At 44.4% G+C, this 144,179-nt stretch overlaps 3 protein-coding genes across 10 annotated transcripts; 1 reads left to right on the forward strand and 2 right to left on the reverse strand.

The window, feature by feature from the left end:
- Nucleotides 1–5,937: 5,937 nt before the first annotated feature.
- LOC101159564 (tyrosine-protein phosphatase non-receptor type 18) lies at nucleotides 5,938–45,023 on the reverse strand. 5 transcript variants are annotated; one of them, XM_020701627.2, is made up of 17 exons: nucleotides 44,815–45,006; nucleotides 29,416–29,524; nucleotides 29,054–29,130; nucleotides 28,876–28,971; nucleotides 27,978–28,016; nucleotides 26,647–26,715; nucleotides 26,508–26,570; nucleotides 26,290–26,432; nucleotides 25,926–25,992; nucleotides 24,043–24,120; nucleotides 23,224–23,316; nucleotides 19,758–19,810; nucleotides 10,931–11,059; nucleotides 10,035–10,145; nucleotides 9,740–9,921; nucleotides 9,557–9,649; nucleotides 5,938–6,545 (listed from the first exon to the last, which is right to left on the reverse strand). In XM_020701627.2, exons 1-17 carry the CDS (start codon nucleotides 44,884–44,886, stop codon nucleotides 6,472–6,474), a joined length of 1,548 nt encoding a protein of 515 aa, XP_020557286.1. In that variant the 5' UTR covers nucleotides 44,887–45,006; the 3' UTR covers nucleotides 5,938–6,471. The 5 variants fall into 5 exon arrangements, 4 of the variants coding, with proteins under 4 accessions (XP_020557286.1, XP_020557287.1, XP_011471270.1 ...); XM_020701628.2 differs by having other exon boundaries at nucleotides 10,931–11,056; nucleotides 44,815–45,004; XM_011472968.3 differs by lacking the exon at nucleotides 10,035–10,145 and having other exon boundaries at nucleotides 44,815–45,001.
- A 4,337-nt stretch (nucleotides 45,024–49,360) lies between these two features.
- gripap1 (GRIP1 associated protein 1) lies at nucleotides 49,361–98,790 on the forward strand. 4 transcript variants are annotated; one of them, XM_023957063.1, is made up of 31 exons: nucleotides 49,361–49,795; nucleotides 57,679–57,745; nucleotides 58,686–58,747; nucleotides 58,831–58,857; nucleotides 59,048–59,155; nucleotides 59,231–59,393; nucleotides 59,610–59,770; nucleotides 64,677–64,710; nucleotides 66,457–66,489; nucleotides 66,553–66,623; nucleotides 69,267–69,314; nucleotides 69,386–69,417; nucleotides 70,233–70,280; nucleotides 71,071–71,170; nucleotides 71,293–71,370; nucleotides 71,771–71,863; nucleotides 72,257–72,298; nucleotides 74,311–74,445; nucleotides 74,730–74,825; nucleotides 74,911–75,021; nucleotides 75,196–75,297; nucleotides 75,381–75,494; nucleotides 76,529–76,606; nucleotides 78,000–78,095; nucleotides 80,500–80,556; nucleotides 80,686–80,785; nucleotides 87,317–87,447; nucleotides 93,839–93,955; nucleotides 94,399–94,492; nucleotides 95,097–95,269; nucleotides 96,654–98,790. In XM_023957063.1, exons 1-31 carry the CDS (start codon nucleotides 49,748–49,750, stop codon nucleotides 96,738–96,740), a joined length of 2,706 nt encoding a protein of 901 aa, XP_023812831.1. In that variant the 5' UTR covers nucleotides 49,361–49,747; the 3' UTR covers nucleotides 96,741–98,790. The 4 variants fall into 4 exon arrangements, with proteins under 4 accessions (XP_023812831.1, XP_023812832.1, XP_023812834.1 ...); XM_023957064.1 differs by lacking the exon at nucleotides 66,457–66,489 and having other exon boundaries at nucleotides 49,365–49,795; XM_023957065.1 differs by lacking the exon at nucleotides 72,257–72,298 and having other exon boundaries at nucleotides 49,366–49,795.
- LOC111947686 lies at nucleotides 85,449–86,911 on the reverse strand. Its single transcript, XM_023957067.1, has 2 exons — nucleotides 86,334–86,911; nucleotides 85,449–86,242 (listed from the first exon to the last, which is right to left on the reverse strand). Exon 2 carries the CDS (start codon nucleotides 86,183–86,185, stop codon nucleotides 85,481–85,483), a length of 705 nt encoding a protein of 234 aa, XP_023812835.1. The 5' UTR covers nucleotides 86,186–86,242; nucleotides 86,334–86,911; the 3' UTR covers nucleotides 85,449–85,480.
- Nucleotides 98,791–144,179: the final 45,389 nt, after the last annotated feature.

Here is a 144,179-nt window from a genome sequence, read left to right on the forward strand (position 1 = left end):
CCTGGTCTTGGTGCGGGTCCAGGTCTCGATGTGGGTCCAGATCTTGATGCAGGTCCTGGTCTTGGTGCGGGTCCAGGTCTTGGTGCGGGTCCAGGTCTTGATGCAGGTCCTGGTCTTGGTGCGGGTCCAGGTCTCGATGTGGGTCCAGATCTTGATGCAGGTCCAGGTCTTTGGTCAGGTCCAGGTCTTGATGTGGATCCAGGTCTTGGTGCGGGTCCAGGTGTTGGTGCGGGTCCAGGTCTTGGTGCGGGTCCAGGTCTTGGTGCGGGTCCAGGTCTTGATGCAGGTCCTGGTCTTGGTGCAGGTCCAGGTCTTGGTGCGGGTCCAGGTCTTGATGCAGGTCCTGGTCTTGGTGCGGGTCCAGGTCTTGGTGCGGGTCCAGGTCTTGGTGCGGGTCATGCTCTGTTATAAATCTTTAATAAGCCGCTCAGTTGTTCCAGAGTTGTCCTTTATTCACTGCTGTGGATCTGCAACAAGTGTCTGCAGATTTGGTCAGATGTGTGTTGATGCTGACTGCTGTGCTGGAGCAGAGTTTGAGTTTTGCCTCTTTTAACTTTTTGTGTTCTGAGAGCCAGCTGTGTTTTAACGCAAATGTGTCACGTGTTCTGCAAAGAGTAGACCCAGAGTTGTGCAAACTTTGTTTTAGGTTTACATCAAAGAGTGATGTTTTTGAGAAAAGAGTTGTTGATCAACTGGTTGGAAAGTGCCAATTAGTGTTTTAGCAATTGCAAAAAAACTCAGTAAAATTCAACCGGGTTCAACCTGGAGGTTTAATACATCTCTGTTAAAAGAGCAGGAATTTATTGAATTCTTTAAAAAAGAGTGGGCAACCTTCTTAGAATTCAACGATACTTCTGAAATATCACCAAGTATTCTTTGGGAAGCAGCAAAAGCAGTCATGAGAGGGAAAATCATCTCTTATTCAACGCATAAAAAAACGCAAGGAGAAAGCAGATTTATTAGAATTAGGAAATAAAATAAAAACTCTGGAGACTGCTTATGCTGCTTCTGCACAGGAACACATACTGGGGGACCTGAAAAATTTAAAGCTGCAGTTAAATGACATCATCAATAAACAAACACAATTCCAGATACAAAGGCTTCGACTGGAAAGATATGAAAACTCAAATAAATCTGGCAAATTTCTAGCTAATCAGCTTAAAATTAATAAAGAAAAATCAACAATCACTTCGATTATGGACCAAACAGGGAATGTCACCCATGACCCAGTAAAAATTAATAATGCGTTTAAAGACTTTTATCAAAACTTATACACTCCACAGATCAATCCATCAGAACAAAGCATCAACTCATTTCTCAACAATATAAACCTGCCCAAGTTAAACGAAGATCAAATCACAAATTTAGACTCTCCGCTCTCGTTGTCTGAGCTTCATGAAGCTCTGTTACTTATGCCTAATGGTAAAGCACCAGGGCCTGACGGCTTTCCTGCAGAGTTTTATAAGGAATTCTGGGAACAACTGGCACCAACGTTTTATAAAACGGTAAAATTTATCAATGAAAGCCAATCTCTACCACCTAACATGAACTCTACCAACATTATCCTTCTTCTAAAACCAGACAAAGACCCCACGAGTCCTTCAAGCTATCGCCCCATTTCTTTAATTAATGCAGATGTAAAAATTATCTGCAAAGCACTAGCACAGAGAATAGAAAAAGTCACTCCTCACATAATTGACTTTGATCAAACTGGATTCATCAAAGGCAGACACTCGGATGACAATGTCCGCAGACTCGTTAACATAATAGACTTTGCCACCATCAAAAACCAGGAAATGACTATACTATCACTGGATGCTGAAAAAGCCTTTGATAGAGTAAATTGGATGTTCCTCATTGCTGCCCTCCATAAGTTTGGGTTTGGAGAATCATTCATCAATTGGATCAAAATATTATATCACAACCCCAATGCATCAGTTAGAACTAATAAACAGACTTCCAACAGGTTTTTTCTTGGAAGAGGAACTAGACAGGGTTGCCCACTCTCCCCCTCTCTTTTTGCAATATTTATCGAGCCTCTAGCTGCAGCAATAAGACAGAATGAGAGTATTAAAGGAATTAAAACCAAACACAGCCATCATAAAATTAGTCTCTATGCAGATGACATATTACTGTTTTTAAGTAATATACATTCTGTAAATGAAACGGCAACAATCATTAATGAATTCTCTCCTATATCAGACTATTCCATTAATTGGAATAAATCTGTTTTATTACCACTGAACAGTAATGCGGAGCAAGGACTCACAATACCAGTTAAATCAGGCAATATAAAATATCTAGGTATTTATTTTTCCCCCAAAATATCAGAACTGGTGCAGCTAAACTACACCCCATTACTGAAAAGCATACAGGACGATCTAACACGCTGGACCAACCTGCCTTTGTCCCTTATGGGCAAGGTTGCCACGGTAAAAATGAAAATCTTACCCAAAGTTAATTATCTCTTCTCAATGATTCCCACACAACCGCCATTAAAATGGTTCAAAACATTAGACTCATCCATATCAAGCTTTCTATGGAACAATAAACCTGCAAGAATTAGTCTAAAAACTTTAAAATCTGCAAAAAGCTGTGGAGGATTAGAATTACCTAACTTCCACAATTACTTTCTTGCAAATAGATTACAATACATCTTAAAATGGTTAAAAAATAATCCAGAAACCAACTCATGGTTAGACTTGGAACAGGCGTTATGTGGAAAGATCAACCTGTCAGATCTTCCATTTATTAGCCAAATAGTTAAAAAACAGGATTGTTTCAAAAGTATTAATATAAATGCCACTTTAACAGCCTGGTGGGAATTTCTCAAAATATCAAAATCATCAATTCAACCGTGCAAAATGACACCCATCTGGAACAACCCAGACATCCTCATAAACAAAAAAATGATCCACTTCCCAGCTTGGCAAGCAGGGGGCATAAAACAACTAGAGCACATAATTATTGATAGAAGATTCATAACTCCCCAGGAACTTAAAGACAAACATGGAATATATAACTTCTTGGAATATCAGCAACTTAAATCAATTATTACTAAAAAGTTTAAATACAGAGACAACGATTTAAAGCTACCAGATGTAGTTACCACTCTGATCAATTTCTCAATGAATAAAACTCTCTCCAAAATATACAAACCTTTATGTAATTTAGATAACAATATTTCACTTCCGACAACAAAATGGGATGCGGATTTGAGCATCAGCACAGATGAAAGTTTTTGGTCAGAACTTTGTCTAAACACCTTTAAAATGACAAAAAGTCCAAATCTGCAGCTAATCCATTTCAAAACTCTTCACAGAATTTACTACACTGGACAGAGGATGTTCAAGATGGGTCTCAGCTGTTTGACCACCGGGGGACAGTCTATCATCTGTCCCCAACTTACCCCCTTCCTCATATAACCTCATAATAGGGTGAGGGGGTGGGGGGCTTAGCCTGCGATGAGCCTTGGGGGGGTGGTTTACTAGGCAGTGGCCCCCCTCCTGTGGTTGCCGTATGGAGTGGGCCCCCCCTCTTTCGGTTTTATTTGCACCTTAGACATGTAGGGCCCTTGGTAGGGGGGGTGCTTGGACATCACTGCCAGCAAGCAGCGGATGTCCTCCTAGCACCCTACCCGCCAATTTTAACCGCACCTTAGACATTTAGGGCCCCTTGGTGGGGAGGGTGAGGGGACGTCACTGTGAGTAATCAGGAGATGTCCCCTTAGTGCCCTACCCGCCAATTTTAACCGCACCCCCCTTAGTACACACACCCCTCCCCCCTCAATATATACATCCCAACATAAACACACACACATGCACACACACACCCTTTCAAACACACATACACGCACACACATTTTGCAAGGAAGGTGGGACCTGGGTCCGTCTGTCCCCTGCCTCTTCCCTGGTGGGGGGTACGGGCCCCTTTGCAGCGGCGGCCGTGTCCCCGGGGTGCCGGCTTCCTGGGCCCGTCGGTGCTCTCTCCGCGCGGTGGGGGGGTTCACATTACATCTGAGCCGGGGGTGTCTGGTCCCTGGGGGGTGGGTTCTGGTCCTTGCTCCTGAGTGCTGGGCCCCGCCAAATTTCCAACTGTGGCCGAGCCTGGTCGGGCCATATTTACAACACCCCTTGTGGGCCCTCTTTTCTCCCCGGGGTTCCCCCCTCCTGGGCGGGGGCGGCGGGCCCCTGCCTCGCTCCTCCCTGGACCAACCGTGGGCCGGGCGGGTGGCTGCCTGGAGTGCGGAGCGGGTCTCCCTTGGGGGGTCCTGGCTCGTACCTGGGGTTGGGGCGGGGGGATGCCCGGAACCCCTGGGTGGTGGTGGGGTGCTCGTTTGGGGCTGTGGGCGTCCTTCTCAGGTGGGGCCCTGCGTTGGGTTCTCCCGGCGCGGCGGGGGGGCTGCTCTCCTGGTTGGGCTGGGGCGGCGCTCTCTTTCCCTCCGTGCGTCCCTGGCCTCTGGCTCTGGGGGCCTTGCGGCGGCCCTGCTGGCCCTGGCCTGGGTGGCGGGCTTGGTTGCCCGGGCGGCGGTTGTTCCCTGCCGGTTCCCGTGTGGCGTTGGGGGGATTCCGGCTGCCGCTGCTGCTCCGGTGGGGGTCTTGGGGTGGGGATGGCTGGGCACTCTCCCTCCTTCTTTTCACGTTCCACCATCCATTTTAGAAGAACATAAATACTCACCTGAGCACTGGTGTTAGCTCACCTTTGCACTAACAGTTTGCATGACTGAATGACTGAAATATTTCACACTAGTTGGTTTTAAGGCATAAGTATGCGTGTGAACACTATCTGTTTTGTGTACATGTCGACAGGTGGACATTTTTGCAGCTAGCAGGTGTGTTTATAACATTTGAGTGTGTGTGTGGACAGGCTCCGCCCCCTTTTTTTTTTTTTTTCTACATTTGAACCTTACCATAATGATTAACAACCAGTTAACTTGTTGCTTTATGCTGCTTCATGGTCTTATCCCCCTTCCCCTCCTATTATCACCCCCTACCCCCCCTCTCTCTAACATCCCTCTCTCTTCTTCCCCTCTTTCCTTTTCCGTCCGGTCCAACACCAAAGATTTTCAGACATGTTTGAAATTAATAAAGTTTGGCCTCAATTACAAAAGGGGTTTATTCAGACATACCTTTGGTTTGTCTGAAGATTAATAACCCCTCTTGTTAAAGTAAAATATGTTCAACACAAGAGGCCCTCAGCTCTCATCTGTCTGCCCAGCTGTTGGACAGGACAAGTTAAAAAAAAAAAATATATATATATATATATATATATATATATAAATGATAAAACTGGGGAAGGTAGAAGAATAAACGGGGCCGGCAAAGCAGACCCCGCACCCAGAAGAGACAACAGGATGGGTAGAACATGCACAGATCACAAACAGCACAGATCTGCAGCTACAGCAGCATTACAGCAGAACACAGGAGAGGCACAAGCATGAGGCTGGAAACCTGGCAGGCTGCTGTGCACACGGGGAGGAGCCTCCTCCACACGCTGTGCATGTGAAGGAGGGGAGCTTTGGTGTGAGGTTTGCCTTGACTTAACTAATCTACACCAGGTCACATGTCAGTCAAGAGGACACCACTGTCCTCATGAGACGGCCCTCACAAATGAAGCTTTGTGATCACAAATAGATTTCTATTCCAACAACCGTCTCCAACCCTCCATGTGCAATTTTTGTTCAGACATCTGTTACATTCTGCTCTTTGCACTCAGCCTCTCCACTGCTTCCAGCTTTCTGTGCTGCCCCCTGGTGGTCACTATGTGCATTGGTGGTTCCTGACAGGCCAATTATTTTCCAACAAGAACAAAATTTATGTGTGAAGGACAAAAAACGGATGCCATCTGCTTCTCCTCAAGAGGAAAATCACTTTTCCACATTTTAAGAGATGGTGCAGATTCACTGATTGAGTTACTGGATTGAGAGATCATGTTCCCTTTGGCACTTCAGCCTCATAAATGCATTTTTACTGAAGACGTGAGCAAAAACAGTTTCTCTTTCTACTGTCGTAAAATCATTCAGCTCTTTCAGATATGGGCATTTTACATTGATGGTGAGAGAAGAAAATAATACATTTGGAGTTTGTTCAGAATAAAACTATTTTTCAAACTAGAATAAAGATGTAAATTCAAAACACCACATTTGATGGAGAAAATTAGAAAATTGCTTTGAGAAATTTCAAAATGATACCTCTGAACATAGTTTCAACATGATTTTTTTTAAATAAAAGCTTTCGATTTACTTTTCAAATGCATTTGGCTAAGAAAAGTGTCAAAGTGGCGTTTTGAATAGTTTTTAAGAGCAGTCATCATGTTAAAACCATAGTAAAAAGAAAGCCGTCAATTTTAGTGTCATTGTCCATTCTTGATCTTTTATTAGCCAATCAGATGACAGATGTTGATCCGCAGAGCACTCAAACAGGAATCGTCTCTGACTTGGTTCTGGTTGATCAGTCCCATGGGTCTCTGTAATCATCTTTCAAGCCGACTCCACTGCGCTGGAGGATTTCTGGGTCCTTTGGGCTTTGGAACGCGACAGTTGAACCCTGAAAACAGATGCAGAGGAACGTGTCTGAGCCCTTCTCAACTATAATCAACGGTAAAAAAGAAAAACAACAACACGAGAGGCGGAAAAAAGTATCACAGAGCAGGAGTGACTGACTTGATTCCCAAAGACATTTAATGTATAAGTGAGGTGGTGGGGGGGGCAGAGAGAGGGGGGCTTAGCCTGTCGACAGCTACCTGGAATGTGGTGAGCTGGGGAGAAGGATCACACTGACTCTGAGGTGTTTGGGGTCATCTGAGCATGCTCCAGAGCAGCAACGAGCAGTTTCTAACCCAAACCTCTCAACTCTACAGTCAAACCTAGGATTGGCTAAATGTCAAATGCGTTTGCTGTTCCAGGTGAAAACGTGTCTTTAGGATGTTGTATTCACTAGTTGGACTGCGACTGGATTCAATTAAATCAGTGAAACTTTTGTGAAATCTCCTCCCCTCCTGTTCATAATGGCGTTGGACTGCTGTGGCGTTCTCTCTCCACACAGTAATGTGTTTTTCACTGTTTAACTCCATAGACATGTTTGCATGGATGGTTAATGTTAAGGAAGACTTTTGTTAACTCCACCCTCCTGGTAATAAAAACCATACATTTAAATGATGAGAAAATGTAAATGAGTGAACTCAGCCATCATTTCATGACTAATAAATAATGCTGCTAGCAGGCTGCAAATAGGTTTATTTATTGTGTAAAACAGAAACTTCTGTGGAAAGCGGCCCTCAGAGGATCCACCTGCTAAAGAAAGGAAGATGGGGCTAGCTTGCTCCAGTAGCTTGTCTGCTTCAATGCTTTTTCTCTAAATGTCATCACCATTTGTTTTTCCTCCTTACTGGCTGTTGCTCCCTCCTCCCCCGTCCTCCCTCCTGCCCTCCTGCATCATCGGTTTGCGACTTCAGTCAAAGTCTAGTCTGTCGTCGTCTGATGATTCTGTGGCTGATCCTCAGCTTTCAGGCTGAGATCCGTGTCTGACGAGACAGTTCCACTTCTGTAATCTATTGATAAAGTAAATCTCACCCATGTTCATGGCTTTCAGATCCTCTGTACTCTCCTTGCTCTCCGGTTGAACAGCATGTTTCTCTTCAGATGGACCCCCACCCGTTCTGCCTCTTGTCTGCATCCTTGTCTAAACTTAGTTTGGTGTTCTGAACAGCTGGTGAAGCGAACAGAATTCACTTAATGTCCCTGTTTGTATTTGTCTGATTTGGTTGAAAACTTCATGCTGTTTGTGTTCAGATGAAACACAGGTTGGCAGATTAACTGAAGCCTCTTCGCAGCTGCTACCATGTCCAGACACACCAGCATCTCTCATCCAGCCCCAGCTGCAGCAGAGGAGGCAGAACTGCGCGGCCTCCTAAAGTCCAGCTTAAAGAAAGCTCAAATGACTTCTGGGACATACTGTCAGATGAATCCTGAATAAGGGCTTCCTGCCCAACTTCTGACATCAGGCCAGAGCAGGGGTCGGCAACCTCTGCCCTTCAAAGAGCCGTTTGGATCCGAAAACACAAAATGAAAACACAGGAGCCACAGCAGAAAACCCGGTGTTCCAGTGAACGGCATCATTTCACTGGTTTCTAAAGTTTCCACTCGTTATTCTCCTTCAACCTCATTCCACATATACTGTCCTCAGAAGTGGTCCTGACTAGTTTGACGCCCTGGGCGAAACAAGATCATTTATTTTACTTTTTTATTAAACATTAGTAAAACATACTTGTGTTGTTGAATTCACAGAAAGTGTGTACCGGTAGTTAGTTCTTAACACGCATCAGTTTGTGTTTCCTTTTTGAAGGCTCCTTCTGGTAAAAATTCCCACATTTTTCTGTTTTTCTTGATCTGAATTCTGATCTGGATTCTTCCTGTCATTTTTCTGTCGGCTTTATGAATGAACATCAATGGAAACTAAAAGACATATTCTTCTTTGTTTGTGCGTCAGTGTCACATCAAACTGAACAAAAAACACAAACGATTGTGTAGATGGCATCTGAAGCATTGACTGTATGTGAGAACAGAGAAGCTTAGATGAAATCCACCAATGAGATGATTAACCAGACTAGTCTGGTTAATCAAACTAGTCTGATTAAGTGCAAACCTTCATTAACCAAATGTTGCTCCAGATTTTTCACCTCTATCAGTAAATGTGGTCGTATTTGGCGCCCAGCGAGTGTTCATTTTGGACCCCGCCTGCATTCCTTTATCCTTGGAGTGTTTTTCTTCTTTCTAAACTGGACACTTCTGTTTGCTTTGATCTTTTGTCCATTTTCCACAACCTTGAAGAGACTTTTCCGTCTGTCAAACACACAGAGTTAAGATGAGGGAGATGGTGGAAACAGATTCACTTTGATGCAGACTCCTGTTTGTACATTTTTTAACTTTTCATGAACTCCAGTAAACCCAATAAATGATATTCATTTATGGATGACAACTATTTTTATTAGTAAGCAGCTGTTAGTTTGTTGTGGGTCTGGTATCATAAGCGGTGAGTCGAAGCCCCGCCCCCGCCTCTCTACCTGTCCACATCCTCTGCAGTTTGGGTTCATGTGTCCCCTACGAGATTACCACTGACTGTCTTTTTACAAGAACTTTCCATCCCATAATAGACTGGTCCGCATTCACAGCCGCAGACACGCCCCCTCCGCGCGTTCACGCTGCTCTCTCCCACATCCTGACAGTGTTAACCCTTTTGTTATCTTACGGGGTCCAGATGACCCGATCCTTGCATTGACGTGTTCTCCCTCCCATGACAAAGGTGGATAAAGGTGGAAAGATTTCATGTAATCCATGGACACCAGTGAAGATCACAAATCATTGAAGAAAAAAGGTTCAGAGCACTGTCTAGTGGGTCTAGATGACCCAACTCCCAACGTCAAAGTGCCTAGGATAGCACAAGGGTTAAAGGTACCATGACAATCTTAGAACAGAGTAGTTATTTTCCAAACCACAGAGAGCTGCAGCAGGGAGGAGCTGGAGAAACAGCTGTAAAAAGAAGTGTGCAGGTCTTCTCACCAAGGCCAACAGGTGAACAGCTGCTCACTGCTCCTGCTGAGGAGGAGAAGATCTCATAATCATTATCCGCTTCTGCTGAAGAAACACTTTCAGCTGCAGGAGAGAAGAGGGACACGGTCACATCCTACACGTTACCCAGCTCCTGAAAGATGCATGAATCCCACCTCACCCCACCCCACCCACCGCGTGTCAGGTGATTCTCCGGCCCCTCCCACGACTGAATGCTTGGCTTCGCTATGTCGTAGATGGGTGTGGCGGAGGGGGGCAGGCTGTGTGGCTTCAGTCTGGGCTTGACTGTGCTGTAGATGGGAGCAGTGGATGCTGCTGAGGGGTCGTTGTCATAGTGATGGGAGAAGGGCAGCGACCTTCCAAAAGAAACAGATATTGACTGAGAATGGATGCTGTTCTCACAGAGACACAGGAATCCCATTAAAAAGAAATGAAAATGAGATTTAAGGGTCCATAAGGAAGTTCTGACCAACCAAACAGGAGCTGAGTCCACATTCTAGCTGCATCATCACTGAGGCAGTGATCATCACACACAGCTCGCAATGGGCGGAGTCTGACCCTCTGCGTGTTCACTGTCACACTAACCAAAAAGGGCTGTGGTTAAAAAACTCTCCAAGGAAAACAGGAAACAAGATGCACAGCAGACAAATCAGGGGCCAATTCGGCAAATGCTGGGGTGCCACTAGTGTGTGGGGGTGGGGGCGCTGGATACGCCCCATCCAAAAGAAGTCTGTCATCTCACATTTACGTGACTCTCTTTCTTGGATAAAGAGTTTCATTGATGGGGTGGGGTTATATAAGTTTGCTTCTTCACACTCCTTTGCAAGCAATAACTCAAGCTCTACTTTCTATATTTAATTAAGCAAATGTTATTTGAGTGACTTTTTTGTTTTGTTTTATTTTTAGTCTTTTTAATCTATGCATTTCAACATTTCTGTAATTAGTTTGATAAAAATGTGTAAATTCTTTATTGCTTTGACTGCAATGCTTGAAATAAATCAATAAATCAAATCAAATTACTGATTTGGTCATCACCCGGCCAATCACAGCCCTGCTCCACGCCGTCAGTCATTTAAAGTGCCTAACAAACTGCGAGGAGCTCAGGCTGATAAGAAAGGTAACCCGGATGAACGGAGCCAGTTCACTGACTGCAGAATCGGTGTCATTACTGAGTAGAAAGACGGGCTAAAAAGACAGATCCTCCAAAAACACTCTGATCTAGAGAAGTGGAACAGTTCAGACCCTGAATAAATGTTCATCTTTAGCATTTGTCAGTCAGAAAGTGTTAAATAATCACAAATAAAAATGGAAATTGAAAGCAATCTGAGAATTTCCTCCTGAACTGTCGTGAAGGTGTCACCTTACCTGCTGGCAGTGCTGGGTGTGGGCGTGGCTGCAGGAGGGTAGGCGGGGCCGGGTGGAGGCGGATGGCTTTTCTTGGGTTTGTTGACCACAGCGTATGTGTCGTTCATGTCGGGTTTCTGGGTGCAGCTGCTGACACAGAGGTGGAGAAAACATCTGCAGCTCAGTGGTGGAAGCACCTCATCACATCTCTGGATCAGTCTTCCTCACTGACGAAGTGAACGATAACGAGCGACACTAAAGCACGTCTCCCAGCCAGGATCGTGTCAGACGAAGGCAAATGTCCCTCTGTGAGTGAGTAGGTATGCAGTGAATTCATTGATGGCTTCAACATTCAGAGCTGTTTGGAGGTTTCTGTCATTTCAGTGACACACTACTGCAAAGGGTCTGGAGTTTGTCTTTCATCTCTGCCACTTTAGAAGTAAAGCGAATCAATCTGACAAAAAGTTTCTTTAATCTCCTTATGGAGATTTAAGAAATGGTCCAGGTTCAACTCAGTTCCCGTCTTTTTCCAGGAGAAGCAGTCTTTAAAACTCAAACTGCTTTCTTCTCTGTAGCTGCTTTGTGAGTGCTGAGCTTCCTCTCCCCACATCTGACTGCAAACAGAACTGGCTGAAACCAAAGAACCAGAAATGGACAAACGTTCTCACTTTACAGCCCGGATGTGTCTATAAGCAGAAATGAGCAAAGGTTGGAACCATCTCAGCTGAAACCTGAACAACTTTTTACATTTAGTGAGGTTACAAGTCTGTTTTCTGACTGGAACCATTTCATCCCAATGACTCATCCTCTAATAAGAGTTTTTCAGTTGGAGTTATTCTTGTATAAATGTCTGTGTCACTGCTCCTATGTTTCATAGTGCAGGTTTCTGTATGTATACTCACACACCTACACACACACACACACACCCACACACACACACACGCACACACACATGCACATACCCCCCAACACACACACAAACACACACACCTACACGCACACACACACGCACACCTACACGTATACCTACACGCACACACACATGCCCATACCCCCCAACACACACACACAAACACACGCACACCTACACGCACACACACATGCCCATACCCCCCAACACACACACACGCACACCTACACACACACACACACGCACACCTACACGCACACACACATGCACATACCCCCCAACACACACACACACACACACGCACACCTACACACACACACACACGCACACCTACACGCACACACACATGCCCATACCCCCCAACACACACACACGCACACCTACACGCACACACACATGCTCATACCCCCCAACACACACACACACACACACGCACACCTACACACACACACACACGCACACCTACACACACACACACACGCACACCTACACGCACACACACATGCCCATACCCCCCAACACACACACACGCACACCTACACGCACACACACATGCTCATACCCCCCAACACACACAGAGAAGAGACATTATAAACATATGCATGTTCTTTTATAATCCCCCCGCCCAAAAAAGGAACCATTTTCAACAGATTGAGAGCTCTTTTTTCCTCCCACTGAGAAGGATTCACACTGAGCTGGTTGGTCTGGACAAGACCTTGTTTCTGTAAAGACAGGTGTAAAGACTCACCTGAACCTGAACCAAGTCAGAGGTCTCTGGTTCTCTAATGCGACCAGACGGCCCGGAAGTCAAAGAGAGGAAGTGAAAAAAAGCAGGAAGTGAAAAATGTGTCTGCAGTTGATGTAGAAAATAAGCAAAGCACCATAGAACGGTGAGCCATGAAAAAGTCTGAAAATGTCCTCAGGGTAACTGATGCAGTCAGATAACAGGCATGCATCAATATGTGACAATCAGAGGACGAAGCTTTTTGGTCTTCAAACTCATCAGCTTCCAAAAACAAGCAGCTGCTGGAAGCTAGTTTTCATGCTCTCAGAGGGCAGGAGGAAAGAAAAGGGAATCAGTTCATCTAGTCAAATCATCTAGACTGTTTTAATGGCTTTGAGAGAGAAAGCTATGTCCACGCTCCAGTTAGTTTGAGCTTTAAATGAACATTTGTTAAGGTTAGGGTGTCCACTGGTTATAGTTAACAAAACCAATGTTTTTACAACAGGACAAAGAAAGCAGGGTTCCTTTCTGCACAGCTCAGCTGGGATAAACGGGTAAAACAGGGGCTGTTGTTTCTGGAATATTCAAGTAATGGAAATGTGAACATCAACATCCATCTGCAGTCCTGTCAGTGTTTTCTGATGGATTCCTTCCACCTTCTGGTGAAGTTGGATTTTTCTCTACGGTCTGCATGTTCAACATCAACCAACTCTTCATGGGGGAGAGTGAATGACAAGTTACCAAACTCATGTCTGAACTGTTGGAAAAACATGACTAATGGCTTGTTTGAACTAGAATCTCTTGAGTAAAGACGTTTGCAGACTTTACCTTAGCTGGGATGAGAAGTTTTTTAACATGACCATAACAGCTGGAGCACAGATACAAATAACTCCATCTTAGTGTAATTGTCAGATTATTGTTTTGAGTGACTATGTGTTCTGCTGTGACTCGTGTATGAGTAGGACTTGTTAGTCTAGATGCAGTCACTGTTATAATGTGAGAAGCTGCAGAAACGCAAACACGTGTGTGTGCTGTAAAAGGCCCCCAAAAGCTCATCTTTAGGCTTTTCAGAGTTTGTTTGTGCTCGGATGCTGGATTAGGCTGTCAGCTGTTAAAGCGACGGCTTAAAAATGGGAAAGACGGAGTGAAGTTTGTGGAAAGCCCCCCTCTGATGAAAGTAAAAGGCGTGCAGTGTGGCTTTGGCTGCAGGTCTCACAACAGCAGACGTCTGATGCTCACACACAGGCCAGTCTTTCCTGCTCTCATCTCATGTTCTTCTCTGCTGGATAGGTGCAGGACTGGCACATGGAAACCAGGGTTCGATTCCCGGGGGGCATAGTGAGCTACTGCCGAACTATGTAGCCACAAGGGAGGCCATGTCTGGGTGTCCCTGTGCCGGTCCCCAGCCTGGATTACAGACAAGGTTGTGTCAGGGAGGAAATTTCTGCCAAACTTCCTGTGTGAATCAGAGAAAGCTGATTGGCTGTGGTGACCTCTGAAGGGACATGCCAAAAGGGAAAGCCTGCACAATAAATTGCAAATTGATCATTATCGCGATATCAAGCTGTGCAACACACATATCGCAAAAGACGTCGGAAATTGCAATAAATGGTTACCCTAAATGTGCTTAAACAATCTTACGGCAGCTTGAAGTATTTAACAAATCAAATTGTGTCCTTTCATGCATTTGTACGAACTCAAGTTGTTGACCAATCGGATGGAGCTCTTATGCTAGATCTCCTATGGAGACTAGGGTTGACTCTTATTTCAATTAAACTGTTGCAGTGAAATGGAAATGATCTTTTTGGTTGTTTGCAGCCCTACCAAGAGGTAAATATGTCCTATTCTTCTCTCCTCATCTTTAAATCACGACTGTGAGCTTTTTCACTTCCTGAACGAGAACAGAAAACTGTTTATCTATGTTTTTAAACTCTGCATGAGCAAAAGCAGGCCTTACATTTTCCAATACTCCATAACGTCACACTGAAAAACCTAAAGGAAAAGACGAGGCATGTTTGTAGCTTCACTAAAAACTGCGATACAGTTACTGTAAAGAAAGGGAGACAGACTGGATGTTTGGATGAAAAATCTGCTGAAAAATAAAAAGATATAAGAAGAAGGAATGCTGCAGAGCTAAGAAGAAAAGGTCAAAGGTCAGGATTCTGGAGACACCTCATTAAAATGCATGACTGAGACTAAACCTGCAGGGTGCGAACGCTGCTGCATCCCACTGGGGACCGGTCCAGTCTGAACTCCAGCCCCTCAAGGAAAAATGGGGTTTTCTATTCTCAAATGCCTTCAAACAGCTCAAAATCATTGAGCACACAGAGACAAAAATCCACCAGAAACAGACCCACGTTCCTTAAAGTACTGAGACACAACCTCAGAAACACTAAAGGAGAAATGGGATCAAAACCTCACAAGGATTTAAAACATCTTTTTACAAAAAGAAGAACATTTCAAAGAGGTAAAAACAGAAGAAACCTCACAAGTTTTCTTCAGGCCAGGTTGATCCGTTAACTGGAAGTGTGGATGAAGGCACCATGAAGGCTCTGCACAGCCCAGCACACGCTGTCCTCCACACCAACGGCCGCTCAGAACAACCTGGAGTGTGAAGCTGAACCACCAGAGGAACAGCTGCTGCTGAATATTTACACTTAAAGGAAGTAAAGCTACTCCCCACTTCCTCCTCCGGCAGGTTGTGGTCGCCATAGCAACAGCACTCACTTCCGCTTCACCAGGTGAGCTTGTTGCCTCTGAGAGGCAGAAGAGCAGGTAGAGGTGCTGAACTTTGATCAGATCATCGTGTCTTCCTGATCTTTGACTTCTCCTAAGCTCCTCCTCTTTTGGCTTTTTCAACCGAGCTTTCAGTTTTCCTTCTCCTCCCTCACTCACTCTGCGTTGGCATCACTTTACATGTCAGTATCAGAATAGCAGTTAAAAAGGTGGGAGTGGGGGAGTGGCTTAAGTTCAGCTGAAGGACAAAGAAAGCACAGCCTTTGATAGGTGCAGACAGGTGGACAGACACAGGTGAGAGCAGGTGGAGAGTCCAGGTAAAAAGAGACACCCACCCACCCACACCCATTACAGCCACCATTCTACATGATTGTTTTAACCGTCCACCTTCATTTCTAACAATCCCTCCCTTCACACTGTTCTTTTCACCTCCCACCCCAATGCACTCACTGAGCCTTGTTTCCACGGTAACATGATAGCATGAGGGGCGAGAGAAGGCAAATTTAACACCTCAGACTGATGCTCTGTCTTCTAAACAGAGGACAGATGAGTGTGCAGACAGACAGATGAGTATGCAGACAGACAGATGAGAATGCAGACAGACAGATGCATGTGTAGACAGACAGATGAGTATGCAGACAGACAGATGAGTGTGCAGACAGACAGATGTGTGTGTAGACAGACAGATGCGTGTGTAGACAGACAAATGAGTGTGCAGACAGACAGATGCGTGTGTAGACAGACAAATGAGTGTGCAGACAGACAGATGCGTGTGTAGACAGACAGATGAGTGTGTAGACAGACAAATGAGTGTGCAGACAGACAGATGCGTGTGTAGACAGACAGATGAGTGTGCAGACAGACACATGCGTGTGTAAACAGACAGATGAGTATGTAGACAGACACATGCATGTGTAGACAGACAGATGAGTGTGTAGACAGACAGATGAGTGTACAGACAGACAGATGAGTGTGCAGACAGAGATATGAGTATGCAGACAGGCTGATGAGTATTCAGACAGACAGATGAGTATGCAGACAGACAGATGCGTGTGTAGACAGACAGATGCGTGTGTAGACAGACAGATGAGTGTGCAGACAGACAGATGAGTGTGTAGACAGACAGATGAGTGTACAGACAGACAGATGAGTGTGCAGACAGACAGATGAGTGTGCAGACAGACAGATGAGTATGCAGACAGACAGATGAGCATGCAGACAGACAGATGCATGTGTAGAAAGACAGATGAGTATGCAGACAGACAGATGCGTGTGTAGACAGACACATGCGTGTGTAGACAGACAGATGAGTGTGTAGACAGACAGATGAGTGTGTAGACAGACAGATGAGTATGTAGACAGACAGATGAGTGTGCAGACAGACAGATGAGTGTGTAGACAGACAGATGAGTGTGCAGACAGACAGATGAGTGTGTAGACAGACAGATGAGTATGCAGACAGACAGATGCGTGTGTAGACAGACAGATGAGTATGCAGACAGACAGATGCGTGTGTAGACAGACAGATGAGTGTGCAGACAGACACATGAGTGTGTAGACAGACAGATGAGTGTGCAGACAGACAGATGAGTGTGTAGACAGACAGATGAGTGTGTAGACAGACAGATGAGTATGTAGACAGACAGATGAGTGTGCAGACAGACAGATGAGTGTGTAGACAGACAGATGAGTGTGCAGACAGACAGATGAGTGTGTAGACAGACAGATGAGTATGCAGACAGACAGATGCGTGTGTAGACAGACAGATGAGTATGCAGACAGACAGATGCGTGTGTAGACAGACAGATGAGTGTGCAGACAGACACATGAGTGTGTAGACAGACAGATGAGTGTGCAGACAGACAGATGAGTGTGTAGACAGACAGATGAGTGTGTAGACAGACAGATGAGTGTGTAGACAGACAGATGAGTGTGTAGACAGACAGATGCGTGTGCAGACAGACAGATGAGTGTGTAGACAGACAGATGAGTGTGCAGACATACACATGCGTGTGTAGACAGACAGATTAGTGTGTATACAGACAGATGAGTGTGTAGACAGACAGATGAGTGTGCAGACAGACATATGAGTGTGCAGACAGACAGATGAGTGTGCAGACAGACAGATGAGTGTGCAGACAGACAGATGCGTGTGTAGACAGACAGATGAGTGTGCAGACAGACATATGAGTATGCAGACAGGCTGATGAGTATTCAGACAGACAGATGAGTATGCAGACAGACAGATGCGTGTGTAGACAGACAGATGAGTGTGCAGACAGACATATGAGTATGCAGACAGGCTGATGAGTATTCAGACAGACAGATGAGTATGCAGACAGACAGATGCGTGTGTAGACAGACAGATGAGTGTGCAGACAGACAGATGAGTGTGTAGACAGACAGATGAATGTGTAGACAGACAGATGAGTGTACAGACAGACAGATGAGTGTGCAGACAGACAGATGAGTGTACAGACAGACAGATGAGTGTGCAGACAGACAGATGAGTGTGTAGACAGACAGATGAGTGTGCAGACAGACAGATGAGTGTGCAGACAGACAGATGAGTATGCAGACAGACAGATGCGTGTGTAGACAGATAGATGAGTGTGTAGACAGACAGATGAGTATGCAGACAGACAGATGCGTGTGTAGACAGATAGATGAGTGTGTAGACAGACAGATGAGTGTGTAGACAGACAGATGAGTGTGTAGACAGACAGATGAGTGTACAGACAGACAGATGAGTGTGCAGACAGACAGATGAGTGTACAGACAGACAGATGACTGTGCAGACAGACAGATGAGTGTGTAGACAGACAGATGAGTGTGCAGACAGACAGATGAGTGTGCAGACAGACAGATGAGTATGCAGACAGACAGATGCGTGTGTAGACAGATAGATGAGTGTGTAGACAGACAGATGAGTGTGTAGACAGACAGATGAGTGTGTAGACAGACAGATGAGTGTGTAGACAGACAGATGAGTGTGCAGACATACACATGCGTGTGTAGACAGACAGATTAGTGTGCAGACAGACATATGAGTGTGCAGACAGACAGATGCGTGTGTAGACAGACAGATGAGTATGCAGACAGACAGATGAGTGTGCAGACAGACAGATGAGTGTGCAGACAGACATATGAGTATGCAGACAGACAGATGAGTGTGCAGACAGACAGATGCGTGTGTAGACAGACAGATGAGTATGCAGACAGACAGATGAGTGTGCAGACAGACAGATGAGTGTGCAGACAGACATATGAGTATGCAGACAGGCTGATGAGTATTCAGACAGACAGATGAGTATGCAGACAGACAGATGCGTGTGTAGACAGACAGATGAGTGTGCAGACAGACAGATGAGTGTGTAGACAGACAGATGAGTGTGTAGACAGACAGATGAGTGTACAGACAGACAGATGAGTGTGTAGACAGACAGATGAGTGTGTAGACAGACAGATGAGTGTGTAGACAGACAGATGAGTGTGCAGACAGACATATGAGTGTGCAGACAGACAGATGCGTGTGTAGACAGATAGATGAGTGTGTAGACAGACAGATGAGTGTGCAGACAGACAGATGAGTGTGCAGACAGACATATGAGTGTGCAGACAGACAGATGCGTGTGTAGACAGATAGATGAGTGTGTAGACAGACATATGAGTGTGCAGACAGACAGATGCGTGTGTAGACAGACAGATGAGTGTGCAGACAGACATATGAGTATGCAGACAGGCAGATGAGTGTGTAGACAGACAGATGAGTGTGCAGACAGACATATGAGTGTGCAGACAGACATATGAGTGTGCAGACAGACAGATGCGTGTGTAGACAGACAGATGAGTGTGCAGACAGACATATGAGTGTGCAGACAGACAGATGCGTGTGTAGACAGACAGATGAGTGTGCAGACAGACATATGAGTGTGCAGACAGACAGATGCGTGTGTAGACAGACAGATGAGTGTGCAGACAGACATATGAGTGTGCAGACAGACAGATGCGTGTGCAGACAGACATATGAGTGTGCAGACAGACAGATGCGTGTGTAGACAGACAGATGAGTGTGCAGACAGACATATGAGTGTGCAGACAGACAGATGCGTGTGTAGACAGACAGATAAGTGTGCAGACAGACATATGAGTATGCAGACAGACAGATGCGTGTGTAGACAGACAGATGAGTGTGCAGACAGACATATGAGTATGCAGACAGACAGATGAGTGTAAAGACACATTGACAAGGAAAAAAGATGGTTTTGTAAACAGACAATTGGCTGTGCAAACAAACATGTGCACCAGACACATAGACAGGTGTGTAGACAGACAGATGTCTGTCACTCAGATGTGCAAATACCTTAAGTTGGATGCTAACAGACTACAAATACACAGACGAGTGTTCTGAGAGACAGACAGGTATGCAAATAGACAAACAGACGGACAGACAGACAGACGGATGGGTGTGATGGTACCTGCTGAGGGGGGAAGTAGGGTTTGTTGGGGTCGTCTTCTCTGGTCTTTTCAGCTACAAACAGAAAATGATTTTGTTTAGCACGGCACACTGTCATAACATTTTTTCAATAAAAAAACTGTCAAAAAATAACAACACAGAAGAATTTGGTGACACACATCATCTTTGCAGGAGAAGGAAAAAAAAATATTAAACAAAAAAAAGGTTTCAGTGGTGAATGATCATATCTGACACATCCACTGGTTTCTGTTCTTCCACTCATTTACACATTTTCACTACTGGGAGAACAGATCTGGTCAGTCTGTTTAATCCCAAAAACTTTATTAGTCCTAACGCCATGGTAAACGACTGACACGAACCGACAGGTCTGAAAAGTGCAGTCAGCCCTGAGAAGGAGCCTATTTACAAAGAAACAGCCGTTAAAACAGCTCATTCGATGTTTTCAACCAGCAGGTTGGACATATTTTGAATCAGTAAAGAACAAGGACACGATGGACAAAGACTCTGGGGAGAATCAGTTCAGAGAGTGCAAGGGTGTCATCTGCAAACATCATGATCCACATCCTGTGTATTCTCATCTGTCAGTCTGTCCATCACCACAGAAACAAAAAAGAGTTCAAAGCTGATCCTTGGTGCAGTCCAACCTCCACCTTCATCACCCACAGAACATCTCACCACTGTCTTCCAGCTCCCATCCATGTCCTGAACAGCTCCAACGTTCTTCTCTGCTGCTCCACACTTCCTCATCCAAACCAGCTCCTCTCTCTGGATCCTGTCCTGGACTTTCTCTACATCTGCAAAGACCTGATGCAGATCCTTCTGACCTTCTCTGTTCTTCTCCAGAAACATCCTCAAAGCAAACATTTCATCTGTGCTTCTCTGTCCCTGCACGAAACCAAACTGTTGCTCACAAATGTTCACCTCTGACGTCAGTCTAGCTTCCTCTCCTCTTTCCCATAATTCATTGTGTCTCATCAGTTTGATTCCTCTGTAGTTTCTCATCACACTGGTAGAACCTGTCAACACATTTCCATCTCTGACAGGATTAAAGTGTTTGCACATCCGCTCTCATACGTCTCACTCTACTTCTCTCTGTTACAGAAAAATGTCTTCACCAATGACATTTCTATCTTTTTTCAACAAAGTCCATCATCTGTTCTACTGCATTCTTGGCCTGAACAAACAAGCTTCTCCATCATTTCATCTCTGTTTCTTTCACCCACATGTCTGTTCAAGTCTCCTCCAATCACAAGTCTCTCCCCTCTAGAGAGACCCTGCATCTCCTCATCCATCCCCTTCCAGAATTCCTCCTTCTCCTCCAGCTCACCTCCTACCTGGGTGTCATAAATACAGACAACCTTCAACATCACACCTTCGACTTCCAGCTTCAGACTCATCGTCCTCTCTGACCCTCTCTTCATCTTCAGAACAATCCTATCCTATCCGTTCCTCATTCCATCTACCCCATGATCAAACATCTTGGATCTGCTTCCAACCTCTTTCCATCTGGTCTCTTGAAGACACAGGAGATCCATCGTTCTTCGTTCCATCATGTCAAACAACTCTACATTCAGGCTTTCTACTGTAAGTCCACCCTGTCTGTCATGGTCTCTCTCTGCTGAAGGACACACCTTCCTCCTCTCCTTCCACTAACGCCAGTCCTAATATGAATGTACATAAATTGTTACATCACTTAAAACTAAAACATTAGTTTCAGTCTTAACTGTAGCTTTAAGCTCTTGTCTCCAGCCCACAGGATTCATAGCAGGGTTTCCTCTTGTTGGACATGTCTGCCTATTTATACTTTGCACAAGCAAGACAACTTATTTAGAGCTTCAAGGTTGGAGACAATTTGGACAGTCAATAATAAAGCTCCCATGCTGTTGATGGCTTCAGAAACTTCTGCTTTGACTACAACTAAAACAACTGATAAAGAATCAAACACACATTTTTAGTTGATCACTAAATAGTTAAAAAATCATTTAAAGTAACAGCCCAGGTAGCACAAAATGATAGCACAACCAGAAAATACTGGAAATAATTTTCTGATAATTGGAATGTATAGTCTAACTACAGTCTCCATGTGGGATTTTGTACAGAACACTCCTTTTAACCGGACTTCTTGTAGGGCGTAAATGTTTCTTTCATCATCTAAAACCTTCAAAGGGTTTGAACTAAAGTTGACATGACTAAGCTATCAGACTGACTAAATAATCTCTGACTGTTGTGGGACAGGAGTCATGGTTGATTTTCACTAACTTTACACCACATCCTGTAGACTACCAGCAGCACGGCAAACACCAGCTTGTAATTTCAGTAAAAGAAGCATCACAATAGCAGTGGAAATATGCTTGAAGATAAACAAGGTATGAAGATGAATCGTCTCCAGGGAATCTGATTTGTAGCTGCACAGACTGAAGAATGTACTGAGTACACAGCAGCAGGTGGAAACGCGAGCCAGTCTGTGTGGAAGAACGGTTTTTAGTCTGCTGCTTGCTAACGGCAGGTCAACAATGATTGAAGTAGATGTAATGTGTCCAAGAGCTAACCAGGTAGAGCAGACTCTGGATCTCAGGGGCAGGAGCATCACCCAACACATGGTGGTCATGGCCAAAGCGCGTTAAGAATCATCTCAGTTCATTAAACGGAACCATCTTCATGATGAATTCTAAAGTCCTGTTGTCCTGAAGAGCAGAATCCTCTGATAACTGGATCTAGATGACTGAACCTTCACAGAAATAGGATCAGATTACTGATTACTTACTTCAAATCTAGACGTTTTGAACCACCAAACAAAAAAAGGAGTAAATGAAATATCCTGCTGGAAAACAGTTTGAGGTTAAGATCAGTAAGAAATCAAATATAAATAATTTAACCTTTTTGTATTTTTACAAGCGGACAATAAAAGTGTCAGAGAAGAATTTTATAGAACTCTGTATCAAGGATTGTTTCTGTGTAAGGATCCCTGATGGAGGATGAAGTATAGCAGAGCTTCATCCGGAAGGGTCAGTTTGAGCTTGTGATGGCCGCCGGTCCAATCTGGACTCCTACAACTCTGTCACTGTGGTTAAATGACAATACAGCAGTGATGAAGAACGCGAGGAAGAAAGGCTCAGGGAGCAGAAAGAGGAAGAGGTGAGTCTGTAACGGTGACATTTCCCTTTAGAACACGCAGACTTTTGGGTTCTTCTGTCACGATAAGTTTAGAATAAATGAAAGGAGGTCCTGGGATGTTTTCATGTCTGTCAGTCAGCACCTCAGACGTGTCAGTGTGTGTGTGCGTGTGCGCGTTGGATGGACCTACTTGTCAGTGCATGTCCTCCATCTGATCTGCCTCTGCCCGTCTCTTTCTGGATGTTTCTCAACTAGCTGCAGTGAATACGCATCTTAGGCTTTACAAACAGGAAGTTCCTGTTTCTGCAGTTACTTCCTCCCATCCCCTGAACAGCTACTGTGGGTGTTTTTACCTCTGAAGAGTTGCAGTAGAGGTGGTGCGGGGACGCCTGCAGGAGCTGCTCGAACATGCTGATGACTGCGGTGAAGATGAACTGATACTGATCCTGCAGAGAGGACGGGGTTCACGCTTTACTCTGCTAAATCAAAGTCTTATGTTCTACTGCACTTCCAAACATTAAAGAGAGTGATACATGCTAATAGAAAACGTTTTTGGTACAGAGTAGCAAGTTACAAAAACTCAATCTTCAAGAAAATTTGTCTTCTTTTCTGTCTTGCAAGAAAAATAATCGTATCAAGAGCGTTTTTCAACATTAGAATACTCTTAGTTTGAGAAAACATGTCTTAGTGACTAGAATTCTTTCTTAAATGAAGAATTCATGGTGAGACCATTTTTCTTTCCCCATTGGCAGATTGTTTTGCTCAGAAAAAGAGGCAGGGGGGAGAAAAGCAGCTCCTCCTGCCAGACGATGAAGACGCTCCTGCAGCTCCTCACTGCACTGCTTTAACCCAGCACACATTTATAAACTTCTTCACGATTCCTGCTTTTTCAGATTAAAAAGCATGAAAACTGAAAGCTAAGAAAACATTCAATGGGAACTGCAGGCGGTTTGATGTTTTTACAGTTTGGTTTTCTGGAGGACTTTTCCCTGGATAATTTGTGGATCATTGAAGTTCTCAGAAGAAAATGTTTTGTTGGGTATGGTTGGAATTAATAATGCTAAAGAACTGATAAGTGGTTGCATTCTGGGTAACAGCGGCATCACTGACACAAAAGGACAGGCATGTTGAATCTGAGGGCCAGCATGTGGCCCACCCAGCACCAGACCTACTTTGGTCTGCACGGCAGAGGGCCTCTGCGTCCGGAGCTCCAGGACCACCTTCAGGATGCTGAAGTCTGCTGTGATCTTCTGCAAGACAAACAAGGAGGTGAGACGCTGTGACCTGCTGGATGTGCTCTGCAGAACTGTGGAGGGATGCAGGCGCGAGTTCTCTGCCAGAGGACATGACGCTGCTGCGCTGGCTCCAGCCTGTCACAGTTAGTTTGGCCACTTGAACAACCAAATCATGGTTTTCTGCAGAAACACGGTGCAGCTTTGAGCTCCTGTTCTCCTTCTCTGATCATTTACGTCTGCTCCGCTGAGCCCGGCTCTTTGCCTACAGCATTTGGTGAAAGACTGCTGCCCTTCTTGTTTCTTCATCGCATTCAAACCTGGATTCAGCAGTGGCTCAGGGGGTTGAGCAGGTTGTCCAATGATTGAAGGGTTGGTGGTTTGATCCCCACTCTCCTCATCAAAACTGTCATTGTGTCTTTTGGTAAGACGCTTCACCCTCCCTGCCTCTAGTGTGGCTCCACTGGTGTATGAATGTCCCGGTGATGGTCAGAGGGGCCATAGGCACAAACTGGCAGCCACGCCTCTGTCAGTCTGCCCCAGGGCAGCTGTGGTACCTCAGTAGTTACCAAGTGTGAATGAATGATGGACACACTGTATAATAACTTTGAGGGTCTGGAAAAGTGCAGATAAATTCAATCTATCATTACTGAGGACCTGTTTTAGAAATTCCTGTAAAATAAGAAAAGTTCACTTCCTGTGGAGTTAAGATATATCTTCTCTCTCAGTGCATGTTGCTTATTTAGACATTGTGTCTTCATCACCTTCTTAGACAAACAAACCCTTTGAATATTTTGGAGTGACCAGTCACCCCCCCCCCCCCCCCCCCCAACCTTCCTGGCTGTTTCAGCATTGACATCACTTCTGATAGTTTCTCTAGAGGAGCAGGGCTCTTCTCTTCAAACCCCCCATTGTCTGCTTCACATAGTAGACGTTAAAGTTCACACACTTGTGGAAGAGCAGGACAAGTTTTTAATATTTTTCTAGAATCAGGAGCCTGCAGACGCACTCTGAGCAACGGCACCCGAATTCAGGACAGGAGCGATTCCAGGAAACAGCTGAGTTTCCAGGAAACAGCTGAGTTTCCAGGTCAGAACCGACTCTCTGTCAATCACGTCTGCTGGATCACGTGACAGAGGTGGACCTTGATTCTGGAGAAGCCACGTTTCCCAGTATCTGCTAAGGTTCAGTCTGTAGAGAGCAGAGACTCCTCCCACATGAGCTCAGCGACAAGGACACCAGGCCGAGAGAAGGAAGTGAAACAGAAGCGGAGCCGCGGTGCAAAGTTCTGTCTTTTTTACATTTCTGGTTCCTCCCTGTGATGCAACCAAAATAACCCCCCCCCCCCCGTGCACACTCACACTCAGCCCGTCCGCATGACCACTGTTGGTAAACGCAGGTCGGTGGAAACTGCATAGTGGTGCAGTGGTTGGCACTCTTGTTTCTGGTTCAAATCCCAGCTGGGTCCTTTTTGTGTGGACTTTTCCGGTTCTCCTCGTGCATGTGTGGGTTTTCTACTGGAAGCCACGATTAGTCCAAAAACATGCTTCCCAGGTTCATTGCTGACTCTAAATTGCCCCTGTTGTGTATGTGTGTGTGTTTGTGAGGCCCTGCAACAGACTGGTACCCCCCCATCCATCCACTAGTCTGTGGACCAAACAATGGTATTTGTTTCCTGTAGAAAGGAACTGTTTAATTCATCTGCTCTCACCCCATGATCTCTGTCTGCACAGTGTGAAGACAAGACACACAAACTCATGCAACTGCAGACACACAACTGAATGGTGAACACAAAACAACTCAGATGTGTTATCACGAGTTACCTTGGAAACCAGAAGGTCGTAGATGTAGTCGAGGGCACAGATGACTCCTGTCCTCCCACAGCCAGCACTGTGTCACACACATGTACACACACACATGCACACACACACCCACACACACACACAACAGATGCAGCATGCATGTTAACTATGCTATCAATGGCAGGTGTTATCTGCTGCATATTCACAGCCTCCTGCTGTGTGTGTGTGTGTGACAGAGAGTCAATCTGCCATATGTGTGATCTATCCTGTTGAATGTTAATGACCAGCTGACCTGTGATCAGCTCTGCTGGCACAAACAAGCTGCAGCCATGATGAGAACTAACAGCCATTTAGAGCCAGAGTGTGTGTGTGTGTGTGTGTGTACCTGCAGTGGACCAGCAGGGGTGAGCTGTGAGGTCTTTGGGTCCCCCTAACCTTCCTCAGCAGGTCCAGAACCCCATCAGTCTCATAGGGGATGTCGTGATCGGGCCATGACACAAACTGGTACTGAACAACTGAGCGGGTCTCCTGCGGGAGGAAGAGGAGGGTGAGAGGAAGGATGGGTTTCACATTTCTAGTATCTCCTTAGAGTGGAGTTCCAACCTGCTGGAAGCTGACAGTCAGAGCCCGGACCACCACGTCTGGGTTCATGTGTGTCTCCCCCTGCTGGAAACACACGACAAACAAGCTGCCCACGAATTCCACAGATAAAAGAGTCATGTTTGTCTGATCGTGTTCTTACGCTGCTGATTGTGAAGGGTCCAAATGCAGCAGGGTGCTGGACTGAAGCCCAGTAGCACTCACACTTTTTCTGAGGGAGAAATTCAACTTTCAGTTTGAGACACACCAGGAGCTGAAGGAACCGTCCAGCTTGGAGGAGCAAACATGTGATCACACGTGAGAACCTGCCTGTTAGTCTGCTTCACTCTGGGGGGAGCAATGAGACTTTTACCACCACTGCAGAGGTGAACTGACCTCTGACTCTGCCAAGTTCATGTTGGAGAAAACCTCCACATCATTTCTGTTTTCCAACCAATGTTTTTGGTTCACTCAGCTGAACTGTGACAGCTGAGTAAAAGTGAAGCTTTCATTGGCTACATTATTACATAGAACACACGAAACAGAAAAGAGCTTTTGCCTGAAAAGGCAAAAAGATTGAAGGCTAATTATTTTGTAAATCAAAATTTGTCAGTGAAGATTTGTTGTAATTTGATCCACTTAAAAAAAGTTTAAACCAGGACTAAAATGAACCAGGTTTGACGGGAAAAACGCGTTCAACAAAAGAACTCTGAACTGTTTGTCAGGATTTGTTCTTCACATGAAGCGATGAGCTGCACAGTGACGTTTGCATGTTCTGCAGGGCCGATCACGTGTGACCGAGGATGTCACAACATCAGGGAGGTGGGGCGGGTGGAAGCACGGCAGGACGTTCATGGCTCATGGTGGGGTCACTCACTCTGGGGTGCAGAAACTTCAAAACAACAAATCACCCTGTGCTGCCCCCCCCCCATGCACGTTCCCTTACAAATGGAAGACTTTCCATAATATGAGATTTGAAACTGCAAAAAACTAACAAACTACGTTTTATGCTGTATTTGTATAATTTAATATGCTGACTTTAAAATTTTCCATGCTTATCAAATCATTGGTTGAGGCATTGAAGTGTTAACCCTACAGCGCCCCCTAGAGCTTAAAGCTTGTAGCAAACTGCGTGACTACAACAGATTGTCAAAGTGTCATTTATTCACACTGACTGGAGATTTTCTGATCCACATTTTTCAGATTCAGTAAATGAATCAAAGAGTCAGAGGACAAAATAGATTTCTACAAATCCTTCTTGAGTCCAAAATGACACAAACTACATGACAAAGGATTTAGTTTTTCTGAGCAAAGGTTTTGAGCTCTGCTCTGACCCGTCATGAGAGTGAGAGCCTCTGATGCTCAGGAGGTTCAGGTGAAGCGAGGTACAGAGCAGAGACATGAAGTGTGAAGGTGCTGCGGTCGATTCAAATCTCTGGTGCGGCACGTTCCAGCAGCTTTGCCTCAACAATTAGTAGTTAGACGGCGCTTTACCTTTCCCATCTCGATCTCCCTGCAGGCCATGACAATCACCTGAAACACAGAGTCGGGAATTAGCCTGAGCCTCAGCTGCAGTCCTTGAGGCCCGGGATCCTGCTTGTTTTTGTTTTTAAAGACGTCGCACACCACCACCTGATGACGACCCTGATGAAGGTGGAAGACATTCCACCGAAACATGTCGGTACGTTTTACATTACAAAACAAACCAGTGTCTGATAAAAAACAAATTAAATACGCAGTATAATTTTATAGACACAATGAACCTCTTTGAATCATCCTGCTTGTTTGTTCTCCAACGCTGTCCAGGCAGAAAACCACACCTGACTGAGTGATCAACAGCAGGCAAGGCAAGGACGTCTGAAAAACCAGACGTCCGTGCCTGAAAGGCCCAAGGTTGAAATGGGTGGATGCTTCATGCTAAAGAGACAGAAGCTCCAAACTAACCGTAGTACAGAGAGAAAAACCAGTGTTCCGTTGTGCAACAGCACCACAAGCCCAAATCATCAGCTCTCCACCACCGTGCTTTACAGTTAGCATGGGGAGCTTTTGCTGGTGTGTTGCTGTGATTCTGGGTAATGCTTTCCTTTTCAAGGTTTGGTCCGGTGATCCTGACCAGACTGATGAGCAGCAGAACTGACCTGTTCTCACCTGTGTTTGTGAGCCACAGTCTTTATGGCTGCAGGGAAACAAACTGACACCCTGCTTTCATGGAGGCTCCTAGCTGGGATGCGGTCAGCCTCTCTATTCATGTGGAAGCACGAATATTTCATCATAGGAAGCTTCTGCATCTGGTCTCCATGGCTGGTCAAAAGTCCAGATGTTCTGGGATAACTTCAGTTTCTAAACTAAAACTACTGTCACAACAGCCGGACAGCTTGAGTTTGCTTCTGACCTTGATGTCCAGCTGCCAGATCATCCTCCAGAAGTCAATCAGAGTGGGGCCCAGAGGCCCCTGGCAAGCCACATACTTGCAGTCTCCTGTCGCTCCCTGCAGGACAAACGCTAGTATGACAATCAGCAGCATCACATGGGCCGGTTGTGTGTCAGCAGAAGTGATAAGTTTGTGTCACCCTGATGAAGCTCGCATTGATGTAGTCAGATTTGGACTCTGTGGTCAACAAGGACAACACCACGCGACACTGGTCATCTACAAACACATTATGAAGAGCTTAGGAGGAACAAACACACAACTGGACCACACAAATTAAACACAAACCAGGAAAACTGAAAAAAACTGAAAAATGATTTGGTGCTTCTGTGTATCAGCAGAAAAGACACAGACCCTGCTGTTGTGACTCACAACACAAACTAAGCGGTTCCTGGTCCCTGCATCCGTTCACATTGAGAGACAGCTTTTCAACTTGTGGACGAAGGATGAAGGAAGGAAAGAACTAAAGGAGAGAAGGAAGGACAAACAGGAGTGTATTCCTACATGGCAGGATGTCTTTATAACGGTTCTTCTTGATGTTTTCCTTCTGAGCTCCAGCTTCAGAGGTCAAACCCAGCTGTCTCTTTGACTGCAGGGACTCTGAACGCAGCACCTGTCAACAACACACACACACACACAATCGACTGGTTAGTGTAGGACTATAGAGTAGTGAACAGGATTCAACTACGTTAGGGTTTAGGAATTCTTTGATCACGTTTTTCACATGAAATGATTGGGAAAACTTTAAAGTTTCACTTTCCCAGCGTTCCCAGCAGTCTTTTCACCAGGATTCTGCTGCTTTAAGCCCTAAACACAAACTATGTAGCAGTTTCCTACAGCATAGTTTCTGCAGAACGGAACAGGTTCTTCAGAAATTCCCCTCTGAGTTGTGTCTGCACCAATTTCCCATGATCCCTTTGTCTACATGCTCTCCCGCTAGCACAACCCAAAGCTAACATTACCAGTGCAACAACAATGGCAGCAGTATCAGATCTATCCATCCGTACGGCTTAGATCCAGATTCCAGCTCAGACGAGGAAAACAAAGACGTTCATGTTTGTCTGCAGGTGGATGCATCAGAATGGAGCAGCATTGGAGCAGCATTTTTTTTTAATATGCTCCCGATTCACCACGATTTGAATAAAGAAATACTCAGAAATGCCACTTTGAACCTAATTTTCCTTAAACTTTTCTAAGATTTTCAGACATGTTTGAAATTAATAAAGTTTGGCCTCAATTACAAAAGGGGTTTATTCAGACATACCTTTGGTTTGTCTGAAGATTAATAACCCCTCTTGTTAAAGTAAAATATGTCCAACACAAGAGGCCCTCAGCTCTCATCTGTCTGCCCAGCTGTTGGACAGGACAAGTTAAAAAAAAAAAAAAAAAAATTTTCCTTAAACTTCAAGGACATGTTGAAAACATCAAAATCCTCCTTTTCATTGGCGTGGGGTTTTACTACGGTTCACTTGATTCAACGCTGAAAACGCTGATGGGACGTTTCCTCATTTCCAACATCTTTCTGTTGTTGAAATGATTATTTAAGGGTCCAAGAGTGTTGCTCTTCTGAAGTTAACTCTGCATCCTCCTGATCTTTGTCCCACAGAGCTCTCATCACTGTTCACATTCCACGGAGGCAGAAGCAAAAGCAGGAGCACACGTCTTCCTGAAGGTCAGAAAGAATATAAAAGTGGAAACCCCAAATCCTACTGATTTAAAAAAGAGAAGTCATGAATGCAGAGGAGCAGTGTGTAAGACAGAGGAGAGTAAGAGTCGTCTTCTGTCAGTGCTGAAGAGGAATCTGAGACAAACAAACCCGTTTAGATTTGCTGATTGGGTTGATGATCTTTGGATTCCTGGCAAAGAAGTGTCAACAATACAGCTTTATGTGTTTTAACAGAAAACCTGTTTTCAAGAGATGATGCCAGCAGACTCCAACCAGAGCGGCTTTAAGGAAGAGAGATTTGAAGAGGAGCGGCAGAAAAAGGAGGAGGGACAGCAGTGTCCGTCATCCACCAATGACATGCTGCTGTCGTCTCTGTACTCCACATTTAGAACTGTTTGCTGTGGTAAACTGTATACCAAATGAGTTCACTTGGGTTGTTTTAGTATCAGTTTATGCTTCACCTTTGGCTAAGTCTAACTCTGCATGTGAATCTACTGGCTCGGCTGTTACAATGATACAGACACAACACTCAAATGCATATCTACCATTATCTGATTTTGATCCTAAAGCTTTCTGGCTTCTACACTCCCAACGTATATTAGTCATCAAAAAAAAAAAAGTTAGATTTGTTTTATGCACTGCCCCTGCTCTCCTGCACCAGGGCTGCTCATTCCTGGGGGGTATTCCAGAAAGCAGGTTATGCTAGCTCCCACGATAAGTTTGAGGCTAAAGAAGTTGATAACCTCAACTTTCGGTTCCAGAAATGGAGGTATGTTTCAGGGTATGTCAAGTTGCCATAGCAACTCATGCTCTGACCATAACCTGGTCTGGAGCAGGTTTAGTTGAAGGTTAGTTTGTTTTCAGAGAGGTGAAGCAGCACGGCGTGTCCATTTGAAGATGATTTAGAGGATGAAGAAGCTCAGATAATACTTTTTCCACCGTCATAGGGTGATAAGACCACATATGGATGTTGGAAAGATAAACATTTTACATTAATCTAACTTAATTATTTGCTTCAGTTAAGATAAATCATTTTTTTGTTAAGTCAGTTTAAAAATAACACGTAGTTTTCAGACATTTATTTTCCTTTCATTCAAATTAATTCAATTAAGTAGGTGTAACTTTGGTGCTGCTGTTAGATCGGCACCGCAAGGGATTGTGGGATACCATTCCCTTTGCCTGTCTGGACGGATTTGGGTTTAAGTGTGGTTTTTTGACCAAATGTGTTTAGTTGTTTAGCTGTTTTACTGTGTTTTGTCGATTTATTTTGTCCTACTATGCTTACGTCTCTGCACCATGAGTGAGAGTGAAGGAGAGGATAAGGAGTTTATATCGCACTCCTTCCTATTAAGACAGTAATTATGATGATGGAGAATTCCTTGAGGAATTTATGCTTTCCATGCATTTTTTCCCGTCCTCTTAATTGTTATAAATGATAATGAGAATATCTGCCGGCTCAAACATAGACATATGAGAGTTCAAGAATCATAATTAATTAAGATGGAAAAAAGATTAATTGAATTGGACTAATATGACATTTAGTTAAATAAATATATGTAAATTTGAGTTGTACAAACAGTTACTGAGTTTTATAGACGTAAGAAATTAGGTTGAATAAATTTAACTCAATTACTTGTTACCAATATTCATTTACGGTAAGTTGGCAAAATTGGATAAGTTATATATATGCGTCACAAGGAAAATGGAAATAAGATCAGAAACCTGTGCGTTTACTTTGTCTGTTCTTTATCTCCAAGCAGAAACTCTTTCTTTTGATGATGATGCAGCAGTGTTACTTTTTTGATGGATGTATAATCTTCATGCGCCATCATTGAAATCTCAGACTCCGTCTCACTGAAGTATAGAGCTCTCTTTTTTTCTCCACGCGACTCCACACGACTCCGTAAATCGGCGATCTATTGAGAATGTCTTTATGTACTTAGTGTGCACGTGCATTAACCCAGGGTTACCAATTCGAGCGTAATTACGCTAACTCATATCCGGTCTTTTGAAACCAACATACCCCGAGTAAGCAAGTTCAGGCGAAATTATTGGACATGTATAATAGGGTCTGGTGTGAAGGTAAATTGCCGACCAATTGGAAAGAGGCTGTGGTTATTCCTATATTAAAACCTGGGAAAGATCCGAGCAGCCCAGAAAATTACAGGCCCATAGCACTCACATCACATGTTGGTAAAGTGATGGAAAGAATGATAAATGAGAGATTGCAGTATTACCTGGAAAGTAAAAATTTGCTGTCCCCATATCAGAATGGTTTTAGGAAAGGTCGAGGGACAATGGATCCTGTAATCTGTCTAGAAGCAGACATTAGGAAAGCCCAAGTAAATAAAGAATATTTGGTGGCAGTATTCTTTGATATTGAAAAGGCTTATGATATGGTCTGGAAAGAGGGTTTATTGATAAAATTAAGAACGTTGGGACTTAATGGAAGAATCTATAAATGGATTAAGGGCTTTTTGTTTGATAGATATGTTCAAGTCAGGATAGGAAAGTCCTTTTCTACTAGGTACGTAGTGGATAATGGAACCCCACAAGGTAGTGTAATTAGCCCTGTGCTGTTTTCAATTATGATTAATGATATATTTAATTCAATTGGATGTGAATTTGGGAAAGCATTATTTGCAGATGATGGAGCCTTGTGGAAGAGGGGAAGAAATATTCATTATGTGGAGAGAAAGATACAAGACGCCATTACGGAGGTGGAAAACTGGTCTTATGACTGGGGATTCAAATTTTCAGTAACTAAAACAAAATGCATGGTTTTTACTAGGAAACGTGGAACTGTTTTGAACTTAAGGTTATATGGAGAAGCAATTGAGCAAGTACATAGTTTTAGGTACCTGGGGGTTATATTGGATACAAAATTGAAATGGAGAGAGAACATTGATAGTATAGTAGGGAGATGTAAGAAAGTCATAAATATAATGAGATGCTTGAAAGGTACTGGGTGGGGAGCTAGTGCACAGGCTTTAAAACAAATATATATTACAATGATTAGGTCAGTCACAGATTATGGAATTATTGTTTACAATACAGCGTGCAAAACGTTATTACATAAAATAGAAGTCATCCAAAATCAGGCTTTGAAAATATGCACTGGGGCTATGAGGTCAACTCGTGCTGTGTCATTACAAGTTGAAATGGGGGAGCTACCATTGAAACTAAGAATTAAACAGCTGATGCTTAACTATTGGGTGAAAATACAGGGTTGTGTAGGTGTAGAGAACATGGTTAGGAGGGCTATTGAGCCTTGTTGGGAAAGTGATAATGGGACAAATGAAAGTGCTGCTTGGAAATTAGCTAGGTTAGCGAGAAAAGCAAATATTCATGGCAAAACCCTAGTTAAGACGTTTCTGTACCCGACCACTCCTTTCTGGATTTTTCCAACTGCACAAGTGGATTTGTATCTCCATAGAACAATGGAGGATAGAAAAGGGAAGGGAAACTGGGATGAGATAACAGCAGACAGATTAGACACAGTCCATGCTTCATTTATACCCATATATACAGATGGATCTAAAGACCCAGAAACAATGAGAACTGGTTTTTCTTTCTGTATCCCTACATTGGACAAATCTGTTGGAGTTAAGACGTCAAAGGATCTTTCAGTTTTTGCAGTTGAAATGTTGGCAATTTCATATAGTTTACACTGGCTAGAACAGAACAGAATTGGGGATGGTATAATTTGTTCAGATTCATTGTCAGCTTTGATATCTCTGAAGTCATACTATTCTGAGAGCAGATCAGATATATTATATGAAATTTATGAGAGTTTGATCAGGTTGGCAAACTTAAAAATAAACATTAGATTCATGTGGGTACCAGCACATAGGGGGGTGGAGGGAAATGAAATGGCTGACTTCCTGGCAAAAAGGGCATTGAAACGGGGAATAGAGATAGAAATTCCATTAGGTAGGACAGAATTTAGGGCAATTATTAGGAGGCGTATTATGGAAGAATGGCAGACACAATGGGAAAGGGAGAGGAAAGGAAGACATCTATTTAGTGTTCAGGACAAAGTAGGGAGAGGTATGAATGTCAGAGTAAACACCAGAGATAGCTGCATAATATCACGGTTGAGGATGGGACACACTGGTTTAAATAATACATTGCATCTGATAGGGAAACATCCTACTGGTTTGTGTGAGTGCGGGAAAGGGGAAGAGTCTGTGGAGCATGTGCTATGTCAGTGTGAACTGTATAGGGAGGAAAGACGACAACTGGAAAGTAGGGTACGGATGATAGAGGGCGAGCAAATGACTTTAAAGAAGCTTTTGGGAGGGGAGGAGAATTTAAATGATGCAATTATAGGTTTTTTGAAAAGAACTAGGTTATTGAGGAGAATTTAGTTTTTTTTTTTTTTTTTTTTTTTTTTTTTATATAGTCAAATTTGGTTAGGTAATCCCCACTCTGACCCACACTCCAACACAGTAGGTGGCGGTAATGCACCTTCACGATAGTGCCTCCCGCCAATAAAATCACAAGAAGAAGCAAGTTCAGGCGGATTTCAGCCAGAGTTCAGGCTTAAAGTCAGGCTAGTATAAACATGCTTCCTGGAATACCCCCCTGGTCCTGGAGATCTACCAACCTGCCTGTTTTCCAGATCTCCAAGCCTGCTAGCTGCTGGTTAGCTCAATCAGATGTCTCCAGATTCTGATTGAATGAACACACCTGGCCCAGGTAATCAGCAGTACGCAGTGCAGGCAGAGCTGGAATACAGGCAGCGTGGTAGATCTCCAGGAGCAGGAATGAGCAGCCCTGCTCTCCTTACAGCCTCCACCTCCATTGACACATCCTGACACAGAGGACTAAAGAGGGGAACAGGATGTCCTCCAAACTTTAAAGCCATCCTCCAAAGGATCACCAGCAAAATGTCAAGAAAGGCTCCAGTCTCTAATCCTTCCAGTTGGTCATTTCCCAGTACAAATACCTATACCATATTTTTACATTTTACCTGTTTTTATGTGCAGCCTTTGTGATGCAGATTTACTAAAGGTGTATTACAAATAGGGATGGCCCGTGTGACACAGACGCTTCGGTGCGCGGTTCACCTTCATGAAACAGAGTGTTTCGGCACAATGTTTCAGGGCGTGTGTCAACCAGCGCAGATCACGTGGTGGATGACGTATGACGGGCCAGATGCTTCGTTTGGTCGAAGCACGCTTCAGGTCACTTGCGTTTCGAACACTTGGGCGCGCTATTCTCTAGAAATATGAAATAAATCCTGAACGTTTCCCGACCAGTTCCATTGTTTCCCCTGTATTGGAATCAGCATCAGTTCATTGCACTTTACCATGGCTCCTGGTAAAAAACGTTATGTGGCTCAGGATCATTTCAACTCGGTTTATCCTAATAAAACAATACACTATGAACGTTGTGTATAAAACAAAAACACTGCAATGAATCTATTATGGAATGTTATTATCTTGTGAATAGAGATAACTCAGTGGAATAGTCATTGGTACTTAATACACAGGTTCTAGATTCGAGTCCAGCACTATACTTTTTTTGCGTTTATTTTTTCTTCATGTGATGTGTAATTTGCTGTGTCAAGCACTTCTCACAGAAAACGTCACATGTTGTGTTGTTTTACATTTTTTCATCATCATTTCCACATTGAAGTGTTTCAAGGAGCTTTGTTGAAACATATGTCAAAATACAACCAGTCCGCCACCAGATGCAGCTGTTCTGTGTGGCTTCGAAGCCCTGAATGAGTGGTTCATTTGGGTTCCACCCACCTGCAGTATCATTACATTTTGAATTGACAAAGCCTCTTGGATAAGAAGTGAAAAATCTTCTAACTTTACAACCTGGATGAATGAGAGTCTTCATAGATACAAAGAATGGTGAATATTTTTTGAAGTTTGTAACAAGACTTGAAGAACATTTGATGGCAGAAGAGACATTACCAAAGAGAAAAGGGATCCCTAGCAAGTCAAACAGTAGCAAAAAAGTTGTCCAGGTATTAGACTGCTCCTAAGTGTCTTTACCTCTGCATTTCAATATGATCTCGTATTATTCCCACAATGCCTCAGGAGGAAACAGTCTGTTGGTCTATTGCTGTTTAAGGAAGGAGGAAATCGTCATGGGAAAGCTTTATCAACATCTTTATAACACAGAACATCCAATTGTCTTCAGTCAGAGGCTTTCTTTGCATCTGCTGTGACCTTTCCGGAGATCCTTTCTGCCCGGATCTCCCACAACGGTTCTGAAGAATTTAGGAACAGGACTTACTACAAACTCTGATTTGCCCCCAAAGATCAATTTTCATACAAACCAGATTGAACTGAAACACACACAGACACATTTTCTGTGTAAGACGCTTTCAGAATAAGAGTACCTCTCAGGCTAGCAGAAACCTCCACTCAGCTTCTTCTTCTGTGGTCACCTCAGTAGCTCTCACATTCTGGTGCTTTAAAAACAGCTTCAGATCAGAGCTGGTTCGAGGATTGGAGCCCTTGGAGAGGGTGGGATGTGGCGCCAGCCCACCACACCTGCCCAACTAAAAGGGGACCAAGACTGACTAAATCCTTAAAGTATTGTCTTTACAAAGTAAAACACACAAATGAACAGAGCATTACACTGTTTAATAACATGTTACATGTTATAAGGGCCTGCAAAGGCCTGTTGACCTGTTCAGGGTGTACAACACCTTCACCAACCATAGCTGGGACAGGAACCAGCAACCCTGTGACCCCAAAAGGAATCAGGCATATTCTGAAGATGGATGGACGGAATAACTAGAACCTTTGAATAGAAGATGAAATTTATGTTCATGTTTGTGAAAATCTCATGAGAAAATACAGAGGTGTCAAGTTGAAAATAACACTAAATGGTGCTAAAATTGTAAGGGTTCTGTGGTTTGGTTTGGTTTTTGTGGTTTTTGGTCATGTTATGAGTCGCCCTCTGTCACACAGTTTCTCAGTCCATCATGATCCACAGCTGTTGTCATTTTAGTTCATTGCCCTCAGCCTATTTAAGTGTCTGCTTTTCAGTTCATCATTGTCAGGTCACCTTTTTGTAGCTACATGGGTTTTGTCTTTTCCAGTTTGTTTATTAAACGTTTGATTTTCTGTCCAAAACTCTGTCAGGACAGCGCCTGACAAAAATAGGCAAACTTAAAAAACAACTGCTGGTTTCACTAAAATAACAGTGTCAAAAATGGGGTCACTTTTTCTTTTTAGCAAAGGCACTGACTGAAATATGTAACAGAACTATAAACAACACGCAATAAAGAAAATAACACAAGTAAAACTGATCAGGTTTTGTGCAAATGTCTTAGAAAATATAAAGGCCCCATGCTCAAACCCAATACAAAGCTACAGTGCTACGTCCTTTTAAACAATGGCCAAGAGTGCAAACTACACCAAACTAAAACTATAAAGCAGCACTGAAATCTGGTCAAAGTCTGGCTAAAGCTATGAACGTCTGCAGTTCCTAGCAGCAAAAGCATCAATGGTCTCATGAAATGATACCTGTCAAGACACCTCCCACTTTATTCTAAGTCCATTGAGGCGATCCAAGAGACATTGTAGATCTGAGAGATGTTTCTTTAAGTTTTGAGAAGCTCATCTCTACTGAACCAACACTTGGTGGAACTCCTGCAGGACGCTTAGAAGTTCGGATGTGGTCCCTGGCATTACTTGCATCTCCAATGCGTGCTGCTTTCTATCAAGATCTCACTGCCCTCTGCAGCTCAGGGTGTTGAATAGCATCCTTCACTGCATCTCCAGGGGCATCATTTATAAACGTTGCGTACGCACAAAAGAAGGCGTACGCCACTCTCTACGCAATAGTTGAGATTTATAAAAAGCAAACTTGACGGGAAAATGTGCGGTCCTTCACGCAAGCTCTGACCCAGGCGTACGCACAAAAACGGGTGAAATGAGAAAAGGCGACACCGTCGGCAGATGGAAGAAACACGTGAAAGTGACAGTGTGTGCCAAATCTTGCTGGCATGTGCTGTGCTACACAATGTGGCACAGCTTAAAAACGTGCCTCTACCCCCTGGCGCTGATTGCTGTGTTGGCCCCGACCCTGAACCCCATCCCCACGCATTTGAGCCATTTGCTGCTGCTGTGCGCCAGCGTTTGGAAGTGATGCGTCGCTTGTAAAGAACAACAAGAGGTGTGGAAAATATTATTTATTTAAGAATTCCCTCATCGTGCAGTTTATTTCAGTCAGGGCGATCTTGATTTCGCCCAACTCCTTGGCCACCTCTCTGATTTAACTACTGACTTCCCTCTGCATTTCAAGGACTGCATCGGTGAGGACGCGTCCACTGCTGGAGGGTTGAGAGCCGCGTGCCGTGGAGACGCTGGGGCCAGACGGCTGCTCAGCTGCAGCATCGTAACCACTGGAACACCCAGCAACTAAAATAAAATTTTTCTATATTAATAATCTGCAATTGTGTAGCCTGCATACATGTGACTTGACTGCATTCATTTGAATTATTTCTCTTACCTGTGTCACCCTGACCCTGGCGCGTCGGCGTCCCCTCCGTCTCAGTCAGGTGACTGAGGCGGAGGAGGACGCCGATTCTTCCACTTTCGGCTTCTCCCATCAGGGGTCGCCACAGCGAACAAGTCGCATGGTAAATTTGGCAATGTTTTACGCCGGATGCCCTTCCTGACGCAACCTTCTCAAGCCGGGCTTGGAACCGGCAGAGGTAGGGAAGGGAACAGGGAACAGCCCGGAGTCGAACCCTGGTTTCACGGATGGAAGGCGCCGCAAACCAGCACGAGCTAAACTGGCTCCCCCGGAGGAGGACGCCGATAAGGGGACTTAATAGGGATTCCCCAATAATAGCGGCCAGTTTCTCATCAAGAGGGGTCAGCTCCGGTCCCCCACCCCCCCACCCCCCCACGTGGCGGACACACTCTGCCGATGCAGCGCTAGACGTTTCTTTGCCTCGACTTTGATGTCCGATCATTTCTTTCATTTCTTTTTTATTTCGGCCACGTCCGAGGTTGTGAGGCTACAGCATTTACGCGTCTGCCACCGTTTGCCACTCAAGTGCCTTTTTGGCATTAGTAATGCCCACACTGTGCCCCAAACAACACTTTTCTCCTCTTTTCCACCTCGCCAACGATAACTTCTACTTCACATTGAGTGAAGTTACGTTTTTTTGATTTCCCCTCTGTGTTTGCCATGATTTAGCAAGCCATGAATATTCATTTGTGGGCGTTTCACGGACTATTTATGGGCAACTATGGGCGTGTCATGTAGCCGCAAAAGCTGCGCTGCATTTAGAATCGGTTGTGATTCATAAAGGGAAAGATGCGTAGGATGTGCGTGCGCACGGTTTTATAAATCCGAATATTTCTGTGCGTACGCACGTCCTATGTTTCATCCGTACGCCACTTCTGACGCAAATCCTACGCAAAGTTTTATAAATGAGGCCCCAGCTCTTTTTTGGCCAGACTCAATTAAGAACAAAAAAAGCTAAACCTGGGTATTTGTCTTTTGTTTCACTCTTCTTCCCTCGCTCTCTGCTCTGACAATCACATTAAAAAACAGTCTGGAAGCAGAAACGTCTCCTACAGCAACATCAGAGGCTGTTTGTGAGTCAAAAACACAAAAGAACTTCAGATTTCATATGAATTCCCAGCTGATGAAACGTTGGTACTTAAACACACAGCAAACAGAAAAGATTTAACTATAAGAAAGATGAGGCAAAAACAGGAAGATTACATCACGAGACATTTTTCTGACTCTGTAATTGACTCCTCGCCAACTTCACCCTTTACTCTATCTTCATTTCTTTCTATATGTACCACAACAAAGTGATCTAAGGAGGGGTAACATGCTGCACAGAGCACTGGTTGTTCGGTTAAAATCTGACAGAACCTATTTTGGCTTGTGTTTAAAAAAGATCCATGTGAGAAAAAAAAGCCATGACATATTTTCCTTTGCTATGTTTCCAAATCATTGTAGTTCTGTTACACTGCCATCCTATTTAAACTTAAATAATCAAACGGTAACATTTTCAACACATTTCAAGTTTAGTTCTGAAAGAAAAAAGTCTCTACTGCTAAAAATGTCGAGAAGTAGCTCTGGAGCACAGGAAGAGCTCTGTCTGTATGAATGCTGGGAGTGAGGCTGAACAGCCATGACTCTCAGAAACCATCTCGAAGTGGCCCACTGCCTTTTTATTGGAAGACCAGAGAGGAGGTTCATGTCGTAAGAAGGAGGACATGAGGGTGGTTGGTGTGAGAGAGGGAGATACAGAAGGTTAGATTTAGGGGAGGCTTCAAAAGGCGAAGAAAAAAAGGACTTCAAGGAGTGTTTGTGCTGAATTTCATGTTTAAAAACCAAATTGAGTGATTCCAATCACATATGAAAAAATATGCTGTGATATGAAATTCAACTACTTCAGTGTAGAAGTTCAAAATGATAAGAAACACAGGAAAAAGCTCTCAGTGGGGACTGGTGGTAACCATTGACTGTAAATGAGAACTGGACTGAGTGACCCCTCCCTCCTGGTGTTCCAAACAGGAAGCAGCGCCGCTGGCTCCAGGAGGCCCAACCCCGTAGACTTCATTAGAGAAATAAACAGCTGTTACTCAGTCATTCTATTGGTCAGAAGAACCGTTCTGGATCTGATACTTGTTTTTAACATCTTCTTGATAAACTTCATGTTCTTCATGATCTTTATGCTGTAGTGCAAGTTAATCAACTTATAAACTGACCAATCACATGCCTCAATAAAAGTAGTTCATCTCACATCCAATATTCGAAAGATTTGATTGACAGGTTCTCTCAAGCTCTCTTTCCAGTGGTAGGGATGTGGCCTTCCAGTAAGCTCTCTCCTGATTGGTGAGTGTGGTTGCCATACAAAGATGACTCGGGTTGACTCAGACTAATCACTACTTTCTAACAATTTCTGGTTCCAGCAAAGCAAAGTCTATAATGTGAAAAAATGGTGACTGAATTGACTTCATTTGGTCAGAGCTGGAAGGAAACCATTTTCTGTGGCTGACTTCACACTAACTCGGTCCAGTTCTCATTTACAGTAAATGGTGGTATCGGTCCGTTGTGGTGAAGAGAGAGCTGAGCCGAAAAGCAAAGCTCTCAATTTACCGGTCGATCTACGTTCCAATACTCACCTATGGTCATGAGCTCTGGGTCATGACCGAAAGAACGAGGTCCCGAATACAAGCGGCTGAAATGAGCTTCCTCCGTAGGGTGGCTGGGGGCTCCCTTAGAGATAAGATGAGAAGCTCAGTTACCCGCGGAGAGCTCGGAGTAGAACCACTTCTCCTCCACATCCAGAGGAGCCAGTTGAGGTGGCTTGGGCATCTAGTCTGGATGCTTCCTGGACGCTTCCCTGGGGAGGCGGTGTTCCGGGCATGTCCCACTGGGCGGAGGCCCCGGGGAAGACCCAGGACACACTGGAGAGACTATGTCTCTCGGCTGGCCTGGGAACGCCTCGGGGTCCCCCAGAGGAGCTGGAGGAAGTGGCTGGGGAGAGGGAAGTCTGGGCATCTCTGCTTAGACTGCTGCCCCCGCGACTCGGTCCCGGATAAGCGGAGGAAGATGGATGGATGGTGGTAAAAAAAAGACAGTAAATGGTAGTTGTATGGCCTGTGAAATGATAAGCCTGCTGGCAGAACAGACTCTTCAGGTGCTGCATGAATCTGCAGCCACAGGTTGATAGTGAACCGACATGAAGCAGAGGAAGCAGCCTGACCAGTTTCTTTACAGGAACATGAAGCAGCCGCAGACTGCAGACAGGATGTGAATCTGCTCTGCTCTTCATCACATTCAAGCAGGAAGTCTCCCTGAAGAGTTTCAGGTGACAGGTCGGTCGATCTATGCAATGGTCAATGCAAGACAGAGTTTGTTTCGGAGGCCGCCACAGATCAACTGTGAACCAATGGTGAGTCAGAAAGTCTGAACTTCTCAAAATAGCAGCTCACTGAACTGTAGCCGCAACAGCTGTCTGCTTTTTTTCTGCACCTGAACTCTTCTTTTCATCATTTTTCCTGCACTTCCATCCAGGAGCAGACGTGTGTTTGATCAGTTCAAGTCTGAAACCGTGGAGCAGGAAAGAAGCGATCCTTTCGGGACGTGGTTCTCAGAATTGTCATTTTTACAATCAAACGTGTTTTGAATATTGATTTACCTGGCTTATGTAAATGAATGCAGCTGTGTGAGTCTGTTGTTCAGCTACACTTTGGCAGAAGTCAACATAACTACCCCCTGCTGCAAAGCAGCTGGACGGATGTCCTTCTGCATCCCCTCCGATGTTGGTGTTTGAGATTTGCCTCATTCATTTAGTTTGAATGCAAATGTTCCACTGACATTTTATTCAAGAAAATTTTAATGTAGAGAGATTTCTTATTATCTATTTTGCAAATACCTGAAGTGAGACACAAAGTAAAACAGACTTTCTGTCTCCACTCTGAAGATATCTTATTTCCCTAATAAAATTCCACTTCTCCTTTGATCAGGCTTTGTTTGTCCTTCCGAGTTTTCCTCGTGAAAGGTGATGTCTACATCACCTGGTCATTACGGGAGATGGTCCGCATTTTTTTTAAAACCTGCTTATTCCCTTGTAGGGTCACATGGTTGCTGGAGCCTATCCCAACCACTGTTAGGTAAAGGTTGGGTCACCCTGGACAAGCCACCAGTCTGTTGCAGGGCCACAGAATCACACACACTCACATGAACACCTAAAAGACAACTTAGTCCCCAATTAACCCATGAAGCATGATTCTGGACTGAGGGACGAATATAAAATGAATGCACGGGAAGAACATAGAAAGGCACCACCTGGAATTTGAAACTGGGCCTTCTGGCTGCACCAAAGGGGAATCGAGCACGTTCCACATCTTCCACTGAACTGTCCCTTTATTTCACATCTGATCAGCTGAGATAAAAAGGTAAGGTAGAAAGCAGGATAACATCAGCACAGTCTGGGTGTTGGTAGTTCTGTTTAGTGCTTATGTTTGCCTTTGGGTGATTGACTCACTGCCCATTTTAACAAAACAACAGTAATGACACACTTGCTGGATTAAAACATTAAAACAAAATGGCATGTTTCAGGGTGGTCTTTCAGTCTGGCCTGTCTAAGGCACACCTGTGCAGTAATCATGCTGTCCAATCAGCATGTTGATATGGCACACCTGCGGGGTGGGATGGATTATCTCAGCGAGAGAGAAGTGCTCACATTTACAGATTTAGACACATTTGTGAACAATATCTGAGAGAAATGGTTGCGCTGTTTGCAGAAAATGTGTCAGATCTTTGAGTTCGTTTAATGATAAATGGAGCAAAAACAAAAATGTGGTGTTAATATTTTTTGTCCAGTGTAATTACAGCGTTTATGATTCAATACATTTTTAATGTAAACACATGGATTTTTGAAAACAGTAAAGTCCCATTGAAGCTGACCTTCCCATCCCAACATGAACCTCAAAAAGAGTTATCATGATATCCAGCAGAAGGTCTCATTTTTACAGAAGAAACAACAAGAGCTTTTATTGAAGTGGTTACTTGAAGGTTTGAATCTTCATTTTTACCTGACCTAAAAACACATCCCTGACTTTTACGTCCCCTTTGCTCACACACATTTCATTTCCATCATCTCATTCTTCTGTGTTCCTTCTTATTCCTCCGTTATATCGCTGCACAAACAAGCAGCTTCATGCTGCTCTCAGGTATCAGCATGACCCGACTGGGCGTCAAGTCTGTCAGAGATGGGGGGGCAAGGGTATCACATAGTGTGAGGTCAATCTAAAGACCTCTTTCACTCTAGTTTAAACCGACACAAATGCTTTAAAAAACATTCGTGTCATCTGTGCGTCGTTGGTTGAGCGTTAGGAGGCTTGTTAGAGACAGAACACAGGCTGATGGGAAACAGTAGCTCTTTCAGAGCTCACTGGCTGCAGCTCATTTGAATTAATGATTCAGAGACGACAAAGAAACAAACAACAAGGGAGCAGCCCTAACTGCAAGGCTCACTGTGTCCTCAACTGACAGCCGAAAGGCACACTAACCTCAACCACCATGACCAGAGAGTTACATGTCTGTTGTTTTATTTTTAGTTTAAACATGTGGTGTATTTGCTGTTTATCCTAAAGTTTTAGATAATTCTGATCTTAACAACAAATAAATGTCTCACCTACAGAAGCTCCAGCTCATTCTGAGAAACACTGACCATCAGGGCTACCTATTTACCTGTTCTCTGAGGGATTTAAGCAGACACTCACGTTGAACTCCTGCTCCAAACTTCTGGTATCCCGAGCCTTGAGGGCTGACAGCAGCGAAGGCAGTAGTTCCATGACGAGGAGATCCAACACCTGAGCGAAGCTCCAGCGCAGCAGGAATGCAAATGCAACCTCGGCACATCGACCTTTCACTGGTCTTAGTTCTCTTTCAGAGCTTCTCAGTTCTGCCTCTCAGTCTCACACCGTTGGTTAATGATTCAGTGTGAGATAAGGGCGCCTTGCTCTCTCAGTACAAAGAACAAGGAAGTGTGGGGAAACTTTGAATGAAATAACAGACAGTTCCGATGGCAAAAGAATGAATTTCTGTACCAAAGAAATAGGCAAACTGGAGGGCATTCAATGTTAAAAAGATGACTTATAAACCCCCTGCTATGTATTGCAGTTTGTGTCCGTGCAAAGGGACAGAGAATGGAGGAGAGGAAGAGTCTCCTGCAGAAGCCTAAAAAAAGACAAAACTACCCATAAGCAACTATAAAAAGAAGGCAGCAAGGGCACACATTAAGTAAAACACAAAAAAACTAAGATCCAAAAAAAAAGGAAAAAAAAAATTAAAAGTGAACTGATGCTAAATCACAGGTGTAAAATGACTGAACGTCAAGTATGAAGGAATGGAAAGTAAGACAAGCTCGCAGACATAACCGGACAAATGCAACCACACTGACTGCTCCTGTACTGCTCTGCTTGTCACACGTGCACACACAAAAAGACGTTTCTGTGTCAAAAGATTTGTACAACCAGAAAGACCTTCACAAACTGAAAGACATTCACAAACTGAAAGACGTTCACAGAGTGAAAGATTGTCACAGACTGAAAGATGTGCACAGACTGAAAGACGTTCATAAAGACGTTCATAGACTGCAAGACGTTCACAAAATGAAAGACGTTCAAAGACTGAAAGACGTTCATAAACTGAAAGATGTTCACAGACTGAAAGACATTCATAAATTGAAAGACGTGCACAGACTGAAAGACGTTCATAAAGACGTTCATAGACTGCAAGACGTTCACAAAATGAAAGACGTTAGAAGACTGAAAGACGTTCATAAACTGAAAGATGTTCACAGACTGAAAGACATTCATAAATTGAAAGACGTGCTTAAGCCAAAAGACGTTCATTGACAGAAACATTAACAGGCCAAAAGACATGAACAGCTTGAAAGACGATCACAGGTCATCATGTTTCGGTTTAGGGCTCCAGAATGCAGATGCAGGGTAAGGCTTGGATGCAAAAAGGGCAAGTTGAAGACTGTTTAATGACACTAAATCAAAAACCAAGGAGGAGCATCTGCAACACGAAACGAAAACCAAATAGCAGGCAAAACTCTCCAACACAGAGACTTAAAAGAAGGTGACTTAAATAGTCAGACCACTTCATTAACTTCGAGGTTCCAGCTGTGGACTCCAGCAGGAAGAACAGGTGAGTGGGCAGAGCATCAAGAAGAAGCCACAGCAGAGCTGCTCAAGAACAAAAAGTGAAAACCAAAAACAAAACAAGCAGAACGTGTCATGAAAGAAATTCACAGACAGAAAGACAATCTCAGACTCAGATCAGAAACATTCACAGACTGAAAGACATGCTTAGGACAAAAGACATTTATTAACAGAAAACCATTTTCAGGCCACAGGGTGTTTACTTAACAGACTTAACATCAACTTATGCAAACACACTCAGACGTTATAGACACTATATCCCACACCATCCTTCTTCAGAGACTCTCCTCTATTGGCATTACCCATTCCTTGGGTAATGCCAAGGTATGGGTAATGCTTGGTTTAAATTATGCTTTATCAGGTTGCACTCAGTTTTTTCTACTACAGTAAACCCTCGTTTTTCGAAGGGGTTACGTTCCAAAAAGAACCCGTGATAGGCAAAATCCGTGAAGTAGAATCTTTTATTTTTTATTTACAATTATTATACAATTAAATACTCTATTATACGTTGAAAAGAAAGAACAAACCATTTTACAGGCTCAAGCATTTGTTTCACAAATAAAAGTACTTTAGAAACGTTTTTTTTTTCAGCAAATAACTGCTGTACTATACTGTCAAATAATAATTTTAATCATCAATGTGAACAGAAGGCTTCAAATAGCGGAGTTTAGCCCCGCCCACCTCGACCCGAGTAATTGGATTAAATGGGAGAAAATTTTAAATGATTATGAAAAAAATACAAAGTACAGTGGGACAAATAGTGACTCAGGTGTATTTCAATGCTCTTCAGTCTGAGCCGCTGCATCCTGACTCCGCTCTGCAGTGTTTTCTTCTTTTGAAGCCCGCGGTGCAGCTGTGTTTGTTCAGGAGAAGAACATAGTGATTGACAGTTGTTGTTGCTCTTTTTTCTGCTTTGCAAAAAGATCCTTATACACCGACATGCCACCATCAAGAGAATTTGCACGTACGTAATGTAAATTTGGCGAGATTTTTTACGTACATGTACATATTAAACTGCAACGTTATTGACGCACAGGTAGAGAAGAAGCAGAGTGACTTTTTAGCCAATCAGAATGCAGAACACAATGTACGACGCAAATCCGTGAAGTAGCGAAACCGTGAAAAGTAAACCGCGTTATAGCGAGGGGTCACAGTATACTTTCTTCAAGTCCCAGCCCTCCCAGTCTACTCTGGGGTACCCCATTTTTGTCATCTATATTCTCCCAGTATCTTCAGGAAATTCAATATAAAATTTCATTGCTACACTGATGACAGCCACCTATACCTGGTATAACTCCATTAACCGTCCTGCTTTCCTGACCGCCTGTCTTTTAGAATTCAGATTCTGGTTTTAATCTAACTCCCTGCAACTCAACAGCAATGAAACTGAGCTTCTCCTTATTGGCACAAAATTAACCCTCTCCAAACTTAACACCCTTACACTTTCTATTGGGAACTCTTTGGTTACCTCCTCCTCCCAAGGAAAGAGCATGGATGTTGTCCTAAACAGCTCTCTATCTTTTTAATCCTCAATAACATCAATAACACACCATTCTTCCATCTTTGTAACTTCAACCATCTCCGTCCTTTCCTCCTACACTGCTTCCACTTTGGTCCACAGCCTTGTCACCAGCCGCACCAACAAATCCATCCAGAAACTCCAGCTGGTCCAGAATCCTGCTGTCTGGATCATTACCAGAACTCCCCTTCACCACCACATCACCCCAATCCTTCAGCAGCTCCACTGGCTTCCAGTCCAATCAAGAATCGTTTCCAAAATCCTTCTGTGCAGCTTCAAAGCCTTAATCTCTCCCCTTCCTTCCTACCTGTCTGCCCTCATCAGAGTGGTCACACCTTCCCGCTCCCTGAGGTCTTCATCCTCCATTCACCTGACTTTTCCTTTACCCTGCCTCAACATCATGGGAGTTGGGCTTTCAGCTGCTTAAATCCATCGGATTTAAGAAACTCTAACTCCCTTTCCCTCTTCAAATCCATACTTGAGAGGTATCTGTTCAGGAAATCATAGCTTTAACACCTCTTCACCATCTCTGTCTGTCCCATCTGTGTTGTCTGTATTTACTGTGTTTACCTGTTTTTAATTCTACAGCTGCCTTGAAAGTCCTTAAAGGGGCGTTTTAAATCAAACATTCTATAAGTTATTATTATCATTATTGTTATTATTATTGTTATTATCACAGCGGACGACACACACGTGATGCTGCAAGAAAGGGATCATTCCATCATTGCAGTCCAATGTGTGGAAACACTTTGAATTTAGCATAGACATGTTCCCTTTTGGATTCTTTGGATGTGGAAAACAACAAGGAACCTCTAGGAAACTAAAATGTGTATGGATTTGACATTCATTCTTGTTTACACATATTGCTTATCTTGCTAGAAATTCAAGAAATCTGGAAAACTTCACTGTCACTGTTCAGTGCCAGGTATTTGTTTCTGAGTCACACTGGATGAATTTTTGGCTAAAGATGTTGTAGATCGATTCTAGGTCAGTAATCAGATCAAATCAGATCGTTCAGAATGAACCGATATCGACTATGAATTGGATCATCAACCACAGATTCAGATATGAATTGAATCATTGTTAAAATGAATCCTTGTACCCCAGTATTTCCCCAAAGATTACTGTGATTTTAAAATAAAGCTGTGAAATAACTTTCCAAACATATTCTTGTGGATACAGATAAAACTTTATTGAACTATTCTCAAATTGTTGTGTTTTATTCAAATGTGTGAACATACCCCATTAATGTTGAAAACTTTTGTAAAGATAGCAAACCTGAACAAAAATGTTGCACTCTTGAGGTAACTTAGTACATTTCAGTCGTTTTATTAGAATTAACTCCAAATTTTATTGTCCACCAACACAAAAAGGCAACTTTCCTTTTTTCCAGCATCACAGGCCACTAACCCAGTCACAATGTCTCTCTGGCTCTACTTTTGCTCTGTTTCTTTGTATTTAAAATCCAGCGAATGCCACCCGTCGGTGTCTTAAAATTCACAATGTGCAAGGTGCTTTGCACAATTATTTAACAAAAAAAAAAACAATTGCAAGGGCTTCCAAATAATCTCGTCCAAATTATAAACAAAAAATGTCAATTTTCCACAAAAATCTTTTTTTAAACTTTTCTAAACCCATTCAAAACTGCAGACAAAGTAAATAATGGCTGCAGTGATTTCCAGACTAAAACCATACAAATATTCAATAGTATGAGTTTCTTTTGAGTGTGTTTATCGTCATGTTAACCCAATCCCTTGAACTAAATCCTCCCCAGCTGTCCTGTAAATGTGTCAGAGTGAAGGCTCTGGCTGTTCGTGGCTTTCTGTAGCAACGCTGTAACTTTCGGTCCTGGAATCTGTGTCAGAGTGGGATGTGTGTCTGCATTTCCATCTTTGCGGAGCTCCGCCCCGTTAGCGCTGCATTTCCACTGTTAGCCCAGCCTGGTAGCTGGCTGCCGGGGTTATCATGGCCATGTCGCAGGCTCTGTCTGAAGAGGAGTTTCACCGCATGCAGGTGAGGGGCAGCTCCGGGGCCGGGCCTTCAGTCCGGTTCACTCTCAGTTAGCTGCCAGTGCCGGAAAACTTACGGGCTCCTCGGCAGCAACACGTTAGCGCACGATGCTAACCGCTAGCTGCTCCGGGTGGGAGCGGCTAACGGTGTCCAGTGTTAGCTTGTCAGCTGTGGATGTTTACTGTTGTGGACCTGGTGTTGAATAAGGAGGAGGCAGCTGCCTTCTGCTGTGTCGGGTTTGTTCACACCTGTCCCGTACCTGTCGCGGGTGAAGAAAACGGAGCATAGCTCCGTTGCTAACCGCTATGCCTGCTCTACAGCGGGAGAGAGAGAGCTAGCGTGACGGTCGGTGGTGATGAGAGTCACGGGATGTGCGGTACTTCTGTCCGTGTGAGGAGGCCACTGCCCTTATGAATAAAAGACACCCGTTGCCATGGTAACCGCGCACCTGTCGTCACCTCGCCTGCAGGATGAGAGAAGTGCCGCTGTCCTGCCGGCTTTGATGTTTGTTTGCAGCTTGAAACAGTCTGTTCAGCTCCATGACTGGATCATCAGGGGTCTTTCCATCATTTAAGTCTGTAAAGTTTAGACTTAAAACTTTATTCCTTAAAGCTACATAAACCGGTGCAAACGAGACACAAAACAAACCAGAGCAAATGTGATTTGTGGTTGATTTGTGAGGGGACGTTTCCTTCAGCTCTTTGTTAGTACTGCTTCTCCTGAAGGTCTGTGAAGCCCTGAACAGAGAGGAACAGGGAGACCTCTACCCTTCTGGGTATCAGCACCAAGGGGGCAGAACTGGAATTTACAGGGCTGCAGCCTCTGTTTGTTTCTCTGTGTTGAGCTACATCCTCGTCACAATAAACCAGGACATCAAGCTGTGCAGTACACATATTGCAAAAATTGAGATGTATTTAATGAATTGAATAAATTCCTTTACGTTGTTGACCAATCAGATGGAGCCCTTTTATGTTAGACGCTGGCCTCCTATAGATGAGGGTCATTTGGAGTGTAGTTTAAGTTATGTTGACTCTTATTTAAATTAAAGTGTTGCAGTGAAATGGAAATGATCCATTTAGTTGTTGTTAAAGAATCCATTTGGCCTTTGTAGATGTTGACATCAGGCTTTTATTACGATAATCGGGTAACTTTTAAACTTTTGTGAGGTTTGTATCACGGGTTTTTAAACTTTCTTTAATCCCCATATTCCTGTTCATAATGGATATTTAGTTAGTGTCACCTCAAAACAAACTGAAACGTCCTTCTCTTCATTCAGTGAACTGACATAATGGCTGACATTGAGACACTTAAGTCTGAAAAGTGTCAGAAGTCGTGTTTGTAATGAGTTTGTTTGACGGTTGGGAAATCTCCGTGTCCGCCTTCCTCCTTCATTTTGCAAGTAACCGATTTCCTGAAGCTCTGTACCTGCTGTGAGTGTTGATGCCATATTTGGACCAAATAGACTGGGACTGAGCCCGTGACCTCTGTATTTACAGATGTGTACATGGCAACTGAGTTAGGCGGCGGATGTTCACGGCTGTACTTGTTTAGAAGGATGTTCATGTTTGATCTGGAGAATCAATATTTGCTCTTCTGGAAATGTGAGACTGCTGTGTGCAGAGGCTCTGCGACACTTCAATCCTTTCAGATTAAAGCCTTTATGGTAGCAGTTCAGTGAAGCACCCCTAGAGGGCTGTTGTCCCTCGTCTTCCAGCTATTAAAGGGCTCATACCATGCAAAACAAATGTTTTGAGCTGTTTTTATGTATTTAAATTGTATTCCTCATTAAAAGGAATCCCAAAGCGGTATTTTTGATCCATTCATTTATTTCTCAGTATTCCTCTAAAAACCTGCGTTCTGAGCATCGGCCCCTCCCACCTCACAAAAACGAGTGGCTTCTCACGAGCTGACGTACAGTAGGGCAAAAAAGTATTCAGTCAGCCACCAATTGTGCAAGCCTGTAATTTTCATCATAGGTAAACCTCAACTATGAGACAAAATGAGAAATAAATTCAGAAAATCTCATTCTGATTTTTTTAAGGAATTCTTTGTAAAGTATAGTAAAAAAAATTATTTGTTCAATAACAAAAGTTCAACTCAATCCTTTGTTATATACCCATTGTTGGCATTGACAGCGGTCAAACGTACTCTGTAAGTCTTCACTAGGTTTTCACAAACTGTTGCTGGTATTTTGGCCCATTCCTCCATGCAGATCTCCTCTAGAGCAGAGATTTTGTCTATGGGGTTGAGATCTGCAGACTGGCTAGGCCACTTCAGGACCTTGAAATGCTTCTTATGTAGCCACTCCTTCGTTACCCGGGCAACAGTGTCTTTAGGATGGTTGTCATGCTGAAAGACCCAGCCACAATTAATCTTCAGTGCTGATGGAAGGAGGTTTTCACTCCAAATCTGACCATACATGGCCCCATTCATTCTTTCCTTTACACAGATCAGTCGTTCTGGTCCCTTTGCTGAAAAACAGCCCCAAATCATGATGTTTCCACCCCCATGCTTTACAGTAGGACTGGTGTTCTCTGGATGCTAAAAGTTCTGTTGTGGTTTCATCTGACCATAGGACATTCTCCCAACCCTCTTCTGGATCATCCAAATGCTCTCTAGCAGACTTTAGACGGGCCTGCACATGTACTGACTTTAGCAGGGGGACACGTCTGGCCCTGCAGGGTTTGAGTCCCTGGCAGCGTCATGTGTTACTGATGGTAGCCTTTGTTACTTTGGTCCCAGCTCTCTGCAGGTCATTCTCTTGGTCCCCTGTGTGGTTCTGGGATCTTTGCTCACCGTTCTTGTGATCATTGTGACCCCACAGGGTGAGATCTTGGGGGGAGCCCCAGATGGAGGGAGATTATCAGTGGTCTTGCATGTCTTCCATTTCCTAATGATTGCTCCCACAGGTGATTTCTTCACACCAAGCTGCTTATGTTGCAGATTCAGTCTTCCAGTCTGGTGCAAGTCAAGGAAATGTTGTTTGAATCCAGGCAAAACCTTTACCAGGGCATTTGGGTCATGAAATATGAAAGGGGAAAAAAGGAACTCCTCTTTTTGGTTTCTTTTCCCCTCACACTATCTGCATTTTCAGTGTTGTTCATTACTTTTTTGGGCTTTTGATGAAGAGAGAAATGTAAAGCTACAAGAGCATCATAAAAACCAGAAGGGTTTGTCTGTGTCCCACTCTGGCTTTGTGTTCGGTCATAAACACTCAGGGAAACCTTTTCAGGATTTGTTTCAGGAAAGAGAAGAGGCCAGTTTGAAGGTGTAAAACAGAAACACACTCCTGAGGCACAAAAAGTAATCACAAACCACCCCCACGTCAGCGGGGCCACACCTTGGACTTTGGCATTTCTCACAGCCTCTTCCACATAATTTCCTGGTCATAATGAGTTCTCAGCCTTGGTCCAGGGTTCAGGTCACAGTATCAACTGGTCTTCAGCTGAACTTTTGCCCCAGCTTTGTTTGTCTCTTGTTTCATAAATCAAGCTTCCTCCACCCTGGTTCTCCAGACTAGCAGTCTCTGTTTTGTTTAATAGTCGGGTCAGATGAATCCAGGTTTTGGTTGAGGAAACACACCTGATCTAGCAGTTATTGGAGCAGGGGCCACCTGAAATCGGCCAGTTAGATCTCCAGGACTCTGTCATGGACGGTATGAGCTTTCCTGCTTCTGCTCCACCTGCTGGGGTTTCTAGACTCTGCTGTACTTTAAAACTGGAAATGCACTAGGTCCCTGATCTGGATAAATGACACAACATGCCCCCTCAGGCTGCACTGCAGACAAGTGCAGAAAGGACAAACAGCCTTAGGGAGGGGGTTAAAGCGCTGCTACATGCTGACATATTCTCAGATCATCAATTTTTATCACAGTGTTTGGGGGGGGGGGGGGGGGGGGCTTGCTTATGTGATTACATCTTAAGTCTTGAACATTATCGTTCTGCACAAACCCATCACAGACGGCTTCACAAACACAGCCAGTCTACCAGTTGACCACGATCTCACGGTCAACACAAGACAATAATGGTTGTGTTTTTCTGTCCTAGAAAAAGACAACCAGTGTCATTTTCTAGGACATAGTTTCTGCAGAGCGGCAGGAGTTCATTACAAATTCATCTGAGGGTTTGGGACTGTTGGCGTGTAGCAACCCTACTACCCATCACCCATCTGTGGACCCACTCTCCTGCTGGCTTACAGCCCTTCACATGGCCAACCTAACATTAGCGGTGTAACAAAGACTGCAAACAATCCGTTCGTCCAGTTTAGATCCAGATTCCATGTCAGCGAGGGAAAGAAAGCCGTTCCTGGATCTATCTGTCTGACAGTGGATGCATCAGAATGGAGCAGAGCAGGGAGCTTATGGCCTGCTGTATGGAAGCGATTTTGTAGCATTAATAAAAAGCAAAGTCAAAACCAGAAATGCTTTTTCATTTTCAAAATGAAGCTTCATTTTTTGACTAAAAAATAAAATGAAAAAGCAATCCACCAAAATGCTTTTCCATTTCCTTCCTCAACACAGCTTATTCTGTCACTTAATTAAAATTAAAATTAAAATGGTATTTGACATTTCATTTTCAAAACGTTCCATGGTAAATGTGTAGCATAATTCATTTAGAAATGTCTAATTTGACATTTAAAATGGATTAATAGAAATGCTTTTTAATTTTCAAAATGAAGCTGCATTTTTTGACTCAAAATTAAAAAGAAAAAGCAATACTTCAAAATGCTTTATCATTTCCTTCCTCAACACAGCTTTTTCTGTCACTTAATTAAAATGATAAAAAAAATGGTATTTGACATTTCATTTTCAAAAAGGTCCACGGTAAATGTGTAGCAAAATTCATTTAGAAATGTCTTATTTGACAATTAAAATGGATTAACAGAAATACTTTTTAATTTTCAAAATGTAGCTGCATCAAATGCCTCAAAATTCAAATGAAAAAGCAATATTTCAACATGCCTTTTCATTTTATACTTAAAACCGCTCATTCTGTGTCATAATTAAAACGAAAATGCAAAGAGGGGATTGCATTTGCAATTTCAAATCCACCCTGCAAAACTTGGAGCAATATTCATTTAGAAAAAGCATTAGCAGAGGGGAGGCGGGGCGATGACGTCACTGCTTTCTCCGTGTGTCCGGCCGCTGACACACACACACACACGCACCAGGAGCAGACTGTGTTAGCGGCAGAGAAGACGGCTTTGAGTTGGTTGTGAACTTCTGATGAGTTTGCACAGCTTCTCAGGACTACATAGCAGCATGTCCGCCTTCTGCGGTCCTCCTCCTGACGCACCGCGGACAAGATTTTTTCTGCGGACCGTCAGCTGCCTTCGCAGAGCGGAGCGCGAAGCTCCGATGATCGCTGAAGGCGGAAATGCTGCTGCGATCTGAGAAACCATCATATGAATTTGTGTTTCCAGTGGTGTCCAGAACAAAATAAAGACTCATGTAATTTCCACATATTTACACATTTATTTGCAGCTTCGCGCTGAATTTGCTGTTTGATGACAGGTGGAGCCCCATCAACAGACAGCAGATTTCACCGTACTAAACGTTGCTGCTTGGACCAAAAACACTCACTCAGCGCGAAGCTGCAGGAGACTATCTTCATAATGTGCTTTTATTACTGTCATGATTATTATTAAGGGCCTGCTCTGCTCGATCATATGTTTTTAAATACGTGCGGTCAGACGACGCTGAAGAAGTTTGGTTGCGATTCACAGCTTCTGATTCACGAGGGAGCTAAGGAACATTCTGCTGCATTTCTCGCATTAAGATCCAGGAATCCAGGTTTGAGCAGGCCAGGTCCAGCGGTTTGTGAACAGGACCCGGTTTTAGGTGATCTTAATGCGAACACAGACATACCAGGTCTCTCAGCGACAGCTGCCGGACACACGGAGAAAGCAGTGACGTCATCGCCCCGCCTCCCCTCTGCTAATGCTTTTTCTAAATGAATATTGCTCCAAGGTGCGCGGGGTGGATGTTAAAATGCAAATGCAATCCCCTCTTTGCATTTTCGTTTTAATTATGACACAGAATGAGCGGTTTTAAGTATAAAATGAAAAAGCATTTTGAAATATTGCTTTTCCATGTGAATTTTGAGGCATTTGATGCAGCTACATTTTGAAAATTAAAAAGTATTTCTGTTAATCCATTTTAATTGTCAAATGAGACATTTCTAAATGAATTTTGCTACACATTTACCGTGGACCTTTTTGAAAATGAATTGTCAAATACCATTTTTTTATCATTTTAATTAAGTGACAGAATAAGCAGTGTTGAGGAAGGAAATGATAAAGCATTTTGAAATATTGCTTTTTCTTTTTAATTTTGAGTCAAAAAATGCAGCTTCATTTTGAAAATTAAAAAGCATTTCTATTAATCCATTTTAAATGTCAAATTAGACATTTCTAAATGAATTATGCTACACATTTACCATGGAACGTTTTGAAAATGAAATGTCAAATACCATTTTTTTTATCATTTTAATTAAGTGACAGAATAAGCTGTGTTGAGGAAGGAAAAGAAAAAGCATTTTGGTGGATTGCTTTTTCATTTTATTTTTTAGTCAAAAAATGCAGCTTCATTTTGAAAATGAAAAAGCATTTTTGGTTTTGACTTTGCTTTTTATTAATGCTACAGAATTGCTTCCATACTGCTGTAGTAGCTTTTGTCACTGCTAAAAGCTTTGTTTTCATCTGCTCCTGATTCACCACAATCTGAGTAAAGAAATACTCAGAAATGCAGTTTGAAGTAGAGCCCTGCGCGGGACTATTTTCTTCATCCCGCTCCCGCTGAATTTCTGACCAATCCCGCCCGCTCCCGCAACGTATGCGTTACACTCCCGCCCGCACCCGCAATATGTATGTCCTCTCCCGCCCGCACCCGCAAAACTCATAGAATTTAGTCCCGCACAGTAATAGAGATGCACTGATTTTGTATCGTCTCCCGTCCCGCAGGAAAAAAACACGTATTTGTATTGATATTATTAAAGAGATTCATGACCTCCAGCCTCATCTTTTCATGCATTCCTCTTTTGTGTAATGTGCAACTTAAATATTAAATATATTTTCACAAATCCTGTTCGGTTAAAAGTGTGCGTATGTGCGCGCGCAGACAGACGGCCTGAAGCCCGCTCTTAGTAAGAGGCGGGGCGGGGCGTTGCACACCCCCAACAACAGGTTAGATGACAGAGGCCATTGGGCGTCTCTACCTGGTGCCTTCACGGGCCGTCAGTACACAAGAATCCAACAGCCGCACAGCCTAACGTAGTCCGCTAATATATATTCATGAGATATTCATGGTAGCACTGATCCCGCGGGTTTTTTTTTTTTTGCCGCCCAATCCCGCGAGATGCAACCCCAATGCAGCCCTCTAGTTTGAAGCTGAATTTTCTTCACACATGTCCTCCATCATAAGAAAAATGCCACAAGAACATGTTAGAAACACCAAACAGACCATTTTCATTGGAGTTCATCTTTAATAGAACTTTTTTCCAAACTTACATGTTTGAATGAAGCTCTTGATGAGTCTTGACTCGTTTTCCAAACCAACTGTGCACAAAGTTCAGAGATCTTTTCTAGAAAAAGATGGTGGCTGTTTACTTTTTTTACATAACTGCAAAACAGTGAAACTGTGTTGGACAGTTATTGATCTGAATAAGTCCAACACACATCCGTTTAGTCTCTGCCTTCCTCTGTGGGGGAACCAATGCCTCCATAGATGTGGGGGAGCATCCTGATGTTGGAGCCCCTCCAGTGAAGCTTGTGTGCAGCAACAACTATCTGTGTGTTTCAGCTGAACATTCTCAGTGCTGCTGTACTGATCTTCACAGTAATGTGTCATGGACGTGTGTGTGTGTGTGTGTGTGTGTGTTTGTGTGCAGGCTCAGCTGTTGGAGCTTCGAACGCAGAACTACCAGCTGTCGGATGATCTCCGCAAGAACACTGCAGGTAAAACACAAAATATTTGAGAAAAAGGGAAGCTTTTTGGAGAAGGACAACATCATTATCATTGAGTTTTCACGTTGCCTGGATGTGTCAAAGCAAAAGTAAAAAAAGTGAAGAGAAAAGTTGCTCTTCCTGCAAAAAACGGATGTGAGAAAGCTGAAGCTGACGCCACTTAATCCAGATGCAGTCTGTTTGTCTCTGTCTTTTAAAATATTTATCTTTAAATTAAAATGTTACATTTTGATTCACCTTAAAAAAACTAGTTTATGTAAAACGGGACACGACCAGTAAAAGCTACATGTTTAAATAATGAAAGTTAAATTAAGCAAACTCCAAAAATGTAAAAAAAAAAATCCAGATCAAATGGGAGTCACAGCAGACGGCGCTGTGAGGTGAGCAGCAAAAGCCAAACATGCTTCAAAAAAATGAAAGGTGAAAGTAGGGGAATTTTTTTAAAGTTTACTTTGCTTTAAAACTATCAAAATAGATAAAAATAAGTAAAAAAAAGGTTAAGGTTAAATAAGGTTAAAAAAAGATACAAAACACTTAGAAATTCCTTTATAATGATAAACTGCAATTAAGTGTAAACCAACAAAAAAATAGTTTGAAGTTCTTGGCGCTCAAAGAATTCAATGTTTTGTAAAGAGGTTTTGAAGCATTTCCAATCCATTTAATAGGAAAAAAGACTTGCATCTTCCGATATTGAAATAGTTGAAATAGCTGAAAACCGCTCCACCAAATAAAGGACTGGAAGAGGATCCCAGGACTGTGAACGTTGTGGTGCTTTTGCTGTAGGAGCTCTGTGAAGGAGGCAGAGTTGGTACATTCAGTCATGTGACTGTCCTGTTAGCTTCCTGACAGCAGGTCACTGCAGTGAAAGCAGATTTCCTTGTTTCTGGATCTCCTGATCTGACCGAGCCTCTCGTTCACGTCTGTGTTTCAGAGCTGGGCGCGCTCCGGCAGAAAAATGGCCTTCTGGAGAGAGATTTGGTCAAAGCGCAGAAGGTGTGGCCGTAGATTTCCTTTTCTGATGATCAGCCCTCATGTTTGTCAAAACTAAAGTCCACCTTTTTCCTGTTTCTCCTCAGGCTTTGAATAAAAGCAAAAAAGCTCAGGTAACTTTTGCTTCTCTTTCAGTTGTCGTGGTAACTTTAGGACGTAGTTGCACTCTGGCTCGTGCACATTCTTTCAGTTTCTTGTTTTCAGTGTGTGTCCTGTTGTGAAGGAGCTTTCACTGAGGCTCCATGACTCTTCGTGGCGTGTGAACCCTGTCGGCGTGCTGAGCTCTGTTCTGTATGACTGCAGGAAGTGGACGCGCTGCTGAGCGAGAATGAGATGCTTCAGGGGAAACTCCACAGCCAGGAAGATGACTTCCGGCTACAGAACAGCACGCTGATGACGGAGCTGTCCAAGGTGGGTAAGGGGGTCTGCAGCCGCTCTGTCAGCTAAACCCGCACGCACCGCAACGCTGCTGCTCTGCTCTTCCAGCTCTGCACGCAGATCGAGCAGCTAGAGAAGGAGAACCGAGATCTAAAGCAAGAAGGAGGAGCTTCTATATCCAGCCCACCACCTAACTCCGCCTCCAGCCCCATGGATGGAGAATTGCTCCGTCTCCAGGCAGAGAACTCCGCCCTGCAGAAGAAAATGAAAGGTGAAGCATTCAAATAGAATATCTGAGTGTCCTGTACTCAAGAGCCGTAGGTATGTAGGTACCCCCCCCCCCCCCCCCCATTTAAGCCTCGAGTGGGGAGGCGTCTTCGTTATGACCTCTCTGTGGAGTTGAACCCACAGTCCCCCAGTCTTAGGCGGACACTCTACCACTACTGTGAGTGTTTGGGTGGTGTGGACTCATGTGATTCTCCTGCAGCTCTCCAGGAGCACTTTGACAGGGAGCTGCAGAGGCAGACGGTCGCCCACGACAACCAGCAGGACGCCACAGAGTCTGATGGATCAGCCGGTGCCAATGGAGAGTCTGAAGTGAGCGGGGAGGGGTCGGTGGGCGACAGTGCCGGTGAGAGGGGGGAGAAGGTGAGAAAAGCCCCGACTCCCCAACAGAGTCAGTCCTGGTTGTTCTTAATAGCAGTAATTGCATCTGCAAAATAATTCCCCTATAATGACATTCTCTGATCATAAGACTGCCTCTGTGTTCTGGTCACATGACATAAAAGACATAAAGAGAAAGTGCTGCTTTAACTGTCTACAGTGGACAGCATCTCTTTTTGTTACTGATTGCAGGCTTCAGTCCTGAAGCGGACGTCTTTCTGCCATTTTGCTTTAAACCTTTTGTTTTCAGTGCACATCAAAATTTCTTCAGACTGATAACAAAATCAAGGCAGCAGACCATTTTCTAACAAGTATTCAGAGTATTTCTCCTTGGCGTGTTGTTGCTTCTGCTGCAAGGCAGCGGTTGTTGTGGCGTGATGCACGCTCTGAACACATTACCAGCTGCTGATGTGACATATTTTTAGAGCTTCTGTGTGTTTGCTGCCCACCTGAAGCCCTTTTCAAGCTCCAACCACATTCATGACCCTGCTGAGTGCTCCCCCCAGAATCAGTAGCCACAGTTCTCAGCTTAGAGTCCGGCTGTCATCTGACACACCCAGGGTTGGGGGTTGTATTCTTGGCTCCTCTTGTCGGATGTTCTTTTCTGAACATGCAGTAATCTCCTTCATTCTGATGTCAACATGATCTGCTTCTTCAGTAGAATTCCTTCTTGAACCTTTTGCTATTGCTAACATTTAAACATTAAAATCTGAATCTGTCATAGGCTCACTCTTAAAATGAATAAATCCGATTTTTAAAACTGGTGGTGGTCCATGGTCTGGAGTTGGGCTCCCCTTCCTTAGTGCAGTGTTTTTCAACCAGTGTGCCGTGGGAGATGGTCAGGTGTACCGTGGGAAATTATCCATTTTCACTGATCTAAAAACATTTCCCATCTCCAGGATATCAGGTGTGTGTTCATCCAAACAGGCCCTGATAAAACACTGAGTAGTTTGAAATATGTAAAATCATAAAATACTTTTTGCTTTGTGTTCATTTCATTCCATTAAAGACATTTTGATAAGAATGACGATACCACAATATAGCCGCAGGTTCAGCCCTGTTTACGGAGAAGTCCCGCCCCTTTAACTGTCTCTGCCAATCATTCTTGGAGGCTTATTCATTCATCAAGTGGTTAAAGTTTTAATTTCCTTGTTCTGATTCTGCTCATAAAGTCTCTCAGTTCCAACAAAAATACCAGCTAAAGCTCGTCTTTAGCGGTTTAGCTAGTTCTTTCCACAGAATCCGGGATCAGACCGTGGAACAAGTGAACAAAACAATGAAGCTCAGAGACGTGAGTCTGTCTGCCATCTACGGCAGTTATAGCACTACATCTCCCATGATGCATTGGGTTAAAGTGACACTGTCTCAGCGCACAATGAGTCTTCCCTGTTAAACGTCTTGAAACCAAAAGAACACACAGTTTTAAATCTTCTTGATGAAATCAGAAGTCAACAGTTTAGTTCTCCTTCAAGGTTTTTCTGTTTCTTAACAGCCAAACATCCCAGTTTGGTCCAAGTCATCTTTCTAACTGAAACACTTTTCTAATAACGTCTGGATTATTCTATATGTTAAACTTAAGAAGAAGTAATAACAACATTTAAGAAACAGGATGAAGGTGAAAAAAAGCCAACAGACACAATTAAACTAAATTCAAACAATTTAATCATCTAAAAAGAAAAAAACATTTTTGTTCAAGTCTTCAAAGACTTCTTCTTTGATTAAGACAAAAGAAAAAGTAATAAAAGTTCAACATGCTTACTTTTTGTGTAGCTACAGAAAACATAAATATAATGTTACTTTTTTGTGTAAGATTTATCAAACAATTCGTGATCATATTGTTCAAAAAATTCCAGTTGCCTTTGCACCAACATTGAAATAAATATAAACAAAATAAATCACTATTTAGAAAGAATATATTTGTTTTTTGTGAGGTTGCATAAAACTACATGTTAATAAACTGGAGGAAAAAACATTTACCAGGGTAAAATGTCAAATAATTTAGTTTAAAATTATTATGGAAAACTAACTTAACTTTTATCACAACTTTTAGAAAAAAACAGCTGCAACTTCCAGCTTTTTTTGCCACCATTATCAGAAAAATGCATGTGAGATCATGGAGGGACTGTAGATCAATACAGACTATAGAGTTTTCCCTTTTCTAATGTTTGGATGCTGGTGTGCCGCAGGATTGAAAAACACTGTTTTTGAGCATGCTGCTCATCTGCTGAAGGGGGGGGGGGGGGTGCTGAATGTTATATTCTTTGAGCACGTAGACCTGTTGATGACGTACCAAACATGCAGGTTTTGCATTCAGCTCCGTGAAAAAATAAAACTGTCCATTTCTCCTGTAAAGCTTAGCACTTCACTTCAACCTTTTTTTTCTTTCTGACAACATTTTGGTCATTATGGTGTTACTACTGATCATTCTCAAAGCATCATAACAGCAGTGAGAATCTAAGGAGAACCAAACTGCATCTTTCCCAGTCAGAGCTGTTAGGTTTGGCTTTTAGCACGTGCAGAGATGAGCTGTTTTACCTGTTCTGCTTTTCCTTTGCTCCCCCTAGTGGTGGAATTGCGCATTTTGGTTATTTCTTTAAAAAAACATGTCACCACAGGAATGGACTAGAAATGTGCTTTTTTTTAAACATCTTTATAAATTTTACTCTTCATGAGTGGGCCGGGTGACACGTATGTTTGACACCCCTTATCTAGGGTCTTCTGATGTCAGTTGCTCACAGACTTATTGCAGCAGAGGACTGTCAACAACATGTTGAGTTATCTACTTTAATCAATTTCCTTCATTTCTGTTCCAGTGGTTTTGCTGACTTGTAAAACCAGTCAGGCTCCATTGTGATCTTCATTTTCTGACGTCAAACATCAATTTTTTTCAGTTCACAGCAAAAACAAAGCAGTTGGACTCACTGTCCAAGTACTTTAGGAACAAACGGTCAGACTTTAAGTTAGTTCAGCCAGTGTCCATCCGTCCGTCCGTCCGTCCGTCCGTCCGTCCGTCCGTCCGTCCGTCCATCCATCCATCCATCCATCCATCCATCCATCCGGTTTCCTGGGCCCGGCGGTGCTCTCTCCACGCAGGGAGAGGGTTCACATTACACCTGAGCCGGGGGTGTCCGTATCCCTGTTGGGTGGGTTCTGGTCCTTGTCCCTGAGTGCTGGGCCCCGCCAAGTCTCCAACTGTGGCCGAGCCTGGTCGGGCCATGTTCACAACACCCCTTGTGGGCCCCCCTTTTCCCCGAGGTGCTCCCCTCCTGGGCGGGGGCGGCTGGCCCCTGCCTTGCTCCTTCCTGGACCAACCGTGGGCTGGGTGGGCGGCTGCCTGAAGTGCGGAGCGGGTCTCCCTTGGGGGGTCCTGGCTTATACCTGGGGTTGGGGCAGGGGGATGCCCAGAACTCCTGGGTGGTGATGGGGTGCTCGTCTGGGGCTGTGGGCACCCCTCTCGGGTGGGGCCCTGCGTTGGGCCCTCCCGGCGCGGCGGGGGGGCTGCTCTCCTGGTTGGGCTGGGGTGGCATTCTCTTTCCCCCCGTGCCTCCCTGCACTCGGGCTCTGGGGTGGTTGTTCTCTGCCTGCTGCCGTGTGGCGTTTGGGGGTTCCGGCTGCCGCTGCTGCTGCGGCGGGGGTCTTTGTGTGGGGACGGCTGGGCACTCTCCCTCCTTCTTTTCACATTCCACCATCCATTTTAGAAGAACATAAACACTCACCTGAGCACAGGTGTTAGCTCACCTTTGCACTAATAGTTTGCATGATTGAATGAATGAAAACTCTCACACTACTTGGTTTAAAGGCATAGGTATGTGCGTGTGTGAACACCATCTGTTTTGTGTGCATTTTTGCAGCTAACATGTGTGTTGATAACATTGGAGTGTGTGTGTGAACAGGCCCCGCCCTTTTTGTACTACATTTGAACCTTACTGTAATGATAAACATCCAGTAAACCTGTCTGCTTTATGCTGCTTCATGGTCTTATCCCCCCCCCCCCCCCCCCCCCCCCCTATAACATCCGTCTCTCTTCTTCCCCTCTTTCCTTTTCCGTCCGGTCCAACACCAAAGATTTACAAACATGATTGAAATTAATAAAGTTTGGCCTCAATTCCAAAAGGGATTTATTCAGACATACCTTTGGTTTGTCTGAAGATGAATAACCCCTCTTGTTAAAGTAAAATATGTCCAACACAAGAGGCCCTCAGCTCTCATCTGCCTGCCCAGCTGTTGGACAGGACAAGTTAAAAAAAAAAAAAAAGAACTGCCACCTTAGCGCGTTGAAGGCGTTTGAGAGCTCGAGTGATCCCATGAGCTAAGCTGTCTGGTAGGGTCTCCCATTGAAGACAGGTACTGGGTGACAAACTAGACAAAGAGTGGGTCAGAACCTCTTCATGAGCCACAAAGATCAAGACTCTGTTACACTGCCCTGATTGGCGTCACTAGTGCCCCGCCCTAGAGCCAGACCTGGGGTTGAGGCCTGCGGGTGAGCGCTTGTTGGCTGGGGCTTTTTCTTTGGGGCCCGGTGGGGTCCAGCTTGTAGGAATGAAGTGGGATAACTCCCCAGTGGGCCCAGCACCTGCAGCAGAGCTTAAGAGGGGCCTGTGCAGTCAAAGGCAGGTGCCTCGGAGGCCCAAACCCCCGTCTAGGAAATTGGCTTTTGGGATCTTTGGACTTTAGTTGAGTTTTTTACAATTATCATTTCTCTTTATAGTTAATTGATGCATTTAGCAATTAACTATAAAAACTAGCCAGATATTTCAGCTATCTTAGTTTTTTAATTCTTGATGACATTAATGACACACGGTAGCATCTTAAGGTGTCGGCTCATGCGTATTTTCACAGGAATTTTAACGTTTTTTGGGTCTTGTGTTCTTTTCTGTCTTTGTAAACTCAGATCCAGCTTCAGCACAGAGACAAAGAGCTGCACGGTGAGTTTGTTCTCCTCTTCTGCTTTACAAATCACTCTGCTTTTGACAGGAGTGGAACACAAACCAACAAAAAAGAAGCCAGTCTGAGCGGAAATATTAGGGTCACGTTCACATTTTCTTCCTTTATGGTTTTAGCAGGTATTTTTGAAATTCAACAACTAGAGTTTTTACAGGCTATTTTCAAAATGTTGTATTTACAATCTTAGATTTTCAAATTTTCTTTATTGAAACGATTGAAAATCCTCTTTTAACTTTTATCTCCTGTTTATAACTGTGCAAACAGGAGAACTTGGACAACTAACATACAATTCAAACTTGGCAATAAAGATTCCAGAAAGTTTTCCAAAAACAAACTTTTTAAAGATTCATATTCTTATGTTTTATTGCTCTGCCCTAATATTTCCACATGTATTGTGTATAAACTTAGGGTTCGTTTCCTTTCTTTGTGTGTGTTTCACTCCTTTACTTTCTTCTTTGCCTTTAGAGGGATAAACTCCTGTTTTCCCTGTAGATGTTTACGCTCAAAACAGATGACTTTTTTTTAGTTGAGTATGTTTGTGGTGAAACGGCTTTTCTGCTCATCAGAGACGGTTTTACCAGGGGTTTCACGCAGAAAAACAGGATTTCTCTGTGCCTCTGCTTCCTGCTCTTGAGTTTTCTTCCTTGAATAATAAACTATGGTCAACGTTTTAATGTAGCTTTAAGATCAGGGAAACCAAGAGGTCTAAACTCTGCTGCTCGGACCCCCCCTACTGCATGCTTTCCCCATGTTTCCATGCAAACACGCGTGTTTCAGCTCGTCATGGAGCTCTGTAAAGACCAGATGATGAGTGTCATCAAAGTAGGAGTGTTTAAGCAGGGAAACATGGGAAACCAGCAGTAGTGGGGGTGCTGTGAACCACAGATGAGACACTATGATGTAAATGTGAGTTTTGAAGTGTTCAATGATGTTTACGGTTAAAATGTCAGCTGAGGAAAACCTCTGGTTACACTTAAATCTGGTGGTTTCATGTAAAAAAGAGCAGCAAATCACCTGGGGTAAATATGTGAGTGAACCGCCGTTCCCCAGAGCTAAAAGCTGCTTTTCATCAGCCCTCAAATGGACCAAACTTTGAGTTTTGGGGGACCAAACCTGGGGTTCCCCGTTTAAAGCTTGCTAATCAAAGCAGTATTATAGTACTTGGTCTGGAGGCAGACACCAGGCCATGTTTGAGAATCGGCGCTGAAGCAGCAGCTTGTCTTGTTCAGATGTAGATGAGCTGGCTGAGGGCAAACACACTCCACAGGCTGCAGACCATCAGATTCCACCAGATGCCATCCTCTGTGAATCTGACCGGAGAATCCACCCCTCTGCTTTGACGGGGGGTCCTCCAATGGACAGGAATACGATTTAATGTCATTTTGATGCTGTAAAACATGAAGTCCAAATCCACTCAATTAACATAAAAAATAGAAGGTTCAGTCAGAAAAGTTAAACTTTAAAACTCATTCAATTGCTGTAAATCACTGATAAATGTTCAAAATAATGTTCAGCTAATGGACAGCTTTCCTGCTGCTGGTTAGTTAATGGCTCCTTAATGTGAGGAAAACATCGCTCATCAGATGAAGGAGCTGTTATTGAATGCTCCAAAGGGGATGTTTGACTGCAGATCTGTGTGAAAAGCCTGGTCTCTGATCAGTTCTGCAGCATTGTAGTGTGTGTCTGGCCTAACAGACTGCCCCTGCTGTGTGCGGCGCCCTCTTTAGGCCTGTCAGAGAAGAGCATAGAGAGGAGTGTAGGTAAGCAGGCAGCGCTAGGCTGGTCGGCTGCACTCTGTCCAATAACTCACTGCTTTGGACCAGAACTGGAGATGGCACTGAACACCGAGCAGGAGGAGAAGAGGCTGCTGAAGGAGCAGATCCACAGTCTGGAGGTACACACACACACACACACACTCTCACACAGTCACACACCAGGGTGAAAATGACATGGGGCTGTGCTGACTGATCCTGGCTGTTGATGACATTCATACATTCACCCACTCTGATGAAAATGGTGTTTTTGACGTGTTTGTCTGAAGATGGAGAACATTTATAAAGAACATTAGACTAAAAATTGCATTTCTGGTATTTCTTTATTCAAATCTTTGTGAATCAGAAGCAGATGAAAAAATTCAGTTGGTAAAAGAGCTTTTATATGACTTAGAAAATACTCTTTTTTTTTTTTCCCCAGCTCGTAGAATCAGTGTTTCTATGAGTGAGCTTGTTGGAAGTCTGCACCCCTTCCACTGAAAGCGGTAGAATCTCAAACGGTTTGAACGTTGGAGGTGGGGGCCAGCAGGCACCACATGCTTTTATTGAGACATCTGATTAAGCATCATGAAAAACATTAGGATGAGCAAAAACATGATAAGAAAATATCAGATCAAGAATGGTTCTTCTGACCAATAGAAGTCTATGGGATTTTGGCTTCTTGGAGCCAGCAGGTACTTCCTGTTTGGATCGCCAGGGGGCGGGGTCACTCAGTCCAGATCTTGTATGCAGCCAATGGCCCCAACTCCCTGCTCTGCCCCATTCTCATGCATCCACCGTCAGACAAATAGATCCCTGAACGTCTTTGTTTTTCCTGGTCTGAGCTGGAATCTGGATCAGAACTGTGCAGCTGCAAAGCTACCATATTGCTTTGCCTTTTTTGCACCGGTAATGTTTGGGTGGGAGTGTGAGGGGATGTAAGCTAGCAGGAGAGCACGTAAACGGAAAGCCACCAGTAACAGCGAGGGGGGAGGGGGCGGTGTTGTTCCATGCCAGCGGTCACGCCCACAACTTGGAGGTGAATTTCTAATGAGCTCCTGCTGCCCTGCAGAAACTATGTCCTAGAAAACCACACCCTTTTTTTGATTTGGTCTAAAAACAGCATCATCATAATTAGAAGTCCATTGGGAACGATTTAAAGATGTTTAGAGTGGGACTTTAAAACAGCTCCATGTTCTCCATTGGATGCTGTGGTATTATTGTTGTAGTGATGCATTCATGGTTCTGTTTTTCCACTTTTTAGCACCGTCCTGTTTCACATCTTCCTTTGTTTTTCCATTTTACAGTCTATAGTTTCCCAATAAAACAAACTTTTTCCTTGTCATGTGACCATCGGTTAAGATGTGGTGGGACACAGATGACCTGCGTGTGAAGCTGAGAAGAAATTTAAGTGGGACCATTCAATACACAAAGAAGGCTTGGAGGCAAATAAACCAAATTAGGTTTTCATTCAACTTAGTGCTTGAATTTTCCAAGGAATTGTCTCAGCAATCGATGTTACATTCCTGCAACTAAACGGTCAACAAATTCCAGACGTGCTCAAAAACTGTCATGACTCCGGCCTGTCACTAAGGCTGCAGCCGACATCTTACTGTGACATTAAAAACGTTTTATTGTACTAAAATCCTTTTTGTATGCCAGTATCCCATTAGAAGAATCTTTAAGCTAACATTTAGCTATTGACAGAAACAGACACTCCCTTTAAGGGTGTAAACCCAGACATCCGGGCCTCATGGTCAAAGGAGCCTTATGAATCTGTGAAATGTTCCTTTCAGGCAGAACGGATGATGGGCTTCTACCAGTACTGGTGTACTTTCCTAACAACAATAAAATAATTCACATAAATGCTGGCCATCCTAATATATTAAAGCAAAGATGCAGGAGAAGTTTCAGCTCAGAAACCTCAAGTGTGAACTGAAGAAACCAGAACCACTGAACAGATGGTCCAACCTGTATCCAAACTGTTTTTAGTTTCCTCTCATGTCCTACGATCAGATAAAGATTGGTTTATTTTTCTGTCAGAGAGGCTGAGTCAGCATAACACTGGTTTCTGTGGAAGCACAGAAACCTCATGGCTGAACCCACTATTGATTGTTTAAATGGTTTATACAGCGCTGCCTTTGTGTTTTGCCGGGGTTGACTTGTGAAATAACCTGTGAGAGGTGAAGTCATAAAGTAGGGTTACAGATGTTTTAATGCTGTGAAACTCCTCACTACACACTTTTCTCAGACAAATGGGATTTCCCCCCCCTTTTCTCCCTTGTTTAAAGTCTCAAAGTTCAGATCTTCACATACAAATGAGTCCAATATTATAGACTAAAATCAAAGATCTGATTGCGATTTCCAGTCCCAGTCCCATTCACCCATGCACACACACAACCACACACCGACAGTGGCTCTGCTGCCGTTCATGCCTGACCTTTAACCAATGTCGTGGTCACCGTCTTGTCCAAGGGCACTTGACCCATGGGCAATGGGGGATGTTCATCACCTCACGCTGTTGGCTCAGGGTCAGACTCCCAGCATGCACCCTCACTCCCCTTTCAGAGGTGTCTATGGTGCCTTAGGTTTGTGGCATAACCACATGGGGATTAATCATCACTTTCAAGTGTCTGCAGTTCAGACACCTCACACCTTTGGCCCGCTGCGCCTTCTGTCTTTTACCCACCCAGATGCCTGACATGTGAGGCACTGGCACAAAGCTCCAAACAACAACCGCTTGAGCTGATGAAGGTGGTCTGAACTGCTCTCATGTCCTCTCACAGGCGTCCAAACAGGCCGAAGTCGCCAAACTCCAGGAAGAGATGATGAAGGTAAAGGGAACCTTAACAATCCACCAACCAACTCTTGCTTCTCGAGCCTGACCTGTCTGTCTGTGTTTCAGCTGTCTGACAAGTTGAAGAAGAAGCAGGAGAGGTGAGATGTTCATTACTTCACCATAACACCTTCAGTCTGAGGTTCAGCACATCATAATGGGAATCACCTGGTCCTAACCTCAGCTGAAAACGTGAACTCTTCTCTAAAATACCTCAGCTGTGTTCGTACTGAACGGCATTTGCACGGCAGAGGTTCCAATGTTGAGTCAATGCACAGACGAGATGAGAGGTCCTGTGGCGCGATTTAAGCCTTGACGCTCTGGGGCTGACACAAAAACACCCTCCACTCAAGCAGCAGTGAAGGCTCGCTGTACAGTGTTTCCAGAGTACAAGTATCTGAGCGTCAACCAACAAGGTACTCTGCATAGACCATTGACATGATGATGATGTGATCAGCGGGTGGAGTTTCTCTGCTAGCATGGAGACGATAATAAAAAGGTTATTTAATTTAATATCTACCCTCCTGGGACCAATGAGGGACAGCAAATGGTCAAACTGGATCCCAGAGAGACAGAAGAACTGCTGAAAGTAGCTTTCATTCAGATGCAGCTCCTGCAGTGGAGGAGGAAGCTCACCGTACCGGGAGAGTCTGAATGAAATCATGAACCCAGACATGGAGACGTGATTACCGATGCGTTTGTAGAGCTCTTTAAAATGTCAAAACAATGTGGAGGTGTGAACAAAGGATTAGTATCACACTTAAACCAAGGCAGAATGCAGAAGCAGAATAGACAAAAACACGCTTCCACCTGCTCATTTTGGAAGATTTAAATGGATTGTTTAGAAAAACCTCAATCTGATCTTCTGCTTTCACTCCAGTGTCACAGAAACTGTGATTAACATGTTTGTGTTCAGTTTTCAGCGCCTGCAGGCGGAGAAGGAGGTCCTGTATAACGACAGCAGGTCAGAACTAAACCTCTACTACACCTTAGCGCTCAGCAGCTGCTCCATTTTCCTCATCTCAGCTCCCACCTGCTGCACCCGCTCTGTGCTTCAGCTTCATTTGCAGCTGCTGCCTCCTCTTTGTAAATCACCTCAGGTCTCAGTTGCTTTGATTGTTGAGGAAAAACACATCATAGTTGAAGAAAACCTGTAAGTCTCAGGTTGAGTTTTGTTTTGTTGAATTGAAGGGAGAGGAGCCTTTCACCTTCACCTGTTCAATCAGCACTTGATAGGGGAGCTCCTTCTGATTGTCTTCTGGATGGTTGCATAAACTCCTCCAGCAGATGTGTTCAGAGGTTTCACCCCATCCTAAAGCAGGTTTTATCACAATGCAGAATTCTGCTGTGTTCTGGCATCATCGTTAGATCCTGATGAGGCTCCTGGACACCTCCAAGGCATCGTCTGACTACTTTAACACCCCTGTATCTCCAGCAGTCCATTTACCTCTAAGCTTTTCCTGGAATTCTAATTCACATTTCCCATAATGCCATTTAAAACGTGATCTTCATCTGCAAGGTTCAGTTCATTGAATCCTTGCATGGATTTACCTTTAAAGCCATTTCTTGTGTCTCTCCAAGCAAAACCAGCTTTTCTATTAGTGGTTTATGTAAAAATTCCTAACTTTTCTGGATCTAAATTCTTCCTTTGTGGGCTAAGTTCCTCTGCATTCAGTCTACATCACCTGTTCCTGTTCTTCATCAGGACCTCCATCTTTGGCTGATGTCAATGTCCTGTGTCATTTGTGTTGCAGGACCAAGATTGATGAGATCAACCAGAGGAAAGAAGAGGAGCTGAAGGCTCTGAACACATGCATGCAGAAGCTGCAGACAGACCTGACGGGGGCCAATCGGGTGAGCCTTCCACAGCACAGACTGCAATGGACCACAGTCAGCTTCAGAGAACCAGAAAAAGCTCAAAGCTGTCTGTAGAACATCCATTAACCTGTGAAGTGACTGAATCTGTTTGTGATTAGACCACAGTGGAGCTGAGAGAGCAGCTGCAGAGCAGAGACCGGGAGCACCAGGAGGCTCTGCACAACCTGAAGGACCAGGTAACACGCATGCATGCTCTTGTACACATTCACACACCACAGACTGGCACAACTGCACACGCATGCATTCACACACTCACAGCAAAAATAAGGATAGCTGTGGGAGCCTGAACCCCTCCGACCTCTGCGTGAATCCACAGCTGGGTAAAACATCTGCAGTGAACCCTGAGTTTCCTGACTTTGACTGAAAGATTAAAGAAAAAAAAAAGATCTTTCAGTCTTGTCAGTCTTAATGCAAAGAGTGTTTTCCAGCCTTCTCACTGAACTGTTGCATTCTCTTTTCAAGCTCTGCTCCTTCTTGAGCTTCACCGCTGTTTTATCTCTACGTTTTTTCTGAATTTTCCTCTCCTTCCTCGTCACCTCTCTGCTGCCCCCTGCCTGTGATGTGGCGACACTGCAGGCGGCCACACAGAGCGCAGTCAGTCAGGAGCAGGTGGAGAACATTCTGCAGGAGAACGATGCTCTGAGGACTAATCTAGCTGCTCTAGAACAGGTAATAAAACTTGCAGCATCTGGTGGAGTCATGTCATGCTGACAGAATGTGTCTGATGGATGCAAAACATTCAGCCCATCATGTCTCACTGCTTGGTATAACACTTGGAGATGAATCTAAGAACTTCAATCAGAAAGGATCAGTGACTTTCTGTTCAATACTTAGAAACATCAAATAAACCCGTTTCATGTCAAATCCTTTTATGTATATTCATAGTTGTTTATGAAATAATTAGATCAGAATGAAGGAGCTTTAGGAGCTTGTCCACCAATAGTACAACACCAGAACCATGACAAAGGAGAAGCAGCAGCTGGAACCTCTAAAGTGTTGGTATTGCACGTCTGCAGTTCCACAGTGATCCTATAGGTGTCAGAATTGTAATCTATCTTTCAGGAGAAATCTTGTCTGAGGGCTGAACTGTCTGCTCTTCAGCAGGTAATTATCTAGAATCCTAACTTGTCCAGAACCTTAACCCTGGACTCATGTACTGTAACAGTTTAGTTCTGCTAGAAATAGATTAAAAATAACAGAACTTACCCGGAACCTTTCGAGGGATTTTCCAATTAATTTAAGTTTCTGAAAAGGCTTTGCTGATGGGGTCCTAACATTAGAGCAGTGTTCTGCCACCATCAACGGCGCAACACTCAGAACCACTGGTTTTAGCTTTTGCTGTAGAGACGACTCTGTGACTAACCTGTGTGCTCTGGAACAGGTAACACTCTCAGGTAGAACCTGTGCTGTAGAAAACTCCCTCTGCTTGCTGGAAGCTGCTGGAACCCTTTAGCAGAATAAAATGAATGCAGCCGGCATGAAAACTCTTCCAAGATCTACAACTGAATGGTTGTCATCAATTTTTGAGACCTTTAAAATGAAAAAATGAAAGAACACATCAGTTCTTCTTAGATGTGAATTCATTTGCAGATCATTTGACTAAAATGTGATTTGGGATTCACCAACTGCAGTCCACTTCTTGTCTTTCATGGTTGCATTTAGTTTATAAAATAAAACATAGACGTTTTTTTCTTTGAGGAACAGAGATGAGGAAAATCTGCCGATTCTCATCACTGCTTCCCATTTCTAGAGTAGGACTCAATTCCAGGAATGGGCAGAGTCTATCTCTATGCCAGTATGGTGGTCTAGTGCAGTGTTTTTCAACCAGCGTGCCGTGGGAAATTGCCCTCATTAACTGATCTAAAAACATTTTCCATCTCCAGGGTTTCAGCTGTCTGTTCATCCAAACAGGCCCTGATAAAACACTGAGTAGTTAAGAATATGAAAGATCATAAAATACTTTTTTCTTTGTGTTTATTTGATTCTATTAAAGACATTTTGATAAGAATGACGGTACCGCGGTTTAGCTGCAGCTATAATTGTTTTAGGAAAAGTCCCGCCCCTTTAACTGTCTCCGCCAATCATTCTTGGAGGCTTAATCACATGTCATCAGTCTGACCAATCAGAAGTGGTTAAAGTCTTCACTTCCTTGTTTCGATTTAGCTCGTAAAGTCGCTCAGTGGTGTAGCTTTCCACAGAATCCGTTATCAGACCGTGGAACAAGTGAACAAAACCATGAAGCTCAGAGACGCTAGTCTTTCTGCCCTTTTGCGGCAGGTTTCACACTACATCTCCCATGATGCATTGAGTTAAAGGGACAGTGTCTCACAATGAGTTGTCCTTGTTAAACGTCTTGAAACCACAACGAACACACATCAAACAGTTTTTAAATCTTCTAACTCAACTTTTATTTCATCTTTTAGAAAAAAAGAGCTGCAACAGCATTTAAAAGCAGAAACCTGGGCCTCTCATCACGCAGCTCTGCTGCAGGACTTCTCTGAAGGAGCTTGATGCTCAAGAGAGGACGAGCATAGAAAACTGACCCAACAAGCATCAGTTCATCTTTATAGTTTCTATGCCAACATCCACTTTTCACAGAGCTGCTGATTCAAACCGATCAGAGGTGGAACTTTTCTAAACAAAAACAAACCTCCTTAAATGACAAAAACGTTGTGGTTTTTAAAAATGGGGAAAATATGGCTTTTAGGGAAAATCACTTTAATAATCAGCGTCACATTTTTTAAAGTGCTGAAACTTAAGAACCTCCTAAAGAAAGTGTTAGTTCTTTAAAATCCTGCAGAAAAAGCGGTGCTGAAACCTAACATGCAGGTGAAGCATCACTGGTTGGGTTTCTGTGGTGAGGAGAAAGTCACAGCTTCTGTTTGTTGTTTTTATCTCTGCATTCATGACACAAAACACTCTTGACTGTCAGAGATGTCTCTGTTGCCAACTATCCTAGCAAGAGGCCGCTTCCTTTCCCTGACGCCGCCTGTCACTGCTGCCCCCCAGAGCTGCTTGCCTGTGCTTCTAGATCCATGTCTGTGTGAGAATCTGCTCTTCCACTGTCGAGCTCTAGCCTGGGGTAATTGCTCTAACTGTCATCTAACTGTGTTCAGATCCAGACGGTGAAAACGCAAGAGATGAACCTCCTTCGAGAGCAGCAGGAGGCGCTGACGGCCGAGCTGCAGCAGCGGCGAGCCGAGCAGGAGGCTCTGATGGCGCAGAAAGATGACCTTAACTCTCAGCTGCAGGTCAGAGCGGAGAAACTGTCAAACATGGCTGCCAAAGTGCTGTCAACCCTCACCAAATCTTTTCTTTCTTACTTGTGGTTGACCTCCTTTTCTTGAACATCTTCAAAGCCGTCTTCTCTCGATCTTGTTCTGACTGTTATACTTTCCTTCCACACATGCATGAGCTCCACACAGGCCTGTCTTTCAGCCATTTGTTTTTTGCTGTATTTCTCTAATGATGCCCAAACTCCTGTTGGGTGTAGGAGGTATGTTCATTCTGAGGGTTCATGCATCTTTTCCTGCAGGAGATGAGCTTTGCCAACAGAAAGCTGTTGGAGCAGTTAACAGAAGAAGGACTGGAAAAGGAGAGGCTGCTGAGAGAACTCGATGAGGCCAAGAAGGTTAAACACACAGACGTGCACAGCGTCACATCTGTGCATGTGTGCAGCTCCTAACATCACCATGAATGTGTGTGCATGTGAGCAGACTGCGGAGAAGCGGAAGGCCATGCTGGATGACATGGCCATCCAGCTGAATCAGGAGAAGTCTGACCACAAGGAGGCGCTGTCTGACCTGAAACTGCAGCATGAAAAGGAGGTGAGCTGCTCCATTCAGGTGTGCTTCAATCTGTCCAGCTTTTCATTGAAGTGAAGTCTCTCATTAACGTTATTTTGATGTTATAAGCAAAGAGGGGAAGGAGTGAAAACTGACCTTTTTTTTCTCTTCGGAGTGTCTGGTTGCTGGTTCTCATCCTGCCTTCTGCACTTTCAGGTTCTTGCTGTTAGAGGTCGCTACGAGAAGGAGCTCAGGGGGCTTCATGAAGACAAGAACCGCTCTGAGGAGGAGATCCGACAGCAGCTTCGAGATGAAAAGGTAAAGGAGAGCAATGGGAGAATCCAAGGGGTCCTACCTATGCCTCATTTGACAAACAACCTCTGTGTGTGTCGTGTGACCAGGCTCGGACGAAAGAACTGGAAGGTGTGCAGCAAAGGGTGGAGGAACTGCAGGCTCAGCTTCAGTCAATGGAGGGGACCAGAGGATGGTATGAGAGACGGCTGAAGGAGGTGGAGGTGAGACTGTCAGGTTGTTATACACCTGTCTAACAGCCAGAGACCCCTGATGTCCTTTAACCAACACAGCATGAATCTTCTCTGAACCCTTCTGGAATGTCTCCAACATCTCTGCTGCATCTCCTCCTCAGCCCGTCTTCAGTTCAGTCCAAACAGCAGCGTCTCCTAATGTCCACTCAAAGGATGTAAAAATGCAGACCGATCAGCAACACTAGTGATGACTGCCTCCTGACATGTCCTCCAGAACGGTGCTTGTCTGAGTTACTGCACATCATCCATCAGACCGGACCAACAGGAACAGGACAGATCTGAGATTTGAAGGCTCCTTTGAACAGTTTTCAGTTGAAACACTGATTAACCCTTTAGTTTAGACGGAGTCTGATTCTGTTCTTCCTTCTAGTAAAGGTGTGAATGCTGAGATACATTCACACTTCTCAGTCTCTTTACTGATTTTCTAAAACTATCAAAACCCTGGTTGGGATTCCTGCTTTTATTTTATGGCTTCAAAACACAAAGCTAACTTTTACCAAAAATACAAAAAACCAGAAGCTTACTATTTTCAAGTGTTTTGCTCTTTGAGGTCTACAATTCATGTTGGTCATTCAGATTCTACAGTTTTGCAGGTGTCTGCTTTTTTCTGGTATATACTAGATCACACTCTCTGGTCACTGTGTCAGGCCCACCTTACTAGTGCAGAGTTGGACGCCTTTAGCCTTCAGGACTGCCTGGAATCATTCCTTAGAGTTTGGTCCACGTTGACATGACGGCATCACACAGTCGCTGCACATCCATGAAGCTGTTCTCCCGTTCCACCACATCCCAAAGGTTCTCTATTGGGTTGAGATCTGGTGACTGTGGAGGCCGTTTGAGTCCAGAGAATTTCTGAAACACTCGGACCAACAACCAATAAAGAAAAGCGAGAATTCAAGCGGTCAGACTCCTTCACAGCAGCCGTGCTAAAGAATTTCAAACACTAAAGGAGGAGTGGGTGCAGCTCTGACCTTTACCACTGATCTGCTTTTATCTGTGAACAGGAAAACATGGAGAAGGCGGCTCTGCAGCACCAACAGGAGGAGGAGGAGCTGCGTAAAAATCACATACTACAGCTGGAGGTACACACATGCGCACACGCAGCCTCTTTAGATTTGACTGCTGAGTGCAGCTGAGGAACATGAGAAAGCGGAAGCGTCCTGCAGGAACATCTGCGTGGAACAGGAAGTCTACGAGGAAGTCCATCAGAGCTGATTCCTGCACCTTCAGAGCTGATGGGGGACAAATGAATGACAGAGAACAGGTGTATGAGCAAGTTGTCCAATGACTGAAAGGTCGGCGGTTCGATTCCCGCTCCCCCCAGTCAACCGTCACTGTGTGACTTGGGCAATACACTTCACCCTCCCTGCCTCCAGTGTGGCTCCACTGAAGTGTGTGAATGTGCATGAATCATCCCGGTGATGGTCAGAGGGGCCGTGGGCGTGAACTGACAGCCACGCCTCTGTCATTCTGCCCCAGGGCAGCTGTGGTACATCAGTAGTTACCATCACCAAGTATGAATGAATGATGGACACACTGGAAGCACTTTGAGGGTCTGGACAAGCAGATAAATCCAATCCATTATCATTAATATCCTTTTGTAATGAGACGTGGCATAAAAACACCAGTGAACTTTGACCCTGAAGCTTGCAGCCTAATCATCAGTAAGGTGATGAGAAGTGAGGCGGTGTCTTCGCTCAGCCTGTGGGATGAGGTAGGAGACGGTGAAAGGGGGCCTGTGCTGGTCTGCTGCTTCACTGAGCCGGGGAAGTTAATTAATGATGGAGGAGATGTAATTAGCTGCAGGTCTGCTGCTCCGTCACTCTGCTCCTGGTTTCACGGGCTGGATTCTCAGGCAGAGCAGCTTTTCCTGAGGGTTAGTGTACGAGTTCATGTCTCAACGTACGGGTCCCCCAAAAGTGTAGTTACACAAACCAATAGCTAATGTTTTTAGATCTGGTCAGCCTGATATCTATTTTAGTGGGCGTGTCTGTCTATGACTGACACTGCGGTTACTGCTGACAGGAGAACATGTCACATGTTTCTGTTCCAGTTGAGCCTCTTCAGACCTTAGTTCCTCTTGCTTGTGCCTTTCTTCAGCTCTAAAAAGCAGTTTAATAGCTCCTGGTTAAATTCTTACATATTTGTTGTTATTTATATAAATATAATCTGTTTTTCAAATTCATGGCCTTTTAAAGCAGGGAGGCTTTTGTCTTGGTGGCAGATGATGTCCCTGCTCAGCTTTTTTAAGTGTCTGCGATTGAAGTGTGTGACTTCCAGGGAATTATCAGACGCAGGAACACGCAGCCATCTTTAATGATGATCCTAGTCAAATTAATTAGCAGCAGATTAGAGAGGAGTTCATTTATTTTAGTCGTCTGGATGAAGGGCTGGAGGGATGGAAGCTTTTGGAAGATGCTGGTGTTCCTGTCAATGTGGAGCTGGTTCTAAGCTAAGTGTTTGCGTGTTCTTCAGGAGAAGCAGTCAGAGATGGAGGAAGTGAAGCAGCAAATGGAGGAGGTGAAGAAGCAGAGGGATGAAAACTGCAACATCATCGGGACGCTCAGACAGGTGACTTATCCTGAAAATAAACATCAACAGCAACTATTGAGGAAGTCATCACCATCATGTGAAAAAGTTCATGGTATTTCCACTCACACCTGACGAGTCTGAAGCCTTAAAGGATTTAATTTCTGCTGAAACGTGTGAGGCTGACGGACATCTCCAAAGTCTGACGTGATCAGCAGATGAAAAGTAGAAATAAAAAACTTTCTCAGAACTTTATTGTCTTGGGCTATGGGTTGTATCTGATTAGATGTATAAAATGAAGTTCATTAAAGGACATCTGTCACCCTGTGACTTTTATGAGGCTCTTCTGTTCTACTTCATTCTGTCTTTCACTATGGGACTCACCTCTTTCATCACCACCAATGCCATTACTTCTGTGTCTGTGGTACTAGGAACCCACCTCTCATCCTGACTGCATGACTGCGGTCCTACTTCATTTCAGGAACTATGAGTGCTTCTTCAGTACATTAAGGCTAACTAGATGGCTGTCAAACAGTCACAGTTTTCCTTTAGGCTTATGTTAAACTGGGCCATAAGACAAGCCTTTATTTATCGTACAGAGGGGAACATTTCCAGGTGTCCAGTTTTTATTAAGAGCAAAATTGCATTAATGCCATCATGGCCCACGCTGTCCTCGCCTTGACCCTACGGAGCTTCTTCCTCTGCTGGGCTTTTGTGAGGGGCGGTATGGACGGTGGAGGGAGAGGAGCATGGGAATTTTACAGACGGATAAAAATATAGCAGGACTTGGGCTTTTAGTGATAAATACACTTGAGGCTAGTTAGCCGAAAGGCGTGTGCGATGTTTTCATTAAGGCCAATGGCCAAACCCCGTACTTCCGTCTTTGAATGGCCCTAAGAGAACTGCCAAACACCAAGTTGGAGGGTCAGTCAACTAAATTATTATGAGGGGTGAGCCCCCTTGTACCACGTGTCTGTTCATGGACCTGATTCCTGTTCCTGAGGCAAATCCCAAAGGGAAACACCTCACCCTCTCATCAAAGAAGCAGGAATTAAGAGGTTCATTCTTTGGATATGACAATTTTTTGTCCAGTTTTTCTTTGTCCAGAGTCAAAGTACAAGAGGTGCAAACAAGAGTAGCATAGCAAAAACCGGGACTTTGGGCCAAGTATTACTAATGTCCATTTGTGAATAACACTTTAGTTGTTGGGTAGTACTTTTGGGCCTGTTCCTGTCCACAACAAGTGAATGTTTCCCCCTCTATCCAGCTTTTATCAGAAGTGTACAAAACATCATAAACATAGAGCTGATGTACTATTCTTCAGAAATGAGGCTTTGTCAGAAAACAATGACAGAATACGGAGAATGTGTTTAAGTTGTTTACTTAACAGCCTGCCCGACAACCTCAATGCATTCTACACCCGCTTTGAGACGTCCACCCCCCACACAGAGGGACCAATACACTCTTGCACAAGTGCACCCCCCTCACCCCCACCAGTCGTCTCATCAGCCCAGGTTAACAAAGCTCTGAGGAGGATCAACCCCTGCAAGGCGGCAGGACCAGACAACATTCCTGGACGAGCCGTCAGAGCATCTGCTAACCAGCTGACAGACGTCCTCACCTCCATATTCAACCTCTCTGTCAGCCAGAGAACCGCCCCCTCCTGCTTCAAGACCACTACCATCGTTCCCCTCCCCAGGAAGAGCCCTCCCACCTGCCTGAATGACTACAGACCAGTAGCACTCACTCCAATCATTATGAAGTGCTTTGATAGAGTGATGCTGACCCACATCCAGAGCAGCATCCCAGACACACTAGACCCCCTGCAGTACGCATACCGGCCCCGCAGGTCCACCTCAGATGCCATTGCCGCAGCACTGCACGTCTCCCTCTCACATCTGGAGAATAAAAACTCCTACATCAGGATGCTCTTTATCGACTACAGTTCTGCATTCAGCACGGTCGTTCCCCACAAACTGTTCTCCCTTGGAATACACCCCATCATCTGTGACTGTCTCCTGGACTTTCTGACTGGCAAAGAACAGGCCGTCCTCAGTCTGTCGGAACAGGACTTCAGCCAGCATCATCACAAACATTGGCACACCACAGGGCTGTGTTCTCAGCCCCATCCTCTCATAAGGACAACATCATCCTGAAGTTCGCTGACCACACCGCCGTGATAGGATGCATCACTGGCGGGGTCGAAGCAACCTACAGGAGAGTCTGGAACAACCAACTGCACATTGCACATCCCCATTGTTCGCTACTGTTTGTTATCACTGTTTTTGCACATTTAGAACTTGCACGACATCTTGTGGTTTATTTTTGTGTGTGTGTGTATGTTTTGTGTGAATTTTCAATTTCCTGTATACTTTTTTTGGCAGTGAAACCCGTTTCTTACCGTGCATATAACAATCAACCCTTTGAATCTCTTTGTGACCTGCAGGAGATAAAAGACACGGTGGACGGTCAGAGGATCCTGGAGAAAAAGGGAAGTGCAGCGGTGAGTTCAGGGTCCTCTGTTTCACGCCAGAGTCACAGAGAATCTTTCACTTTAAGGAGTAATTTAAAAGTAGCCATGCATGAAAATGGTTATTGAAAAATTAATCTGTGTATATGTGTGCGTGCACAGCTGAAGGATCTGAAGCGGCAACTGCAGCTGGAAAGGAAGAGAGCAGACAAACTGCAGGAGAGACTCCAGGAGATCCTGACCAACAGCAAGACCAGGACAGGTACTGCCTCTGGTCAGAGCATCATGACAGCTTACTGCTGTCAAAAATCCTTTACACCAATGTTTCATCCTGTCCTTGAAGAGAGGATGAAACAGCGTTCATTCCTTTGCTCTGGGTCTTTTGTTTCTGTTCACACTGTGATTATGTCTCTGCGGTTTTCCAGCAATAATCGCCTTTTTTGTTTGAAATCAATCAGATGAATGGGTCTGTGACGTGTGCTAAAAAATGTAGCAAACATAACAAGCATCATAACAACATTCTGGTGTTGAGGCAGGCGTACCGCGGTGAGGCGGGCATACTGCGGTGAGGCGGGCATACTGCTGTGTGGCAGGCGTACCGCCGTGAGGCGGGCGTACCCCGCTGAGGCTGGCGTACCGTGCTGAGGCTGGCGTACCCCGCTGAGGCGGGCGTACTGCGCTGAAGAAAATTGGACCCAAAAGTTAGTCAAGACCTGTTTGGAAGAAGAACGGCTTTCAGAACAACTGGAACGGATCTTCAGGTGTAGGAGACGATTTAAGGAGGCTAGAAAACCCAGCTGAACCCACCTGAGGAGGACTGTCAGAAGTGAGGAGCAGTGATGAATGCAGTTATAGGTTCTGATGAGGATCACCTGTGTGTGAGGGGATCAGGTCACACAGGTGCCTCATATATCCTTACCTGTGGGGTTAGCTAGGAATTAACATCATGGGATGTAATTCCCTGCCGGGCCCTGGACTGCTTTTGAACACTGTGTGCGTGTGTGTGTGGGTGTGTGTGTGTGTGTTAAGACGAGTTGACTCAGCATGACGGACAGACCAGTAATCAGGGGTTCTTGCTCTGTGCCAAACTTGTGCTGACTTTGTCATGTAGAGTTTTGGTTGGGTCAGGGGCGTCTGGTGTTGGATGTTTGTGTGTGCTGATGCAACACACGCACACACACACACGCACACAGTAACTGCACACAACTGAGTTCCTGTGCATCTAACCCGTTTCAGTTGAAACTTTCTGCCTCTTTGCGTCTGAACACCTCAAAGGTCTGCTGTCTTTGTAAACATGCTGTCCAATTTTCTTTTACGCACACATGCACACCACCGTGCACATGCATGTGCAGGCAGAGCGTCATGCAAAATTCAGGAGCAATGCTGAATGTTTAAAAGGCTTCTCTGCAGAAGGCTGAGAATCGGACATTTTAAAGCAGCCTGCGAACGCTGCGCCTGCCTTTTAAAGGGACGCTTCACAGCCTTAACTCTGCTTAAAGGGCAGTTTTCTGCTCCAGCAAGGATTTTCTGCTGTCCATAGAGAACAGTTGTCTGCAGACTCTAAAAAGATGCTCTGCTGTTCTGTAGACACACACTGCATCTGTATTCAGTTTTTACAGTTCAGGTCATTTTAAATGATCAAGTAAATGGTAAATGGCGTATACTTATTTAGCGCTTTCTATCTTCTTTCGAAGGCCCAAAGTGCTTTACAGTCACAGTCCCATTCACCCATGCACACACACATTCACACACTGATGGCGGCTCCGCTGCTAAACACTGGCGCCAACCTCCCACCAGAGGCAAGGTGGGGTCTTGCCCAAGGACACTTCGACACATGGGCTTGCAAGGTGGGAATCGAATCTGCAATATTACGATCATGGGTCGACCGCCCTACCGCTGCTCCTTGGCCGCCCGAAGTAGATGAACATATAATAATAATAATAATAATAATAATAATAATAATAATAATGGATTGGATTTATATGCGCTTTTCCAGACACTCAAAGCGCTTACATTGTGTCCATTATTCATTCACTCCTCATTCATACTTGGTGATGGTAGCTACTGTTGTAGCCACAGCTGCCCTGGGGCAGACTGACAGAGGCGTGGCTGCCAGTTCGCGCCTATGGCCCCTCTGACCATCACCGGGATCATTTATACACATTCACACACCAGTGGAGCCACACTGGAGGCAAGGAGGGTGAAGTGTCTTGCCCAAGGACACAACAACACTTGGCTGGTGGGAGCGGGGATCGAACCGCCAACCCTTCGATCAAAGGACGACCCGCTCAACCACCTGATATGACAGAATTCTAAAAGGAAAAACCAACCAACCCAGACTGCTTGACCTGCTTGGATTGAAATATTATAGTTGCAGGTTAATCAGACTGTACAGACTCCCACCTATCAGTCTGTCAGACAGACATGAGGTTTTATGCTTGCCCCCCCCCCCCCATGGTGAATTAACATACTCTTATCTTGGATCTAAAATCAGATCTAAATTTAATAATAATAATCTATATCTATCTATATCTAATAATCTAAAATCAATCTAATCTGTATAGATAGATAGATAGATAGATAGATGACTTTATTAATCCCACAATGGGGAAATTTCATTTATCTGTGGCAGCAACACGACATTCAGAAATAATCTATATAATATAACATCAATAAAGGACATCACAAATTACATTTAAATTAGATAATTAAAAATATTACTAAAATTATTATGAAAAATTATTATCAAAAATGAGATTCTTATTAAATAAAGAAATAAATATTAAATAAATACAGCTGCAAAAGTGTAAAAAAACATGCGGTCTGCAAAACATGTAAACTGTAAAAAAACATTACAAATTTTTTCAAAATACAGAAATAACTAATGAAGTTCACACCAAAAACAAACAACTGTTCAAGAACAAAAAACAATTTAAAATTGAAAAACAACAACTACAACAAAAGTAAATGAATCACTGACTAAACAGAAAAACACCCCTGGGACCGTGGAGTGTCACTTTGACACGGTGTTGTACAGTCTGATGGCTGTGGGGAGGAATGACCTGCAGTAGCGCTCCTTCTTACACTGAGGGTGCAACAGTCTTGTGCTGAAGGAGCTGGTCAGCGCCTCTACAGTTTGGTGTAGGGGGTGGGAGGGGTTATCCATGATGGATGTCAGCTTAGCTAACATCCGTCTGTCCGCCACCTCCTCGATGGACTCAAGTGTGCAGCCCAGGACAGAGCCGGCCCTCCTAACCAGTTTGTTAAGCCTCTTCAAGTCTCTGCCTGCACTGCCCCCCGCCCAGCACACAACTCCATAAAGGACCACTGAGGCCACCACAGTGTCGTAAAAGGTCCTCAGCAGCTGTCTGCACACGCCAAACGACCTCAGTCTCCTCAGCAGGTGAAGGTGACTCTGGCCCCTCCTGTACAGAGCATCCGTGTTGTTGGACCAGTCCAGTCTGTTGTTCAGGTGAACACCCAGATATTTAAATGTGTCCACGACCTCAATGTCTGAACCCTGGATGTTCACCGGTGACTGTGATGGTGAGGACCTCTTGAAGTCCAGGATCAGCTCCTTTGTCTTGCTGGTGTTAAGCAGCAGGTGGTTAACTTCACACCAGCTAACAAAGTCAGTGATGACCCCCCCTGTACTCCTGCTCATCCCCCCCTGATACACAGCCCACAATGGCACTGTCATCTGAGAACTTCTGCAGATGACAGTGGTGGGAGTCGTAGGTGAAGTCTGATGTGTACAGGGTAAACAGGAATGGGGAGAGCACAGTCCCTTGAGGTGCCCCCGTGCTACAGGCCACCACATCAGACACACAGTCACGCAGCCTCACAAACTGTGGCCTGTCTGTGAGGTAGTTGATGGTCCAAGCAACCAGATGTTGGTCCACACCTGCAACCTCCAGCTTCCTCCTCAGCAGTGATGGCTGAATTGTGTTGAAAGCACTGGAGAAATCAAAAAACATGACTCTCACAGTGCTCCCAGGGGCCTCCAGGTGAGACAGGGCCCGATGCTGCAGGTAGATGATGGCGTCATCCACCCCGATGCCTGGTCGATATGCAAACTGCAGCGGGTCCAGTGCTGAGCTCACCTGAGTGCGGAGATGGCTGAGGATGATCCTCTCCATAGCCTTCATCAGGTGGGAAGTCAAGGCGACAGGTCTGAAGTGGTTCGGTTCCGTAGGACGAGGTACCTTTGGAACCGGAACCAGGCAGAAAGTCCTCCAGAGGACTGGTACCTTCTCCAGTCTGAGGCTCATATTAAATATGAACAGCATCACCACACAGAGCTGGTCTGCACACTCCCTGAGGAGCCTGGAGGTGATGCTGTCAGGGCCTGTTGCCTTCCTGGCCTTTGTTCTCCTTAACTCCATCCTAACCTGATTCAGGGTGAGGCAGAGGGGGGTTGGAGGATGGGTGGGCGGTGGCTGGTCTGGTGCTGTGAGTCGTTGGGGGGGTCCCTTAGCTTCTGTTGGAAGAAGGGGAGAGTGGACTGTTTGGTGCTGAGGTGGTAACAGCTGCAGCTGGGAGGAGAAGCCTGAGCTGGAAAGGTGTGAAGAGGGGGCCGAGTGGGTGGAGACTGGGGGCTGGGCAGAATCAAATCTGTTAAAGAACAGGTTCAGTTCATTTGCCCAGGCTTGGTCACCTGTGACCTGGCGACCATTTCCAGCCTCAGCATGTCCTGAGATGTGTTTTAGACCCCTCCACACATCACGGATGTTGTTCTGTTCCAGGCGCTGCTCCAGCTTCTTCCTGTAGCAGTCCTTGCACTTCCTGATCTTATATTTCAGGTCCCTCTGTACTCTGCGTAGCTCCTCCTTGTCCCCAGAGAGAAAAGCCCTCTTCTTCTCATTTAGGAGGGTCTTCAGCTCAGGAGTGACCCAGGGCTTGTTGTTGGAAAAACACTGCACTGATTTTGTTTGCACTGTGTTTTCCACACAAAAATTCACATAGTCCGTGATGCAGTCAGTAAGACTGTCAATGCCCCCCCCCCGTGTGGACTGCAGAGAACGTCCCAGTCTGTGGTGCTAAAACAGTCCCTTAGTCGCTCTGTTACCTCCTCAGTCCAGATCTTCACCGTTTTAATCTGTGGTTTCTGCTGTTTCACCACTGGAGTGTACGCAGAGGACAGATGGACCAGGCTGTGATCAGAGCGTCCTAAAGGGGGGAGGGGGGCAGAAGCATATGCATTCTTGATGTTAGCATAGAAAAGGTCCAGAGTTTTTCTGTCCCTCGTATGACAGTTCACATACTGGGTGAAGTTGGACAGGGTGGCGGAGAGGGGGGTGCATGCATGGTTAAAGCCCCCAGAAATCAGGATCAGGGCCTGCGGGTGTTGTGTCTGCAGCTGGGACACGGTGCTGTGCACGCGCTCACAAGCGACAGCAGCGTCAGCCGACGGAGGGACGTAAACAGTCCCCACCAGCACATGGGAGAACTCCCGTGGAAGGTAGTACGGCCGAACGCTGACTGCCACCAGTTCAATGTCCTTGCTGCAGTGCTGTTCTTTCACAGTGATGTGGTTCGGGTTACACCACCTGTCATTCACGAACACCGCCAGACCACCGCCTTTCTTCTTTCCGCTCTGCGCCGCACTCCGGTCTGCCCGCACCAGCGTGAATCCAGTAACTGAGACCACGGAGTTTGTCATGTCCTGGTGGAGCCACGTCTCGGTGAAACACAGCAGGCTGCTCTCACGGTACACCCGCTGCAGACGCATGAGCGCTGTTAACTCGTCCAGCTTGTTAGAGAGCGCGCAGACGTTTCCCATAGCAACGGATGGTAAACATGGCTTGTACCTCCGTCTTCTCTCCCGGCGTTTAACTCCAGCTCTGCAGCCTCGTCGTTTCCTCCGTATTTCAGCTGGAACATCTGGCTTTCCAGCGAGGAGAATCTCAACTCGTCCAAGAGCTAACAGCTGATCTCGAGTGTAAACAATGGAGCTGCATCCTAACGGATCCCCCGAGGCCGGTTCAAAAAGTTGAGAAAAAATAAAAAAGCAAAAGTAATGATGTTCCTGTCCTTTGTCGCAGAACTTTGTAATAGTTGTTGAAAAATACAAAAAACACAAATAAGTTGGAGGAAAATATTAAAAAACTCAAAGTAAGGAACACAAAAAGGTAGAGCTGCACAGATAAGCTGCCACACACGCGGCGCCATGGTATAGTACTCCACATAGATTACAAAAAGCCTGAAATGCACTAAAAATCCTTTTGTGACATAATAATTAAATAAATTATAAATACAAAGAAAACAGTCCACTTTTTGTGAAATAGAAACGACTTTACTGTCATTCATTCATGTTCTAAACCCGTTTTGTCCCTTTTGGGGTCATGGGGCTGCTGGAGCCTATCCTGACCGCTCGTGGGCGACTTTATTGTCATTGTTACAGAAAAGGCAAAGTGTAACACAGATCTAAAAGGAAGAGAATTTTTAATTAACTTTTAAAAGCAGATGGAAATTCAACTGATAAAATCTCTCTGCACCGTTTCCGACCTTTATATTTTTTTGTTTTTTTGCTCTGAGATCACATCAACAGTTGTGTTCATTCTACTCTCAAAGAGCGAGAAAGCGCTGATCAGCCAGAGGGAGGAGGTGGTGGGGCTTTATATGTGAACCTGTTAGTTTATCTTTTACGTGTTAAAAATTACGATATCTATTTTGAATCTAAATTATGCATTTTAAAGGTTTTGCTAGGATTTTACAGCGATTTTACAGCGATAGCCACAGTACATTTAGTATTAACCTATTTTGCTAATAGAACCAATGGTTCTGCCTCCAGGTCTCGAAGAACTGGTTCTGTCGGAGATCAGCAGTCCCAGTCGGACCCAGCAGACCGGAGACTCGTCCTCTGTGTCGTCCTTCTCCTACAAGGATATGATGAAGGAAACCCAATCCTCCAGCCAGAACAAGGTAAGAGAGCTTCAGGCTGCAAGTCCTGACATTGTATTTGGGTCTTCATGACCGCCATCCCTGAATCTGTTCAGAACCTGGGCTCTATGTCATGTAGTTCACCCAGATCATCAAGCAGCCCAAACATTTTTAAAGCTCTGAAGAAACACAAAAGATAATTTTGTGAGATTATGCAGACAGCAGCTCGCTCTGACCCGCCTTATACCTGCCTCTGACCCACCTTATACCTGCCTCTGACCCACCTTATACCTGCCTCTGACCCGCCTTGTACCTGCCTCTGACCCACCTTATACCTGCCTCTGACCCACCTTATACCTGCCTCTGACCCACCTTATACCTGCCTCTGACCCGCCTTGTACCTGCCTCTGACCCACCTTATACCTGCCTCTGACCCACCTTATACCTGCCTCTGACCCGCCTTGTACCTGCCTCTGACCCGCCTTGTACCTGCCTCTGACCCACCTTATACCTGCCTCTGACCCACCTTATACCTGCCTCTGACCCGCCTTGTACCTGCCTCTGACCCACCTTATACCTGCCTCTGACCCACCTTATACCTGCCTCTGACCCGCCTTGTACCTGCCTCTGACCCGCCTTGTACCTGCCTCTGACCCGCCTTGTACCTGCCTCTGACCCGCCTTATACCTGCCTCTGACCCGCCTTGTACCTGCCTCTGACCCACCTTATACCTGCCTCTGACACGCCACTGACCCGCTTTGTTCCTGCCTCTGACCCGCCTTATACCTGCCTCTGACCCGCCTTATACCTGCCTCTGACCCGCTTTGTTCCTGCCTCTGACCCGCCTTATACCTGCCTCTGACCCGCCTTATACCTGCCTCTGACCCGCCTTATACCCGCCACTGACCCGCTTTGTTCCTGCCTCTGACCCGCCTTATACCTGCCTCTGACCCGCTTTATACCTGCCTCTGACCCGCCTTATACCTGCCTCTGACCCGCTTTGTTCCTGCCTCTGACCCGCCTTATACCTGCCTCTGACCCGCCTTATACCTGCCTCTGACCCGCCTTATACCCGCCACTGACCCGCTTTGTTCCTGCCTCTGACCCGCCTTATACCTGCCTCTGACCCGCTTTGTTCCTGCCTCTGACCCGCCTTATACCTGCCTCTGACCCACCTTATACCCGCCACTGACCCGCTTTGTTCCTGCCTCTGACCCGCCTTATACCTGCCTCTGACCCGCTTTATACCTGCCTCTGACCCGCCTTATACCTGCCTTTGACCCGCCACTGACCCGCTTTGTTCCTGCCTCTGACCCGCCTTATACCTGCCTCTGACCCGCCTTATACCTGCCTCTGACCCGCCTTATACCTGCCTCTGACCCGCCACTGACCCGCTTTGTTCCTGCCTCTGACCCGCCTTGTACCTGCCTCTGACCCACCTTATACCTGCCTCTGACCCGCCACTGACCCGCTTTGTTCCTGCCTCTGACCCGCCTTATACCTGCCTCTGACCCGCCTTATACCTGCCTCTGACCCGCCTAATACCTGCCTCTGACCCGCCTTGTACCTGCCACTGACCCGCTTTGTTCCTGCCTCTGACCAGCCTTATACCTACCTCTGACCCGCCTTATACCTGCCTCTGACCCGCCTAATACCTGCCTCTGACCCGCCTTGTACCTGCCACTGACCCGCTTTGTTCCTGCCTCTGACCCGCCTTATACCTGCCTCTGACCCGCCACTGACCCGCTTTGTTCCTGCCTCTGACCCGCCTTGTACCTGCCTCTGACCCACCTTATACCTGCCTCTGACCCACCTTATACCTGCCTCTGACCCGCCTTGTACCTGCCTCTGACCCACCTTATACCTGCCTCTGACCCACCTTATACCTGCCTCTGACACGCCACTGACCCGCTTTGTTCCTGCCTCTGACCCGCCTTATACCTGCCTCTGACCCGCCTTATACCTGCCTCTGACCCGCTTTGTTCCTGCCTCTGACCCGCCTTATACCTGCCTCTGACCCGCCTTATACCTGCCTCTGACCCGCCTTATACCCGCCACTGACCCGCTTTGTTCCTGCCTCTGACCCGCCTTATACCTGCCTCTGACCCGCTTTATACCTGCCTCTGACCCGCCTTATACCTGCCTCTGACCCGCTTTGTTCCTGCCTCTGACCCGCCTTATACCTGCCTCTGACCCGCCTTATACCTGCCTCTGACCCGCCTTATACCCGCCACTGACCCGCTTTGTTCCTGCCTCTGACCCGCCTTATACCTGCCTCTGACCCGCCTTATACCTGCCTCTGACCCGCTTTGTTCCTGCCTCTGACCCGCCTTATACCTGCCTCTGACCCACCTTATACTCGCCACTGACCCGCTTTGTTCCTGCCTCTGACCCGCCTTATACCTGCCTCTGACCCGCTTTATACCTGCCTCTGACCCGCCTTATACCTGCCTCTGACCCGCCACTGACCCGCTTTGTTCCTGCCTCTGACCCGCCTTATACCTGCCTCTGACCCGCCTTATACCTGCCTCTGACCCGCCTTATACCTGCCTCTGACCCGCCACTGACCCGCTTTGTTCCTGCCTCTGACCCGCCTTGTACCTGCCTCTGACCCACCTTATACCTGCCTCTGACCCGCCACTGACCCGCTTTGTTCCTGCCTCTGACCCGCCTTATACCTGCCTCTGACCCGCCTTATACCTGCCTCTGACCCGCCTAATACCTGCCTCTGACCCGCCTTGTACCTGCCACTGACCCGCTTAGTTCCTGCCTCTGACCAGCCTTATACCTACCTCTGACCCGCCTTATACCTGCCTCTGACCCGCCTAATACCTGCCTCTGACCCGCCTTGTACCTGCCACTGACCCGCTTTGTTCCTGCCTCTGACCCGCCTTATACCTGCCTCTGACCCGCCACTGACCCGCTTTGTTCCTGCCTCTGACCCGCCTTGTACCTGCCTCTGACCCACCTTATACCTGCCTCTGACCCACCTTATACCTGCCTCTGACCCGCCTTGTACCTGCCTCTGACCCACCTTATACCTGCCTCTGACCCACCTTATACCTGCCTCTGACCCGCCACTGACCCGCTTTGTTCCTGCCTCTGACCCGCCTTATACCTGCCTCTGACCCGCCTTATACCTGCCTCTGACCCGCCTTATACCTGCCTCTGACCCGCCACTGACCCGCTTTGTTCCTGCCTCTGACCCGCCTTATACCTGCCTCTGACCCGCCTTATACCTGCCTCTGACCCGCCACTGACCCGCTTTGTTCCTGCCTCTGACCCGCCTTGTACCTGCCTCTGACCCACCTTATACCTGCCTCTGACCCGCCACTGACCCGCTTTGTTCCTGCCTCTGACCCGCCTTATACCTGCCTCTGACCCGCCTAATACCTGCCTCTGACCCACCTTGTACCTGCCACTGACCCGCTTTGTTCCTGCCTCTGACCAGCCTTATACCTACCTCTGACCCGCCTTATACCTGCCTCTGACCCGCCTATGCCTGCCTCTGACCCGCCTTGTACCTGCCACTGACCCGCTTTGTTCCTGCCTCTGACCAGCCTTGTACCTGCCTCTGACCCGCCTTATACCTGCCTCTGACCCACCTTATACCTGCCTCTGACCCGCCTTATACCTGCCTCTGACCCACCTTATACCTGCCTCTGACCCACCTTATACCTGCCTCTGACCCACCTTATACCTGCCTCTGACCCGCCTTATACCTGCCTCTGACCCGCCTTATACCTGCCTCTGACCCGCCTTATACCTGCCTCTGACCCACCTTATACCTGCCTCTGACCCACCTAATACCTGCCTCTGACCCACCTTATACCTGCCTCTGACCCGCCTTGTACCTGCCTCTGACCCACCTTATACCTGCCTCTGACCCACCTTATACCTGCCTCTGACCCACCTTATACCTGCCTCTGACCCGCCTTGTACCTGCCTCTGACCCGCCTTGTACCTGCCTCTGACCCACCTTATACCTGCCTCTGACCCACCTTATACCTGCCTCTGACCCACCTTATACCTGCCTCTGACCCGCCTTGTACCTGCCTCTGACCCACCTTGTACCTGCCTCTGACCCACCTTATACCTGCCTCTGACCCGCCTTATACCTGCCTCTGACCCACCTTATACCCGCCACTGACCCACCTTATACCTGCCTCTGACCCGCCTTATACCTGCCTCTGACCCGCCTTATACCTGCGTCTGACCCGCCACTGACCCGCTTTGTTCCTGCCTCTGACCCGCCTTGTACCTGCCTCTGACCCACCTTATACCTGCCTCTGACCCGCCACTGACCCGCTTTGTTCCTGCCTCTGACCAGCCTTATACCTACCTCTGACCCGCCTTATACCTGCCTCTGACCCGCCTAATACCTGCCTCTGACCCGCCTTGTACCTGCCACTGACCCGCTTTGTTCCTGCCTCTGACCCGCCTTATACCTGCCTCTGACCCGCCACTGACCCGCTTTGTTCCTGCCTCTGACCCGCCTTGTACCTGCCTCTGACCCACCTTATACCTGCCTCTGACCCACCTTATACCTGCCTCTGACCCGCCTTGTACCTGCCTCTGACCCGCCTTATACCTGCCTCTGACCCGCCTTATACCTGCCTCTGACCCGCCACTGACCCGCTTTGTTCCTGCCTCTGACCCGCCTTATACCTGCCTCTGACCCGCCTTATACCTGCCTCTGACCCGCCACTGACCCGCTTTGTTCCTGCCTCTGACCCGCCTTGTACCTGCCTCTGACCCACCTTATACCTGCCTCTGACCCGCCACTGACCCGCTTTGTTCCTGCCTCTGACCCGCCTTATACCTGCCTCTGACCCGCCTAATACCTGCCTCTGACCCGCCTTGTACCTGCCACTGACCCGCTTTGTTCCTGCCTCTGACCAGCCTTGTACCTGCCTCTGACCCGCCTTATACCTGCCTCTGACCCACCTTATACCTGCCTCTGACCCGCCTTATACCTGCCTCTGACCCACCTTATACCTGCCTCTGACCCACCTTATACCTGCCTCTGACCCACCTTATACCTGCCTCTGACCCGCCACTGACCCGCCTTGTACCTGCCTCTGACCAGCCTTATACCTACCTCTGACCCGCCTTATACCTGCCTCTGACCCGCCTAATACCTGCCTCTGACCCGCCTTGTACCTGCCACTGACCCGCTTTGTTCCTGCCTCTGACCAGCCTTATACCTGCCTCTGACCCGCCTTATACCTGCCTCTGACCCACCTTATACCTGCCTCTGACCCGCCTTATACCTGCCTCTGACCCACCTTATACCTGCCTCTGACCCACCTAATACCTGCCTCTGACCCACCTTATACCTGCCTCTGACCCGCCTTGTACCTGCCTCTGACCCACCTTATACCTGCCTCTGACCCACCTTATACCTGCCTCTGACCCGCCTTGTACCTGCCTCTGACCCACCTTATACCTGCCTCTGACCCACCTTATACCTGCCTCTGACCCGCCACCGACCCGCTTTGTTCCTGCCTCTGACCCGCCTTGTTCCTGCCTCTGACCCGCCTTGTACCTGCCTCTGACGTCCTGCACAGAGCTTCTCGTGCGTTAAAAGACCAGGAAGTGTCTGAACCTGACTGTGATGAAGAGCTGCTTGTAGTGTCTGCAGGTTGAGCATGAGCTCTGCACTGACAGCTCAACGCTGAAGGGAGAGGCTGCCTGGCAGAAATCGATGTTCAGCTGCTTCATTTTTAAAGTGATGCTGAGAGTTTAGCCTGTTTGACAGGCCTGAGCTCAGTGTTGGATCAGCTGACAGGCTGACGCTCTAGGAGAAATCCAAGCTTTACCTCTGTGTGCTGATCCATGTGTGTGTTAGGGCTGATAGATGTGGCCTCAAAATAAAATTCAATTTTTTTTCTTCCTCTCTTTTACCTTTTTCAACAAAAATGACAAATGACATATTTAACAAAAACTCTTATTTTAGCATTTCCTTTGAGTCCTGAAAAGTGCAACCAACCAAACAGGAGCTGTAGAAATGCTTTCAATGAAATGGATGAGGTGTTGTGTGAGCTGCATCCTGTAGGGGGCAGCACTTTTCCTTCTCTACAGAGTTCCTCTGTTGAAAAAACGTGTTGTTCTCCCACCTTTGGTAGCAACAGTCTTCAAAGAGATTTCAGACAGTTTGTGTCTTCATACTTGAAAACTGAACCAGTTCCAAAGAACTGAAGAAGCTCTGCTAATTCCCATTTGAATGTCTGCTGAGAAACCAGCGGGCTGACTTTGCTCCAAACAACATAAGCTCAAGAGAGCAGGATGCTCTCAAAAATTCAAATTGATCAATAGAGTTGATATATCGCCCAGGCCTTGTGTGTGCTCATGTGTCTCTGAATGTCCCGTGTGTTTTGTGTGTTCGTGTTGGTTCTTCCTCTCTGACCCGTTCTGTCTGCGGTTCTGTCAGTCCGGAGGTGGCAGTCCTCAGTCCCAGCGTCCCGCAGAACTCTCTGATGACGAGGTGGGCGAGCTGTTCCAGCGGCTCGCTGAGGTGCAGCAGGAGAAGTGGATGCTGGAGGAGAAGGTGAGTCTGTCCTTCTGTTACCGTGACAACCAAGTACTCCCTATGTTGCCCTCATCTGTTCGTCTACCCCTCAGCCCTGAGCTGAAAGAGGGTCAAAGGTTAAAGTACAGCAACAAGATTTTGGACTATTATGACTTCCAGATGTGCTCTGAAGGTTCCTGCATGAAGACATAAATCTTCAGGTTATCACAGGTGACCCTGGTTGGCTCATAAGATCATGACTAAATGATTTATGACAGTAAAGTGAAGAACACCGCTTTTATGTTTCTCATTATCCACTAAAAGTGTTTAAAATGTATTTTGGGTCCTTAGAAATTCAAATCCTCGAGCTTCTGTTAAAAGGTCAAATATGTGGAAATGTTGGCAAAGCTAAAATAAATTCTGGGCTCCAAAGGTCAGAACTGAGTAGATGACAAAGCTGGATCTCTGCTCCGCCCCATCAGGTGAAACACCTGGAGGTGAGCTGCTCCTCTATGGCGGAGGATATCTGCAGGAAGAGCGCCATCATCGAGACATATGTGATGGACAGCCGCAGAGGTGAGGCCTTTATCCTGTGAAGGTCTGAGCCCTCCAGGGCTGACTCTGCATCTCCTCAGCAGGAGTCAGGAGGTTGGGGAGTCCTGTGCATGTGGCTCCTTTTATATCTGGTTGAATGCTATGTCATCCAATCCATTGATTTCCTGTTTCTTTTTCTTCATTATAAAATCTTCCACCATGTTTTCGCAGCTTTACTCTGTCTACAATTTTTCTGCTGTTTCAACCATTCAAGTATTAAAATGTTCAGCTCTTTCAGCTTTTTCCAGCTATGACTTTTGGTCCTTGAACTTTATAAGATATTCCAGGATTTTTGCCTCCATTGAAAAACACGGGAATCCCTGGTGCAGAAGCTCGCTGGTTCAAGCTCTGGCTCTGGCTTTTTGTTATTGCGCTGTTGTTACTTTATTTATGCTCAACTTTGACCTTCATTTATTGTTAATTATTACCCTTTAAGTGTCAATTCCATTCGACCTGCATTTTCTTTTGGATGCAGCTCCTCCCTCCTGGTTTGGTTCTTCTCTCCCGTCAGCGGTGGTGATGCTGAAACCCTGAAAGGGATCACAGGAAACAGTTTTTGTCACTGACTCCTCCTTCATCTCCTCAGACGTGTCCAGCAGTGCAGTGGGAGGACATGGAGGCTCTCAGGGAGACAGAGGAGGTCTGGGTTCGGTCCTCAGAGATCTGGTGAAACCGGGAGATGAGAATCTGAGAGAGATGAACAAGAAACTGCAGAACATGCTGGAGGAGCAGCTGACCAAGAACATGCACCTGCAGAAGGTCACAGCACACACACACGTGCACACACCTGTGCTCATGCACGCACTGTTCAGTTTTCTACATTTAAAACAGTTCAAACTCTCTGAAATGTGGAATCCCTCCTAACTATGTTTGTTCAGCTGTTTTTACTAAATGTGACTGATTGACCTAAAGTTTTTGGATATTTGCTAACGTGAAGTAGAGGACAGATCATCAGACGTTCATCCAGTTTTGAGCTAAAAGGCAAAACAAAAGTTAGTTTTTAATGAAGACTTGAATGAAGGAACTTCATCTGAAAGTGACTCTTAATGTTATTTGTTTGTTTGTTTGTGAGGAAGTGGGGGACGGGTTGGATCTTTGCTTCCTTCAGTCTTCTGTTCCAAAGGCGAGCTGTTTCCATGACGACTAGCAGCAGGGCTGCTGCTCCTTGTGAGGAAATGTAGAAAGAATGTTTTAAAGTTTTACCTGAGGAGGAACCACGATCGATGGGTTGTTCTGGAGGAGAGTTATTGTTGTTTTCTGGGGAAGAGTGAGGAGAAACCTGATTGATCTCCTGATGGAGGAGAGAAGAGGGAGGTTAGCTGTAAAGACGGAGCTGTGGTTCATGAAAATGGATGTCAACTTTGTGGAAAATGTTTACCTTGATGTGAAGAGGAGGGGACCCTGGACAGAGCTGTGGGGGACACCTGAAGGGACGAATGAGGCCTGGGATCCGAGCTTAGAGGAGGATAAACTGAGAACCATCATAGAAATACAAATGAACCACTGTTCATGGGGGGGAGGGGGGGAGTCCAAATCTGACTGAGGAGAGAAAAAGGGATCAAATGAAAATGAGGAGATTCAACCCAGACTGTTGGAAGGGGGGGTCGAGCTGACGGGGAGAAATGTTTGGTTTCAGAGGTCTGCAGATATTGGAGTCTTGGCAAAATAGAGGAGGAGGTTTGGATGCAGAGGGAGGTGTGGGGACAGAGCAGGCGGAGGACTGTCATGTGATCTGAGTAAAGACATTTTTAGTCAATTTGACAGCAAACTGGCAGCAAAGCTTGATGTAGGTCAGAGCTGCTGACAGCTGCTGTGTGTGAGGCTGTCCTCCTGGAGGGGCCTGGACTATGACCTGAGGAGGTTCTGCACCTTTCTCACCATCCGGATCCATCTGGGGGGTGGGAGTCATGGAGCCAGGCTTATGTTGGTCGTCATGCCAACCGCAGAGGACTATTGTCAGCTGCAGAGAGCATCTTTTAAATGCTTCCTTTATGTTTTAAGGTCACAGAGAGCAAAAACATCAAGCAACGTCAAAGATCAAAACAAACTGATGAAACATTCTAAAAGAAGGTTACAACTGTATCTACACAGACACACACACTCACACACTGATGCTGTGATTGTGTTTTGTCCCCCTCTTTAGGACCTGGAGCTCTTGTCCCAGGAGTTAGTCAGACTCAGTAAGGGCAGCGGTCCTGGAGGCAGCGGCAGCACAGCCGGCTCTGGATGAGACTATCTCCTGGATCCATTTCATCTTGTTTTTCTATCTAAGCACTCCCACTCCCTGCATTCATCTGCTGTTGTGGGGTCAGTCTACTACCTGAAGCTGATCTGCTTTCACTGCTTCAGTCTAACATTTGGATGTGACAAACTGACTCCGACTCAAAGATGTGAAACATCTCGGTGTCGCTCTGTGGAGAGGATTCTGGAGGTGCAGGGGCAGGATGTCTCTCATTCATGTGATGATGTTGAATGTACTGTACGTAGACTGCACCGTTCTAGGATCTAGAAACTTCTCATGACTGACTTAACTCCTCGCTTTGTCTTAAAATGTTGTCTGTTGGACCTGGCTATGTCCTGAAGTGTGTTGCCTGTGTTCTTTCTGCAGCAGATTCTCAGGGTGTGTCCATGACCCAGATTGGCACTTGGCGCGTAGACCTGAACTCTTGCGCCTGTCACTGCATTAAACAGAAAACACTATTGCATGGTTACTATGGAAACGGTTAACTTACCATGTGACCAAAACTAGAGATTATTGTTAGAAGTGAAATTCTTTTCCATGTTGACCTGCTGTGTGTTTTAGTGCTTCACAGATGTTGACTGAATGGGTTTTAAAGGCAGGACTAACCTCTGCTGACGGGACGGCTGTGATCAAACTGACCCGATGCTCGGGTACCTGCTTACAGTCAGCGGCTTCATTGGGCCTCCGGTGTTTTCAGGTTTCCTCCATGCTGCCACAGCTGTGGCTCTGACATGCCCAAATCAGAAAAGAAAAAACCCTCTCAAGAGCAACGTTTTAAGGGAAACACAATGATGCAGGACTGGAACTGGATGATCCGGTTCTGTTAGCAGTCACGGCAGCTTCCTCTCACCACTGTGGTCCAGAGGATTCCACAGAACCGGATGTCTAGAACGTGTGTTCCCTAAAGGAGAGGACAGAGGTACAACTCATGTAGTATGGGATGTCACAGAGCCAGTCGAGGGAATCCAGCCCAGTCCTGCTGCCTTGGGCTTCACCTGAGCTGTGGCTGCTGTCATCCAGACAGGTTTGGGCTCTGCAGCTCCACCTCTGACTTAGTTCCTAAAAACCCTTTTACAGGCCCACGGGATCTGCTGGTGTAAGCCTGTACCCGTCCCGCCGCAGTTCTGAGTCATGAACATGCGGAACAGAGATGAGCTTCAGTCATGTTGATGATCTCCAGATGTGTGTTGGGGTTTCTCACATGTTTAGTGCTAAAGATGAACATTGTTGTCCGTGTGTGTCGGGCCATGTCTATATCCCGGAATCCACCGGTCTTCCATGATGTCTGCGTCTAACTTCAGCGAGGCTCAGACCGTCATCCGGCTCCAGACGGCCTCCTCCGTGTTTGCGCATCAGGATTGTGGAAGCTCCTGAAAGTCTGTGTCTTACATGACGCATGTCTGCAGTCTTCCTGTCCTTCAGACATTTTCCCATCCTGCTGAGAGAAGCAGCTGACCTGATACAGAACGGCTTCATAAACCTGTCAATCATCTGGCTTACAGTCAAGCAGCTCAGTGCTGGGCTCTGTCTAAACCTTGGGTTTCAGGAACTCTAAATGCACTACTTGATGTATTTGAACACTTTCAATGTTCTGGAGAGAGACGGCAAAGAGGATAAGCAGCTTTCAGCTGCAGAGCTTCAGCTCCACTCCAGCTCTACTTCCTGCGTGAAGAAGCTGAACTGACCCGTGACCATCCTTCTGCCTGCTCTGCCTTTGTTCACGGACCTCTCTGTGGTCTCAGACTTGGACGCCTTGGACTTAATGCCTGTAACAGCCGTGTTTGGAGTTTGCACCCCCTGCTTTGTTTTTCTGTTTATGGACCAATCCGCTGTTCAGAAAAAAAATATTTTACACAAAATGTTTTATTTAAAAACTCTGACCTCTGCAGTGGTGAGGAGCTGTCTCTGTTTTATTGTTCATGTCTGTACATGCTGTGAGATGACTTGTAAATGTGCAAAGAATCCCTCCTATATTTATGTCTGACAAAATGACGCTAATTATTGGAACTGAAAAATATAAAGTGCTGTCTAAGACTGATTTCTCTGCTCTGTTTCTCATCTGATCTAAAAATCTTTTCAAATTTCAAATCTTCCACTGGACATGTCCTATAAAACTGCAGGAGTTACTGCCCCCCAGTGGTGGAGTGAGAGATAGCAGACCATCACACCGTCAGTGATGACCTGTGAAATCCTAACACGTGCACATACGTCTCTCATGCACGATGCTGCCCCTAAAGGTCACCCTCCCCCCCCTTTGAGGCCTTCTACAGTTTCACTAAAAGTTGCAGTTAAAGTCTTCAGTCTGGCTGAATTCACCTCAACACTGAGATTGGAACTTGGTAAAGTGCTAAACAGCATCAATGCTGACCCAGCAGAAACATCACTTTAATGCTGTTTGATCTCCTCTCTGCTTTTGATTCGGGGACCATGAAGACCTTTATTGACGGGCTGGAAAAGTGGGTGGGGTTTATCCGGTGGAGTCCACAGAAATACGCAGACGACTCAGCTTTTTGTAGCTCTGTCACCAAAATCCAAGCATCAAATTAGAAACGTTGTCATGATTTACAGCCGAGTTTAAGCCTTAAATTACAGCTACAACTACAGTAACTTTTTAACTCATCATCCTGATGGACAGTTATTTGATTTGTTACATTAAATTGGGGGTTTTTATCCAAATGGGTAATGGTGAGACATGAAAATATGCTTTGCTGTCTTGAGGTAACACTATGAAGTAGAGGCTTAACATGTCAAATGGAGACCCAGACGTTTCTTCTTCAGACCTTCATCTTCTTCAGGCCTTCATCTTCTTCAGGCCTTCATCTTCTTCAGGCCTTCATCTCCTTCAGACCTTCATCTTCTTCAGGCCTTCATCTTCTTCAGACCTTCATCTTCTTCAGGCCTTCATCTTCTTCAGGCCTTCATCTTCTTCAGGCCTTCATCTCCTTCAGACCTTCATCTTCTTCAGGCCTTCATCTTCTTCAGGCCTTCATCTCCTTCAGGCCGTCATCTTCTTCAGGCCGTCATCTTCTTCAGGCCTTCATCTTCTTCAGACCTTCATCTTCTTCAGGCCGTCATCTTCTTCAGGCCTTCATCTTCTTCAGGCCTTCATCTCCTTCAGACCTTCATCTTCTTCAGGCCTTCATCTTCTTCAGACCTTCATCTTCTTCAGACCTTCATCTTCTTCAGGCCTTCATCTTCTTCAGGCCTTCATCTTCTTCAGACCTTCATCTTCTTCAGGCCTTCATCTGGACGAACCACAGCACAGAGACGGCCTTGTTAAAAATTGTTAATGATCTCAGGTGTGCCTTGGATTCAGGTCAGATCTCAGTACTAGTTCTGTTAGATCTAAGTGCAGCTTTTGATACTGTTGATCACCTGATCCTTGTAAACAGACTTAAAAGTCTTGGCCTTTCAGGGACTGTTCTCAAGTGGTTCGAGTCGTATCTCATGGAGAGAAGCTTTATGGTAAGCATGGACACATATTTTTCTGGGGTCCATGAAATTAATTGTGGTGTGCCTCAAGGTTCCATCCTGGGCCCCTTGCTTTTTAACATTTACATGCTTCCTTTGGGGAATGTCATCAGGAGCCACAACATCAGTTTTCATAGCTATGCTGATGATACCCAGCTGTACATAGCTATGTCTCCTGATGACACAAGACCAATAGAAGCACTTTTTAACTGTATTTTAGATGTAAAATTATGGATGGCAAATAATTTTCTGCAGCTCAACCAGGAAAAAACTGAAATTTTAGTTATTGGTCCTGAAGCCAAGAGGGAGAAACAGTTTCTGAAGCTACAGGAACTTTCCTTAAGTCATTCGGAAGCAGTCAGAAACCTGGGTGTTATTTTTGACTCTAAGCTAACTTTTATCCCCCATATAAAACAGGTGGTTAAAACTGGTTTTTATCATCTCAAAAATCTGGCTAGAGTCCGCCCACTACTCTCTCTTGCTAATATGGAGATGCTAATGCATGCTTTTATCATGAGTAAAATTGATTACTGTAACGCCCTGCTTGCTGGTCTTCCAAAAACAAATATTAGGAACCTTCAGCTTCTCCAGAATTCTGCTGCACGAGTTCTTACAAAGACCAGGAGGCGGGCTCACATCACCCCAATTTTAAAATCCCTGCATTGGCTCCCCATGTGCTTCAGGATTGATTTTAAGATACTTTTAACAGTTTTTAAATGTCTTAACGGTCTTGTGCCTTCTTATTTATCAGATCTTTTAGTAAGATATGAACCCTCGCGGACCCTGAGATCCTCTGGCACTGGTCTGTTAACCATTCCAACTGTAAAAACTAAAACCTATGGAGAAGCTGCATTTCAGCACTATGGCCCCCGCTTATGGAACAGTCTGCCAGAGGGCCTGAGAGCCGCAGAGGGCATTGATACTTTTAAGAAAAGGCTCAAGACCCATCTTTTTAACCTGGCTTTTAGCTAATTTTTATTTATTATTTATTTATTTTACTACTTTTATTTATTTATTGTTATTTATCTATATGTATTTTCTATTTTTATTTTATTTCTTTATCCATTTTATCTTGTTTTATGAACTTGAACCTGATTTTTAACGTGTTATTTTAATTTACCTTATTTCAATGTTTTATCGTTTTTTTCAATATGTTTACTTTTTGATTCTCAATTTTTATTCATTTTTATTTCCGGTGCTTCCTCAGCTGGAACCCCTCCCTCTGGGACGGCTGCTGTTCAGCCACTGCGGCTCTGGGTGGGGACCTGCATCACCGCTTAGCTGTGGTGGAGCGGTCCCCGCCTGTGATGTTGCATTTGGCTGTCTATGCGGCTGTTCACAGGGGGGGAGGTTCCAATTATTAGCGTTTCCCGCATCATGTTTTTGTGCTCAGCATATGTTTTACAGCCTATTTTTCATTGTCATTTTCCATCAGTTAGAGAGTGGGAGGTGTGAAAGGCGTGGGGGGCTAGGTACGGGGAGGGGGGCCCTATTATTTATTTATTTATTTATTAATGCTTGCTTGTTTTTATATTTTGTTGTTTTAATGTAAAGCACTTTGTGTTATATTTTTATATGAAAAGTGCTTTATAAATAAAGTTTGATTTGATTTGATTTGATTTGATCTCCTTCAGGCCTTCATCTTCTTCAGGCCTTCATCTTCTTCAGGCCTTCATCTCCTTCAGGCCGTCATCTTCTTCAGGCCGTCATCTTCTTCAGGCCTTCATCTTCTTCAGGCCTTCATCTTCTTCAGGCCTTCATCTTCTTCAGGCCTTCATCTCCTTCAGACCTTCATCTTCTTCAGGCCTTCATCTCCTTCAGACCTTCATCTTCTTCAGGCCGTCATCTTCTTCAGACCTTCATCTTCTTCAGGCCTTCATCTTCTTCAGGCCGTCATCTTCTTCAGGCCTTCATCTCCTTCAGACCTTCATCTTCATCTTCTTCAGGCCGTCATCTTCTTCAGACCTTCATCTTCTTCAGGCCTTCATCTTCTTCAGGCCTTCATCTTCTTCAGGCCTTCATCTTCTTCAGACCTTCATCTTCTTCAGGCCTTCATCTTCTTCAGGCCTTCATCTTCTTCAGGCCTTCATCTTTTTCAGGCCTTCATCTTCTTCAGGCCTTCATCTTCTTCAGACCTTCATCTTCTTCAGGCCGTCATCTTCTTCAGACCTTCATCTTCTTCAGACCTTCATCTTCTTCAGGCCTTCATCTCCTTCAGGCCTTCATCTTCTTCAGGCCGTCATCTCCTTCAGACCTTCATCTTCTTCAGACCTTCATCTTCTTCAGGCCTTCATCTCCTTCAGGCCTTCATCTTCTTCAGACCTTCATCTTCTTCAGACCTTCATCTTCTTCAGACCTTCATCTTCTTCAGACCTTCATCTCCTTCAGGCCTTCATCTTCTTCAGGCCTTCATCTCCTGGAGTAAGGGCCTCTTCTTCTTTCACGTAATGTCAGTTACAGTTTGGATTTTGTAGCTAGTTTATGAAGCAATCATGTAAGGTGGGGAGTTACTAGAACTTGTCATGGTGATGAACCCATCAGCTTGAGATGTGCATTCAAATCACATAACCTGAGGTCAAAAGAAGAAGTCTGGGACGCTTGCAGATGTAAAATGAAGGCGGCGGTAACTGCTGGGTGAAAGTAGCAAAGATGAAGAGGAGCTGCGCTCTTCATTCCCTATTGTTGTTGGTCGATTGTGACTCAGTTGTGAGCTTTTGTGTTGCAAACATGAGTACGGCATGTGGGCATGTTCCCTGCTAATTCTTCCAGATGTTTCTGGTGGTAAAATTCAACTTCAAGCCACAGCAACTGCATGGATCTCAGTGGCTCCATGTCCTGAAGACAGACGTGTGAAGGTGGACGACAGATGCAGTTGTGGTTTGGTGATAGAAAACACTCTCTGAACATGGTGGTCATACGTCTGGAGCATGGCTCAGTCTACGTCCTGAAACTACAAGAGTTTCCATTTTCTTGGAGAAAGTTTGCTTTGCTTGCTCTCATCACAGTGGACCCCCCCCCCCCCCCCCGCCCGCCCCCTTAGTCCTGTTTTTCAGGATGAAGGTGACACTGAGGTGTGATGAGGCTTTGCTTCAGGGGTGGGGGTTCTCAGGGGGGACATGCTTCCCTCTCACCCCTAATTAGCCGTTGGTCACTTCCTGTCCCACAGAGAGAGGGAGATTAGAGAGGTGACTGCTTTCTGCTGACAGGGCCGTCTTAACGAGATAGGGTCTGATTGGCTGGGGCTCTGGGTTAATTAAAGGACAGAACAGAGGATTTCTCCCACGCATACTTTTAATTACAGGAAACCTCGGGGGGGGGGGGGGGGGGTGCTTTTCTCCAACTTTGAGTCAGTGCTGCAACTTTTACTCTTTGAGCGAAACAATAAAGCGGGGAAAATGTTCACGCTGACCTTTCAGACGGAGACGCTGAATGGCTGCTTTGACCGGTTTGATGGTTTACGATGGGCAGTCACATTGGTGCAACAGACTCTGAGGAAGAAGATGGGGAGAACATTTCTGACCAGGACCTCCTCTGAATACATTGTTTTAAAATGAAAGTTGTTCAAATATTCAGATGCCCAGTCTGACGCAAACGCTGACGCCCAACCAGGCAGAAGACCCAACGTTTGAATCCTGACGACAGGCGATCAAATCAAGCTGCTTCCTTTAAAACTCTGAAAAAAATGTTTACTGTAAGAAGAAAGAAATGTGTTTTGAACAGAAATACAAACAACACAAAGCTTTTGTGTTCTTCAAAGGAACTTTGGTTTATTGTGATATGTATGCATGCGCTTCAGATTATCATCACTGCTTATGAACCAACATGTAGTCCAGGAACTTGTGTAAGTTAGTTTTGGGGGGGCCTCATGTAATGCCAGCTCCCACATATGACAGGCTGATTATTGTCACAGGCTGTGGGGCATTTGGAGCCCTAAAAAAAGCAAAAACCAAAAAACCTACCAAAGTCACATAACTAGGTGAGACAGACACGACGGTCACAAGATCCGTGGAGGTTGAACGAAACGCCCAGATGTGGTCAGAGCTGAACCCAGGAGAGAAGTGGTCCGAGGACGGATCCCTGCTGAACACCAGGGGACAGGAACTGGACTCCTGCCAGGATAGTTTTACACTTTTATCGTTTGTTTCAATCCAGAGTTCTGCTGCAAATAAAAAGTAGAATTTGGTGATTTACAGAAACAAAAATGGTTCAAAGAGATTTGGAATTCTCCAGAGACCAGATGTTTCCAGGATTCCCATGAAAACCTGAGTTTCCCAGCGAGGATTTTATGACCTGTTTATTTATGACCTTCTCTCCTTCTGAAACATCCATGGATGAGTTGTCGCCATATATTTCTGGTAGAGCTTCAGCGTTTAGAAGATCCTCACCTGGTTCAGTCTGCAAAGACAAAAATGAACAGAGACCATCAAAAATGTTTGTTGCTGTTAATCAAACATTCAGATCTTTGTATGCAGCAATATTTGACAAGATGAGCAGATATACAACGGCGTATACTTGTATGTAAATCTATTTGAATCTGTCCGAGTTCAGCTGTAGTTGTTATGAGCTTTCATAACGTTGATTTAGACATATATTTTAGTTAAATTTGGTCTGTTTATGAAAGTGGGAAATCCTTCGATTCTTCATTACAGAAAATAGGTCACCAAATCTTTCCAGATCTTGGTCCAGCAAAGAAGAACCTGAAGGACTCCAGGCCCGTCAGGAAGGAGTGCAGCTCCTCTGCCTGAAGCTGTCCCCTGTCTGTCCCCTGGGAGACTGGACGTGCACCAAACTTTGTGCTCTCTGGTAAACCTGAGCACGTTCCGTCACCACATTTATAGCACAAGTATAAAAGACAATCAGACAATTACTCTGCTAGATAAAAAAAGCAGATTGTATGTCATCTCCAAACACCTCTGGTTTAAAACCAGAAGCTTCAGACGGTCTGGAGGAGCTGCGGCTCCACGGAAAGCTGCGTGAGGAGGTGCTCCCAGGAGGGAAAATAGAATCTGAAGGGCAGGAGGAGATGGAAAGAAGATACAGATGAGGTGAAATAAAAGAAGGAAACAGGAAAGAGGAGGAAGACGAGTGAAAGGTGAGGAGGACAGGTTCATTTGGTTCTTGCTCATCCATGTGATCAGATGATAACTCTGCCTTGTTTCATCTACTGTGTCTAACATTAGTGACTGTGTTTGTGTTAACTTCACATGTTGAGAAAACAAGAAGAGCAGTCAGCAGAAACCCTCAGCTGCTCCTGAGCAAAAGGCTTTTTAAAAGACCTGTTTAAGGGAACCAAGCTTCTTCTAATCCAACAGTCCAGGATGAGTCTGGCACCTTTCTCATAGTTTGACTTTCATGAAGGGGGAATTTTGGAGCTCTGGTGTGGCGTCATGGAGATCCCCGCGTCTGCTGAAGGGGAAGGCGTGGAGGTTGCAGGAGGAAGTCGAGTTCCAGACTTTAAAAGATTAAAGAGTTCTCTGCTGCAGCGGGCTAAAAATAGTGCATGAGTTCACGTGTAACACGTGTGGTTGGATCTGTTTACATGGCACAGCGGCGAGGCCCGTCGGGCCGGAAAGACTTCCTCATCTAACGGAAACGTGAAGACGTCATGGGGGGTGACGGGGAATTATACGAGTGTCTGACACTCAGGTGGTCCGGCGTTCCACAATCACCGTAGATCAGGACCGCTGCTGTCCAGGAAAAAAAAACCCCAAAAGAAACCAACGTAGCACCTGATGCTTTCTGGGAATCCACAACAAGAGGACAGTGAACGCATCACACAGGAAAACACAACAAGGGGATTTGGTAAATCCATCCATCCATCCGTTGTTGCTTACCTCAGGTGCCTTTGTCATGCCAGAAACAGCCCCCCCCCCCCCCCCCCCCCCCACCCACCCACACACACACACACACTTGTTTTAATTGTTTTTGGATAGCGTGGCGTCAGACACCCTTTCTAAATATTCTAAATATTCTCTCTTAAACTTAAGCAAAGAGTAATTTGATTCCAGAACAAAGCAATAAAAACCAATTCAAACATTCTGCCGCCTGTGGTAGTCTTCAGTTGTGAAACTGTATCACGATGTGTTTGTAGTTTCTTTGAACAACGATGCTAAGAACGGAAGATAACATGATGATGATGATGTTGCTGAAATAAACACAGAGACTCAGAGAAAATCAGATATTAACATTGCAATCAACCAAAGCATGTGCAAACACTGCCATGGTGTCCTGTCCTCGCACTGCATGCTGGGAAGGTTGCATGGTGTGTGTGGGTGAGTGAGACCCAGAGTTTGAACGTTTTCTTTCTAGTGGAAGTTTGAGCGATTTAGTGGTTTGTGTGCTGTTCAGTCTGCAGTGACGTCACTGATCATGTGCCGGGTTTGAGAGATCTCTTAGGGTCTGTTACTTGCTCTTATGCTTCTTGGATGAACAGTGGCGTTGTAGCGTTCTATGAAGAGTTAGTGAGTGATGTCACAAAAGGGGGCGGAGTTCTTCCTGCATTGGGATTTACAGAGCAAAGGTGGGTGAAGGTTGTGCACAGAACAGTAAGTCAAAGAAAAACCTTCAGACTCTCTGCTTCACTCGCCCAAACTCTACCTTTCAGCATCAAGTGTAAAGAAAGAAAGAGTGAGTTTTAAAAAACAAATCCCATCTGATCCTCTCATTGATCAGAAACAGTCAGATCCCTCACAAAAGACTTCTTCCACAGGCGTCTGCAGCATCCTAACGGACTGTATTCCTGTTAGTGCAGCCAGCTCAGTAATGGGCATCTTTCAGGCAGACAGCATTTCTCAGTTTGGACCTCATAGTAACAGAAGTCTGTGAAACGAGGTTCCTGCCCGAGGTTCCTCGAACAGCCAAACACATTCCAGACGACGGTACCGTTTCTCCACTGCAGAGCAGGGGCCTCATTTATAAACGTTGCGTACGCACAAAAGAAGGCGTACGCCACTCTCTACGCAATAGTTGATATTTATAAAAAGCAAACTTGACGGGAAAATGTGCGGTCCTTCACGCAAGCTCTGACCCAGGCGTACGCACAAAAACGGGTGAAATGAGAAACGGCGACACCGTCGGCAGATGGAAGAAACACGTGAAAGTGAAAATGACAATACTGCCTCTCAGAAATAACATGAAGACTTCACAAAGAAAGTCTTACAAATAACAGCCTACACGAACACCCGTTTGATCGATCAGCAGTGAAACAAATAAAACAAAATCAAACGAAAATTACAACAGAAATTCAAATGAACACATTTGCAGAAAGAAAAGTGAAATATGTTCTGCAATATTGGCATGTTGTGCAATTCATCCTCATAAATAATATATTTAACAGAACGAAATAATGTACAAAACTGACATTCCCGTCAGTGTGTCCGTCTGGCGGAGCAAATATAGGTGCAGACAGACAGATGGATAGATAGAGAGAGATGCATTAATTGTCCACTGGGGAAAGTTGTTTTCATAGTAAAACATTTCTTCATAAGGTACAGAATTATGGTTTTCATGCATATGCCTTTAGTTCGTTTTATTTTTGATAAAACAATGTATGGCGTATGTCTCAACCATTCAGAAAGCAACAAGAAATTACATTTGCTGATCAATTTCCCATTTCCACGTCGATTATTACGGACATCTGTAGCTTGTCAGATGTAATTAAATGGATGGAAATAAAATGCCCCATCACAATGCGTAATGACGCACAATGGCTGATCTTGAGCTCTTAGAAGATGTGGCAAATGGAAGAATTCGGAGTGAACGCATCTGTTGGAGCTTTTGGGGGGGTGTCATCCGGTGCATCTGGCGCGTCGGTGTCCCCCTGCGCCTCAGTCACCACTCCACTTAATAGGGATTCCCCAATAATAGCCGCCAGTCTCTCATCAAGAGGGGTCAGCTCCGGTGCCAGTCCCCCGTGGCAGACACACTCTGGCGATGCAGCGCCAGACGTTTTTTCGCCTCGACTTTGATGTCCGACCTTTTCTTCTTTATTTCGGCCACGGTCCGAGGTTGTGAGGCTACAGCATTTACGGCGTCTGCCACCGTCTGCCACTCACGTGGCTTTTTGGCATTAGTAATGCCCACACTGTGCCCTCCAAACAACACTTTTCTCCTCTATTCCACCTCGCCAACGATAACTTCTACTTCACATTGAGTGAAGTTACGTTTTTTTGATTTCCTCTCGGTGTTTGCCATGGTTTCCCAATCAATGAATATTCATTTGTGGGCGTTTCACGGACTATTTATGGGCAACTATGGGCGTGTCATGTAGCTGCAAAAGCTGCGCTGCATTTAGAATTGGTTGTGATTTATTAAGGGAAAGATGCGTAGGATGTGCGTGCGCACGGTTTTATAACTCTGAATATTTCTGTGCGTACGCACGTCCTTTGTTTCATCCGTACGCCACTTCTGACGCAAATCCTACGCAAAGTTTTAGAAATGAGGCCCCAGGACTTCTCATGGATGTAAAACAGACCAATAAAGGGAGCAGGAGCAAATGTCTGTCGATACCCCTGCCTTCCTAAACTGCACACTAGCAGTGTCCGTCCACGGCATGCTGAAGACGTCCAGCTAGCCTCAGCCTGGAGGTCGCCACTCGAGCTGGAATGTCACCTGATCCTTGTGAACGGACTAAAAAGTCTTGGCCTTTCAGGGACTGTTCTCAAGTGGTTTGAATCGTATCTCATGGATAAAAACTTGATGGTTAGCATGGAAACACACTTTTCTGGGGTCCATGAAATTAATTGTGGTGTGCCTCAAGGTTCCATCCTTGGCCCCTTGCTTTTTAACATTTACATGCTTCCTCTGGGGAATGTCATCAGGAGCCACAACATCAGTTTTCATAGCTATGCTGATGATACCCAGCTGTACATAGCTATGTCTCCTGATGACACGAGACCAAGAGAAGCACTTTTTAACTGTATTTTAGATGTGAAATTATGGATGGCAAATAATTTTCTGCAGCTCAACCAGGAAAAAACTAAAATTTTAGTCATCGGTCCTGAAGCTAAGAGAGAGAAAGTTTCTGAAGTTAAAAGAACTTTCATTAAGTCATTCAGAAACAGTCAGAAACCTGGCCTGCTTGCTGGTCTTCCAAAAACCAACATTAGGAACCTTCAGCTTCTCCAAAATTCTGCTGCACGAGTTCTCACCCAGACCAGGAGGCGAGCTCACATCACCCCAATTTTAAAATCCCTGCATTGGCTCCCCATATGCTTCAGGATTGATTTTAAGATACTTTTAACCATTTTTAAATGTCTGAACGGTCTTGCGCCTTCTTATTTATCAGATCTTTTAAATGTGAACCCTTGCAGAACCTGAGATCCTCTGGCACTGGTCTGTTAACCATTCAGACTGTAAAAACCAAAACTTACAGAGAAGCATCTTTTCAACACTATGGACCCCGTTTATGGAACAGTCTGCTAGAGGACCTGAGAGCCGCAGAGAGCATTGAAGTTTTTCAGAAAAGGCTAAAGACCCATCTCTTTAACCTGGCTATCAGCTAAACGGTTACTTCTTTCTCTTTGGGCTTTTCCCATCAGGGGTCGCCACAGCGAATCATCCTTTTCCACCTCACTCTGTCATGGACATCTTCTACCCTAACATTAGCCAACTTCATGTCCTCTGTTAAGACATCCATATATCTCCTCTTTGGCCGTCCTCTTGCCCTCCTGCCAGGCAGCTCCATCTCCAACATCCTTCTACCAATATATCCACTATCCCTCCTCTGAACATGTCCAAACCATCTCAGTCTGGCTTCTCTGACTTTGTCGCTAACACAGGCAACGTGAGCCGTCCCTCTGATGTACTCGTTCCTTATCCTGTCTAACCTGGTCACTCCTAAGGAGAACCTCAACATCTTCATCTCCGCTACCTCCATCTCAGCCTCTTGTCTATTGCTAAATTGTTACTACCTTTATTTATTTATTTTTATTTATCTATTTTATCTTGTTTCATGAACTTACACTAGATTTTTAATTTGTTCTTTTAATTTTAATTTAGCTTATTTCAGTGTTTTATTGTTTATTGCTTTTATCAATATGTTTACTTTTTCATTCTCATTTCCGGTGCTTCCTCAGTTGGGATTTCTCCCTCTGGGTCGGCTGCTGTCCAGCCACTGCGGCTCTGGATGGGAACCTGCATCACTGCTTAGCTGTGGTGGAGCGGTCCCCACCTGTGATGCTGTATTTACCTGGTTATGCGGCTGTTCACAGAGAGGGAGGTTCCAATTATCAACGTATCCAACATCTTGTTTTTGTGCTCAGCTTATTTCTCATTGTCTTTACCCATCAGTTAGGGGGTGGGAGGTGTGAAAGGACTGGGGGGTTGTGTAGGTATGTGGAGGGGGTCCCTATTTTTTAATATTTCATTTTTGTGCTTGTGTATTTAAATTTTCCTGCTTGTTTTTATATTATTTATTTTGTTTTGTTTTAATGTAAAGCACTTTGTGTTATGCTTTTATATGAAAAGTGCTTTATAAATAAAGTTTGATTTGATTTGATTTAGTCCCTGACCGCCCTCCTCGAGGAGGAGGAGAAGGAGGAGGAGGAGGAGGAGGAGGAGGAGGAGGAGGAGGAGGAGGAGGAGGAGGACAACAATCCCTCGATACGTTTGGTTCTGTTTGGCTCACTTTTAAGAACTTGTTATTGAATATTTATTATTTGTGTTCATGGCAACATTTTAAAAATATCTGACTGGAAAGCCGACCTTCAACCTGATGAGTCTTTAAGCAAAAGTTTGGTCAGCGCCGTAGGACGATGACATAACCTGTAAGGTTTCTTAATTATCGAGTGTCCAACAGCAGAATGTTTTTGAGGTGGGCGGAGTCATCTCCAGTCAACACAGCAGACCAATTCCAGGCTTCATTTTGCTGAGCAGAACCAAGTGGGTGACGTCTGAAACGTCGTCTGAAGGAGTTTACGTCTGAGGCAGACAGTGGCCCAGCTGACGTTGAATGGTGTTCTTGGAGAAATTTAGAAATCTTCTGCAGGTTCTCATCTATCCAGCTTTGGTTCCCCTCACCTGCTGACATCACCTTATGGAGATTACGTGTCTTTGTTGATGACATGGGCGTGAAATACTGGTTCCAGTTTGACATCTCAGTTATGAAATGTGTTCTTTGATGAATATTGAGTCCTAACACTTCATGGAATTCATTAACTAGGTGTTCTATAATAGAATCATCAGTTCCCTAATTCCATGTCATTCTGTTAGCTGTAAAAATGTCTGCTAATGCAGAAAATGCACTTCCGACCTAATGGATGCGTGTTCCCATGGCAACACGTCACAAGGCAAGGCTGCAAATGGATCATGAAGGAAACCGTTACCAAACCAACCGCAACCCCATTAAAGACCTAAGAGGAAACAGAGGAAACCCAAGGCACAGTGAAGGCATCACAGGAGGCCGGCCTTCAGCACACTCATTACGAGGAAGCAAGAATTATCAGAGAGGGAAGTGAACGCATCACTGATTGGTTTTGATGTTTTGCCTGCCACCCCCCCCCCCCCCCCCAACACACACACACACACACTCACACACACAGGCCCAGAGTGCAGCATGGGCCCCCAGGGGCCTCCCAGCATTGATTGGACTCTCAGTGAGCGTAATGAGAGCCGCTGTGTTTGTTTTTAGCTCCAGATAGAAGGAGAAAGATGTGGCACTGCAGCAACACACACATGAGCACACACATACGTCAAACCACATGCACTATCACGCTCACACTCGGCTGTGTGGGCGGCTGTAATTGAGAAGAAACTGCTTGAGGTCTGATTGCAGAAGCCTTCTCTTAAGTTGGTTCTCTCTGTTTCTGTAGACTTCCTGTTTGGTTGTTTGGTTAGGATCTGTTCAGGGTTCACAGTGATTCCAGTGTTTCTGTCCTAGAAATGTTTTATTTGTCAGAGGAGCCGTGACTGTGTGTGTGTGTGTGTGTGTGTGTGTGTGTGTGTGTTGAGGTGGGGGGGCATCTGCAGTGTTGGTGGGTCACAAAGCACATGTGCTCAGACTAACATTTCTGAGTAACTGCATTCCATCAAAGGTTCTGTTTGGACAGAAGGTGTTAGAATATGGTTGTTGTTAAAGGTAAGTGATTACATTTTAATACTGAAACCCTTTTAGCAGAATAATCCAATGTTTACAAAAGTCGCAGAAGTCAGAGTTCTGTCTGGTTGGCCGTGGGCTGGAGAACCCTTGAAATACCTGGTTCTGGAAGATTCTTATTTCCAAAAGACACCAGGTCGTTGAGCAAAAGTATAATCAAAGAGCTGTTATCTGTTTTGATCGTAGGCTGACATCTTGCCTTTGAGCAAATTCTCTGTAACTGCGTTTCCGTGACACATATGGCCAAAACTTTATAGAAATTCTAGAATTGTTGAAAAAACACAACTTTGCAGTTACACTGTGCCAAAAAGCTCAAACTAACTCAAGTAATAAGTCATTCAAAAACATGGCAACAGATGTGACCAACCCATTGATCTACAGCAGATACATTGTTTTGGGGCTGTCACTGGGTAACTTGGACTTTCAACTCCCTCTAAAGATTTTCTATGGGGTTGAGATCTGGGGCCTCATTTATAAACGTTGCGTACGCACAAAAGAAGGCGTACGCCACTCTCTACGCAATAGTTGAGATTTATAAAAAGCAAACTTGACGGGAAAATGTGCGGTCCTTCACGCAAGCTCTGACCCAGGCGTACGCACAAAAACGGGTGAAATGAGAAACGGCGACACCGTCGGCAGATGGAAGAAACACGTGAAAGTGAAAATGACAATACTGCCTCTCAGAAATAACATGAAGACTTCACAAAGCAAGTCTTACAATTAACAGCCTACATGAAGACCCGTTTGATCGATCAGCAGTGAAACAAACAAAAAAAAAACGAAAATTACAACAGAAATTCAAATGAACACTTATTTGCAGAAAGAAAAATGAAATATGTTCTGCAATATTGGCATGTTGTGCAATTCATCCTCATAAATAATATAGTTAACAGAACGAAATAATGTACAAAACTGATATTCTTGTTAATGTGTCCATCTGGAGGAGCAGATATAGGTGCAGACAGACAGATGGATAGATAGAGAGAGATGCATTAATTGTCCACTGGGGAAAGTTGTTTTCATATTAAAACATTTCTTTATAAGCTATGGAATTATGGTATTCATGCATAAGCCTTTAGTTTGTTTCATTTCTGATAAAACAATGTATGGCGTATGTCTCAACCATTCAGAAAGCAACAAAAAAATTACATTTGCGCTGATCAATTTCCCTTTTCCACGTCGATTATTACGGACATCTGTAGCTTGTCAGATGTAATTAAATGGATGGAAATAAAATGCCCCATCACAATGCGTAATGACGCACAATGGCTGATCTTGAGCTCTTAGAAGATGTGGCAAATGGAAGAATTCGGAGTGAACGCATCTTTAGACAGCAAGAAGACTTGCTGGCAAACGAGGACGAGTGGCTTATGAGCCGGTTCCGACTTCCTCTGCGGGTTTTTGGGGGTGTGTCACCCGGTGCATCTGGCACGTCGTGTCCCCCTGCGCCTCGGTCACCACTCCACTTAAAAGGGATTCCCCAATTATTGCCGCCAGTCTCTCATCAAGAGGGGTCAGCTCCGGTGCCAGTCCCCCCCCCCGTGGCAGATACACTCTGGCGATGGAGCGCTAGACGTTTTTTCGCCTCGACTTTGATGTCCGATCATTTCTTTCATTTCTTCTTTATTTCGGCCACGGTCCGAGGTTGTGAGGCTACAGCATTTACAGCGTCTGCCACCGTCTGCCACTCACGTGCCTTTTTGGCATTAGTAATGCCCACACTGTGCCCTCCAAACAACACTTTTCTCCTCTTTTCCACCTCGCCAACGATAACTTCTACTTCACATTGAGTGAAGTTACGTTTTTTTGATTTCCTCTCTGTGTTTGCCATGTTTTTGCAATCAATGAATATTCGTTTTTGGGCGTTTCACGGACTATTTATGGGCAACTATGGGCGTGTCATGAAGCCCCAAAAGCTGCGCTGCATTTAGAATTGGTTGTGATTTATTAAGGGAAAGATGCGTAGGATGTGCGTGCGCACGGTTTTATAACTCTGAATATTTCTGTGCGTACGCACGTCCTATGTTTCATTAGTACGCCACTTCTGACGCATATCCTACGCAAAGTTTTATAAATGAGGCCCCAGGAGACTGGCTAGGCCACTCCACGACCTTGAAATGTTTTTCATCAAACCACTCCTTCGTTACCCGGGCAACGTGTGTTTGGGATCATTGTCATGTTGAAAGACTGATGGTAGCCTTTGTTACTTTGGTCCCAGCTCTCTGCAGGTCATTCTCTAGGTCCCTGGTGTGGTTCTGGGATCTTTGCTCACCGTTTTTGTGATCACTTTGACCCCACAGGGTGAGATCTTGGGGGGAGCCCCAGATGGAGGGAGATTCTCAGTGGTCTTGTGTGTCTTCCATTTCCTCATAATTGCTCCCACAGTTGATTTCTTCACACCAAGCTGTTAACCTGTTGCAGATTCAGTCTTTCAGCCTGCTGCAGGTCAACAGTTTGGTTTCTGGTGTCCTTAGACAGCTCTTTTGTCTCCATAGTGGAGTTTGGAGAGTGACTGTTTGAGGTTGTGGACAGGTTTCTTTATATATATAACCAGTTCAAACAGGTGTCATTAATACAGGTAACCAGCGGAGGACAGAGAATCCTCTACAGAAGAAGTTACAGGTCTGTGAGAGACAGAAATCTTGCCTGTTTGTAGGTGACCAAATACTTATTTTTCACCAGCATTTACAAATCAATTCTTTAAAAATCAGACGATGTGATTTTCTGGATTTTTTTCTCATTTTGTCTCTCATAGTTGAGGTTTACCTATGAGAAAAACTGCAGACCTCTCTTATCTGTTTAAGCGGGAGAACTTGTACAATTGGCTGAATAAATACTCTTTTTGCCCCACTGTATGCGGTCAAAAGAGGCAACAATTGACTGTTTGAGAGAACTGGACTGAGTGAGTGAGACATCACTCATAGATAAGGTCTTAATTCCACCTCCAAACAAATGAAACCAATTAAAGTCTCTATGGCATGCAATTTCAGCTTTTAAATGTATTATATTGTTCATTCCTCACTAAAAACATCCCCAAAGCAGTATTTTGATCCGTTCACGCATTTCTGAGCGTTCCTCTAAAAACCTGCTCTCTGAGCACCAGCCCCTCCCAACCCATGAAAACTAGCGGGTTCTCACTTTGCTACGTAGACCAGTGAGAACCGCCCCTTCCAGGAAGAGTCTGCACTTCCAGCACCGCCCCCAATCTAACACACACACCCACTTGCTGACAAGATCACTTTCATTTTCTATGCACAACACGCACATCCATCTGTGCCGAAGTTTAGATGTTTGTTTGTTTTTGTGGGTGAAACGCAGACACGCTGCTGACGTCGACTCCAGGATGATGTCATGAAATGGGCGGCACCCAGAAGGAGAGAAAGACGGTGCCTCCTACTTCCATGTAAGATATTTGCTCCGAAAAATCTTGTATTTCATTAAAAAATTATTCTTCAGTGTGCTAAAAGTAATATATGACCATTTATGGTTATAGTTGACTTTGAAAGGCTTAAGAGAAGCATGACATAGGCACTTTAAGCCAACATTTTCCCCTAATGTTGTTTCTGCATGTATGAGCCGGATGATGCTAGTTGGTTAGATGGTAAATACCATCAGCTGTCAAAAAGCAAGCTTGTTTTCTAAATCCACATCCCTTTCACTGGAAGTAGGCTCAGGAGAATCTGTCAATCAAACATTGAGGTGTGAGCCAACAGGCACCATATATTTTTATTGAGGCGTGTGATTGGCCAGCTTAAAACATGAATAACTTGTAATATAGAAATAATTCTTTTTTTTTCATTCATTCATTTTCTTCAGTTTATCCTTCTCTGAGTCACGGGGCTGCTGGAGCCTATCCCGGCCACTTATGGACGAAGGGAGGGTAAACCCTGGACAGGTCACCAGTCTGTCGCAGGGTCACACATATCACACACCCATGCACACTCACACCTATGGACAATTTAGAGTGACCAATTAACCTATGAAGCATGTTTTTGGACGGTGGGATGAAGCCGGAGACCCCGGAGAGAATCCACACATGCACGGGGAGAACATGCTAACTCCACACTGAAAAGGTCCCCCATTGGTGTTTTGGTTCAGGTCCCTTAGCCGGAACTTGAACCCTGGGGCCTTCCTGCTGTGAGGGAAGAGCGCTAACCACTGGGCCACCGTACGCAAGAAATAATATCCTGAAAAAGTATTATCAAGAAGATGTTAAAAGTATCAGATCTAGAATGGTGATTCTGATCAATAGAATGACGGAGAAACAGCTGTCTACTTCTCTATAGAAGTCGGTGGGATTTTGGCTTCTTGGAGCCAGCCATTACTTCCTGTTTGGAATGGGAGGTGGGAGGAGTCACTCAGTCCAGTTCTCTATACAGTCAGTGGGACAACACACAAAGGGATTGTGCCCCCTTGTGGTTGAACATTCATAACGGGAATTCCCGTCCAGCTGCTTTAAAACCCTTGTGCTATCTTAGATGACCCCCCCCCCCCTTCCATTGACGTGTTCTCCCTACCATGACAAAGGTGGATAAAGGTGGAAAGATTTCATGTAATCCATGGACACCAGTGAAGATCACAAATCATTGAAGGAAAAAGGTTCAGAGCACTGTCTAGTGGGTCTAGATGACCCAACTCCCAATGTTAAAGTGTCTAGGATAGCACAAGGGTTACAGAACAAAATTCTGTGAAAAATGAACTTTCTCAATAAGTTTAGGCTAGCAGAGAAGGCCTGACAGACCCTGAGGACGCATAACTGCTAGAATCCCTTCTGCTCTTATGCTCTTCTGTCAGAATGCCCTCAGCACATGGAAAGAAGGAGCCAGTCATGCTGGAAAGACCACTTCAGTTCAGTAGTTTCTCTTTTTTGCTGGGCATGACAGTTTTTTTTTTTTTCATTTTACCTCTTTTTAACAAAACAAAAATACATAGATGTGTCAGACCTGTTTACCTTAATTCATAAATTGTTTGGGAAAAAAAACACAAACATCATCTTGGCCTTAAAATTACTTCTAATAATCCTTAGGCACGCTCTCTGTACACACACATCACATTGAATCCATTAAATATAATAATTCTCAACATGAGTTTAATTAATTGCTTGAACCTCCTGTGAGAAGAAGTAAGCTTACATAACCAAACCAGTTATGGTTTGGTGTTTCAGTATTTAGGGCTATTTCTAAGCTGGACAGTAATGCTAACTTGTTTTAAATGAGATGTCCAGGAGAAAGAAAAGCAGCTCTGCCTCTCAGACATGGAGACGGGTCTGCAGCTCTTCACTACATACACCTAAATTACTCAGAAGTGTTTTTTTCAGTACAGAATACTTTCATGCCTTTAGTCTTAGGTATAGCTTGTAAGACACACTGTGGTGGACCGCACCAGAGTTTAGACGAGCTTTTAATGACACGCACCATCAGAGAAGCCAACCTTTGATCTTGAACTATTCTGTTGTGAATGTGCTTTCAGAGACCAAAGGGTTGCATCAAAGTCAGAGCTTTGTCCAGCAGGGGAAGCTTTCATCTGGTTGTGGTTTCCAACGGTTTTTCTTTTGTCAGTGAAGGTGTGATGTTCAGATCAGTTTACATTATTAGTCTCACACCCAGTCAGTTAACTCTTTAACTCAAGGAAGAAAGATATCAGATTCTTTTCTCGCCTATGAAGGTATGAAAGCGTTAAGAAAAGATGGCAGAAGAGCCATTGCACATCAAACATCTGTGGGCTGGGGTTAAAATACTCATTAATAGAAAATCACTGAAAAATGCAGTAACATTTCATTAAATTCATTAACACATGTCAACATCTTGTCCATGTTACAGCATGAAAGTTAAAATGAGAGCAAAATACTACAATTAGTACAATAAAAAAATCATACAGGGATTAGGTCATTGCACAGCGGGTCCTAACAATGCACATTCTTTGAAAGTGACCATAGTGTTAATAACAAGTAGGAATGATCAGTTGATTTACTGGAAACAGCTTAGATTGGACAGATTTACAGCAGGAAAGAGAAATCACCTTTTATGTAGTCAGTTGTTTTTACTATTATATGTATTGATTTGTAATACTGTACTTTTACCTTTGATAGTTCCACCTTTGTCCAATTTGAACCTCTGGATTGCTTTACTTTAATTTTCTAGCTTGAAACCCTTCATTCTTAAAAGTTAAAGCCGTCTCTATTAAAGTTCATTGACCTGTTTCTTCTCATGTTCAGTTTTATTGTCCAACAGCAGAGTAAGCTCTTGTCACATTCCATCGCCTAATTGGCTTTCTTCTGAACAATGTCCTGATCCAGGACTGCAGCACAGCTTCTGGTTGGTCAAAGCTGCCAGCCTGCAGCATGCCATTTCTAATGTAGAGTATGATTTAATTTTTTATTGAATCATACTTCCTCCACTTCATCATTATTTCTGCTGTCCTATTGGCCAGTTTTCAAAACTGACCACAACAAAACAAAGGAAATAGGTCTTCTAGCACAGTGTTTTTCAACCAGTGTGCCGTCATTGCCATCATTCATTGATCTAAAAACATTTTCCATCTCCAGGAAATCAGCTCTTTGTTCATCCAAACAGGCCCTGATAAAACACTGAGTAGTTAGGAATATGAAAGATCTTAAAATTACTTTTTCTTTGTGTTTATTTAATTCTATTAAAGACATTTTGATAAGAATCACGGTACCGCGATTTAGCTGCAGCTATAAGTGTGTAAGGAAAAGTCCCGCCCCTTTAACTGTCTCCACCAATCATTCTTGAAGAGTTAAACACATGTCATCAGTCTGACCAATCAGAAGTGGTTGAAGTATTCACTTCCTTGTTCTTAATTCTGCTGATAAAGTCGCTCAGTTCTAACAAAAATACCAGCTAAAGCTCGTCTTTAGTTGGTGGTTAGAAAAAAACAGCCGCAAATTTCTGCTTTTTCTGCCACAATTATCACAAAAATCCACGTGAGATTGCGGGGGGGGGGGGGGGGGCTGTCGATCAAAACAGACCATGAATTTCTGTTTGTTTGTTTTTTTGGGATGCTGGTGTGCCGCGGGATTTTTGTCAGAGTTAAAGTGTGCCGTGGCTCAAAAAAGGTTGAAAAACACTGTTCTAGCAAAGCAACTAGAATCTCAAAATTCCAATATCTACCAACTTCCCAACCAGAACTTGGGAACGTAACCTCAACAAATACCATTATGATGAGCAAGGCAGCAATTGATCTGAAAAGATAAAATCATGGCTAGAATGGACACCAGGCAGCAATGACACCAAACTTAACAGTCAAGTGATGTACCTCCAGAAAGTCTCTTAAATACTGGGATTGAAACATTGAGAGCAATTCCTACCACAACAATCACAGAAACCAATGAACTGGTTTACACTTCAGCAGCAGTGATCCTTGAGATGCTTGGCTATAAGACCAACCATGGAAGAAAACAATATCCACCATGGAAGCAACGGTTAGAGGCCAAAATCAAGGCAACTCGGAGGGATATGAGTAAGCTGACAGAGGCTCAAAGAGGTACAATGAGAAAGCAAGTACCTACGAGATACAGGCAGATGCCCATACCTGAAGCACTGGAAACTGCCAAACAAAGGCTTTTAGCCTTGAGCAGCCGCCTAAAGAGGTACACAAGAGACAATGAGGCCACACGGATAAACAGGCTGTTCGCAACTCAACCTGCAAAAGTGTACACTCAGGGCAGGGTCAAAACAGCCGAGCAGACCCACCAAGGCTAGAAACTGAACAGTACTGGAAAAGTATATGGGAGAAAGAGACAGCACATAACAGCAATGCCCAGTGGCGCATCTCTGAGAAATGAGCTAGGTATATGGCAAAATATCAATTTCGCTGTTGTAGGAACAAGTTGCCAGCCTGTTGCAGGGCCACACAATGTGGGATATACCAAGGTGATGGTCTGTCCCCACTGCTGTTCTGCATAGGTCTGAACCCCCTCAGCCAAATAATCACCAAGACTGGCTATGGATACCGACTCAGAAATGGGGCCAACATCAGTCACCTCCTATACATGGATGACATCAAGCTATATGCTAAGAGCGAGCGTGACATTGACTCCCTGATCCACACCACCAGGATCTACAGTACTGACATTGGGATGTCATTCGGGCTCGAGAAATGCAGCCGGATGGTGACAAAGAGAGGCAAGGTAGTCCACACAGGAGGGGTCTCACTCCCAGAAGGAACAATAGCAGACATTAGCCGCGGTTACATGGGCAAAATATCTTGATCGGCTCTATGGTCAGATTAAAATTTAACCGTGCACATGGGCACAGAAAACTTTTTTCCGATTAGAACAAACGTCACACTTTCGGTCGGAATAAATCATTTGGGAATGTGCATTAGTGTTGAAAATAACGGAAGAGGAAATGAGTCCCACTGTAAACAAACCTTGTGTCATGGTTAGCAGGCAGAGACTGACTCAATTGCTGGAACCCGGAAGGACACAAGGCAAGCAGTGAGGTACGAGGAACAGGTTTTATTGAGATTGCGTGGATGAAGCTGAGTCCCAGATTTCCTGTGGGAGGCAGCGGAGATGGTTGGAGGGTCTTGGCGGCGTCAACCGTTGAAACCAGAGGAGCGACAGGAAAGTGGACAGCGAGTGGTGAGCAGCCACCAGAAGGGTCCAAGCGAAGATGGGATCCTGGGATGAGGTAAGAACAGACTGGATTTAGCATGGAACGAGGCAAACATGGAACTAGAATTTTACGAGGCCAGGAGATGCACCGAGGAAGTACAACGAACTAGCGTTGATTGCAGGTCCGTGGTCTCCTTAAGAACCTGCGGCCAGACGAGGATGAGGAGGTGCAGCTGGAGGCATCAGGTGTAGCTGATGAGGGGGAGGAGTCAGCCGGGGGCACCGTGACACCTTGCTCTCACATACATTTATGCAGCAGCTTGGTAATATACGAGACGATCTTCTAAACATGCTTTTATTAATGTTATGAATATTATATAGTGCTTGTTCGCTCATCATTTCATTTTTAATCCGTGTGGTCAGTGCTTTTTATGTGGAAGAACGGAACTCCCAGGAGAGGCTAACACGCGCGCTAACAACATTAGCCTTGTTTGATGAACATGAAATCCATGCGGGAAATGCTGCAATCTGCATGTTTTCTGCACGTAAGTATGTGGAAATAACATCAGCCTTTATTTTGTCAGGACACGACTGGAAACACAAATCCACGTGATTGTTTGAACAGTTTCTAAGGACTGAGGGACATTTCTGCTTTGCAAAGTTCGCATTCCGCCCCAAAGCTGCTCTGTGAGCTGGCGGTCTGAGCTCTGCTCAGACACACGGTTCTCCTGAGTCCGGCAGCCTCTCACCCAGAGCGGTGGGACGGATCGCAGTCCGAATTCTCCCACACATAACAAAACAACAAAACGCACACGTAAAAAAGCATCCTCCCTTCCCCTCAAACACAAAGTTATTAATCCAGCTGCTCTGCTCAGAGACACAGTTTGCTCGGTTCACCGGCACCCGAGCCTGGACCGCGCAGGGACCAGACCTCACGGGGCACGAAGCGCTCCTCCCGGGCACCCCCCTCTTGAGGGGAGTAAGAGAGGGGAGAGGTGGAGAGCCAGCAGGGCGAGAGTGGAGCGCATTTCTCTCCGGGCCTCCGCAGAGCAGCCGGTTGGTCCTGTTTGGGCTCCAAAGCTTTCTCTGAAGCACCGCACCGTCTATGCATGACGTTAAACCAGAGCAGTAGTGACACACGATCAGAATGAACTGTTTACATGAACAACGATCAGATCAACAATCAGCATAACCCACCTATGTCCATCGTAAAGAAATTTTGATCTGAAAGAGTCTGATCGGGGCAGAGTATTCCAAACGTCATGTTTACATGACGCATTTTTATTCCGATCAGGCACTCTTTCTGACTACTTTTGCCCATGTAAACGCAGCTAGTGAGGACAGCTACAAGTACCTTGGAATTCCGCAGGCAACAAGGAAAGCTTCAAAAGCTAAATACCTCCAAAGAGTAAGGCAAGTCCTGAGAAGCCAGCTCAATGGCAAAAATAAGACCCGGGCAATAAACAGCTACGCTCTGCCAGTTATCAGATACCCTCCAGGAATAATAAGATGGCCAAAGGAAGAGATACAGACCACGGATGTTAAGACACGAAAGCTCCTCACCATGCATGGAGGGTTCCATCCCAAATCCAGCACCCTGAGACTGTATGCTAGCCGCAAGGAAGGAGGCCGAGGACTAGTGAGCGTAGAAGCCACTATCCAGGATGAAACATCCAAGATCCATGAGTACATCAAGCTCAAGGCCCCAACTGACAGTGTGCTCAGTGAATGTCTCAGGCAATGGAGAGCAGAGGATACAGTGTTGGAGGACAGATCCTCATGGGAGGACAAACCCCTGCATGGGATGTACCACCGGACCATAACTGAAGTGGCTGATCTCAAGAAGTCCTACCAATGGCTAGAAAGGGCTGGCCTACAGGACAGCACTGAAGCGCTCATCCTGGCTGCTCAGGAACAAGCCCTGAACACCAGAGCGATAGAGGCTCAGATCTACCACACCAGACAAGACCCAAGGTGTAGATCTACCACACCAGACAAGACCCAAGGTGTAGATCCACCACACCAGACAAGACCCAAGGTGTAGGCTGTGTAAAGGAACTTTTGCCACATTTCAGGCTCACACTTGTTGATTCTTCATAAAAACTTAGATTTATATCTTTATGTTTGAAGCCTGAAATACTTTTGCAAGGCACTGTAAAATGTACAATAAACATATATATAAAAATTCTAAGAACAATAGACATAAAAACCAAAATTACAACCTTAAAAACTGATGGGCCTAAAAATCCATCCATACCAGTACCTCCAGACTGGAGACTGATATTTAAGAATAGGAATTATATTGATGACTGCTTGAATACTGTTAGTGTCTTTTAAAACCAGTGTATAAAACCATAAATAAAATTTTTGATTTTGATTTCATTTTTTGATTTGAAACAGTTTATTTCAAGGAATCAAGTAAGAATAGTACACAAAACATTACAATCATCAGTTATAGATTCATACAATGACAGATCCAACTTAAGATAATTAAACATAAAAATAAATATTGCTTGAAAGGGAGTGGAAGGAAGCGAATTTATGTAATCCCACCCCTGTTCTACCGTAACCATTTTATTACATGATTTATCAATATCCGGTTTCTAGCTTTTATCAGACAGAAATAAGAATCCATAAGTATCAATAAATCACATAACAAAGATTAATTACTTAAATTATTATGTAAAAAAGTAGACATAACTATTTTTAGAAATCAACGTGGCAAATGCAGTTCAGTTATCTAAAATATATGCAGATTATGTTCGTTATAAAAATCATGTATATGATTAAAAATAATACTGTATCAGTAAAATAGACATTAACCCAAGTGTTCTCAAACTGTTTAGGCTTCTTGAGAAGCCTGACATGGTTGGTAATTTCAGCATTCCTTCTGGTCAGATGGTCGTTCCCGGAGCACTCCGCTGACGGCATAGTAGATGTCGACCCGCCCCCTGTCCATCTCCACGCAGGTCTTCAACACCTGCATCGGCGGCAGAAACCCTGGGAGGTGTGCCCCTCCCGCCTCCAGGCGTCTCCGTGCTCCGGCGGTCCGCCCTTGCTCTCCGCGTGTTCCACCACTCGTCATGGGCGCGGAGTTGGATGCCGTGGGCCTTACCGGGCCCCTGGCCAGGCCTGAAGCACCGCCAAGGCCACCCGGATCCACCCCCTCTTCCCTAGAGGATGGACTACCCGAAACGGAGCTGTGCCTGTGGATCTTCCTCACTGCCTCTGTGTCCTCACCTTTTTGTGGCCTCCTCTGCGATCCCATTTCTGACACCATAATGTGACGGGGTCCCGCCGAGAAAGGATGCAGAGGAGCCAAGGTTGAGGAGGTTCTGTCTTTATTCAGAACGATGCTCACAATTGCACCACGCAGGGCCACACAGCACATGACACCTCAGTCTGACTCCTCGTTTCACGTCCTGTGATACTCCCTTTTGAAGAGCGAGTCCCCCCCATTGGGCGTGGCTCTTAATTATTGTCCAGGTGGCAGCACAGGTAGTAATTTTAAACATAAAATACATGAATACATAAAAAATATAACACAGTGTGGCACCCCTCATCATCTGACGATGCCACACCGTCACAATGATTAAAAATAATACTATATCAGTAAAATAGACATTAACCCAAGTGTTCTCAAACTGCTTACGCTTATTGAGAAGCCTGGCATGTTTGGCAATTTCAGCATTCCTTCTGGTCAGATGGTCTTTCAGATAAACAGCAGATCCCTTCAGATTCCTCCTTTGATTCATCAGAGCTAGCTTGTGTTTTTGATTAACAAACCTGATGAGGATCGCTGGTTTATCCATCTCCTTTCTCCTGGTTGTGGAGGGCTTTGAAGGTTAAAATGAGGATTTTGTAAGTGATCCGGTGAGGTACTGGTAATCAATGAAGCTGCTGGAAGACGGGTGTAAATGGTGAATGGAGAGGGGTTTGGGGTTTGGGTTATTATTCGAGCAGCTGAGTTTTTAACCAGTTGAAGCTTACGGAGGGTTTTTTGTGGGATTCCAGAAAGAAGGGAGTTAAAGTAATCGATAGGGGAAGTGATGAGACTGTGGACTAGGACAGCTGTGGAGTGAGGAGTGAGAGAGGAATGGAGACGACGAATGTTACGCAGATGGAAGTAAGCGGAGCGGGTGATGTTATTGATGTGGGCAGTGAATGAAAGAGTGCTGTCAAGGATGACACCCAGGCTCTTAACCTGAGGGGAGGGAAATATGGAGTAATTGTCAAAGGAGAGAGAGAAATTACCGAGCTTGTTAAGAGTGGATTTAGTGCCAACAACGAGAAGTTCAGTCTTATTGCAATTTAATTTAAGGAAGTTTGCGCTGTACCAGGATTTGACTTCAAAAAGACAATTGGAGAGGGAAGAAGGTGGAAAAGTAGAGCCAGGTTTGGAGGAGGTGTAGAGCTGGGTGTCGTCGGCATAGCAGTGTAAATGCATATTGTGTTTCTGAAAGATGTGACCGAGGGGGATGTGAGAAATGATTCCACTTGGTGTTCCAGAGACTCTCCATCGCTCCCCGTTCCAGAAGAACTGCTAGCAAGGCTTAATGCTATTAGCATTAGCAATGCTAGCTCCAGCTGCATTTAGCTTTGCCCGAGGTTTGATCGGTAATCCAGTGAGAATGACATTATCATCCTTGCTTTTTGTTCCACATCGTCTTTTCTCCAGAATGTCGACCCGGTTTTCTTGTTGCTCGTTTTGAGCTCGGAGTCTTCAGAACTCTTCCATTAGCTCCATGAGAGGAGTTTGCTTAGTTTTCACATGCTCCATGAAAGGACACAACGTAGCTTGGATATCTGTGGTGTATCTGGATGTCTGAGGTCTGTGGTGTACAAAGCAGTGCAGTAAGATTAGAATAAAAGAATTTTAACATGATCATGAATGAAGCCTCCATGCCTGAGCATTTAGTAAAGAACATTGCCTGCGGATGCTGTCATCATCAGTCATACTGTCATTAATAACATGACCAAGATATTAAACATTATGACAGACAACCAGCTCAGAATTGCACAATTTAAAAGGAGTAGAATTCATGTCACACCAGCCTTAGTACGAACAATTAGCAGAGTACTCTTATTAGCATTATATAAAACATCATTCTTTAGACCATAACTGGAACAGACATTTAAACGCTTTTGCAAACTGGAGCTACTGGGGCCAAAAATCCCTGAATCATCTGCGTACATCAAATGATTTACTTTGAAACTCCCAATCATACATTCAGTACTACATGCATTCAATTTATCTGACAAATCATTGCTACAGTGATTGAAGAGGACGGTGGCGATATGCCCCCCGGCCTCACCCCATTGCTCACACCAAATACTGATGAAACACTTGGTCCCCCATCCCACCTGTTTTCTGATGAGTGCACCAGTATGAACATTTTTTACAGTTAGCCATGGTACATTCCGTTTGATCATCTTTAAAAACAACTTGTGCTCTTTATACTTTTAAACAATTTCTTTTGAAGCATCTTATATTTTTTTTGGCTGAAAGATGATCTCAGTCATACTGGAATATGGGAAAAAATGTTTAGAATGTCATGGACCACTGTACAATCTCCTCATTGTTAACAGTTTGTGTTTGAGTTGTGGCTGAATTAAAATCTTTCACACAGAAACATCGCTCTGACTTGTTCAGTTGTCTAGACTCCTGAATATGAATGCCTGCAGCAGATTCTGCTTCCACATCAATGATTTATCGTCATTACAACTTCAGGTGACTGATTTTCTCCTGACACTCGTCAGAATTGATGTTGTACTTTTATGTTTTATTCATGATCAGCTCTGCTAACAAACTGCAAACATGAACTGAGAACAGCTAAAAAGCCCTTCAATCAGAAAGGTTTGTGCAGCTGATCCCTACAAATTGATCTTAAAAACAAATAGATTGAACACGTTATTGACCTGATCTGTGCATTGTTACATATCATTGATCCTTTTTTTCATTGCTATTATTTGGTTGAATATTGAAGTTTATAGATGAACAAACAAATAAACAGATAGCATAATCTGTTGGCCTGCATGCTTGTCGCCCTTCTAAAGCCTCGGCCTCTGCACTCTGCAGGCGCTGGCATCAACAGCCATCACATTCATTATAACCTTGAATGTTACATGAAAATATTTATTAGGCTGAAATGCCCCATGAGACACATTTCTTTGATGTTTTTTTTATCTGTAAAACTTGTGTTTTTGTTAACAAAACACCTTAATCTTTGTGCACACACCTTGTTCTACATTTAGTTCTAGTGTATGTTCTCCAGTATTCTGCTTTGTCGTCTGGTCTCCTTCTGGCCTACATGTCCCATTTGCAAAGTTTGCAAAGTCTGAGCATTTTCTGTCTTTGTCTCATCCTATATCTTCCAGCTTCTCTGTTCTTCTTGCCTTGACAGTGGCATTTCACGAACACTGACAAGTGTTTTTAGTTGACTCTTACTTTTATATAACTGTTTCTTCCAAAATGAACTTTACATTGTATTTCCAAACTTCCTGCCTCCTTTTGAACTTTTTTTGACAAAATTGTATTATATGTTAAATTCTAAATACTGCTCCTCAAGTACAAGCAAGTTGGACTTTAACAAATTAGGCCGATACAATTTCATTTAGAATCCTTCTTTTTTCTCCTGGCTTTGGGCTGAATACTAAAATCTCTGTTTTATCTTGGATAGGATATAAATTCTTTTTTGAAAGCTGCAATTGAATGTCTTTAATTCTTCTTAAAAGTGCATCAATTGAGCTTTTATCTCCAGGAGACATGGCAACCTGAAGCTTCAGAAGCATTAAAGACACACCCTCTTTTTCAAAGCAACTAATCTCAGCCACTAAACTGGTGATTGTCACGTATTGATGTCTGAACTGTACTGAACCCCCACAGCAGTGACGTGCAGTCAGGAGAGGCAGGTGAGGCACAGCCTCACCTGTCATTATGGGAGAAAAGAGAAAAAATAAATTCAGTTATTATATTTAATCAGTAATTTGTGCTTTGCAGTCATTTTCCATTTAAATGTACCATTTTTGGGTGTTTTTTCTTTTCAAAATCGCTGAATTTCCGCATTTGCCGTTCAGACACTAATAAGTTACGTGCGATGAGGCACCAGCCCGTTGAGCCTCACCTTGGATTGCGCAATACCAATGCAGTCAGACGATACTGCTGTCTCTCTGTATGTTGGTTCAATCACTTGTACTATATGAGCTGAGTTTACATAATTTAGCAGATGTATATGATGTACAGTGTTTGTTTTTATAAATAACTGTATGTGAGGGACGTGTTTCTTGTGCTGAGCGCTAAACGCCGGCAAAAAAGCCGCTGGGTGAGGCCAGACATTCTCGTGCCTCATGTTAGGGGGCGCCGGTGAGCCCTGAGATTATGACGCTGAAAAACAATAGAATAAGTGATAGCAAGCGGCAAGTCATTTTCTTCAGAAGGAGCGGCGTATGGACTTTATTTACAAGTAAAGAAAAGATGATAATAAGGTTTGTGCTTTATTCTATGCTGCAGTTTGTATATGAAAAAAAAACACGTTGAAATGATATTTTAAACAAAACACGTTAACTGTTGTCAATCAAATGGTGAATAAGTTACTCAGTATGGTTCATATGTTTGTAAATCTGACTGATGATGTCAGTGCCTCACCAGCCATAACCTCACCGCACGTCACTGCCCCACAGTTCAGCATGTCATTGTCTGTGGGGGGAACCTGGGTGTCCTCAGAGAATGTAGACTTGAACAGTGGAAACATGCTGACTCCACACAGAAATGACCCACTAACAAATAAAAAAAGTCACCTAAACACTTTTGAAATATGGTTATTCTGAAGATGTCAATGTGGTCGACTCAAACCAAGAAAGTCCTGTTTCAGCCTTTAGCTGTTTCCCAGCAAGTTCAAATCCTGGCTGAGTCCCCTCCCTGTGCATGCATGGATGTTTTCCCAGCTGGATGGATGGATGGTTGGATGGATGGAGGAATGGATTTTTGGACAGATGGATGGATTGTTGGATGGATGGATGGTTAGATGGATGGATGGAAGAATGGATTTTTGGATGGATGGAGGAATTGATGGATGGAAGGATGGACAGATGAATTATTGGATGGATGGATGGATTGTTGGATGGATGGATGGATTGTTGGATGGATGGATGGAGGAATGGATGGATGGAAGGATGGACGGATGAATTGCTGGATGGATGGATTGTTGGATGGATGGATGGATTGTTGGATGGATGGAGGAATGGATTTTTGGACAGATGGATGGATTGTTGGATGGATGGATGGTTAGATGGATGGATGGAAGAATGGATTTTTGGATGGATAGAGGAATTGATGGATGGAAGGATGGACAGATGAATTATTGGATGGATGGATGGATTGTTGGATGGATGGATGAATTGTTGGATGGATGGATGGAGGAATGGATGGATGGAAGGATGGACGGATGAATTGCTGGATGGATGGATTGTTGGATGGATTGTTGGATGGATGGAAAGACGATCACAGTCAAGAAAATCTTAAAATTGGGGTTAGGTGACTCGCACATAAAATAGACTATCAGTCTACACTGAACAAAAATATAAACACAAAACTTTTGTTTTTGCTTCCATTTGTCATGAAATGACCTCAAAGATCTAAAACATTTTTACATAAAAAACATTTCTCAAATATTGTTGACAAATCTGTTCAAATCTGTTATCGTGAGCTCTTCTCCTTTGCTGACACAATCCATCCCACTCCACAGGTGTAACATATCAAGATGATTGATGATTTTGTTCATTGGGGTGTCTGGGGACTCAGAGACCGGCGTGTTCCAGTTACCGTTAATATCCATCAACATTGTTCAGCCGTTGAAGAGGAGTGGACCAACATTCCACAGGCCACCATCAACAACCTGATCAACTCTATGTGAAGGAGATGTGTGGCACTGCATGAGACAAATGGTCGTCACACCAGATACTGACCGGTTTGCTGCCCCCCCTTAATACAGAATGGCACACAGATTGTTCTTTTACTATAGGCAGTCTAAGGCATACCTATACAATAACGATGTCTAATCAGAGAAATGGTTATTCTGTTTGTAGAAAATCTTTCAGATCTTTAAGTATGACTCGTTGCAAATAGGAGCAAAAGTGTTGTGTTTATACTTTTGTTCATTGTAAGAACTCAGCATCAGATCAACAAACTAAATCTGACTTTATTTAAGAAAAGGATGCAGTGGAGGATTTCACCAAAGCAAAGATACTGTACTGACCAAACTTGTGAATTGACTACATCTACTAAATGGTGACATAACACTGAAATGTTCAGCTATAAATACTGGGAACACTTTCTCTTTTTGCTAAGTGACAGAGCATAAACCAACTGCATTAACTTCTACATCTACTGTACTCCTCTACAGTATTGCTCCCCATTGCACTGCTTTATGAATTGCCCTCAATTGCCTTGGGCACTTTGTACACTCTTATCATGCGTATGTGGTTAGGGGGGGATTTTGTGTTCTGTTGATGCTTCAGTCTTGCTTTGGCTTTGTTACGGTCATACAGAGCTTTCTTTTATGCACTTAATGTTATGTATTAGGTCCAGAAACATTACAGGACTGAAGGTGTGTGACTGCGGTCAGGAACTGGAGCACGGATGAGCCAACTGGAATCTGGAAGCACTCCCACTCACCTGGAAGGGAGAGGGAAAGAGGGACAGTACATGAATTTCACTGCACCAAACAGAGGCATGGAGAACTAAATGATAAATAATGATCAAGAATAGAGAAAAGAGGGAGGGTAGAAGTAGATGAGAAAAGAGGACAGAACCCCAGTGCACCATAGTTACCCCAGCTTCAACTTCTAGCAGCCTTTTAAAACAAATAGTTATTGTTATCAAGTTTAATTTAAACACATTAACATTAAGTTAAATAATCTCAGAATACTAGCTAGTCTGATAATAAGCCTGTCCAAAGAGGAATGTTTTCAGTCTAACTTTGAATGTAGAAACTGAGTCGGCCTCTCTTCCATGAGCTGGGAGTTTATTCCATAAGACAGGGGCTTGGTGGCTAAACGCTCTACCTCCAACCGTACTTTTACTAATTCTAGGAACCACAAGCAGTCCTGCATTTTGCGAGCGAAGTGTTCTTATTGGATGGTAAGGGACTATGAGGTCCTTAATATAGGACGGGGCCATTCCATGTAAGGCCTTATAGGTTAACAGGAGGATCTTGAACTTGATTCTGGAATCAACTGGGAGCCAATGGAGTGAAACTAACACAGGAGTGATGTGATCTCTTCTGCTAGTTCCTGCTAACAATCTAGCTGCTGCATTCTGAACAAGCTGGAGACTTCTTAAGGAACTCTTAGGACACGCTGCTAACAAGGAGTTACAGTAATCCAGTCTAGACGTAACAAATGCATGGATGAGTTTTTCAGCATCACTCTTAGAAAGTATATTTCTGATCTTAGCAATATTCCGCAGGTGAAAAAAGGCAGTTCTACACGCCTGAGATATGTGAGCCTTAAATGATAAATCCTGGTCAAATAAAACCCCAAGGTTTCTAACTGTGGAATTGGGGGCTATACTTATGCCATCCAGGGAGACTATCTGAGCATACAGAGCATCTCTTAGGTTTTTAGGGCCTAGTATAATGACCTCAGTTTTTTCTGGGTTCAAGAGGAGGTAATTAATTGTCATCCAGGTCTTGATGTCTCTGATGCAGGCATTCAGTTTCTCTATATCCTCATTCTGGTCAGGTTTCATGGATAAATACAACTGTGTATCGTCGGCATAACAATGAAAATTAATGCTGTGTTTCCTGATTATGTTTCCTAGGGGTAGCATATAAAGCGTAAACAGGAGGGGTCCTAAAACTGAGCCCTGTGGGACTCCATAGTTAACTCGAGTGCAGTGAGAGGAATGTCCATTTACATTAACGAACTGATACCTGTCAGACAGATAGGATTCAAACCACTGGAGAGCAGATCCTCTGATCCCTATGTCCTGCTCTAATCTATGGAGTAAAATACTGTGGTTGATAGTGTCAAAGGCTGCACTGAGGTCTAACAGGACCAGAATAGAAAGTAGTCCCTTTTCTGAGGCCAATCACAAGTCATTAGAGACTCTAACTAGTGCAGTTTCCGTACTGTGGTGGGGTCTAAACCCCGACTGAAAGTCTTCAAAGTGGCTGTTGTCCTGTAGGTGGCAGTAAAGCTGCTTAACTACAACTCTTTCTAGGGTTTTAGAAATAAAGGGGAGGTTTGATATTGGTCTATAGTTGGCCAAGATGCTAGGATCCAAACGGGGCTTTTTCAGAAGAGGTTTAACAACTGCATATTTAAAAGACTGTGGCATGAAAACCAATTTCCGGAGAGGTATTTATTATCGTTAATATGGAATCATAAATTAGGGGGAAGGTTTCTAGTCTTGTGGGAATTGGGTCTAACAGACACGTTGAGGATTTGGAGGACGCAATAATTGATGCCATTTCCACTTGATCCACAGCAGTGAAGCAGTCTAATGTTACAGAGGTTTCTATGGATGCCTCCACTTCTACCGCTTCAGCCTGTTCTGGGCTGATAGTAAGAATAACTTCATTCAACTTATGTCTAATATTTGAGATCTTACCATTGAAAAATGTAAGAAAATCATCAGAGCTGAGAGATGCAGGAACATGTGGTTCTACTGAGCTGCGAGTTAATCTAGCAATAGTGCTAAAAAGAAATCTTGGATTATTTCCATTCTCTGATATTAAGGTTGAATAGTACTGGCGTCTAGCTCTACGCAGAACTTTTTTGTAATTTGATAGAGACTGCTCTGAACCGGAGCGGCGCCATTCTCTTTCCAACTTACGGGTTACTTGTGTAACCCTTGTGCTATCCTTGGCACTTTAACGTTGGGAGTTAGGTCATCTACCCACTAGACAGTGCTCTGAACTTTTTTTTCTTCAATGGTTTGTGATCTTCACTGGTGTCCATGGATTACATGAAATCTTCCACCTTTATCCACCTTTGTCATGGTAGGGAGAACACGTCCATGTAATGGTGGGGTCATCTAAGATAGCAAAAGGGTTAAGACAACGTGTTTCAGAGTTAAACCACGGTGCTACTCGGTTAGGTTTCAGGGGGGCAACAACATGGACTGTACTCCTGAGGGCTTGTAAGGCATCATTAACAAACAGGTCGTTTATACTAGGACTGATCCTATGGGAGCTGGACTCAGAGTATTTTCTCAGAATATCACTAAGTACTGGCTGAACTGTGAGTTTAAACTCAGACACAGAACGGTCAGATGAGTTGTTTCTTATTCACTTGGGCAGTAGCATGTTCTAATTTAAACTGGAAGGTAATCACAAAGTGATCAGAAATGATGGGGTTATGAGGAAGGACACTCAGCTGGCCAATCTCTATACCATGGGTTAAAACAAGATCCAGGGTGTGCTCATGACAGTGAGTCATTTACATTTTGGGTGAAACCAACATGATCTAATAAAGCTGCAAAACATTTCCTAGACAGTCACCGGGTTCATCAACATGAATATTAAAATCCCCTAATATTCTAATCTAAAATAGTAGTCGACAGGAAGTCGGAAAACTCAGTTAAAAATTCTGAATATGGGCCGGGGGGCGATAAATTCTTATGAATAAAACAGGTTTTCGACTTTTCCTGTTTGGGTGATTTGTACACAATATGATGCTTTCAAACTAGTTATAAACATTTATTTTTGGTGCTGGCATTCAAAAATGAGAGGGGATAGATAGAGGAATCTTTATTTATCATTGCCACAGGTACAATGAAATTAAAAGTGCTTGCTTTTAATTTAATGTAGGTCCAGTTCAGTCATACCTTAAAACAACCCTTAGTAAAAGCTTGCCTGCCCATGTGTCGAAGTGTCTTTGGCCAAGACACTGAACCCCATTTTGCCTCTGGTGGAAGGTTAGTGTCAGAGTTTGGCAGAGGAGCTGCTAGCAGTGTGTGAATGTGTGTTTATGGGTGAATGGGACTGAGACTGTAAAGCGCTATAGGCCTTCAAGGACGGTAGAAAGCGCTATATACTGTATTAAAGAGCATCATCTACAACATAAATGATCATACTGTGGACAAGAAAGAGTCTATAGTCTGTAGTCTGCAGACATTTATCACATTATATATGACACAGAAGCTTTCAGGCTAAATAAAAAATAAAAGAAAGACGGACTTCCGGTAGCGATGTAGAGTGAGGACGCAGACGGCAGGGCTTCCGTGCTTTTTTACATTTATTCTTTGGTTTACCCATTTTTTGCTAGCAAGAACGCCTGGAGCGTCTTGCTAAATATAAGCAATACCAACTTTCCCTTTTGCCTGGAAAAAGATAAGGGAGAACATGAACAAAAATCCAAAGCAAACCACAGCTACCCGTGCAGCTACATCTGCTGCTGGTAAGCTAGCATCTTTCGACGCCGGCAGCCATCCTCCGGTTTCACCTCCTGAACACAGACCCGAAGCCGCGGCCTTCACGCTGGAACATCTCACCGCCGAGTTTGCCAAACAGAGGGCCTCACTGAGGGAGGACGTATCCTCGCTAATACAGGAGTCTATTAAGCCGCTACAAACTTCTCTGGATACTTTACAGAGCACAGTTACCTCCTTCCAGAAGCGCCTTACCCCTGTGGAGTCTACGGCCAGAGACAACTTTGAAAGACTGGCGGTGGCTGAGTCCGCCATAAAAAGTCTGGAAAACCACAACCAGCTTCTCCTGGACCGACTGGACGACCTAGAGAACCGATCGCGGAAAGTAAATCTCCGCATACTGAATATTCCGGAGGGGAGTGAAGACGGAAAGGATCCGGTAAAGTTCATGGAAGAGTTTCTGATGGAGGTGATGGGTCCCGCCGTTTTTCCTGCAGTACCGGAGCTGGAGAGATCTCACCGGTCTCCCACCGTCAGATCGACCCAGAGGAAATCCCCACGCGCCTTTTTGGTCTGTTTCTCAAAGTTTCAGCAGAAAGAGGCTGCTCTGCGCTGGGCTAGGAGCCATGAGCTGCAGTATAAAGGAGCAGCGATCAGGATGTACCAGGATCTTAGCCCGGCTCTCGCTAAGAAAGGAGCCGCATTTAACGCGGTGAAACGGACGCTCTATGAGAAGAACGTCCGCTTCCATCTGATCTACCCAGCCCGGCTGCGCGTGCTGTATGGAAGGGAGGCCTTCGTGTTTGACTCTCCAGAGGAAGCACAAAAGTTCTTCAGTCAGAAATTTGGGGAATAAAGAAGGTATGACTGCCACTGGAGATTTACCTCCCACTGATGTGTAATCATTATACCACTTATTGGCATTAACAGGTTAGAATGGCACCTGGGCTTGTTACAATGTAACTACTGTTCTATATAGTTATTTTCATGTTATTCTTTCCAATGATTATAATTTCTGAGTAATTCTCTTTTCTTTTCTTCTTGCCATTTTTTTATAATGTTCTCTGTGGTGAACTGCGGGTCTACTGGGGTATTTTTTATGTTTTCCTCTTTTTTCCCCAAGTATTTGGGTTTATGCATCTATGTGTGGGTGCGTGAATAGATATGCATATAGGTGTGAATATGTATATACAAATATATGTATACACATTATTTTTTGCGTTTCTCTTTTTATTAGTTATTCTAGAGAGCCCTCCCGATTAATACTACAAAGATGTTTCCCCAGAAGTTTTGTGAAATAGTGTTAGGCCTGCTGCTTGTCTCAGTTCCAGAGGCAAGTATAGGCGTTTTTGTTCAGGCACAGTTTGTGCATGGGTTTTGGGGTGGGTATTTGGGTGGGAACTCTCCTGGTTTAGCAAACCTTAACATGCTTTTAAATTCTCTGCAAGGCCATACAGTATATCTTCCTATATTTTCTCCTTTTTGTTATAACACTTCACTCATTTATTTTTTATTTGATCTTTTTCTCTATAAATGAGCGCTGATAAGAGACAAGCTGGTGTGAGATTTGTTAGTTGGAGTGTGAGGGGGCTAAATGGTCCTGTAAAACGAGCAAGAATCTTTAATCATCTCAAATCTTTAAAATGTGAAATTGCTTTTCTCCAAGAAACCCACCTACAGAACAAAGACCAGATCAGACTCAGAAAATCTTGGATTGGGCAGGTTTTCCATTCAAATTTTAACTCTACATCCAGGGGCTCTGCCATTCTGGTACACAAAAAAATTCAATTCAGACCTACCAGGATCGTATCAGATCCACAAGGTCGCTTTGTAATGGTCTCCGGGGTCCTTCATAATGAACCTGTTGTTTTGGTGAATGTTTAAGCTCCAGACTGGGACGATGGGGATTTCATAACAAAAACGACCTCGCTAATACCTGATATAAATTCGCACAAACTAATCTTTGGAGGTGACTTGCGTAATTGATCCTAAACTTGACCGGTCTAATCCCAAACCCACAAAACAATCAAGAATGGCTAGATCTTTAACAGTTTTTATGGAACAAACAGGGTGTGTTGACCCTTGGCGCACTCTTTACCCACAAGGTTGCTCCTTCTCCTTTTTCTCACCTGTACATCATTCATTTAGCAGAATAGATTATTTTTTTTATTGATAAAAGCCTTGTCCCGCTGGTCTCGGATGTTAATTACTCAACTGTACTTGAATCAGATCATGCCCCTGTGCTTTTAGACCCAAAAATATCTCTACAATGGAAATGTCGCCCCCCCTGGAAACTAGATTAAACCTTACTAGGGGACGGTGAATTCTGTAAATTCATTGCTAAAAAAATAGATGAATACGTGGAATTAAATAAAAAAGATGCCACTCCATCATTACTTTGGGAAACCCTAAAAGTTGTAATTAGCGGTGAGATAATCTCATCCACTGCTTGACTCAATAAATCGCAGAGGCTTGAACAAGACCAGCTCATATCATCATTAAACAAAGTTGATTCATTATATGCTACCGCCCCTTCTCCAGAACTGTACAAAGGGAGGATCGACCTCCAGACTAAATATAATCTCTTGTCTACAGCTAAAACAGAACGTTTATTGCTAATGTCTCGAGGAAATCACTATGAGCATGGGGAAAAGGCAGGTCGTCTCCTTGCACACCAACTTAAACGACAATCAGTGGATCCAGATGAAATAAATGCTACATTCTCCTTATTTTACTCAAATATTTATAAATCAGAATCAAAAATGCCCACAGTGAAATGAAACAGTTCTTAATAATCTCAATGCTCCATGCATAACACCTCACCACAGGAATGAGACTGAACGCCCACTGCAACTGGTGGAAGTAACTGATGCAATAACTGAAATGCAAAGTGGAAAGGCACCTGGCCCAGATGGCTACCCCCTGGAGTTCTTCAAAAAGTTTTCCAGACAGTTGTCAAAACTCTTGCTTGATATGTTCAACGACTCCTTTTCCCATGGTTCACTTCCAAGAACACTTACTGAAGCTATCATCACTCTCCTTCTTAAACCTGGAAGGGATAGCTCTGAATGTGGCTCATACCGTCCTATTTCCCTTTTAAATACTGATGTAAAAATTTTAGCCAAAATCCTAGCCCGGCGTTTAGACCCAACAGTACATAATGTTATTTCGGTTGACCAAACTGGTTTCATCTCTGGACGCCAGTCTTTCACTAACATACGTAGTCTGTTGAACGCCGTTTATTCTCCGGCGCCCACTGGAGTACCCGAGGTGGTTGTCTCGTTGGATGCAGAGAAAGCTTTCGACAGGATTGAATGGGAATATCTTTTTGAATGTCTAAGAACATTTGGATATGGGCCAAACTTCATCTCCTGGATCCGGCTCTTGTATACTTCTCCTGTAGCTTCTGTGATCACAAATGGCAAACAATCTAAGTATTTTCAGTTATTTAGAGGAACACAAGGATTGGACAAGGATGTCCAATTAGTCCTCTTTTATTTGCTTTAGCTATAGAACCTTTATCTATTATCCTTAAATCATCAACTTCAATGAAAGGCATCCACAGGAGAGGGGAAGAGCTCAGAGTTTCGTTATACGCAGATGACCTTTTGGTGTATATTTCTGACCCTGTCCCAACTGTTCCCCACATCACTGATGTCCTACAGAAGTTCGGGGCTATATCTGGATATAAATTAAACTTCAGTAAAAGTCAGTGTTTCCCTCTCAACAACTTAGCGCTTCAATTAAAAGACACTGCCTTACCTTTTCAGATGTCCAGAAACGGTTTTAAGTACTTGGGAATTAATATCACAAGAGACTTGCAAAGTCTGTATCAAGAAAATTTCCTTCCCTTACTGGAGAAGGTTAAGACAGACCTGAAGAACTGGGAAGTTCTTGACCTGTCTCTTGCAGGGAAAGTAAATAGTATAATAATGAACATACTTCCCAGATTCCTTTACCTGTTCCAGTGCATCCCTCTCTACATCCCTATATCTTTCTTTAAATCAGTCGACAAAAGCTTTTCTTCATTCATCTGGAGCGGCAAGAACCCAAGAGTCTGTTTAAAATTATTACAAAGACCTAAACATCAAGGTGGCTTAGGCCTACCAAACCTGTGCCATCACTACTGGGCCTCTAATATTCAAAAAATTATGCATTGGCTCCAGGCTTCTGATATAAACTGGTGTCGACTCGAAGCCTCCTCCTGTAAAACAACAACTCTGACAGCCCTTACTGGATCTAGTCTTCCCTGTGTCATTTCACACTATATTACACACAATCCAATCGTTACAAATACCTTTAAAATTATATTTCAATTCAGACAGACGTACGGACTCACTCAAGTGCTTACCACTAGTCCTATACCCAAAAATCACCTTTTTCTCCCTGGTCAGACAGACTTCGCATTCACAATTTGGGAAGAGAAAGGTACTATCAACTTTAAAGACATGTACCTAAACGGTATATTTGCAAACTTTAATGATCTTGCTTCCAAATTTAATCTGCCTCACTCTCACTTTTTTCGGTACCTTCAAGTGCGTCACCTCCTTCAGCAGCATGACCCTAACTTCCCTAACATACCCCCAGTCTCTGTGTTAGATGAGGTCTTTGAGTTGCCACTTAATTCAAAAAGATTAATTTCCAAAATCAAAGACTGCATATCACTTCATGACAGCGTAGCTCTTCGGAAAATAAGAGGTAGCTGGGAGGAAGAGCTTGGGCGAGTTATGGATGATAATGTATGGAACCGGGCCTTACAGAGAGTTAACCACAGTACCTCTTGTGCCAAGTTAAATATAATACAGTTTAAAATTCTACATAGGGCTCACTTCTCTAAAGCAAGACTGTCAAGAATTTATCCTCATCTGAATGCAAATTGTGACAGATGTCAAAATAGCCCAGCCAATCTAACCCACATGTTGTGGTCATGCTCTGCTCTGGTGAATTACTGGTCTACAATTTTTAAAACTTTATCAGATGCTCTAGATATCAATATACAGCCTAGTGCAGAGGCAGTCATTTTTGGTGTTTCACACCAAAACCCAGATACATTAAGAAAAAGACACAAAGACATTCTTGCTTTTGCTACTCTAATAGCAAAGCGCCGTATATTACTTCACTGGAAATCTAAGGACCCACCCAGGGTGTCCCAGTGGCTGACGGATCTTATGCAACTACTACAACTTGAAAAAATAAAATATTCAGTTCAGGGATCGAGGGACAAATTTTTCTCAATCTGGGGCCCGGTTTTAGATCACTTTGACAAACTCAGAATTCTACCTGAGGCCTCTTCACATTCTACCATCACATCTCAGTAGTTTATAGTTTAAAATAATCCAACTGTTCTTAAATATTATTTGCACTGTTAGTATTTTTATTATTATTTTTCTTTTTCTTACATATAAATATCACATCAGCTATATATGTTACTATATTTCTCTATTTTATGTTGCCACTTGGCTGATCTATTTGGCCATCGAGTTGATCACATAGAGATATGCTTTTGTTATATTGGACAATATATATCTTATCCTTGTCTTGCAAACCATGGAGAGAGGGGGGGGGGTTCAAGGTGTTTGAAAAAATAAAAAACTGGCCATGTTGTACTACAAATATGAAACTGTATCTTTGTTTCATCGTGTTTCATGTATGTAACAGTTCTCTTTTTGTTTGCAATAAAAACAAATGGAAAAAAATTAAATAAATAAAAGAAATGCTTGTAATGTCGAAAGTCCTGTTTAAAGTATTCGGAAAGAAAGAACACCAGAATGCAACCACAGAAACACTAAGAGAGCAACAAGGCGAAAATACCAGCTTGAAGAACTGATGAAGGAACCCAAGTACTCAAGAGAAATGAAAAAGGGAATGAGTTTCATTCCTGGCAGGAAATTGATGATTTAAGACCATGTTTGTTTGATGATCAACAGCCTAAAACCTGAAACTATCATGATTTGGTCCTTCAACTTACAGAGAGCCAGTTGCACTTAAAAGAAACCACAAGCAGAAGATAAAGAGAGTATTATTGGTGGCTTCAGGGAAGAACCCAGGTGAATTACGCCGAGCATGGAGTTTAAACTTCAATCATGTTGGGTGCTGAGTGAAGTCCAGTGTTTCTGCAGAGATGCTGTCATCCACCTGCAGAGGATCTTTCTTCAGTCTGGTTTTCTGCTGCTGCCTCTCCCAGAGGGGCGGAGACATCCAACTGTTCACTTTTAGCAGCTTCTGCTTTCTCATGCAGCGGCAGCCTCAGAGGAGTCTTCCTCTCTTTCCTCTTCTCCTCTGTCACTTTACGCTTTTCTTTCTCATCTGCTCTTCCTCAAACCCGAGCAGAGCCGGTGTCTCCCTCTCAGTCTGTGTCTTGGCAGTCCCTCTGTGTCCTGCAGTGTTCAGATGCAGAACTTTGTGTCTGAATTTGGCTCATTCTGTCTGAGTGTCTCATCTATGATGCATGAGTGTTAAATTATAAAGTGCGGGTCACTGAGCCGCCCTCCTCCTCTGACAGGAAAACATCCGTAAGGAAGAGTTTAAAGCAGATAAATATCAGGTCTTGATGCTATCTTGGGGGGAGAGGGGGTCACCTCAGCAGGATGCTGCTTGCCCCCCCCCCTCCCGAGTCTTGGGGGGGGGGGGTATCAAATAGTAGAAAGGACAACAGTTCCTTCTTTTGAAAAATGTATATTTGATAAAAAGCAGTTTTTGTCAGTTAATACGTTTGAGGAAAGGTGTAGAAGGCTTCACAAACCAAAACAAACCTTTTTATGTAATTTCTTGAGTTTTTATTTGGCTGTATGTAATTTTTTAGTTTGACTTTTTAGTGCTTATTCACAGCTGCTGGCAACTGTGGGAGGGTTGATTTTATCCAACTTTATTCTGATAGATGTGATTCTTTCACTTCCAGACTTAACTGCCATTGCCAATTTCTTTTTTTGAGTTGGTCGGAGTAAACTCGGGTCAACATGTTCACCACATATGAGGGCATAATTGCAGCTGTCCAGAATTCAAGAAAATAATGTTAGAGATCCAGATAAGAGAAATTCTCCTCTCCCCTACCGTGGGTGGTTTCTCCTCCAAGCTCGGGTCCTCTACCAGAGGCCTGGGAGCTTGAGGGTCCTGCGGTATCTTAGCTGTTCCTGTTCTTTTCTGGACTGAGAGGTCTGAGGTCTTTCCAGGTATCTGTTGTAGCCACTCCTCCAGCTTGGGGGTTACTGCCCCGAGTGCTCCAATTACCACAGGCACCACTGTCGCCTTCACTTTCCAGGCTTTCTCCAGTTCTTCTCTGAGTCCCTGGTATTTCTCCAGTTTCTCATGTTCCTTCTTCCTGATGTTCCCATCGCTTGGCACTGCCACATCCACCACAACGGCTTTCCTCTGTTCTTTATCCACCACTACAATGTCTGGTTGGTTCTCCATTACCATCCTATCAGTCTGGATCTGGATGGAAATGTATACAGCGTTATCTACAAATACTCATACTCCAGGGGTTGTCTGGAGTATGTATATATATATACGTTTGGAGTTTTGTTCATTTCTTGTATTATAGATTGCTAACAAAAAATATGTTGTTGGACATGGATGTTCAATGACAACAACACATTTTGCTGTTGTTCTTGCAAAGTGTTCCCACATTTCCTCTGTTTTCTCTCCTTTTCAGTAACGATCTCGAAATTGGTATTAAAAAATACCTTGACTTTCAAAGCATGTCTCAAGCAGCTGTACTGCTAAAAAAAACAGTTAAACTAGTTAAACTAACAAATGTGAATAAGTTGTAGTACACTAATAATGTAAAAAGTGACATTGCATTTTTAATCTGGTCTTTGAAGTTAATTGTTAAGTTAATTGCAAAAGGTTAAATTAGTTGGGGTGTAACGATTCATTTTAACACTGATTCAATATTTGTGGTTGCCAATTTGATTCACATTTGATTTTGGTTCATTTTGAATGATCCCATCCGATTCTCTGACCTAAAGTGGATCCAGATCATCTTCATCTAAACTATCAGCAGTGAGACTCAGACAGAAATTCCTGCTACTGAACAGTAAAATTTTTCCAGATTCTTGGATTTCTTCCAGATCATCAAGTGTAAATGAAATCTGTGTCCAAACAAACAAGTAAACTATGAATGTCAAATCCATTCACATGTTAGTTTCCTAAAGTTCACCACTGTTGTTTTTCCACATCCAAAGAATCCAAAGGGAACATTCTTCTGGATTGATGGACTGATCTGTGTTTGCTGCATGACATGTGTGTTGTCCACTGTGATTGGTACATTGTAGTAAAATAAACCGACTGTGTTTCAATACAAATGGTGATTTTCAATATCAATTTATATATTTATTTCATTATGAAAGAATTTAAACACTTTAAATGGTTTTGGTCGGTTTGATTTGATTCTGCTCCGGACAGATTGATCGGGTTCGATCCTAGGAATAGAAATCTTTTTAGCGATTGATTGTTACACCCCTATAAATTAGCTGAACATGTAGTTAAAAAGCAAATGATTAGCATGTACCAGAAAGAATCCATTGTATTAATATTAGCAGAATTACTTCAATGACAGCGTGATGATATAAGCACAATTTACTAATAAAGCGGGTTTGACACTAATACAAACACAATGATTTTAAAATAAATATCATTATATTGTTGACAACACAACCAAGAACCATGGAAGTTCTAAAGTTAGCTACACACACAAATGATCAATATTGGTAAATGTGGCAGAATGCTACAAACAAAGGCTTTTTTACCAGATCAATCTAAAACACACACAAAGTATGAATGACGAAATTACCTAAACCAGCAATCATAAAATTAATGCATTAAAGTTCATAGTGTTGCAGTGGGAACTCCTGGTACATCCAAAAGACAAGATTGAACAAAACAAAAAATGCAACGTCATTTACAAGATACCATGTCACACCTGCAACAGAACTTCTTCTTTCTCTTTCGGCTTTTCCCATCAGGGGTCGCCACAGCGAATCATCGTTTTCCACTTCACTCTATCTACCTGCAACAGAACACGCATCGGAAAAACAGGACACACCTTTATCACAAGAAAAAACAGAACATCAAAAAGGAAACAAAGAAGATTTGCTGACAAGACTGACAAGAGCAAGACGACAACAGGCAGCTCAAGAAAACATGAAATCAGCCATAACGGACCACTGCAAGCAAGAAAACCACATCCTGGACTGGGAAAATGCCAAAGTCCTCCGCACTGAAGACAACAGACACCGCAGATGGATGATGGAGGCGGTGGAGATACGAAAGCAAGCCCACACTCCCATGAACCGGGATGAGGGGGCCTTCCTGTTCTCTCATACCTGGAAGCAACGTCCTCCAGCAGCAAACAGACATCAAGGGACTCAGTCACAATCATCGGTTTTTATAAATGTCACACACTACCACCTGATGAAGACTCTGATGAAGACAGAAGACATCCGTCGAAAGATGTCAGGTATGTGGAATAAAACACAACCGTGTCTGATAATAAAAGAACCTAAGAAGTCAATGATAAATTAACACCAACTTAGCTGGCGTTATTAAGACTTAAGCCAAATTTGCTGTAACCCTTCTGCTATCCTGGGGACTTTAACGTTGGGAGTTGGGTCATCTAGAGCAGTGTTTTTCAACCTTTTTTGAGCCACGGCACACTTCAACCCTGACAAAAATCCCGCGGCACACCAGCATCCAAAAAAAAAAAAGCAGAAATTCATGGTCTGTATTGATCGACACCCCCCCCCCCCCCCCCCCCCCCCCCCCGCAATCTCACGTGGATTTTTGTGATAATTGTGGCAGAAAAAGCAGGAAGTTGCAGCTGTTTTTTTCTAAGAGATGAACCACCAGTTAAAGACGAGCTTTAGCTGGTACTTTTGTTAGAACTGAGCGACTTTATCAGCAGAATTAAGAACA

The sequence above is a fragment of the Oryzias latipes genome, chromosome 7 (genome assembly GCF_002234675.1).
Source record: "Oryzias latipes chromosome 7, ASM223467v1".
In the NCBI taxonomy this organism is placed as follows: Eukaryota; Metazoa; Chordata; class Actinopteri; order Beloniformes; family Adrianichthyidae; genus Oryzias; species Oryzias latipes.

What these genes read in the sequence shown, in the direction of transcription:
- LOC101159564 (XM_020701627.2), bottom strand. Translation starts at nt 44,886, where the DNA reads ATGGAACTACTGCCTTCGCTGCTGTCAGCCCTCAAGGCTCGGGATACC. An exon ending in CCTACTTCCCCCCTCAGCAG is followed by an intron (nt 11,060 to 19,757) that starts GTACCATCACAC and finishes CCTCTGTGTCAG; the next exon opens with CAGCTGCACCCAGAAACCCG. An exon ending in ACTCAGCTCCTGTTTGGTTG is followed by an intron (nt 9,922 to 10,034) that starts GTCAGAACTTCC and finishes TTCTTTTGGAAG; the next exon opens with GTCGCTGCCCTTCTCCCATC.
- gripap1 (XM_023957063.1), top strand. Translation starts at nt 49,748, where the DNA reads ATGGCCATGTCGCAGGCTCTGTCTGAAGAGGAGTTTCACCGCATGCAG. An exon ending in AGGAGTTTCACCGCATGCAG is followed by an intron (nt 49,796 to 57,678) that starts GTGAGGGGCAGC and finishes GTTTGTGTGCAG; the next exon opens with GCTCAGCTGTTGGAGCTTCG. An exon ending in ATCACATACTACAGCTGGAG is followed by an intron (nt 76,607 to 77,999) that starts GTACACACATGC and finishes CGTGTTCTTCAG; the next exon opens with GAGAAGCAGTCAGAGATGGA.
- LOC111947686 (XM_023957067.1), bottom strand. Translation starts at nt 86,185, where the DNA reads ATGACAAACTCCGTGGTCTCAGTTACTGGATTCACGCTGGTGCGGGCA.